The following is a 144,179-nucleotide window of genomic DNA, read 5'->3' on the forward strand; positions in this document are numbered from 1 at the left end:
GCACAAGATACCTGCAAAACCACAAACGCAACAACACAAATCGGAAATGCATTAGGAGTTAGCACAAATGTATCAGGATAAAATTGTTTATGAGTAGAAATAACCGTATATGCACCAATAACTACCATATACATGACAAAAATATAAAACACATAAATACATAAAAACCTTTTTAAACTAGATATGTGCTGATATGAATCATAGTCACGCATGTATTTGGCACAAATGCAACATAAAACACCAAAAACATGTCAAAATAAAATTTATATAGAAAACCAAAAATGCAACAATATCTACCATATACATGCTAAAAATAACCGTAGATGCAACAATGATGATTAGAAATGTGATAAGAATCAAAATTTGACAAAAGATATAGAAACACAATGAAAATTGCCAAAAATGTGGAATCAATAAAAAATCGATGCAAAATTTGGCCTACAAATTTGAAAACACTAAAAAATCAAAGAAAAATGTTAGAAACAAGGGACAAGAGTCCCAGTGGGCATGCCAAAATTAATATGCTAAATTTGAACCCTATATTGCAAACCTTAGTTCTAACCACAAAACCCTAGATTTACAATGAAATTCAACAAAACATCAATGAAGAACCATCAAATATGAAAAATTATAAAATAAACCAAATGATACCTTCACATGTTCAAATGGGTTTGATCTTCATTGTTCTCATATCTCCATTGATCTTGTTTTGATATGGTTGCTCTCAAATTTTTATAGTTGCACAAGAGCTCAATGAAGAATGAATGTGGTTGTGATGATGTAGAATTGACTGTGATGATGTAGGCTAAAATAAATTTAGTAGAATGTAAGTATGGTCCAAGATTTGATATGAAATAGAGAGGAGGAAGCCTCTTTTATAGAGAGCATCCTAAAAATGGAGGGATAGGATTAAAAGGTGAGAAAAAAGATGGCAAGTTAATATTGAAGGGTAGGTATAGGAAATAATAAAATAAAGGAAGTGGTTAAGATGGATAAGGGGTCACTTGTCATTTAGATAAATGGAAGGGGAAAAGGGAAAATGAATTAATTAAATAAATTGAAGAATTCATTTAATTAATGGAAGAAGGGCCACATAAATTAAACAAACAAAAATATTTATTTAAAATTGCATAGAAAAGGGGGTTAGAAAAGGTTTAGTGAATTAATTAAACAAACAAATATTTATTTAATTAATAGAAAAAAATATGATAATTAAAAATGAAAATATTTATTTAATTAGACTAGGACAATTTTAGGTGTCAACAATTCCAACTTGTAATGGAGCACCACTAAATGCTATCCCCTTTCCCTTAGAACTCCCACTAGACTTTAATTAAAATCCATACAATATGTATAATTTTCTAGGCATCTCCTTCACTTTTGGAAGTTCTCCTACCATTTTAAACTAGTATGTTGTTAAAAGGATTGAGAAAAAATAGCATTTTGGATTTCTAACCTTTTTTTTTTGGTTGTGAAATTTTACATTTTCACTAAGGAACTTGTAGCCACTCATATATCCTATTTTTTATTAGGCCTCATGTTACAATGCTACCTATGATATATTTACTAAGCATTTATAAAATTTCCTATACACAAATGGACAACAACCTTGTGACTTCCATCAAGTTCATTTTCAAATTCATTGTCCATCTTAGGACAAGGGTTTCATCAAGGTTTATTTTTGTTCATTATTAATAAACACTATGTGCTAGATGAGTCACTAGAACTATTTCAGGTAGTGAGGTCTACAAAATTCTTCTCTAGCACTAATTAAGAAATTATCACCCTATGAAAAGCAATATTGGAAGGGGCTTAGTTTGCATCATTGTTTTTTATTTGATTCCATTTTAGATCAAAGGTTTGTTTGTTGATAAAAAAATTTAGAAATATTTTTAATGTTTTAGTTCTTTTCTCAAATGAGCTAGTGATGGCTTTAGGACTAGTTTGTCCTTTAATAATTAGAACATATGGTGGCATTCCATCATAAATTCACCCAATTTGAACTGTAGAAAATATTATCTCTTCAAGAGATTTGATCACTTGGCTAGTATTCTAATATATTCCTGAAACATTCTCTCTAGCATTTTCCAAGCTCAATCTACAATTGGATCTATTATACTCTCCGCACTCGGATTTCTAACTACCAAAAATTTAGCAAACCTGGTTAGAGCCTAAAATTGCTTTCTTTTTATCGTTCTTATATTAAGTTAGTGCTTGGTCAACAATGCTTTCTTATTGGCCTTTCTCAATCTAGATGTGCAACATTCAACTAAAATTTGTCATTAGAGTACACAAGTTATTCTTATCCTAAATCACAATCTATACAATGTTGGGTTCATGGTCCTTTTGCTCTCTTCTAGCCTATTTTTATCTAGGAGAGTTGTTATCTTTGGGGATATAACCCCTTAGCTTACTTACATTCATAAACTTCCACATTCTTGTAGACGAATCATTAGTTTTTAGCCATGAAAGCCTAGAAGCCATAATACATTTTCTTATGGGGATTTTGGTTACAATTTTCTTTAACCAAAAAGTTGACTACAGTCTCCTATATATACTTCTAGATTAAAGCTTAAGTAGAGCAGGTGGTTGTAGCTTTCTAGCATTTATAAAAATATCATGATCATCAGGGGTGTACCAAGTGCATTATTAGTCGAGTGTTGCTAGATGGGATTTAATACACAATACCTCCTTTTACTCATAAGCACAATTGTAGCACTTTTATAGCTATGTTGACTTCTCACCATTGTTGATGCAACACACTGGTTCATCTATTCTTGTGGGAAGGTGTCTAGATCTAGATAGGTCACAATCATGAATTTAACTCAGCAAAATTGAGAGTTTGATATTAGGATGGGGTCTTTTGATCCCCTTAAAATGTAGAATTGATTGGCATCACAAGATGAATGACTAACTCTAAATATACTAGATAAACATGTGAAACAAATGATTTGAAGAACTACTAATCTTTCCCAAACACATTGACTTATACTTCATCTATTTCTTTTATATTTTTTGTAAACATACAATATTTAAACATAAATATAAAAACAACCACTTTTATTACAAAATTTCTAAAAATATATTTTTTAACTTTTAAAATCATTATTAAAAATTATATATATATATATATATATATATATATATATATTATGGTTTAAACTTTACCCATTGTACAATTAAATCCATAATTAAAAAAAAAAACACAAGAATGATGGAGAAGCGGTCCTCATCCTAAACCGGAGATGCCAATGCAAGCTACGTTAAGACGAATGCAAAACGTTAATAATCATTAATTTTAGATAGAATCGATATATTTCGACACCCACTAGACCATGCAACATCGATGAAGTTACGAGGAAAGCATGCAAACAATCATACAAATGTTTCAGTTCTAGCTGTGAAGCCGGCTTTACCATTCTCTAATGAAGATCAAACCCACATTCTATTGAAGCATCACGACTGATTTAATGGGCTGTTTGCATCCAGAAACAGAATCGCCAAAATCATCAGGAAAAACTTCCAAAACCAGTGTGACAAATTACATGACTCAGGCTTATCCTCAAAACATGCCCTTTTGGATGAAAGCATTCCATAAAGTAGGTATTGAGAACGTGAACTTCTTCGGTAAAGTCATGGTTAATCTTCAAGAGATCAACGGTTTAAAAGAAAAGGTAATACATCTCTACTTTCAGAATTCTATTATCCTGATGATGAATGTGATTGAAAAGTTGCCACACCCAGGACTGCTGATCGCCCAGTAATGCTAATTTATCATTCAAATACAGGTGGTCGAGCTGGAAAGAGAGTTGCAAAAACAAGTAGAATTAAAGGAGACATATCATTACAAAGCCATGAATCTTGAGAGAGATATTAGAAATCTGCAGAACATTGCCCAAGAGAACGGTTTTATTCATCTGATTGCAGGAAAGCCATCAATTGAAGATCCCCATGAAAGCATAGAAGAATCAGAAACGGAGCAGATTCCCACTTCTCCAACATCTTGCTTGCTCTCTCTGCATCAACAGGCTATACAAGAGGGCTGGCATATTAACGAGCATGAGGTAGCCCGTATTCATTTTAAATGACTAAGTTTTGTCTGCAGTTTGGGGAATTGTGAAGTTCTTGTTGGGTCAGAAGTGTAGTTAAGTTTGTTTCAGTTATATCTACTGAACCCACCATAAGAGAAGGATCAAAGCAGTAAAGATTAATTTTTGTAACAGATAGAGCTGCACGAGCAGATTGGAAAAGGGTCAACATCCGATATATTCAGAGGGACATGGAGAGGTTTAGATGTTGCAGTAAAGTGCATACGGCCTGAGTTTTTCGAGATGCACGAGGTACACTGTTTATCACCACGCCTATGCTTTTATGTACTCTCAACTACCACCTTGTTAATAGCTTAGGTGCTCACATGTACCCGTACCCATATGCATCTAAATAGATTTTTTTCAAGTTATTCCTTTCCTTTTTTTTACTTGTGTACCTTAATAGACCCTTTTAATACATTGCCCCTCTCCCAATCATGGATCTTATTCTCCCTCTCTAGATGTATTTACTCTCTCAATCATTAATCTTGGTAGACATTTTCTAATCAATTTTTTCTTTCATATATTTTCTCTTTTAATTACAATTTTTTAATAGATCTTTTCTAATCAATTTCCCTTCTCAATCATGAACTCTTAATAGAGATTTTCTAATCCTTTTCTTCTCTCCCAATCATAAATCTTAATAGAAATTTTTTAATCCATTTCTTCTTCTTCAATCATGAAACTTAATAGTAATTTTCTAGTCCATTTCTTCTCCCTCAATCATGAACCTTAATAGACATTTCCTTTTTATAAATTATTGTCTAAATTATTATTTATAAAATAATATTATGTATATTTACAAAAAAAATGTGTGCAGAAAAGTTTACACCTCTAGAGTCTACATGGGGGCAAAAGCCTCTAGCATAAAGTCATGAAATGAATATAGATTGTTAGTTAACTAAAACAATAATAAGGGGGGAGGAGGAGGATCTAAGTCGCTCAGTTTATCCCATACATTAATAAGGTGAGGCGTTTGTGGGAGGGTCCCACCCATCAACATCTTTATCTTTCATTTTTCTTATGTAGCACATGTATAGGCAAAATAGTAAGAGCTATCCAAGGGAGGATCTTAGGAGTGAATCTACCAAGTACCTTGAGCAAAAAGATTCCATCCATGATGATATGCGTGAGAAGGTGAACAAGGCTTAGAGGAAGAGGGAGACATAGGAACTTTTGGCCACTACACATGGGGCATTGCCCCAATTTTTTAGGAGCACTTGCAAATGGCCCACCTCAAATGAAACTTTGTTAGTTTGTACTTGAATCTACAATAAAAACATTGGAACAAATTATAGCTTTATTATAAAGAGAAACATGTTGATCAATAGGATAATTGATAAAAAATGACAATTTTTTTTTTCTTTCCATATGTTGAAGAAAATCTCTCCCATAGAAACATGCCAAAATTCATTGAACTTGTGAGAAATGTGAGGCCAATCCCCTAAACGAACCATGTGCCATTAAAAATATTCTAGTTTGAAGGGCTCAAATAAATAATGAATACAAGTCAAAATATTTTGGGCTCTAGGACATAGCCATAATAGGTTCTTGAAAGACTTTGATTGCCCACAAAATGAGCAACGAGGGGTAAATAAATCTTAAATGATATAGCCTAAAACTAAAGAGAAAGCATTGGAAAATAATATACTAGGTAAGAAGAACCAATTAGTCTCTTGAACAACCAACCAAATGGTGTACAATTTGTGTTTTTAAACAAATATTGGTGATTGCAAATTTTAACCATTGATTTAGAGTGTGAACCCTGGGCAATTGGGGATAGAGCCAAAGATATCCTTGTTATAGTTGATAATTTTAGAAAGTGGTGTTTGGTTGTCATTTGTAATCTTTTTATCAAGGTTTGCAAGAATTGATACCAATTTTGTGAATCATATCAACTAGAATTCACCATGATTATACCAAAAGTTTTATGGTCTTGATTAGAAAGGTGAAACTTGGTTTTAGCTTCATTTTATGGAAAAAGACTCATGGTAGTTGTGTAGAATATATCTTGTATAATTCCAACTCCTTTCTTGTGAAATCTCAATGCATGAACCCAAGGCAACAAGTTGCTAAAGGGAGAATGTGATCTTCTAAAATGGGGACCATCAAATAATCTTCTAATTAATGAAAAATCCATTATAGAATCCAAAACCATTCTAGAGAAGGCAAGGCTTCATGGCTTCCCAGCCTCTCAAAATACCTTTTGCCACAGAAATAGCTTGCATCTGCATTGAGTATTTCATGATGAGAAGGTTTTGTAACTTGATTCATTTTCAAGTAGGTCATCTGATAGGATGACCAAAAGTGATGCAATCCTATGAAAGAATTTTATAAGATTTATTAGCCTAAAGGGCATAGATGATCCACTTGTGCAAGGAGCAAATTGACACCGGGTGGATAAATTCACCAAAGCTTTATATCTTGAGGGAGGCATAAATTTTTTAGGCTACCCTATGAGATCCTCAATGATTCTCAAAGAATCCAAGTGAAAATCATGAAGTTTGTCCAACTTCATGCAATAGTCCTTAGAAGGTTCCTAGTATGAAGAATAATAAACATGAGTGGTTGCAAGAATCCTAGAACAAATCTAAAATTTATTAGCTAGGGTGAGGTGTTTGGTTATCTAGTAAGCTAGCTTCTCATATTCTAATGAGAATAACTTGCCATAATGATTTTTGAGAAGTTTGCAAATTAAAGGATATTTCAAAAAATATGAAAACTTCTCAGTGACCAATATATTTCTAATCATAAGAATTGAGCCAAGAAGGTGCAATGAGGAAAGATTATTCATAAAACTATGTAGGTTATGTTACTAAATGGCAGATCCAAAAGTTTTGAAAAAATCAATCTAGATACTTGAGGACCTATTTAATAATTTTCTCCTCCTCTATGACTATGAGAAAAGAATCATTCACAAAGTGGTAATTAACAACTCAAATTGAGGAATTATGTAGGGATATACCTTTAACCAACTCTTGGGACATAGAGTGAGCTAAAAGGTAACCTAAGTCTTCAATGAAAAGCACATAGAGAGACAAAGGCAAGAGACAACATTGGTGAATGGACCTAGAAAGCCTTACAACATTAGATTGTTGACTGTAAATAGTAATGTAGATTGAGGCATCTACAAAGAGTATGATAAATAATTAAATGAAGTGAAGCCCAAATACTAGATTCTTAAAGAATGGACAAGATGAAGGGTCATTCAAAAAAATTAATTTTGGGGATAAGATTTATTTGATGAGAATTCCTATCCCATTCCATACCTTCCCAAACTACAATTACATTATCTAAAATATATCTAAATTTAATGAAATTTGTCTTTCTAGGCCTCATAATTTGAGGAATGAGATGACATAATTTTAGAGCTAAGGCTTTGGAAATTCTTATAAAAGACATTGGACAAGGTGATATGTATCTAGTTACAAATATACACTAGATATCTAGACTTAGGTATGAATTTAATATTTATTTTTTTGATAAATTTTCCTAATGATTTGGATTGGAAGGATTCAAGTTAGACTATTTGTATGTACTCTCCAATACAATCTCAAATGGACTTATAAAATTCACAAGGGAAGTCATTATAAGTAGGGACCTTGTAACTGGTCATTATATGCATATCCTCCTTGAGGTCACCAATATAGAACAATAAAACACAACAGGCTTGTTGAATAGAGGAAAGATGACAAGGAACAACTTGGAGGCACTCTTGTAAGGCTTGAGAATGTTTAGGATAATATTTCTGAGTTGTAAAAACTTGCTCATATTGCTTGAAAAAATCCTACATAATATTTAAGAGTTCTTTGAGAACATTCTACCCATCTTTATTCTACTCGATGCAATACAAAGTATAGCAAGCTCTGAGATCTTCAAATAATTCCTTGGAATCTCTATCCCCAACCTTGATCAAGTAGAATTCGGCTCTGGTTTAAGATCCTCTAATTGAATGGTTATTAGTGATTTTCTTGCGATGTTGAAGCTTTGCAACCCTAGCCTACAAATCAAGGGAAAAGGGGTTATATTCAAGAGTTATAGTAGACCTATAAAGCTCCAAGATTGTAGCCTCATATACATTGTGTCAAAATATGGTAAAATAGCATCCATAGGTGTAAAAGAAAATTGATAAACTTGTACAACTAATGACTTTGTTTATTCAAGCAATCCAGCTAGTTAGTTGAGTGGGTTGGGCTTCTAATCTCTACACCTCCCTGATGAGGTATTCCCTCTTGCCACTAAATTTAAAATTTGTTGGGAGTGTGGTCTAACAAAGTGATATTTGACAAAGTCTCCACTAAGAGAGAAAAAAACTTAACAAAGGAAAAAAGAGACTGTAGAAATCATCTCATGATCTAAGAATTTAAAAAGCATATAAAAAATATCCTATAAATTATTCCACATGTCTACCAATGGGAATAACTATGGTGTAAACCCATAATAAGATGAAAAAGGTCCAATTTATTACGTATATGATACTATACCTCTCATTCACCAACTATCTAGTGTAAGTGTAAGATCTCATCTTTATCATATTCAATCTCAACTATTGTAAAGTCACTAATCATAACCCAAGTGATGATAGTTAGTGAATTAGCAATCCATCATCACAAAAGAGATCTTTAAACATTATTGGGAGCTTAAAAATTTATAATACTAGAAGAATTTATAGCAGAACTGTATAATGCGAAGTATATGTAAGTAGATCATTTGTATGCGAATGTTATATCATGCAATGATCTATAGATAGCTTGGAAAGCATTCTTGGAGGAGAAGAGATACCGGTAGTAGTGTTCAGGGTTTATGAACTGGTACAGAGCAGAGCTAGAACCAGAACTCTATTTGGCATAGCAGATGCATTTTTGAGTTTAATTTTATTGTTTTAATTCAGCAGAAGCTTGTAGTCAGTGAGACTCTTTAGTGATGAGCAGTATGCTCTAGGCAGTGTGCCTTCCTGCATGTGCAAGCCCCCATTATATGTAATATCCTTTCATATGGCCAGTGAACTGATATTGTGGGTCACAAATCCCACCGTGGTTTTTCCTCTTTGAGGTTTTCCACGTATAAATTATGTGTGTTATGGTGTTCATTTATGTGGATGGTTTATTTGCTTCAATTTATATGTTTATTTGTTTACCAGTTTATATGTGTATGGTATAAAAGGATAAAATCTTGCATTACCAGTAGAACACTGATTCACCCCCCACTCTCAATGTTCTTGGATCCCAACAGGATCAACCAAAATTCCTAACTCTGGGATACCGCAGTTGATGGGAACTCAATGGGACCTCAAAAGGTCATCATCCAAAGTTGTCCATGCTACATAATAACTTGTAACCAAAAACCGCAACACCTGAACTGCACATGCATATCCATATAATATCCAAAACATCCATGATGTCCATACTGATATCCGGACTTGCATACAGTGTCTGGTACAAAACCAAATGACTGGTTTGACATCAATCACAACATTATTCACATAAGTCTAATAGAATGTGATATAACTTAATTTTTCCAACATGTGTTTTCAATGAAAATTTGTTGAGAACAAGATTGAGTATTGTCCTTTGGTATCCCCCAATTTAAATCACCTTCCCAATATGTTGAATTTCCTCACTCAAATATTGAGACAAAATGAAAAAAGATTTTACATAGTTACAGAAAAAAAGAATTCTAACTTGGTGGTTCCTAGGCTAAATCCTAGACCAGCGCAGACAAACTAGCTACCAAGGCGTAGCTCAAAAATGTGTCAATCCCTTTAGAGAAGGGAAAGAAGTTATTCCACCTACTAGTAAGCCTTTTTCTAGGTCAAGATTTTCTTAAATGCCCTACACAATAACAATTTTATCTTCTTAGTCATAAGTTATTATCCACTCTCTCCCTTAAATCTTAAACATATATGATGTTCTCACATATTTATTGGGTGGATAGAGGAGGGAGATTATGATACAAAAAATGAAGAATCTCAATTCCCAATATCCAATTATTTAGTTTCTCTTCAAAATAACTTTTTGAAAAATTGATACTCTTCTCTTAAAGAGTTGGACATAATGATGAAATATCTCTTGATTCTCATTAAGTAATTTTCTCTCTTATAATGCTTGAAGTCTTAAATTGACCTCCCTAGGAAATATTAAGTGTGTGACATTCTTTAAAAGCAATCAAATTCACATGTTCTCTATTTATAGAAAGTTAACATTATTGTTTTTTAACTTTTTGTTATTTGTCATGTTATTTGGCTAGCTAGCTCTATGTTTTATTATAATCACAATATTAGTTGTAGATGGGTTGTTATCTTTCTCTCTCCTAGGTGGATTCAATATGTTGTTATCATAGTTCTAAATTTATTAGTCATGTGATTTGAATCCTCTTAAATGTCAATAATCCTATGTCATATGATGGCAACATGTCAGTTCAATATGTTGTTATCATAGTTCTAAATTTATTAGTCATGTGATTTGAATCCTCTTAAATGTCGCATCCTATGTCATATCTTGTATATCATATACAAAATGACCTAGCAGACTGACCTATATACCCATTACAAACAATATGCCTTATGTCGGCTTACAATGTATTACAAAAGCTATTCAATGTCAGCCTCGACAATAATTATAAAATGATTTACTAAATAAATCTTCCTTGATGTCAGCTTCCTTCAAGTACTGATGTTGGTGTCGGTGCCGATGTAATCTTGGATACTCCAATGCCAGTGTCTGTCGGTATATGCGTCCTAATGCCGGTATATGACTTCCATCTAATCTTGTTACCATAAATGACAACAAAATCAATCCGATGAGTGTCAATTGCCAACAATCTCCCCCTTTGGCATTGATGGCAACACTCATGTGAAAAATGGATTCCTTGCTGATTCAATTGAATTATGCTCCCCCTGAGCAATACACTCCTTCTGATATCCTGGTATCCTTCCCATGTGATCCTGTCTGATTTTTCTGATATTTTTCACATATATACATACTCCCCCTTTGGCATCAATGCCAAAGACTGGTGAAAAAAAATGAAAGAATTCAGAACAAAAGAATAAATGAATACTGTTAATTTCAATGGAGCTTGACCAACTTCAAAATTTTGGGGTAAGCCTTATTCAACAACTGAAGATATGTATCCCAACCGGTTTTGAAAGTTTCACAAATGGATGCTAGTCCACTTAGTAAGTGGTCAAGTGTTTCCTTCTCTTTGACATCTGTTAGTGTGGGTTTAGCAATCATGTCCATACACTCTCTCTTATGAACACCCAATGAATCTAATATGGGACTCACCAGTCCTCTAAGACTCCTTGCTCTCCTAATGACTTTATCTATCTCCTTCTCAAAAGCAAAAAAATGGTTCTCCAAGGACAAAATTTGTCCATCAACGGATGTGGTCAGTGCGGTTAATCCATCAAAAGAGTTTGCAATGCTAGCTACTTTATCATGTAACTCCTTTAATCTGTTATCTACATTTGTTGTAAGAATTCCTATGTTACAACAGACCCTGTAGATATTTGTACCTTGTTTCAAATAATTCTCAATAAGAATGAGTTTGGCCTCAATTTTATTTTTCTTTGTTTCTATGACCTAGTCAATTGCTGCTCTTTTAGCTGTAGTGAATCTTTCTAAAGCCTGTCGATCTTCAATCCGACTCAAAGATTGAACATTGTTAGAAATATGCCCTGTTAGAGTCTTGAGCTTGCCAGAAGGACTTGCTCCATCTTCAATCAGATAACAATCTGTGCAATACTATAACTGATTGATCAATTATTCCCTTGTCTACAGTACCCTCCTTCAATAATTTCTGAGTTGCAATCATCATCAACTCAGTTGGACTCATCTCAGTGATGGATTTCTTCTCAACTTGAGAAGTGTCAATTGCTAAAACTTTTGTCGGGGAATCAGTTTTAACTGTCAATATAGACTCAGTTTCCTTTACCTTATCCTCTACAACCTCTTTTTCACTGGTGGCTTCGCCACTTGGTGCAGTGTCAATTATTGCCAGTGGAGTATTATCCACAGTATTTATAGTATCTTGTATATTTGCTTTCTCAAAAATAGTTTCAGTCGATATGGACTGTACACTCTCCTTTATTGTTGGTGTACTCAAAATTGGAGTTGAACTACCCAAAATACCTTTCCCTTTTGATTTATCTGGAATGGTGGAAGATGTAGCCTTTGAAATTTTTTCTTGAGATGTAAGAAAATCTGGATTCTTCTAGAAGAATTTGGTCCAACCCTTACTGATCTCATTTATTACCTCATTTACTCTGCCCATCATAAGACTTATCTATTGGGGTTTACTACTGAAAACTGTCCTATTTGCAACATCTATGCATCTTTTCATTTCCTCATTGTTTATAGAACCACACATTTCCAAAAGTACTACTTCCTTAATCTCCCTATCCCTCTTGACAACGTCAAGTCTTCTAGCATCAAGTTTATTATATAAAGATAGACGTATCTCCTTTAAAATTTCTACTAAGGCTTTCCTATATATATCCATGTATAACAAAATTGCCTCTTCAATCTCATTTTGCTCATCATCCTCTAAATCTTCATAATACCTAGATACATTTTTCAACATTCCATCCTTTGTAATTTCATCAATTAATTCAGCACAGGTCTTTTTAGTCTTACCGGTTTCAGTATCATCACTCTTCTTCTCCTTGCTTGTGGTTGCCGGTGTAGATGTGACTGGTTTCCTCTTTTGTATAGGCCTCCTTGCTGGAGGTGGTGGTGCAATAGGTTTAGTTGCCTTTCTGACAAGTTTCCTCCTAGGCTCTACCTTCTTCTGCTCTACCAGTGGATGATCCACTTTCTTTCTTTGTACCCTTCTAAATGCTAGAGGTTCATTGTCCTCAGGGTCAGAATCAGAAGTGATGGTAGAAATGTAAGTTTCAGGTTGCTTCACCTCTACAGTACTAGCCACTATTGGTTCTGCTGTCGATTCGGATCCAGAACCCAGTTGAGTGTCTATCTTATGAATTACATCCTGTACATATGCAAACATCTTTTCTATTTTTCTCTCTCTTCTCTTCCTGTTAAAACCAGTTTTGACTTCAAGGGCCTTCTCTTCTGTTGTACCAAAATGCTCTGTTTTGTCATCCAATGGGGCATCTAGCAGCATTTTTGCATAGAGTTCAAAAATGCTATCATCCACTTCATATCTAAGTTCAGTAATCCAAATTGTCCTAGGTTCAACTACCTCCATAAGGGTTTCATTGGTTTTCACCATAAAACAGATATCAGTTGAGTACTTCTCCACATTTTTCTTTGATATACTCTCCCTCTGCCTCATGTTTTCTTGGAATGTTTTGAAATACCCCCAAATTTTCTCATCTCTACCGGTACTAAGACCGGTGATTGTTTCCTTGATCTGCATACCTACCAATATGTCATGAGCCCAACGCTTCTTTCCAAGACCAGGTAGCTCATTCAGGAAGTAAAGCATTAAACAAACAATCAAATTTTCATATTTGAAAGTTCCTTTCTTAACTCCCTTGATCTTCCCAAGGTTCAACATCAATTCACTCCTCATCCATTCACATAGATCATATTTTGCATTATTTCATAGCATCTGATATGAAACATGAATGCATGAACTAGCAACAAAATTCAATCGGTTGGATTGAGCTACCTTATAACCTATTATCATGCTTGCAAATTTCACATCAGTGTCAAAGATTGTGCTGATCCTCATTGATCTATTATCAGGAGTTGCATCGGTGAGTTTCTCGACCTCAGTGTTGGAAATTTTCTTGCCAGGTTCTTGTCTGACTTTGGGTAAGCCGGTGACTACTTGAATAGCCTCCTTCATGATCATGTAAGCTCGATCTAGCTAGATAAAATCGTTGTGAACCCTGCTCAGAACGTATCTGATAACTTCATCCTTGAATTCTGGTATGTACAAAATACCGGTAAACCCTAAATCCTCAATTTCTTTGTATTCCGGTTTGATGGTTTTGGAGTCTCCTAGTATCATGGATTGATACATTCTTTTGATGTCCTATGTGCCTAGATCCTCTAGGGTGCAGTGAATGTATGTCCTCATGTCTTCAATACATCACGTTGTCAGGAACCCTAGAAAATGCTCCCGCAGAGTCTTCCTTCTTAGCAATTTCAGGAACCTCCTTGAATATGGGCCTTAACCTATCCTTGACTTCGATAATGGTGGGATTTGTAATGAAAGTAGGAGCTGAAAATCCAGATGCCATTTTCAAAGAATACCTGAAATTGAACACTGGTGCAAGATTTATTTTTTCTCGAAATCCTTTCACAATGTCTCTGCTTGCTCTTAATTCGCCTGAAATTCACCTTTTCTTCACTCTGAATGCTTGAATGCTTGGTGAGTGAAAATTAATTCACTTACCCCTTTTATCAGCAAATAAAACCTTAATCTTTCTCTGTAATAAATGCTTCGTGAACAACCCTATCGAGTGTCGGTTTCACAATCTTGTGTCAGATGAACCTTTATTTATGATGAACACAACTCTCCAGATCTCTTCTAGATCTTCTTAGATCTCCTCTGAGGTAATATGCAAGATTTTTCAATGACTTTGCCAACCCCTAAGGCTTATGCCTCAGTTACCGGTGGAATTTCCTACCAGTGGAGGAATACCCTGTTCTACTAGTGGAGTTACCGGTGTAGATCCATCTCCACTTGGTTCTTCATATTTTCTAACCCATCTCTTGGTGTGATCTTGTTGTATTTCATCTACCTTCTTCTTTCCTTTCTCATTATATTTATCATTGCTAACCGGTTGAGTCTTGCTTCTGTAGTATTTAGCAATATGACCTATTTTGTTGCATGCATAACATGTAACATTGTTCTTCTGAATTGCTTTGACAAATCTGGTATCATTCCTCGACCTACAATGCTTAGAAAAATGTCCAAACTTTCCACATGCATGACATTTAACATTCATTCTGCAATCTTCTAATCTATGACCATATTTCTTGTAATTTGTGCATTGACTGGGAACATAATTGTAGTTTCAATTTGCTTTATTTCTACATTGTTTAGCCATATGCCCAAATTTATTGCAAACAAAACATCTACCATTGAATTTATAAGCATTATATTGTCTTACCAGTTTCCTCTGTTCTGATGAGTTCTACATACCGGTTGTCTGATCTTCATTTGCAGTACCAGAGCTTTCACCTTGTACAAATCCAAGTCCTCTAGAATCATCAATCTGCCTTTGTCTTTTCAATAATTCATCCAACTGTACAACACTGATCCTGAATTTTTCTTTATACTCACTTGTAGTAGTTAGATCATCTCTCAGAGTAGTTATTTGTCTTTCAATTTCTTGTTCATTGTTCCAGGAGTGTGCCAAATCAGTTCTCAATAGATTATTCTCATGAGTCAATCTGCCACATTCATCAAATTTGTTCTTCGGAGATATAACAAGATTATCTTCCTTCTTCTTTCTGTCCTCAATATCTTTTGACAACCTCATAGTCAGATCTTGCATTTCATTCTTCATGAGCATGTTTCCTTGACTTAGTTTTTGACATTGTTCCTTAAGTGCATTCTTCTCCTCATCATCTGGGTTTTCCAAAAAAAATTTTCTCTTGGCTTGACCTAATGATAAACTTTCTTGCAGGATAAGAATGAACTCATTAGCAGAATTCAATTCATCTTGCAATTTCAAGCTTTTTATCCTTTCAGCATCATAATCCTCAAGAGCCATCTCAAGTTGCTTCTCCATAGCCATGTTCAAAGATTTCAGTTTCATGATCTTCCTCAAGTTGTTAAACTTCTTCCGATGTATTAGACTCTGATACCAATTGTTAGGATCCAAGAACACTGAGAGGGGGGGTGAATCAGTGTTCTGCTAGTAATGCAAGATTTTATCCTTTTATACCATACCCATATAAACCGGTAAATAAATAAACATATAACTTGAAGCAAATAAACCATCCACATAAATGAACACCATAACACACATAATTTATACGTGGAAAACCTCAAAGAGGAAAAACTACAGTGGGATTTGTGACCCACAATATCAGTTCACTGGCCATATGAAAGGATATTACATATAATGGGGGCCTGCACATGCAGGAAGGCACACTGCCTAGAGCATACTGCTCATCACTAAAGAGTCTCACTAACTACAAGCTTCTGCTGAATTAAAACAATAAAATTAAACTCAAAAATGCATATGCTATGCCAAATAGAGTTCTGGTTCTAGCTCTGCTCTGTACCAATTCATAAACCCTGAACACTACTGTATGTGGGAAAAGTGGATTGTTAGAATTAAAATGTGAAAAATTACGATAAATATCAATCCACACACACACACAGGACTTCTTGATGCAAGCTATGGAGTAACGACGTGTTACTCAGCTTCCCAAGGAGGGTCCCATGGTTCTCTATCTCACAATGTCCCTCAAACCAATGTTTTGCTCTCAGATTACTGAGCAAAATGGTTTAGGGATGGCAAATATGAGAACGAGAGAGAGATTTTAACTGTTTTTAATATGAGATGTGTTATAAGCTAGATGAGATGCTAGAAATGCAACAAACTAATGATAAGATGACAGGGTTAGTATGAATACTATCCTAGCATACTATATTTAATCTATGATTGAACTAAAATGATAATGAACTTATTCTAAACATGCATATTCATGATTAATTATGATCTAAAAGAGGCTAAATGAGGAGCATATATAAAATGAAAGCTTGAAACAATTTGAGCATAAGTGTGATGCTTCAAATTTGAAAAAAAGATTGTTAAGAATGGAGGAATGAGAGCTCTATTTATAGCACAAACAGGGCAATGGATGGTCAAGATTGAATGGTTTAATCAAGGGCCAAGTTTGAAAGTTGGGGATCTATGTGCACAATTTGCACCAATGACAGGGTGACAAGTGTCAACACAGGATTGGGTTGAAAAAAGAGGTTGGAGGCATTAAAGGCCTGAGGAGACCTCATGGTTATCTAAAGGCTAAGGGTCAATTCTAAGTTAGGTTTACCCACTGAATTAGGATCTAATCCAAAGATAAACCTTTGTGCAAATGATTAAGAGATAATCATGGTCAAAGCATTAATGACCTAATGAGACCCTTGGGTTGGGTAGAGGTTGAGTCAAAACAAATGTTTTAACCATGTGGGAGGGTTTGAAATAACCATTAATGGTTATTGGAGACTTTGTGGATTAAGTGGTTGAAGGTTGGAAGCCTTCAATGGTTTTCAAAGACTTTAGGGTTTTTGGTGGTTGAAGGTTGAAAACCTTCAATGGTTATCCAAGACTTTGGGCCATTTGAAAAGTGACCTCCCTTTGCTTAGGGACGTGACAAAGTTTAGAGGGGATTTAGGTTAATTAGAATTGGTTAGAATATTCTAGAAGGGGTTAGGAAGGGGTTTGGAATTTTGCAAGTGGATGAGGGCATAATAGGATTTAATTGAATTATTTGATTTTCATTCAATTTGGTTGCAATTTGGAGAAATTAAATAAATATGATTTATTCAATTTAGGATAACTATTTAATTAAATTTGAATTTAATTAAAAGTGGCTAGGGGGATTTAATTGAATAAAATGATTTATTCATTAAATAGGTATAGTGAATTTAATCAAGTGATTCACTTAATTAAATAGAAGAATGTGGATAATTTAATCAAATTGGATTTAATTAAATAGGGAAATGAACATAAAATATTCATTTAGGAATATGGTCATTTTTATACGTCTACATTTTGCCCCTCTTTGAAGTAACGTGTGTGCACATGTTATTTCAAAGAAAATGATGTCCTATTATGATTTATGATTAAATGCAATTTTTGTGTCGCTCTTTGATTTGCAAGTCGTGTCTCAGTTTTGATGCGATGCCCCAGATTCGAGATTTGATGTGTGATACCCCAGATTTGATATTTTGATGGTGATGCCCCAGATTCGATATTTGATGTGTGATGCCCCAGATTCGATATTTGTGTTGTGCTGTCATGATTTTATGTAGTTGTCCAATATGAGTGTCGGTATAACTTGTTTTGATGTGAGATCTTTCAAGTTATGTAGATATCAATGTGTTGCATTGATCAGAATATGATTTATTTGCGTGTTCTATTTCAAGTTCGATGTGGGAAGCCTGATGTGTATTACAAGCCGATATGGGTTGGAAACTTGAGTTGTGTTACAAGCTGATATGGGTGGGAAACTTGAGTTGTTTTACAAGTTTATGTGATTTTGGTACTTGAGTTGTTTTACAAGTTTTGATATGGTTTTTGAGAACTTGAGTTGTGTTACAAGTTGATATGAAATGATAGGTTTTTGAACTTGATGTAGATGAGCAAATTGTTTCATGTTGTTGATGTAAGTTTGATTTTGATATCTTTGTTTTGATGTGGAAACTGATATTGGATTTGTTTTGAGATTTGATATGATAATGCCCCCTCGGGAGATCGTTCGTGCACACAAAGCATGAATGATCTCTCGAAAGAAGAAGAATGTTGTTTGAAAGATGGAAGAGTAGATAGTGATGGCATGCATGGGTTTGATAAGATTGATTAGATTGATTGGAATGAAAGCAAGTCTTGTTTTAGGTATGACACCTCCTGTATAAGACATGGATGATCGAGCATCTAGTTTCAAGAATGATACTGCCTATATAAGACATGGATGATTGAGCGTCTGGTTTCAGGAATGATATATCCTATATAAGAGCTGATCAAAACATCTGGTTTCAGGAACGATATATCCTGTATAAGAGCTGATAGAAGATAGTTTGGAAGAATGATGAAGATAGTTTAGAAGAATGATAGAAGATAGGCTGGAAGAATGATAGAAGATAGTTTTGAAGAATGATAGAAGATAGTTTGGAAGAATGATAGAAGATAGGTTGGAAGAATGATAGAAGATATGAAAGTGAAGAAAGATTCCATGATGATGTGATAGATATGCATGCGAGGGATGCAATGATGAATGATATTTTGAAAATGAGATGTATGATATGATATGCAACTAATTGTAAAATGATATGCAACTATTTTTTTTATTTTTATTTTTTTGGAGCATCCTCGTCCTGCATTTGCCATCCGATATAGCCATTTGTTTGCTTTCTTTGTAGATATCATCATTGAGCATTGATTTGTTTAGGATATGTTGAAAATTTATACAAGCATAATGGTATAATTGAACCATAATGACCTGAGAAAAATTTACATGATATTTGATTTTGCAAGATAGCACAAGCGTCAAGGTATAATTGAACCAGGACGAGCTGAGTGCGTATTGCATAAACAGACAAGAGTTAACCTTTGTCCCATACAAATCCGAAATGTCCTCAGCGATATGCCACCTGATTGCTTCATAGGACAAATTTGCATGGAAAAAGACTTCACTCACAGATAGAAGACAAATAAAACATCACATTCCTTCCTTGCTTCTCTAGTCGTAAGACATCCTGGAGGTGCTCAGGAGATATGATAAGAAAAAATTTAACAACCATAAGTAATCATGCATGCTATTGGAAATGTATTCTTGTCAATTAAAACATCTTGCAAAATAGATCTTTGTTTAGTTGAAATCAGTTCAAGTTCGTGATGTTTAGCCTTCTTGCATTGTCATTTGTCATTTGTTGGTTGTTTTGATCCTTGTTGTCTTGCTACATTTTTGGTCTGATGTTGAAAATCTTGAAGGCGAAATGCCCCAAGCGAGGTCAGGATTTTGCCCCTTGTTGTTGATACTACTTTGATATGGATATGTACACTCATCACCTAGCCATGGTGGGATATTATTTGGATAATTGTTTCAGATAAACCAAGGACAGTGACTACACTAAGTATGTCCAAGATTGATAAGCATTTGTGAATTTCTGGTGATGTCTCAGATGGGTGGATATGATATGTACAATATGATTTGTCAAACATGTATTTCCATCAATTGATAAAGATAAGGCTAACTATAATAAAATCCAACAGTCATACTGATTGATGTCATTGTTATGATTTGGTTGATGATTGATGTATAAAAATTTATTTCTCTTGATGAATTTGGAAAAACTAGGTTGTTGTTTCTTCAACGTGATGTTACGATAGAGGTTCTTTCTTCTCAGAATAAGGGGATTAGTCATGCATGAGTGATCAATGGTTTCCTTTGATTTGTTTGGATTCAGTTGATTCCTGTTTGAGAAATTTCAAATCTTACTTTATCAGAGTGAAGGTTTAGCTGCCCCTTCAGGATAAAGCGTGTCAAATGATATGGATAAAAGCCTCCCGGTCTGGAAACTGGATTTGACAATTTGAAAATTCTAAACAAGTGTTTTTGAGATAAAATCCGTAAGATGGTAAAGGATTTGATTGATACTGATGATGAAAATTTTCCGGATTATGATAGGAGAGACATCCTCTATTGCTCGATTCGTTTAGGATTCAGACAACTTTGTTTGACACAAATTTTGCTTAAGAAATAGTTTTATGGCTTGTTTTTGTCACTCTGCTCTGATGAAAAATGATGTTGATGGATGGATTGATTATCAAGACTTGATGATTGATAGGAATGTCTAGATTCAAAGAGTGAGTACCCCGTATAAGACCGATCTGTCTGATTTCGAGTATACCTATCCCTGTATAAGACATGTTTGATGTTGATGTTGATTTCAAGTAATGAATTGATTAGCAAGACATGTGATAAGTTTGATTGCAGACTTTGAGAGTTTTCCTATTGTTGATCTGATTTGATGGATGGTCCATGTGTTCATGCTTTTTTTTTTTTTTTTTTTTTGATTTTTTTTTTTTTTTTTGTCGATTTTTTGATTTTTTTGAGTTTTTGGATTAGAAGAAAGATGTATTTGGTTGCCCCAATGTATATCAAGACAAGGAATGGATGAATGAATGACTGAACCATTGAGGTGGAAATAGATTTGTTGTCCATAGTTTTGATCAAGATCAAGGATGAAAAAGGGGATATGGATAGAGATAGGATATAGATAGCACTGGATGATGGAAGCAATGAATAGATAGGATAGATAGATATGGATTAGAGTGAAGCAAGATTGTAGAAAGAATTGGATGATAGAAGATATGAATAGATAGGATAAGGGATATGGATTAGAGGATTTGGGAGATATGGTAGGAAGAATAGAGTAGATGAACTTTGCCCCCAAGCATAGAGGTTTCCATTTGCAAAAAGGTGATACGTAAGATTGTCATAGTATTTAGCACCATCTGAATAAGTGTTCTCAAACTTTTCAAAGATAGAGACCCAACCCACACTTAGAACCTCTGGAAAATTCAACTGAACATTTCTAGCAACTAGGAAGCAGACTCAAAAGGGAATAAGAATCCCAAACTGGATCAAGGTACTTAGTTCTTTGATTACCCATGTGTGTTTAAGTGGGTTCATTCTGGCTCATATGATCATTGTAATCTTCAGAATCCAACATGGCTAGCTACATGAGTTACCTTAACTTCAAAAGCATCCTGGATAGAGCCTCGCTGCCAGCGAGCGTCCATAGCCCCGACGAGGTTATCGTTGTAATCTCACAAATATTGCTCCATTGCCAGCCAGGCGTCCATAGCCCCAATGGAGTTACTTGCATGTTCCCATAGCCAATCATTTTGATATTGCATTTCATTGCATTTTGCTTTCCTTGATATTCATTTTCTTGCTCATGCTTTTGATATTTCTTTTTTTTCTTGCATTGGCTTGTAAGTGATGAAACTTACATGGGTCTGATAATTACAGTGGCACTGAAGCAAGATTTAAGATTTTTCACTAGCCATGTCTTCAATTTAAGAGATCACAATGATTTTTAGAGCAATCGATTAAGTGTATGAGATATAGTAATCAAAAGATGTCAGTACCAAGATACGATAAGTGGTTCTTTTTTGGATTGAGTGTGTATCCCAACCAAAGAAAATGTTAAAGAGGAACAACCTCGGATTCTGAAGCATTTCATGAATAGATATCTAGGAAAAGGACTGAACAATAGATTCGAGCATGGGAAAGTATGTGACAAAATGACACAAATGCCTATTTCACAGATAAAGGATGTATGCAAAGGATTGAATGATAGGGATGGAAGGATAGAAAAGAGGTGTTGGATAATAGATTGAATGTTTGAAGATTTGTGCAAGGATAGAGGGAAATGTATTCAAGATGAGTGTTGGTACTTGAGAAGTGATGAAGAGATGGAAGAAAATTGAATTTTGGGACAGAAGGATCCAAAATAGATAGAGGAAATGATAGAAGAATAGTTTTGGAAAGATGTTTAGATAGAGGATTGAAAGAATTTCAAAGATGTGCTCCTCATTGATCTTTCTTATGGATCATTTGAGGTGATGGATTTGTGGATGGAGGGAAGTAAGGACCCAAGATGGATGGAAGGGATGGAGAATTCGATTGTGGAATGAAAGGACCTAAGATATATTTGGAGGATGAAGAGATTCCTTGATCTTGATCTTGACTTGGAGTAGGATCATTTGAGTTTGTGCTTTCCTCGAATCTTGTTGGATGAAAGTCTTTCCTAAAGATAGTTGAAATATTGATACCCATCTCAAAAGATGTTTTGTTGGATATGGAAATCTTCTCCACTTTATGATTCTTCCTTGTTTGAACTGACTTTTGAGTTTGATTGTTAGATACTTTGCAAGATATTTTAGCATTTGTGACAAGAATACATAGCACACATGAAGACAATGATCATCCTAATGCTAAACATTGAGTGTATATTCGTTTGAGGATGTGTTCAAATCCTCGATGTTATCACTGGTTTGATTTACAACAAAAGACACATCAGATAGACTCTTTATTCAAAGGTCATTGACAATATCATAGCCCACTAGTCTCGATACTCCGTCAGCTCAAACAGCCTTGTCACCCCCTAGAGGGCGCCCGTTTTTTTGCCTTTTGCTAGAAATTAACTCAAAGTGAATCGCTTCACAATTGAGTAGTTATCTTGGGAGATATATGGTGAGTAATCTTGGGGGCGGATTCTTCCCCACCCTTGCACTATGATATTACCAATGTTTGGCGACTGACTCAATTCAAAGTTTCTAATGCTAAGGTTCATAATCAGGCTTCCTGTTCGGCCGTCAGTGATAAACTCCCTCAGGAGGCTTCTCAACCTTTAGAACAAAGGCTTTACATATCGTAAATATACTGGGGGAAGGCTAATCACTGCGCGTAATCATTGAAAGGGACTTTCGTCACCTTCCACTTTTGATTATAGTGGGTTGGAATACTTGGCTTCAAAGTCATTCCCCACTTAGGTCGTTCCCTTCACACCAGCCAAAGAATGGCTTTAAGAGTTTTTCAACCCCTCGGGAAGGCAGGCCTGCTAAAGGATTTAAATGCTTGAAGTACAGAAAGCTTAAGAGTGGCTTGGCTTTTTGGTCACCCAGTTATGGGGAGAGCATATACCTTCCACTTTTGAGACAATGCAATCAAGTTGTTCTTTTTAGCCTTCAAGACAATGATTTGCTAACTTCTATTTGGAGATGTTGCTCCAACAAGCATGATGTTCTTTTTAACCCTTCATAGCAAAGTGTGTATTTCCAAAACTTTTGTAAAACAAGCCTGGTCAACAAAGTAAATCGTGATGTTTGGTCAACAAAATTAAAGTCGATAGGGAAAAACTTTCCCTCTTTGCCTTGCACAAAATGAAGATGAGGTTCTTTTACTTTGCAAAATGAAGTGAATCCTTTTAAACACCAAAGGATGGTGAGGTTCTTTTTAAAACTTTTGCCAAAGTAAAGATTGTTGGTTCTTTTTACAGCTTCCAAAATGAAGTGTTTTTCCTAACTTGCAGGAATGAAAGGTTTGCTTTGTTGTTCTTTTTACCATGCAATAAAGAAAAGATGAAGTTTCTTTTAAAACATCAAAAAGGAAGGCATGAAGTTCATTTTATGCATCCAAATGAAATGATGAGGTTTATTTTAACTTGTGCAAAAAGGGAGAGTGAGTTCTTTTTAACCAACTTTTGTTGAAAGAAAGTAAAAAAAGAGACTTAAACCCTCTAAACTAACTCCTTCCCCTGCACAAAAAAAAATATTAGAACCTGCACACAATCAGTGATCAAATGTTAGTGTGGGCTTACACAAGCCTAAATTCTGATCTTGGTTACAAATTTTACAATCCTGAGCCTGAAATGCCCTGAAATTTGACTAAGTCTGAAATTTGGAAGATCTTCCAAAAACTAGATTTTGCATTACAACTCCTAGAGGTCTGAAACCCCTCTCAAACATCCTGAAAGTATATATGGAATATAACTTAAAGTATAAGAAAGAGAAAAGATACTTAAATGTTATATTCCATATATATTGTGCCTCCCACAATATATACTTAAATGTTATATTCCATATATATTGTGCCTCCCACAAGCCTAATTTTTTACTCTGTCATAAATTTTTGGCTCTTCCAACTCTATGCGCTAAACTATTGCACAGATGCGCTAAGAAAAAACACCCACGCGCTATTCTGTGCCCCCAATGCGCTAAGCTGTTTTCCCGATGCGCTATTCTGTTTTTCTTCTGCGTCGAGACCTACAGAAAAATATTAGTGAAAGTCACGCGCTAAAGAAAGGACTCCACGCGCTAGAGTATAGACCCCACACGCTAAACGGTGAGCGGGATGCGCTAGACTGTTAATCAGATGCGCTATTCTGTTTTGTTTCCGTGTTGATACCTACAGAAAAAACTTAACTAAGGTCACGCGCTAATGTTTGAACTGCACGCGCTAGATGATGGTCTACACGCACTAAACAGTGGATTGGATGCACTACTCTGTTTACCGGATGCGCTAAACAGTGTTTTGCCCGCGTCGATACCTACAGGAAAATTTGTTAATACAGATCATGCGCTAAGAAAAGGTCTTGACACGCTAAAACAGAGAGCCCACGCGCTAAACAGTAGGCTAGAAGCGCTAAACTGTTAGGCGGATGCGCTAATATATGTTTTCGACGCGCCGATTCCTGTTTCCCGCGGACCTGCAAAAGTCTTCAAATTTAAAAAACGATAGGTTATTGGGGTTCGAGCCCCACAGTGGGCGCCAGAAATGTATGTGGGAAAAGTGGATTGTTAGAATTAAAATGTGAAAAATTACAATAAATATCAATCCACACACACACACAGGACTTCTTGATGCAAGCTATGGAGTAACGACGTGTTACTCAGCTTCCCAAGGAGGGTCCCATGGTTCTCTATCTCACAATGTCCCTCAAACCAATGTTTTTCTCTCAGATTACTGAGCAAAATGGTTTAGGGATGGCAAATATGAGAACGAGAGAGAGATTTTAACTGTTTTTAATATGAGATGTGTTATAAGCTAGATGAGATGCTAGAAATGCAACAAACTAATGATAAGATGACAGGGTTAGTATGAATACTATCCTAGCATACTATATTTAATCTATGATTGAACTAAAATGATAATGAACTTATTCTAAACATGCATATTCATGATTAATTCTGATCTAAAAGAGGCTAAATGAGGAGCATATATAAAATGAAAGCTTGAAACAATTTGAGCATAAGTGTGATGCTTCAAATTTGAAAAAAAGATTGTTGAGAATGGAGGAATGAGAGCTCTATTTATAGCACAAACAGGGCAATGGATGGTCAAGATTGAATGGTTTAATCAAGGGCCAAGTTTGAAAGTTGGGGATCTATGTGCACAATTTGCACCAATGACAGGGTGACAAGTGTCAACACAGGATTGGGTTGAAAGAAGAGGTTGGAGGCATTAAAGGCCTGAGGAGACCTCATGGTTATCTAAAGGCTAAGGGTCAATTCTAAGTTAGGTTTACCCATTGAATTAGGATCTAATCCAAAGATAAACCTTTGTGCAAATGATTAAGAGATAATCATGGTCAAAGCATTAATGACCTGATGAGACCCTTGGGTTGGGTAGAGGTTGAGTCAAAACAAATGTTTTAACCATGTGGGAGGGTTTGAAATAACCATTAATGGTTATTGGAGACTTTGTGGATTAAGTGGTTGAAGGTTGGAAGCCTTCAATGGTTTTCAAAGACTTTAGGGTTTTTGGTGGTTGAAGGTTGAAAACCTTCAATGGTTATCCAAGACTTTGGGCCATTTGAGAAGTGACCTCCCTTTGCTTAGGGATGTGACAAAGTTTAGAGGGGATTTAGGTTAATTAGAATTGGTTAGAATATTCTAGAAGGGGTTAGGAAGGGGTTTGGAATTTTGCAAGTGGATGAGGGGATAATAGGATTTAATTGAATTATTTGATTTTCATTCAATTTGGTTGCAATTTGGAGAAATTAAATAAATATGATTTATTCAATTTAGGATAACTATTTAATTAAATTTGAATTTAATTAAAAGTGGCTAGGGGGATTTAATTGAATAAAATGATTTATTCATTAAATAGGTATAGTGAATTAAATCAAGTGATTCACTTAATTAAATAGAAGAATGTGGATAATTTAATCAAATTGGATTTAATTAAATAGGGAAATGAACATAAAATATTCATTTAGGAATATGGTCATTTTTATACGTCTACAACTACTACCGGTATCTCTTCTCCTCTAAGAATGCTTTCCAAGCTATCTACAGATCATTGCATGATATAACATTTGCATAAAAATGATCTACTTACATATACTTCGCATTATACAGTTCTGCTATATTCTCCTATGTCGCATCCTATGTCATATCATGTATATCATATACAAAATGACCTAGCAGGCTGACCTATCTACCCATTACAAACAATATGCCTTATGTCGGCTTACAATGTATTACAAAAGTTATTCAATGTCGGCCTCGACAATATTTACAAAATGATTTACTAAATAAATCTTCCTTGATGTCGGCTTCCTTCAAGTACTGATGTCGGTGTCGGTGTCGGTGTCGGTGTCGGTGTAATCCTAGATACTCCAATGCTAGTGTATGTCAATATATGACTTCCATCTAATCTTGTTGCCATCAATGATAACAAAATGAATCTGATGTGTGTCAATTTCCAACAGATCCTGGTATCAATTATGTGTTCCGGTGTTTGCAATTTTGGTATCTATTAGAAGTATCTCTTTGAGTTTTGTGATTGTGGTTTCCTTGGTACATTTGGAGTCTACATCTTGGAGATATTGAGCTTAATCTTATGGTGATAGGTCTTTTCTCTTGGGTTTGGATGACCCTTGCTCTTTTCCCAAAATCACGGTATATGCTTTGGTAATCAGAAGTACGTAAAGAAATTGTATAGAAGTATTGTGAAGGCCGACATGAGCTTATTGATAACATGTTGGTCTTGGCCGACACACTATTTTATATTTATACCCTCTGATGTGTGTGTGTGTGTGTGTGTGTGTGTGTGTGTGTGTGTGTGTGTGTGTGTTCATGAGTGATGAAGAAGACATGTGAATTGATCAAGAGTGAGTGTGTGTGATGTGCAGAAGATAGTTGGCAGAAAAAGAAGCAGTGTATGTGAGAGTTGCAGACATTGAAGGTAATCAATAGTGCAAAATTCCTTTACGGAACCTGCTGCGGAATAGTGGTGCAAAGATCTCTAACCAGATATTTTGTAAAGTCTAAGATTTGTAATATGAGCTTAACTTGGAATTGATTTCATGCATTTGGAGATGTAAACCTTCTTAGTTCAACCCTTTCAATTGCAGTGAGCATTCCAACAGTTAGCTTTTTCATTTTGTATTTGCAGTGAGTAGTCTAGCAGTGATTCATTTTTGTAATCTGGCAGTGAGCCACCCTATTTGTAAACACAACTATAACTAGTTATATTTTCCTGAGAGTTAACACTCTCCGCGGTTTTTCCCATTTTGAGTTTTCCACATACGAATTTCGGTGTTCATCTTGTGGTTGTGTTCTTCTTGTTTATTCTGCATTAGCTATTTTAATTCAGTCAGGTCTATTTGATATTTTGAGGATATCTTCAATTGGTATTAAAGGTTTATTGCTTTAATTAAGTGGAAATACCGATTCCCCCCCCCTCCCTCTTAGTATTTTGGTGCTTTCAACCTGATCAACAATTGGTATCAGAGCTTTGGTCCCTTGCTTGGAAAGCCTAACCGCTTGAAGCGATCCATGTTGGGTGAGCCATGGCACCTACATACTTTGATGAAGAATTTTAGATGGATGAAAAATTGAAGACAACCCTTGAAGATTTGGAAAGTGTTGAATCAGAGAATGAAGAACTGAAGGAGAATGTGAAGATTGCAAATGAATGTGTACAGAAGCTGAGAGAGAAAAAATGGAAATTCAAGTTGAGACATATAAGGAGGTTAATAATCAGTTGAATCAAATGAATGAGACCATCAAAGACTTGATGCAGAAGATAGAGGAAAAGGATAAGATAAAGCAGTTCCTGAAAGAGACATTAAAGCTAAAATCTAAAGAATGTGAAAAGCTTGAGCAAGAAGTGAAGAATCTGAAGGCAAAGAACAAGATCCTTGATAGTAGCATGCTCCTGGAAGATTTGATCAACATGCAACAATCTAAGTCAGACAAAACCAGACTTGGTTACCAAACTGGTGTATGCCCAGATCATAATGTTAAAGAAGAAAATAAGAAAGTCAAAGTTGATTCAGAGAAGAAGTCAGAAGATGAGAAGAAATCCCAGAATTAGAAATCAAATGCAAGAAGACCACTAATCCGACAACCAAATGCACAAAGGTATCCATCTTTTAATGGCTATTGTTTTAAATGCAATAAATTTGGACACAAGGTAGTGAACTGTAGAAGCATTCAATGTTATAGTTGCAAGATGTTTGGACATAAGGCAAGCCTTTGTAGGAATCATGTTGTGTATTAAAATTATAACCCGGATGTTGCAAACAAGGAGAGATATAAATTTCAAGGACATTGTTACAATTGCAATGTCTACGGACACAAGGCCAATCAATGCATATACAGATCTCATCTGGTAAGATTTAAGAAGAAAATTGCTAATTGTTTCAAGTGCAATCAACTCGGACATTATGCTAACCAATGCAGGAAAGGAAAGGAGGAAAAATATGTTGAAAAGAGTGCAATGAAAAATTATGAATCAAAGAAGAAGGAAAACTTGGTCTGGAGAAAGAAGAATGAGAACAAAGGAAGTGAGCCTAAATTACTAGAATCTGGTGCAGGCACCTATTCCTCTGAAAATTAAGCTTAGAGCTTCGGGTTAGGGGGAATTTTGATCTAAAAGAAAAATATTCTAGCCTCCTCATTTAAATGGATCATGTCGCTAATCTGGCATGACAATGCTTGAGTGTTATCCAGTAATTAGAGGAATCATGATGACATCATCGAAAAGATAATTCTTGATGGCAAAACCCTAATGAAGCATCTTTAGTAAGATAAGTATCAACTCTTGAGTTCATTTCTTTCATATCAATTATATTTTCTTGAGATCATTGTGAATAATAGAGCAATAGAAAAGTGAGTAGTGAAGAGTAATCATGGAAAGAAAAATGATCCTCAGAGAATCTAGTAGCGAAGAGTTTCAGATTCTGGACAAAGTGCTCCTAGATGAGTTTAGTCTAGAGAAGATTAGAGTTGTTGAAGAAAATTTGAAGGATGGTGAATTGTAGAGGGTCAAAGAGTTAGAAGGAAAAGGACTAAATCTATGGACCAAATTCCCTTGGTTTGACGATGCAGAGGTAATCAGAGTAATCCTTAGTTGTGTGTGAGATCACTGACTTGTGTGACAATGGAGAAGTTCCAACAAAGAAATCAATTTTGAACAGGGAAGTGGAAACAGCGAGCTCTAATTATCAATATGATCATCAAGTCAGTAGTGAGGTATGTTACCTATGGAATCTCTTACAAAGTCTATTTCAGAAATAGGGAAGGAGCCACCTCGGCAATTGCAGTGTATATGGCATATATGTTTATAATGGAGAGAAGATCATTTGACTTGTGTAAATTACTGAGAGAATTGTTGTTAGAAAATATCAAGATGACAAAAGAGAAGAATTATGCTTTCCAATATGGGTCATTGCTTGTGAGCTTAGTCATGTACTGTTTAGAATCCCTTTCGGAAAAAGAATGTTATTTGGGAATTTGGTGTGCCAATTGCAAGACAAATTTTCAGATTTCTGAATAGTTTGAATAACAGAGAGGAGATTTTCAATAACTATTTCAAATCATTTATGAATATGTGGAGAGTTGGCCCGGTTTTTGTTTCTTTCTCTTCAAGTTCTAGAGAATCATCTTCTAAAAAGAAGAAAAGGAGATAGTCTATTCCTGTTAGTGTTTCAGATTCAAATAAAAGAAAGATCGAAGATGTTGTGATAACTGATGATTCGGAATCCCCTACAACCAAAGGAGCTTTGGAAGTGAATGAGCAGGAAGTTGGAGACTCAGATGATGAGTCTAATCTATTAAAGTTGGTTGTCAGTGCAGATGGAATTCAAAATATTGGTGTGAAATGGCTGACCTCGATCAAGTCAGACATAATTGAGAGTATTTTGATGAAGCAGCTGATCTAGAACAATATTAGTCCAGAAGAAGTCAATAATTTGCTTATGGAACCATTGATTGAGATCCTAAAAGAAAGAATGTTTGAGCAGTCAACTGAAGAAAATGGCTTGGATATGCAAAGTATATTGAATGAATGTGCTATTGCTCAAAAGAATTTGTCAAATTGCATAGAGGAATTGAGAGATCGTATCTGCAATGCTAGCAGAATCTATAGATATTGTATCTCTTGGCTGACAATAGCTTTGAAGCACAAAGGTAGAATTGATGCTATTGAAGCCAAACTGACAAGTCTAGGTAAATATTTTTAATTTCTGAATGATAAGGATGGTGAGTAGAGGAAAAGAGTTAATTCTCTTTAGGTTGAGCATTTTATATTGCAAAGGCAGAAAGAAGACTTTGTGATCATGTTTTGGAAAGTTAAGGAGATTGTTGAAGTTAAGCTGGAACACTTTTCAATTTTGCTTGAGAATGTAGTAGAGGATGAGAAGAATCCAACTACTCTGAATAACTTTTCAAATTCTATTGAATTGTTGGTTGAGTGCAGAAGCCTTTTAGTGAGTATCAAATTGGCTATACATTCTTGGGAAGTCCTTCCTCCAAAATTGAAGGAAACGTATAAGCTTATATTTCGGAAGAAGAGTAGTTAAAAGTTTCTATGTAAGACTCACATTTTTGGTTGTATATATCTATTTTTTTTCTTTTTACATCAGTGTCATCCTTTGTCCTTGATATCAAAAAGGAGGAGAAAGGAAAAAGGAATATAAGTTCAAGGATTATGGTTTTGAGGAATTGCATGAGTAAGGGGGAGTTGGCACAGTCATGTTTTGAATATGTTTTGCCATCAATGACAAAGGGGGAATTTGTTAGACTTGTGTGAATAATGTTGTCATTGATGTCAAACCCGTCATTTGGTTCTGCACTAGACAATGTATGTAGGCCCAAATATCAATCCAGATGTCATGGATGTTTTGGATATTAAATGGATATGTATGTGTAGTTTAGGTGTTGCGATTTTTGGTTAGAAGTTATTATGTAGCATGAACAACTTTGGATGATGACCTTTTGAGGGCCCATTGAGTTCCCATTGACCCTAGTATCCCAGTGTTAGGAATTCTAGTTGATCACGGTATCAGTTATGTGTCCTGGTGTTTGCATTTTTGGTATCTATCAAAAGTATCTCTTTGAGTTTTGTGATTGTAGTTTCCTTGGTAAGTGTGGAGTCTACATCTTGGAGATATTGAGCTTAAATCCTATGGTGATAGGTCCATTCTCTTGGGTCCAAATGAACCTTACCCTTTTTCGGTAATCACAGTATATGCTTTGGTAATCAGAAGTTCATAAAGGAATTGTGTAGAAGTATTGCGGAGGCCAACATGAGCTTATTTATAATGTGTTGGGCTTGGCCGACACACTATTTTATATTGCTACCCTTCGGTATAGATATATGTTCATGAATGATGAAGAAGACAAGTGAATTAATCAAGAGTGAGTGTGTGTGATGTGTGAAAGATAGTTGGTAGTGAAAGACCATTGTATGTGAGAGTTGCAGACATTGAAGGTAATCAGTAGTGTAGTAGTCCTTTACCAAACCTGTTGCAGAATAGTGGTGTAGAGATCTCTAATCGGATCTTTTGTAAAGTCTGAGATTTGTAATATGAGATTAACTTGGAACTGATATCATGCAATTGGAGATGCAAACCTTCTCAGTTCAACCCTTTCAATTGCAATGAGCAATTCAACAGTTAGCCATTTCTTTTTATGTCTCTAGTGAGCAATCCGACAATGAGCCATTTTTGTAATTTGGCAATGAGCCACCCAGTAGTGAGCCACCTTGTTTGTAAACACAACTATAACTAGTTATATATTTTCCTTAGAGTTAACACTCTTCGTGGTTTTTCTCATTTTGGGTTTTCCACATACAAATTCCAATGTTCATTTTATGGTTGTGTTCTTCTTGTTTATTCTACATTAATTGTTTTAATTCAGTCAAGTCTATTTGATATTTCAAGGATAGCTTCAATTGGTAAAAAATGTTTATTGCTTTAATTAAGTGGGAATACTGACCCCCCCCCCCCTCTCAGTATTTTGGTGCTTTCAACCTGATCAACACATGCTTGGTGTGATGAATATGTCAAATCTAAGTGTCCATAAATTCATTCAAATTCCCGGAGAAATCGATTTCAACATAGACACATTTCTATGGATGTGATTAATAAATCCTATTAGTATCAACAAAATTGATCTTTCGTAGGGAAGCAAAAATGATGGTTAAATTTTTTTAGCAAGGGGCAAACCTAGGAACTCAAGCCAATCCAACACATGAAGTGTCTTCTCATCTAAGATAACAAAATCTCATGTCCATCATTTAAATATCAAGATATTTGAATGTATATTTCACGATCCATGCTTGAGAATGGCCTTAGTAAATTACAAAAGAAAAAAGACACTTTTAGTAAAGTTATAGATGACATCAATTTAGAACCCATGCAGGGCCTAATGCTTCTTGACTCAATCTCAAAGCATTCTTTAAGGAGGAGTTCTCCCAAAAAAAATTACCTTGTCTAAGTAAAATGATATAGCCAATTAAATGCATTATCAACATAAGTGTGGATAAAACCATAACCACTAGAGAAATAGACTATGTACCTCATCAAAAAAATTCTAGAATAAATTTTTGAGGCCACTTGTTTAGTGGTGTCATTATACATATCTACCAAACTATCAACACCGACATGAACTACTTGATTGAAGCCATTTGAGGCCATAAAAATGAGTAATTAAAAAAGCATGCAACAAATACCAAAGGTTTAAGGTTTTACTATGTCGAAGGTCTAGTGTTTTATAAGGATAGTGGAAAATACGTAAACCCTAGTAGAGCCAAGTTCCTCTTGAAGTAAAAAAAATCACATTTGTTGATATTTCTCATTTTTTTACATATCCAATTTTTTTAATTTATGACTTTAAACGATATGCAGTTTTATTTGGTTTTATATCTTTCTTCATAGAACTCGTTTTCTTTTGCTATATGAAATCAGATAGATTATGTTTTTATAATATTTTAATTTTTTTTTAGTTTTATCTATAACTTGTTTAATATTTTTTATTAAAATATTGAGAAAGATAATTTTTTTAAATGATTACATTTTAATATTTAACTAAATTATTTTTATTAATTTAAAACAATTTACATAAAAATTGATAGTAAAATAGTTGTTATATTAATTATACTTTAAAACGGATTATTGAACATGTTAGTGTTTACAACTGATTGGTTGAGTATCTCTATAAAGTAGCTATCTTTAATGTTCAATACTTAGATCAATGGCCAATGAACATGAGACAAAATATTCTTCTCATCTACACTTTACGATGTACTAGATCTAGGGGGTATCCTTTATTGCAATATCTAAATATAGTGACCCTTATGTGTGCAAATATTAAACTAAGTAGAAATATTCTCACAAATTTCACTAAGATATGTATGATTATTACAAGACTAGCTAGATTCTTAGTAAGTCTTAATTATAACACCTTGAGAATATAGATAAACTCAAGTAACTAAAAGAAAATAAAATGATTTTTTAATTTTAGGGTTTTGAATCTAGGTTCTAGGCTAGGAATAATCGCCAATTGGTGCTTATTCCAAATAACTAGTACTACCATCATCTAATCTTGCACCTATCTCAATTTCTATACATCTACCTTATCCTTGGTTGGATATATACACATGTTAGGCATCTTGTGCTACCATTGCCCCATCTTTATTCGTCACTATATTGTCTCTCTCAACGTGTAGAGTATCTATCCCCCCCGCAACCTAATTTAATATATCACTAAGGTAGTAATCTCAATCAATGTCATGCCTATTCTCTCATTCAAGTCCTCCCAACCTCCACCTTCCTAACCCTATCCCTATGATTATAGCTATGGATGTACTAGTGGTTGTACCTAGACCTATGATACATATTTCTACCCCATATCTAGATATTATTTGACTTTGATGACCCTAATGAGATAGAGATACTCTTGTTAATAGTACCCTTTATCTTTTCCCCTGCTCTATTACCTCATCTCACCCTCCTTTACATCTACCTCCACCTCTTGAATCTCCTCCCACTCCTCCTCACCCCTCCCACCTACCTTGGATGGTCTTGCACCTACTACTATAGAAACTCCTCTCCCTATTAATGGAACCCTCCTAACTCCCCCTCTTACTTCCCTCTTTTAAAAATATCTATGTACATTAATTATAACTCCCTCACCCTATGCTACATCAATATCCATTATGGCATTGTTAGCTCCTTTCTACCAGCACTACCTCTATTTATGGCCTCAATAGGCCTACCTCTCTCACCACCTTTGCAAAAACATGTGGCCTTCTTGGAAAAACTTCACATAATCCAAACTATTGTTACACCCTGTTTGGAATATCTCTCTCCATAAAGTATGAGTACCTACCCAGCCGACCTAAAATTTGATGGTCACTCCTACCTATCATATGAAATTTTTTATGATAGTTTGTTCATTTCATTGCCTTTCATTTGATGTTTTAAGAAAAAAATTAATTATCAAAAAATATTTAAATTATGAATAATTTTACATAAAATCTTTTATATTTGAATATTTTTATCAATTTTTTCAATCATACATTATAAATATGAAAAAAAATTGTTTTCATAAAATAATGCAAATAATTTAATTATTATTTTAAAATATTATTATGTATAATTTAAATTAACTAATTTTTTTAATAAAAATTATTTTTAAAATATTATTAAAAAATAAAATATATAATAATCTAATATGAAAGAACAGAAGTATTCTATTTTATTAATTTCAAATTGAGCTAAAAAAATAATAAATAATTAAAATGATAATCAATTAATAAATATGAATGTTAAATGTTAAATATTACATATTAATATCAAATGATAATTATTTAATAATTCTTAATAATAAATGTCAAAATCTTAAATTTTATCTATTATGACAAGTTTCTAATTCATATTTAAGATAATCTTATTAATTTTTTTATAAAAAATAAATTAACTAATTTCTAAATTCATATAAGAAAATTATTATTATAAATTAGATTACTATATTGTATCTATTTATAATAATTTTTTACAGTTTATTGCTAACTTAAAGGTGCCATATATATGATTTTATAAAAATATAGCATGTCAATCCATATGGTCTAATAAATTTTCATGTTGTCATATACAGTCTAAAAGTGAAAAAATGGTCATATAGATCGTCAAATTCAGGGTTGCTCCTAACAAGGCTACACTCTACCATCATATATATAAATTATAGTTATCATCTACCTATTGTCGCAAAATTTTGCACCCTTGTTTGAGCTATGAACTCAAACAACCTTGTGAAACATGGAAACAACCTCCAAGTGTGGGACCTTGCATTATGAGGTTGAATCTCTGAAAAAGGTTGGCTTCCTCTCTAATCAGTGTGTAGTGTTGAACCAACCCAACATTTCAAAGCCTACTTCTAAACCTATTCTAATGAATTGCAAAGGAAAAGGGAAGAAAGAATGCAAAGAATAAAGGGAGGCGATGCACCAAGATTAGAATGTGTCTTCCGCTACCTATGACTGCACAATACACTAAAAATCCCTAATGAGATACATAATTTTTTATTTTAGCTAGTCTCCAAAAGCCTATATGAAGGTTAGAACTCAATAAAATGCTAAAAGGAAAGAACAATATTCCCAATCCAACATTTATGCATAAGATTAACATAGCATACAATCTGAAAATAGAGAAAAATGCATGCAAATATGAATGTAAGATGCTTTACGCCTATTAATGGGCCTTCTAGGGTTGATCCTAATCAGAACACAAGATCATATGATCAGTGGATACGACCTGAGATAGGTTGGATTAAAATAAATTTTGATGGAGCTGCATGGGGCACCCTGGGATAGGTAGGGGCCAAAAGTATTGCTAGGGACCATTTGGGAACCATATTGGCAACCTGATGTCAAGGCTTAGGAGAGACAACAAACAACATTGCTGAAGTGAATACAACCTTTCTTGCTATTCAATTGGTGAGAAGGTTGAAGGTGAGGCACCTGCATTTAGAAGGGGACTCGAAAATCATAGTCTAGATAGGAAATGTGGAATCATCAAAGCAATGTAAACATTAGCCTAGTTCAATCACAAAAACTCAATTGCAATGATAACAATCCTAATTACACTCAATGAAAACATGAAAACAAGACATTCAAAATTGAAAACTAAGAAAACCAAATGCAGATGTCTTCTTCATGTGGCTCCATTGTCCTTCTTTCTCCTTCAAATAGCTTTGTTTGTGGATCTCACCTACTAGTGCATAAGCATGATGTGAAAGCAAGTAGAAAAGATGATAGTGCAAGAATACTAGAAGCGTGATTGATTCGACCAGGGACTTTGATTGAAGAAATTCATCCAATTTATAGATAAACTGGAGAAAAGACAAGATTAGCATTAAGAGATCTGAAAGGAAATTTCAAATCAAGAATGACAATTATGACAAATTATGACAAATTGACACTTTCTATGCAAAATTGATTGATTAATAATTATGACAAATAGCTATGTCAAAATTGATTGATTGTCAATTATGACAAATTATGACAAATTGTTATGTCATTCCCATGAAATTAGGGGAAATATAGGAGAAAATAGAAAATTAGAAATTAGAAAATTAGAAAATTGATGAAAATTAGAAAATTAGAAATTAGGAGAAATTAGTAAATTAGAAAATTAGGTAGATTAATTAATAATTTTTCATTCATTAATTAATTCACAAAGAGAGGAGGAATTAGTTAGCCAATTAAATAAATATTTAATTGTGACAAGAAGACTTAGGATAAATAAATAAATTATTTAACCTAGAGGGAAAATGACAACAAGATTAAATGAATAAATCATAAAATCCTAGAAGATGAATTAGAAATGCAAGGACGACAATTAGGTCTTGACATAGGATCAATTTGATCATGATTCTGACTTGATAAAAGATCAATTTCGATAAATGATTTGATTGATAAATGTGTCAATTGACGAGGAACAATGACTAATTGATCCAAATTGACATGATTGAGAAGGACGACGATCGATGACAAATCGATCACAAGATTGAAAATGACAACGATTGATGACAAATTGATTGCCAGATGACAAGATTGAAAACGACAACGATCGATGATAAATCGATCACAAGATGACAAGATTGAAAATGACAACGATCGATGACAAATTGATCGTTAGATGACAAGATTGAAAACGACAACGATCGATGATAAATTGATCGCCAGATGACAAGATTGAAAATGACAACGATCGATGACAAATCGATCGCAAGATGACAAGATTGAAAAGAGGACAAAACCCTAATTAGGATTGACGATGTCCAAAATGATGACAAATGAACACGCACATTGATGCGACATGATAAGATCGACCAAAATCATGACTGAAGATTGTTATCGACAAGACCAAATTTGAAAGCGAGATAAATGAAGAATGCAGAAGAAGGACTCGATGCTCGCAAATTAGAAATTCCAAGTGCGTAACATAGGAGAAATGTTAATACGATGCAAAAACCCTAAAATAAGGCAATGCGCAAATGTTAAAATACAACTCCGCAAGCGTTGACCATTTTTAGACGTCTACATTTTGCCCCTCTTTGAGACAATGCGATTTTAAGCGTTGTTTCAAAGAACAATAATGAAAATGCCCCAGACAATGACAATGACATATGCATGCCCCCTCAAGGAATTGGCCGGAAACATCCAGAAAAGATGCCAAGTGATCGATAAGAATGACAGAAGACGATAGGTTCGAACGGATCAAACGGTCTGCCAAGACTGATGGAAGAAATGTTAGTAAGAAGAAATTAGACAGAGGACAGTTAGAGATGAAGGAAAACTTGCTTTCACAAATGCACATAAGTAGGTGAGAACCTTTATTTATTGTAGCAAAGTGGATGCAGAGCATCATGGCATTGAAGGCCAGAGATGAAACACAACCCCTTTTGCAAAAGACAGACACATCACACACAAAGAATGAGTGAAGCATCCTAGGGTGCATACATCAAGGGTCGAGGTATGTGCGGCGTTCCCAAAGCGAACGTACTTATCACAGACACCCAATGATATAGTTGCCCCAGTTTGTGACAAACATTCCACAAACAGTAAACACAACAAAAAAAGGAAAGGGACCATGAACCATCCCGGTTACTCTAAATCACTCAGTGACATCATCAAGAAACATAGGAACATGATCGAAGCCAAAGATAAATCAGTAATAAGATAAGACGCACAAATGAAACCAAGTCAAACAAATAGTCTGATCGTCATTGTCAAAAGTGGAAAACAAGAATGATCATGCTGTCTGGTTTCAGGGAATGCGGTACCCCGTCTATGACAGGACACAGTCTGGTTTCGAGTATACCACACCCTGTATAAGACTCATGATAATAGTGACAAGGACAAATGATATTGATGTTGATTGATTGATAAGACAATTGTGATCAGTTTGAATGTTTGGTTTGATTGAAAAAGTTCATCTGTGAATGCATGATTTCAGTAAAGTGCAGTGTTTGATTGCGAGTGTCGTTGGAGGTATGCTCAGTGATCTGTCTATGCACAAAGGGATATATTTTTGTTTTGCTTTTCGAGTTTTTACAATTTTTTTGTGTTCATTTTTTTTTCAGGACTTTATTTGACTTTTTTTGGATTTTTTTCAGGACATTTTATGATTTTATGATTTTTTCAGGACATTATTCAATTTTTAGGGATTTTTTCAGGACGTTATTCAATTTTTATGATTTTGCCCCCAGTGTCTAGCAAGGCAAGGAATATGACAGGTGAATAAATAGGCTTTTTGAAATGATGGTGGATAGAGGGAAGACAAAGGCCTTTTATTATGGAGACAAAGCGGATGCAATTTTCAAGGGCTATGGCGTGATGGGACAAGAGACTAGATATGACAATGTAAAGTAGGAACATGGCATGAGGGACATGTCAAGAGGTTTTTTGAAACTATGTTTAAATTTTGTGTCCTTATGTCAGATCAAGATCAAGGAATGAAAAAGGGTGTATGGATAGTGATAAGATATGGATAGGATAAGAAAGACCAAGAATGGATAAGGGACATGGACTGAAGGTCGAGGTAGGCTAAGGGATAGTGGCAGAAAGTTGCAATAAGCTAGGGAATATGGATGAAAGGTTGTAATAAGCAAATGGATAAAGACCAAAAGCTATGATGGACTAAAAGCTGCAAACAAGATGCATGATGCTCATGAAGATCCTCAGCCTTGTCAAGATCAAAGGTGGAAAGAGGAAATTGGACATGAGGGACAATAGGATATGAAGGGTAATGACAGGGGTTCAATAGGATAATGGAACAATGAAGGACAAAAGGATATGATAGGATAAAACCTGCCCCCAAGTGTGGTGTGGAAGAAGTTCATAAATTACACATGGCGCCTGTTTGCCAGGTTTTCATCACGGTACTTGCCCAAGGCGCCTATTTGCTAGGTTTTCACTAGTGGACGAATTATTTTTCTTTACTTTTTTTCTTTTTTCTTTTTTTTTCACTTTTTTTTTTTTGTATGTTGACTTTTTCAATAGAAGAAGGACTCAAGCATCTTTTTTTTTTTTTGGATAGTAGCCTTGAAAAAAAAATGGACCATGACCTTTAAAAGTATGCACAAAGACATTGGTAGGACAAGGACATGGAAAATAAGATGAAACTAAGGCAAGGATTTATGTAAAGGATTGGATCAATGAGATCGAAGGATGGAAAATATGCATTGGATAATGGATAGGGTATTGGAAAAACTGTGCTTGAGTGGATAGGAATGTTGGCAAGATTGACATTGGCACACACCTTGAGGGATGATGGACTGATGGAGGAAAAATGTATTTTGGATATTGAGGCTTTGACGAAGGAAAGGCTATGGATTTTGGGACATAAGGGCCCAAAACGGATGAAGAAGGTGGTGGAGAAATAGACTTGAAAGGTTTGGATGGAGGAATAGCAATTTTAGATGCCAATTTTGATGTTTCTTTATGCTTTTGTGCTTCAAGGAGCTTCTTAGGGATCCACATGGTTTTTGATTTTTCATGCTTTTGTGGTTCCTTGGAGTGCATTGCTTGCACAAGGGATTTAGGAACCCATATATATTTTGACTTTTCTTTATTTTGCTTAGTGGGCCTTTTGGATATTTCTTTTTTTTTATAGATCAATTTGTTCTTTCTTTTGACATGTCGATTATATTGGACATGTTGATCCTTGAATACATGTGGATTGCTAGACTTATGACTTTTATACTTGGCATCCAAATTGCTTGGAGGGGGAAAGGAATGCATGGATGGATATGAATGAAATGGAGTTCTTTTGGATTGATGAAATTTACTCAAGGATGTGTGCCTTTGCTGACCTTGCATATAGGACGAAGGGATATAAGGACCTAAGATGGATGGAAGGTGTGATGGGGAAGGGATATGTTTTGATTTTGATGGAGGGATACCAACGTCTTGAGAGTGAGTTGTGTAGACATGACCCGTAATATTTTCTTTAACATGAAGGGATTCTTGCTTATGGAGATCTACTCCTTTGCCTTTATGAATATCTTGACTTGTAGGATACTCTTTTCTTTGGGAAGAAGACGCGAGTCCATTATGAGGTGGATATGATATGAGAGAAATAATGAGATCTTGAAGTGGATCGGATTGCACCAAAGTGGAAGAACCCATTATGCATGTCGAGGGTTCATGAACATCTTGCACTGACACGTTAGAATCATGAGGGGGATTAGGATCATGAGGGGGACTAGGATTGTGTAGTGGACATGGTTCAATGACAGGTTCTTCAAGAGATGGAATGGGAAAAATAATGGGATCATCAAAAGAAATGCGATCTTGGAGTGTATATGGAGCATTAGGACAAGGAGATGGAGGAACAAGTGGATCTTGTGGAGGATCTGAAGGAATGATAGGGTCTTGTGTTGGAAATGAATTTGAAGGATACTTTGATCTTGACAAGGAGGAAGATCATTGGATTCCTCTTTAAAGGTTCTTTGCTCTTGACTTTTAATGGAATCATCGGAAAAGATGGATGGGATATCTTGATCTTTCTTAGGAAGTGGAATGTCAATGGGATTTGAAAGGACATTTTTTTCATGAAATGGAATGGGATCATTTGGGAGTGGATGGACTAGGATATCTTGATCTTGCTCAAGGAATGGAGTGTCAATAGGACTTTGGATAGGATGGACAAGAATAGGGGAATCATCGTGAGTGTCTGGGAACATGGAGTCTTGGTAAACAATTGGATGGGATGATAAGGTTTCAAGATCTTGATCTTCATCTATTTCAAGACACGTTTCTTCATGCTCTAAATTATCCTCTTGACATGGGGTTGGACTTTGTATATGCATGGGGGATTCTGACAAGGGATTAATGCTTTGGCATGAAGGAAATGCACTTTGAACATTTGTGATGGATTCTAGCAAGGAATCAATGCTTGAACATGAGGAAGAGGGACTTTGAATGGGGTCCTCTAAAACAGGTAATGGCAATAAAGTGCATGGTGGCATTGGGTCTTGTATTTCTGAAACATGACAAGGATGTGCATCATGAATTGGATTATCTTGGCAATCAATTATGGATAGCTCTTGGATAATTGCATCCTTGGGTGTATTATTTGATGAGGACAATATGGAAGGTTCTTGTGAAACTTCTAGAGGTGTAGGGATAGATGCCACTGGAGAGTCAATTTGTTTGTGGGGGGATGAGGCATTGCTAGACATAAGTGTATTATCTTGATATTCTTCAAAGAACTCACTTGGTAGGTTCCTTAAGAGCCTTGAAATAAAGCCACCTTTCTTTCGAGGTTTTGACATGGTTGTATCTGGAATTTGAACTTGTTTGGAAAGGAGTTGGTTTTGGTTTGATGTCATGTTTTGATATTGGTCTTGGTTCAATTGTTATGACATGTTTGAAACTTGGGTTGGTGTGTGCTGCAACCTTTGTTTCTGGCTGTTTGGTTGTAGTTGTTGACATTGATATTCCACCATTGGTTGAACTACTTGTGGACATTGTATAGTTGGTTGGACATATTGTTGAAATTGGACCATTGGTTGTGTCCGTTGGAAATGTTGGAACTGTTGAACAATTGGTTGTGATGGTTGAAAATCTGATTGATAGTAAACACCTTCTTGTTCTTGTTGTGAAGGCACATAATATTGTTGTCTCTTTTCTTGAAATTGTTTCATCATCTCTATTTGTGAGAGGAGAGCTGGTATGTATGATCGTTCAATAAGAGATCTTACATCAATTGGCTCAATTTTTGGATTTTGACCTAGAAATTTTTGAAACATTTTGGACATTTGTGATCTATTCTTCTCAATGTTTTTCACTCTTTGTTCCAAAATCTCATTTTCTTGAGCTAGTTTCTCCTCTAGTTTTTGTATTTGGAGACTTGTTTCATCATAAAAAGTTTGATCGATATTGCCTTGTTGTTGGGTTGGATATAATTGTGATTGCCTTGGATTAAACTTTGATTACATTGTTGGTTGATACGTCAAACTTTGTTGCACCATTGGTGCTTGGAACCTTGTTTCAATAGACATGTCACTATGCAATGTTTTGGGGATTTTTTATTTTAAAAGGATGATGTATGATATGCAACTAAATGCAACCTAAATAGATGAAAATGCAATCTATGGCAAGAATGCAACCTATGTTTTTGTTGTTTTTCAAGATTTGGACAAACTTTTTGAATGCAATTCTACGAAAGAGACCCTTAGGAAATTGAAATGACGTCTAGACCTCAAAGGACAAAAGGACCAAGTGACAAAAGGACAAAATGACAATGTCTCCCCTATATGCTTGGATACTAAGCTAGGTTTGACTAAATGACATTGATGACCAAAAGAGAAAAGGTTTGATAAGGTATAGACCTCCTAACAATGACTTAGGGTTTATCAAAGATTTGGATTACTCAAGTATGACAAAACCTAGTTTTGACACTATATGCTAAGGGACAATTACTATGCAAGTGACCCTAATATGATATGATAATGACCTAAGCTTAATGAAGGGACCTAGGGTATGCAAATGCAAATGTATGACAATGTCAATCTAAGTTTGAATTATGAAATGGTATTACTCTAATGCAAGAGGACGCATGCAAAATGGATGACCCTTATTGATATGCAAAGGAGTATGACCTAGGTGAAACTTAACCTTGGTAATTAACAATGAATTTGCAAAATGCAAACCTAGGATGAACCTAAATCTAAGTGACATGAATGTTGAGACAAGATTTTGAAAAATGTTTGACAACCATGTTTGAAGGTGTTTTGAACTTTGTTGAATGAAATACTCTTGTGTTTAACCTTGTTTTGAATCAATTTGTCTTGTTTTTAAATGAGACACAACTCAACTTTTGACAAGCAAAGAAGACAAGATATTTTAACTTAGACTCAAGACAATCATGCTCATTCACACATTTCTTATGGTAGGCAAGGGCAATAGGTACTTGAGAGGTAGACTTGTTATGAGATTCAAGGAGAATACATAGATGCTTGACCCCATGGGCTCCCCTCCACGGCACTCACTTCTTAGGGCAGCCAAGCATTAGTCCCCATGGAAATCTCCCCATGGCAAACTTAGTATCTCTTCCAAGTATCCGAACTCCTCCTTCTCAAGCAACTAGAAGGATTTTTGGCCTCTAAATACAAGGTGTTTAATAAGGATTTCTGTTAAGTGTTACTCCTTGGTGTCACGCAAGCGTGATTGAGACATAGGCCCACCAAGATACCAAACAAATGTAGTCGCACAAGCATGATTTAGACCGTGAGGCCCTACTTAGATGTTGATATGAGAAAGAGTCCAAGGGTCATCACTTCCCAAGTAACTACAATTCCCACGTAACCCTTCCTTCAAAGCTTTCACCCATCAGGTATTTATTTATAGTGAGTTAGAATGCCAAGGTACTCTAGCTATGCTCACTTTGGGTCGTTCCCTTCTCACGATTTGTCACTTGCTTGCAAAAGAAAGCAAATGGTCGGGAAGGCAGACCCTCTAAAGGTAACAAACAATCCAAAACATGAGAATGGTATCGAAGATCTGGATTTCTGATCACCCTAAGAAGGATGAGGGCATACTCTCCTACTCCAATGTCAAACTCAACAATCAAAGCAAACACACATTCATTCCATCCTATTTAGCAATCATACTAGGTGCTTAATTATGAATTACAAACACCAAGTTTAGTTGGAGTATAAGGCAACCTGCAAAACCACCAAGTCAGGAGTTTGATTTGTTTGATCTTTGACTAGCGAACCTGCATAAAATTCATTAGTAGTTTCATCTTTGTCTTTGCCATGCGTAATGCCAAGGTGCTGCACAAAGAATCAATACCAAAAAACCAAAAAGCAGAAACAGAATGCAAAACAAAACAATTTGCAAGTAAAAACAGTGCCTTTTACCTCTGTTTCTGGCCTTACACAGGCGCAGAATGTCTTACATAGGCGCAGATTGCAGTGACACAGGCACAGAATGCAGTAACACAGGCGTAGAAGTCCTTGACATAGGTGCATAATGCTTGACACAGGCGCAGATTGCTCTTACATAGGTGCAGAAGTTCTCAGAAAGCCCTGCATTACCCTGTTTCTTGGGTTTTTCACCTGCAAATCAACTCAAAAGTACTCAAAAGCATGGTTAGGGGGTTAGTTCACGTCGGTTTCACCAATTAATGTAGATAGGAAATGTGGAATCATCAAAGCAATGTAAACATTAGCCTAGTTCAATCACAAAAACTTAATTGCAATGATAACAATCCTAATTACACTCAATGAAAACATGAAAACAAGACATTCAAGATTGAAAACTAAGCAAACCAAATGCAGATGTCTTCTTCATGTGGCTCCATTGTCCTTATTTCTCCTTCAAATATCTTTGTTTGTGGATCTCACCTACTAGTGCATAAGCATGATGTGAAAGCAAGTAGACAAGACGATAGCGCAAGAATACTAGAACCGTGATTGATTCGACCAGGGACTTTGATTGAAGAGATTCATCCAATTTATAGATAAATTGGAGAAAAGACAAGATTGGCATGAAGAGATTTGAAAGGAAATTTTAAATCAATAATGACAATTATGACAAATTATGACAAATTGACACTTTCTATGCAAATTTTATCTAGATTAATCTAGGGTGGTAAATTGGATAAATTTCACATAGATTAATCTAAGAAGACAAAGAATCACAACTTTTATGGATTAATTTTGATGGTGATTCATTTCTCTTGATTCTCTAACATTGTTGGTAGCTTTGTGGCGAAACGCTTGACAAAGAATTATTTCACAAACTACTAATGAATTGTTTTCAGGTTCGCTAGTCAAAGACCAAACACATCAAACTTCTAACTTGGTGATTTTGTAGGTTGCCTTATATTCCAACCAGACTTTTGTGTTTGTGATTCATAATTAGGCACCTAATATGTTTGCTAAGTAGGATGGAATGAACATGTGTTTACTTTGTTTGTCGAGTTTGACATTGGAGTAGGAGAGTATGCTCTCATCCTTCTTAGGGTGATCAGAAATCCAGATCTTCGATACCATTCTCATGTTTTGGATTGTTTGTTACCTTTAGAGGGCTTGCCTTCCCGACCATTTGCTTTCTTTTGCAAGCAAGTGACAAATTGTGAGAAGGGAATGACCCAAAGTGAGCACAGCTAGAGTACCTTGGCATTCTAACTCACTATAAATAAATACCTGATGGGTGAAAGCTTTGAAGGAAGGGTTATGTGGGAATTGTAGTTACTTGGGAAGTGATGACCCTTGGACTCTTTCTCATATCAACATCTAAGTAGGGCCTCACGGTCTAAATCATGCTTGCGCGACTACATTTGTTTGGTATCTTGGTGGGCCTATGTCTCAATCACGCTTGTGTGACACCAAGGAGTAACACTTAACAAAAATCCTTATAAAACACCTTGTATTTAGAGGCCAAAAATCCTTCTAGTTGCTTGAGAAGGAGGAGTTCGGATACTTGGAAGAGATACTAAGTTTGCCATGGGGAGATTTCCATGGGGACTGATGCTTGGCTGCCCTAAGAAGTGAGTGCCATGGAGGGGAGCCCATGGGGTCAAGCATCTATGTATTCTCCTTGAATCTCATAACGAGTCTACCTCTTAAGTACCTACTGCCCTTGCCTACCATAAGAAATGTGTGAATGAGCATGATTGTCTTGAGTCTAAGTTAAAATATCTTGTCTTCTTTGCTTGTCAAAAGTTGAGTTGTGTCTCATTTAAAAACAAGACAAATTGATTCAAAACAAGGTTAAACACAAGAGTATTTCATTCAACAAAGTTCAAAAACACCTTCAAACATGGTTGTCAAACATTTTTCAAAATCTTGTCTCAACATTCATGTCACTTAGATTTAGGTTCATCCTAGGTTTGCATTTTGCAAATTCATTGTTAATTACCAAGGTTAAGTTTCACCTAGGTCATACTCCTTTGCATATCAATAAGGGTCATCCATTTTGCATGCGTCCTCTTGCATTAGAGTAATACCATTTCATAATTCAAACTTAGATTGACATTGTCATACATTTGCATTTGCATACCCTAGGTCCCTTCATTAAGCTTAGGTCATTATCATATCATATTAGGGTCACTTGAATAGTAATTGTCCCTTAGCATATAGTGTCAAAACTAGGTTTTGTCATACTTGAGTAATCCAAATCTTTGATAAACCCTAAGTCATTGTTAGGAGGTCTAGACCTTATCAAACCTTTTCTCTTTTGGTCATCAATGTCATTTAGTCAAACCTAGCTTAGTATCCAAGCATATAGGGGAGACATTGTCATTTTGTCCTTTTGTCCTTTGAGGTCTAGACATCACTTCAATTTCCTAAGGGTCTCTTTTTTAGATTCGCATTCCAAAAAGTTTGTCAAAATCTTGAAAAATAACCAAAAACATAGGTTGCATTCTTGCCATAGATTGCATTTTCATCTATTTAGTTTGCATTTAGTTGCATATCATGCATTATCCTTGAAAAATTCCAAAAATATTGCATTCGCATAGTGACATGCCTGTTGAGACAAGGTCAAAATCTAAAAAGATGGCGAACCAACGTATCAACCCATTGACAACATATCAAATTCACAGTTTCAAACTAGTTAAACAGTACAAATTGAAGGTTCATCAAACACATCATTACCACCATATGGAATGGTTCAACTTGGACCACCTCCATTATATGAACTAGTATTTGTACCCATGAAACCAGGACATGGGAGTGTTCCACCAACACCAAGAGGAAATGCACCTTTCGATTGGAATCAACCAAACCCGCAACATGAAATTCAAACATTACATGAGGAACAAACTCTTTCACAAGGATTTGGTTCAGATCAAGGCATTCAACAAGAAACAAATCAAAACATTTTACTAGATTCTTCATCAGATTCCAATGCTTCTGATGATGTTGATATGTTCCTTCAAGATCTGAAGTTGACAAAAAAGATGGATAAATTCTTGAACAAGGTCTTTAAGATGTTCCCACAAAAATATCTTGACATGATGAGTAATGTGACCTCCTCAAGTGAGCAAATCAATGTGCAAAAACAACAAGGTGGTGAGTTGTTAAGTTTCTCTCTGCATCCAAATGAAGAACATGTGCAACAAGAAACTCAACCTACCTTGATGAGTAAACGTGCTTCAAAGGCATTGACAGTGACTATTCCTCAAAAGTCACCATTTGAGACAATAAATAATCCATTATTTAACACAACACCTGTAACACAAGATCAAATGAAGACCACACAAATATTGACAGTTGTCCCTAAACAAGAAGTGGTTCCTCATATGCATAAAATTGGATCAAAATCTAAGATGCAAGAAAGCTTCACGACTGGAATGCCTGATATCACCAATGTCCAAAACAATTCCACAATGCAACAAAGTTCTTATGTTCCACTAAGTTCAATATACTTGCCAAACACTCAAGTACCTGTTATGCAGACTATTATGACAGATCCTTCGATAATGGCGACACAAAGAGCTACAGATAGTGGTTTGCACCAACAACAAATGTTGCAACAATTGAGTAATACACAAAAAGTACAATCGAATGTGCAAACAAATAATGCTCAACAACAACAATATCGCATTCGACAAGAATTTGCAACGCCTTCTGCCCCATTACAAGTTAATGCAAACTTGAAACCACCACAATGGATTAGACAAACAACACAGCAATTTAATGCAAGTGCCATACCCCATCTTAAGGAGAAACAACAAAAACCACCCAAACAAAGTTTTTTGCAAATGATGGGATTTACACTGCGACAACAACAATTGGCACAAAGTCAGCAAATTCTGATTCGTCAGCATCAACAACAACATGTGCCTCAATATGTGCCAAGACAAACAAGCTATCATACTTCACAACCGCAATTGACGCCTGTGCAATATCAACAACACCCTCAATTGCAATATCAACCTAGGCTACATACGATGATGCCACCACAAGAAGCACAACAACAAGGTCAATATCAAGGCATGGTACAACCACAACAACAAGAGGTGTACCAAGAACATTATATGCCGAAGACACCAAAGACGGCAATTTCAGAGCATCAACAACCGATCGGAAACACGATGTATCGACAAAGAGTACCCACCAGGATTAATGATGGACCTCCAAAATCTGATACAATTGCGCAACAGCTTGAAAAGTTGCAACGACAAGTTGACGCATTAGAAACCAAAGGAACAAAGAAGTTGTACACAGATCAAGATTTATGTCCTAATCCATTTGACAAGAGCTTATACATGCCTCCCTTCCCTAAGCATTTTGAGGCACCTAATTTTGAGAAATATAAAGGGAATGGCAATCCAAAAGATCACATTCGAGCATTTTTCGTGGCGTGTACCAAAGTGAGTTATGAGGAAACATATTTAATGCACTTATTTGCACGAAGTCTCATGGGACAAGCCATGGATTGGTATTCGCATCTGCCAGGAAATATAAAGACTTGGTCGGAATTGGCTCAAAAGTTTATATCTCACTTCGCATTCAACATTGATAGTGACATGACCATGTCAGATTTATGGAACACTAAGCAAAAGCAAGGGGAACCATTAGTGACTTTCTTGCAACGATGGCGAAGCTTGTATAGTCGTTCTTCCCTAGATATACCTGAAGAACAACAAGTGAACTTGTTTATCCAAAATTTGGTCCCAAAAATGATGTATGAACTAAAATTGAAAAGTCCCAGTACTATTGAGAAACTCATTAAGAAAGGGATGAACATTGAAACCGCTCTTGTAGCCAAGGGAATCATTAAGCTTAACAAAGAGTGTGACAACACAAACAATTCAGGGGACAGAAATGGATTTTGGTACAAAAACAAGAATGTCACTAATGATGGAGTTGTTGATACAAGAATGGTGAATGCAAATCAACCCCCATTCACAATCGAGAAATTGAGTTTTCCTAATATGTCAACTATGGAACAAAATCAAACACCAGTGAGCAATGTTACTCAACAGCCACAGTACCAACAACATACTCAACAATACACTCAACAATATAATCAACAATAAGGTCAGCAACAAAACCAGCAACGCAAACCTTTCCGATCAAGGGATGGACCTCCTCGACAGTTTACGCCATTGGGAGAGCCTATTGAGTGAGTAATGAAATAGTTAATACAAGCAAAATTTATCAAGTTACCAGATATCAAGGCAGAACCAGTGGTAAAGCCGCATTGGTGGAATGATAATGCATATTGTGAGTACCATCGGTCAAAAGGACATAAAACCGCATCATGTTTTCAATTGAAACATATGATTCAAGACTTTTTAGAGCAAGGAGTAATTGAGGTAGATCAGCCCAACGTGACCTCTAATAGTGATCATACAATTTTCAAAACTCCTTTGCTTGATCATGACAAGGGTAAAGCATCCTCTGCAAACTCTACCCAAATAGCAAATTATGCAAACACTGGTTATAACAATGTCATCAATTGTTTTCGCATGTCAAATGAGTATGTTTCCACCCTAAGAATAAAGGGACAAGAGCCTTCTTGCGCAGTCACCACTCATCAATCCAAAATAGTCCTGAAAGGAGCTCCTGCAGTTCCCCCCAAATCAACTCATGTGAGTCAGTATAATCTCCTAGATCATCTAGGAAAGACACCTGCACAAATATCAATCCTTGAGTTGTTGAAAATGTCCCCCATGCATCGCGCAGTCCTAGATAAAGCTTTAATTGAGTCCATTGTCCCGACATACATTGATGTTGACTAGTTTCAAGCCCGAATTGGACATCTAGCTATTTCCCAAAATGTTGCATTTTTTGATAATGATATTTCACCCGATAAGCTCCCTCATAATGATCCTTTACATCTTGAAGTCTTTGTCCATAATTGCAAAATCCAACGAGTCTTGATAGATGGCGGAGCAGGTCTTAATATTTGTACCTTGAGAGTGGTCATTGGCCTTGGTTATACAGAAAATGACATTGATGCTTCCAGAAGAATAACAATCAAAGCATATGATGATGCTGAGCGCCCATCTAAAGGGATAATTACATTGCCTATCAGAGTCGGTCCAGTGACAAAAAACACTTTCTTGCAGGTCTTAGACCTCGATCTCCCTTACAATATGATTCTTGACCGTCCATGGATCCACACAATGAAAGCAGTTCCATCCACTTATCATCAATGTTTAAAATATCCTTACAATGGAACTGAGATAACAATTCCAGGAGATCCTAATCCATTTCAATTTTGTGCTACTCTAAGGGACTCCTCTCAACAGCAAGTCCCAATCAATAGAGAGGCCCACTCACATAGTTATGTGGATCCTAATGAATTGTTAGATGCTGTCAAAGGAAAATTGAAGATACAAGACCAAGGATGCGGAGAATATTCAATGGATCAAACATTCCTCATCGGGAATTTACCAATATCTCCAAAATCATATGGCAAACCACATTTGTTGCAAAAGGAACCCAAGGTAGTTATTCAATATTAGCCTCCCACTACATTTACAAGATGGGGTGAACTTGACAAAGAAACTTTAGATGATGATGTCATAGATTGGCTTTATAAAGATCTAACTGAGACCCCACCTGTTAGGTTGCCGGTGGAACGGTACGGTAAAGGATTTACTATGCTGCAGAAGAAAGGATATGATGGCTGCAGTGGCTTAGGCTCAGACAAAAATGGAAGGCTAGAACCTATTATACCTGAGATGCGACCTCCAACTTTAGGGTTAGGTTTTGTATCATTGCGAATTGGATCCTCATCTACCAAAGTGACCACGTGTGGAAAGGGGCGTGACTCTGATGATGAAATAACATCTGAGGATACCCGACCCAAAACTGATTCCAATGAATGGGAGTGGAGTTCTTTTTCTTCTAGCTCCTATGCCCTTGACAATGTTTTCCTTGACCCTGATGATTTGCCTATGGAAGACAAACATGAAGTAACTCCCCTTCCCAAAACATGTCCTAATGCTTGGATAGAGTCGTTCTGGGACCCAAGCTCCGAATCAGATATGAGCAGTTCAGACAGTGATACCACAAATGTTTACATCTTTACCATCTCAGTCCTCTCTCTCCTTAAAACCGATGATGACATGCCCCTCGTCTATCCCTAACTTATCCAACATGACCAACAAGAACCACTCACATTGGATTGTTTTCAAAATGACGAAGCAATTGCAAAATTCCTTGGACTATGGGAAGGCATACCACAAGGTGATCATAAGGCAGGATTTGCTATTGATCTGGATTCCACAGCATATTTTGGGGAGTCAACTCCATCTTCCAGTCATCAAAATGAAAAAAGGAAAGAAAAAGTAAAAAATCAAAAGAATAGGTCTTTGAGTGAAAACCGTAAGGCACTCTCTGATCATGAAATAGTAAAAATAAAAGACGTACCTACGGGTGAAAACCTCTCGGAGGCACCCAAAGGTGGAAGATTGGACATACCCCTATCAAGTCAGGATAAATCAACATTTCTTGTGGAAATGACCGAAGAGATAAATTTGGGTACACCTGACAACCCTAAGGTCATTCATTTCGCTGCTTCTTTATCAAAACAGGAAAAGATAGATTTTGTCAATTTCTTTCTTGAGAAGAAGATCAGCTTTGCATGGTCCTATGCAGATATGCCTGGCCTTGATCTAGAATTAGTCCTTCATCACTTGCCATTAAAAGCAGATGCCAAGGCTGTCAAACAGAAACTCAGAAAGATGCATCCCTAGGTGGCTCTCTTGGTCAAGGTAGAACTGAAAAAATTACTAGATGTGGGCTTTATCAGACCCATTGATTATGCAGACTGGATTTCAAATTTGGTACCAGTCAGCAAAGTAACTAGGGGCATCAGAATCTATACAGATTTTAGGGATCTCAATAAAGCATTCCCTAAAGATGACTTTCCACTGCCAAATATAGACATCATAGTTGACATGACCGCTGGATATGAGATGCTCTCATTAATGGATGGTTTCTCCGGCTATAACCAAATTCGCATTGCTCCTGAAGATCAACATAAGACTGCATTCACATGTGTTTGGGGTACCTACTGTTGGAATGTGATGCCCTTTGGTTTTAAAAATGTCGGCGCAACATATCAAAGAGCGATGATGACAATTTTCCACGATTTCATGCATACTTTGATGGAAGACTATGTTGATGACTTATTATGCAAATCTGTCAAAAGAGATAGTCATCTCGCCATCCTGGGCCCAATTTTTGACCGAATGGAAACCTACAAGCTCAGACTCAATCCAAAGAAGTGTGTCTTTGGTGTCACAGCTGGCAAATTACTAGGGTACATTGTTTCTCACAGAGGCATTGAAGTCGACCCTGCCAAGGTTAAAGCAATAATGGATATGCCTCCTCCTTCCAATCTCCGTCAACTAAGAAGTCTGCAAGGAAAGCTATAGTCAATCCGCCGCTTTATAGCTCAATTGGCCGACAATGTCATCCATTCCAGCATTTATTGCATAAAGGAGTCGCTTTTAAATGGACTGAGCAATGTCAATCGGCATTTCAAGCTCTTAAGGACTATTTGTTGTTGCCACCTATTCTAATGCCTCCTATAGAAGGAAAGCCATTTATATTGTATATTTCTGCAACTGAAATGGCACTAGGAGTTCTCTTGGCCCAACAGGATGAGACCGACAAAGAGCGAGCTATTTATTATATCAGCCAGACACTAGTGGGCTATGAGTTGAATTATTCACCTATTGAACGGGCATGCTTAGTAGTGGTCTTTGCAACATAGAAACTCCGACACTATATGTTAAATCACCAAACATTGCTGGTTGCAAAAATTGATCCCTTGAAATACTTACTTAGCAGAGCAGCTTTGATGGGTCGCCTAGCAAAGTGGGTTATGATCCTCAGTGAATTTGATATTGAGTATATGGAGCGAAAGGCAATAAAAGGGCAAGTCATAGCGGATCAACTTGCCGAGGCTCCTATTTATGATGATCATCCCATGTTGACAGATTTTCCGGATGAGTCAGTCTTTGCTCTTACATCTTCTAATGAATGGAAGTTATACTTTGATGGGTCCCATACCAAGTTCGGATCCGGAGCAGGCATATTGTTTGTCACCCCTCAAGGTGATGCTATTCCCAAGTCCTACAGAATAACTTTTCATTGTACCAATAACATTGCAGAGTATGAAGCACTAGTCACAAGACTCCGAGTAGTGGTCCACTGGAACATCACACATTTACAAGTCTATGGAGATTCTCAGTTAGTCATCCGTCAAGTGAATGATGACTACAAAACAAAAGATGAAAAGCTTATTCCCTACAAGCATATGGTAGATTTCTTCAAGACAAAATTTACGGCTATCCATTTCAGTCAAGTTCCAAGAATTCAAAACAAGTCGGCAGATGCGATGGCTACGATTGCTTCCATGTTAAATATGCCCCACAATATGGACAAATGTGAATTTTTGGTCGAACAGTTGCTTGTCCCTTCTTTTGACATTCCGATAGTAGATGTGATGTGCGATCTTGTTGGTCCTAACTCCCCGTGGTACAATGATGTCTATCAATATTTGAAATCCCAAACCTTACCACCTAATCTTTCCGCTAACCAACGCCGAGCCTTCATCCGACAAACAGCCAAATATGTCATCATTGCCGACACCCTTTACCGTCGTTCCTTTGACCATACCCTCCTCAGGTGTTTGGATTTTGACGAAGCACAAATGGCTTTACACGAGGTTCATGATGGTATATGTGGGGGCCATTTCAATGGTCTTAGCTTAGCCAAAAAGTTGATTCGTGCTGGGTATTATTGGCCCACTCTGGAAAAGGATGTTCATGATTTTGTTAAGAAGTGCTACAAATGCCAGATCCATGGAAATTACATTCATGCACCAGCCCAAGAGCTTCATTCTGTCATATCTCCATGGCCCTTTTCTCAATGGGGATTGGATCTTATTGGCAAGATTCACCCGACATCTGCAAATGGACACAAGTTCATCATTACAGCCATAGAGTATTTTACAAAGTGGATCGAGGCTATCCCCATGACCTATATCACTGGTGTGCAAATTTCAAAATTCCTGCTGAATTATATCATATGCCGATATGGGGTTCGCCTTGCCATAGTCACAGATAATGGTCGTCCCTTCAAGAATAAAGATGTCAAGGAACTCTGTGAAAAGTTTCATATCCAACACCGTTTCTCCAGTCCATATTATCCATAGGGTAATGGTCAAGCTGAAGCATCAAATAAAACCATTATCAAGATCCTGAAAAAGGTTGTCAATGACACTGGTCGAGATTGGCATGTACAGTTGAATCCAACACTATGGGCTTATCGCACTTCTATCCGCACACCTACTGGCGCAACACCTTATTCCTTGGTGTATGGTGCGGAAGCCATTTTACCCTTGGAAGTGGAGATTCCTTCTTTGCGTGTTTCCTTGCAACATCTGATTGATGATGAGACACGTAGAGTCTCTCGGTTGCATCAGCTTGAGATGTTAGATGAGAAACGTCAGACAACCCTGACACATTTGCAAGCATATCAAAACCGTCTCCGTCGCTCTTATAATAAGAAGGTCAAAGGGCAACACTTCAAAGTGGGAGATCTGGTTTTAAAGGCAAACCCCAAGAATGTACAATCTACTGACATCATCAAAGGCAAGTTTGAACCTAATTGGGTTGGGCCTTTCATAGTGACTGCAGCCTATGGCTTGGGGGCATATCAGCTTGCCATCCTAGAAGGTGAACCTTTGTCCGATCCTGTAAATAGCATGCACCTTCGCAAGTACTGGGCATAATTTTCTATCAGCACTTCTTCAAGTATGATCCTGAAAAAATACAAAAAAATCAAAAAAGAAAAAAATACAAAAAAATAAAAAAAACAAAAAATACAAAAAAAAAAAAGTGAAAAAACAAGGAAAAACAAAAAAGTAAAGAAAAATGATTCGCCCTCTAGTGAAAACCTAGCAAACAGGCGCTTTGGGCAAGTACCATGGTGAAAACCTGGCAAACAGGCGCCATGTGTAAAAATGATCATTGCTCCGTCATCTATCCTGACCTCTAGCTATGCTTTCTCTCTAAAGGTTTATCAGGTCTATCCTTGTCCTGACTCAATGTTCTATTTCAGGCCTGTAATTGGTCAGCATCATTGTCTTGCATACTCCGTTTCGTGTGCATATGTTTCGGTCCTGGCCTCTATATATGTCTTTCAGATGTGCATTGGGTGTGTTCCCCTTGTCCTGATCAATCACTGGAACTTTTAAATTTAAAATGTCCTGAAAAAATCATAAAAAATTGAAAAATGTCCTGAAAAATCATAAAAAATCGAAAAATGTCCTTAAAAAATCATAAAAAATTGAAAAATGTCCTGAAATAAATCCAAAAAAATTGAAAAATGTCCTGACAAAATCATAAAAAATCGAAAAAATGTCCTGAAAAAATCCCTAAAAAGTCAAATAAAGTCCTGAAAAAATGAACAAAAACATTATAAAACTCGCAAAAAAAAATAAAAAATAAAAAATATCCCCTTTGTGCATAGATAGATCACTGAGCGTCCCTCCAATGACACGCAATCAATCAAACATTGTGCTTTCATGAAATCACGCATTAACAGATGAACTTTTTCAATCAAACCAGACATTCAAACTGATCACAATTGTCTTCTCAATCGAACGTCAGCATCAATATCATTGGTCCTTGGCACATTATCATGAGTCTTATATAGGGTGTGGTATGCTCGAAACCAGACTGTGTCCTGTCTTAGATGGGGTACCACATGTCCTGAAACCAGACAGCATGATCGTCCTATCAACACTTTCAACTTTTGACAATGAAGATCAAGATGTTTGTTTGACTTGTTGAAATTAGCGAGTCTTATCATTTATTGATTTCTCTTCGATCATGTTCCTATGTTGCTCGATGATGTCACTGAGTGATTTAGAGTGACTGGGATGGTTCATGGTCCCTTTCTTTTTTGTTGTGATTGTTATTTGTCTGCGATGTGTCTGTCTTTTGCAAAAAGGGTTGTGTTTCAACGCTGGCCTTCAATGCCATGATGCTATGCATCCGTTTTGCTACATTAAATAAAGGTTCTCACCTACAAAGTGCATTGGTGAAAGCAAGTTTTTCTTTGTCTCTAACTGTCCTTTGTCTCATTTCTTCTTACTAACATTTCTTCCATCAGTTCGGGTAGTCAGTTTGGTCTTGTTCTCCAATCTCCACATGCATATGCTGCATCCTGCATCCATTTGGTTAGTACATTTGCATTACATCAAGCATCACATCAAGCATTTTATCCATTTCACATCAAAATGTATCCATACATGTTCCACAATAAATAGTGCATAAGCCATCCATACATGGAAAACAACTATAAGTCATAACACATTGCATCCCATCATATCGATGCATATCATATCATATATCACAATAATATCAGAGTACAAAATTGGACTGTCTGTCCTAAGTATGGCCCGCAGGCTGACTATATAATATCACACTACATAATGTCAAACTACATATGTCTCTGTCAAAAGGAGCACGTGCCTCTGTCATTGGGTGCTCCCTCTATCCTCCTCATCCCTGCCATGTCTCAAGGATGATATCCCTCCTGTCCAAGGTCCTGGCTGTGGTGGTCTCATAGGTCCACTCACCCCCATGCTGCTCACTGACCTCCGAGAACGTGGCCTGCTCTCTGTCCTCTATCGTGCTCGGTATGATGCTGCTCTCTGCTCTGGTGGAATTGCACTCTCATATAGTGTCCTCCAATGGTGTATCTCCTCTCTGGTCTCTACCAACATCTGTGCCATCTCACGTGCATTGGCATCCCTAATTGACCCAATATACTCAGTGACTCTCTGTTCTTCTCGCTGTGCCTGGGCTATTGCTGTATCTCGAGCCGCTGTAAGTCTGGCTATCTCTGCTCTGAACTGATCATGCTCTATCCTCAAGATGGTATTCTGTCTCTCTAATGTCACAATGTGATCATGCTGACTCGCTATGGTAGCCCTGCACATCTCCATCTCCTCTATCCTACCTGTCTCTAGCTCTATGGGTATATCCTGCAATGACTCCTGCTCGGCTGAATCTGGCTCATAATCATCATCCCCCTCATCATCTTTGTCCTCATCATCCCCCTCATCCTCATCACCGCCCTCATCCTCCTCGTCCTCATCTCTTTCCTCATCCTCTCCAGCGAGTGGGAAGTCCTCTTGTTTCCTAGGTACTGGAATATCAGGATCTGTCAATGGCACTGGTCGTCATTGTGCAAACCATCACTCATACTCCTCTGTCATCCCGACATCCACCACATCTGATCTCCAATCCCACTATCTCTATTGTAGCTGTGTGAAGTCAGCATATGCTATGTGTGGCTGAATCATCCTCCCCCACTAACTCGTCTCTCTATGAGATCGGGCAAAGTGTGCAGTCCCTCTTGGTACATCCTGCCTCTCTCCAAACTGTCGTCTCACTCTCTCTAGCAGGTACATCTCAATCACCCTCTGGTGGTTCACTGGTCACCCAATTAGGTACCTCTCCTGTCTGCAATATAGTAGCTCCTCACTATCATCTGACCATCCAGGGCAATCAAGATATGGCCTCCATGTGAACTCTCTCAGTCTGTCTAGCTCGTGTCGCCAATACAGTATGTATCCAAACGGACCCTGTCTCAGTGCTCCCCCATAGCAGTACACATATGGTCGGTGTGGTAATACCTGTCTCTCTGCGATCGGTCAACATATGGCTATGTGCTCAAATGCCCATACCTGTAACAGTGTGACCCCACAGCTCAATGTCTGAACTCCCTGATATGCTATCTAATGCAACTGAAAATATAGCATAGCAAGTACACATGGTCCCCATGCATACACCATCCCCTCTGTCGCCATCCGCTCTAGCACTCTTCCCCATCCAATAGGGAATCCATGTCCTCGTCTATCTCCTGCTAGTAGGCATGCTATAACCACGGCTATCACCACATATCGTCGATCGTACTCTGATGCCATGGTCTCCCAGCCAATCTCCCTCTCTACAATATCCAGATCATCTACGTCGCACTCAAATAATCTGCACAAAGCATCTCTCCCTGTCACTGGGTCATACTCTATCATCTCTCCATGAATCGGAATGCAGAGGATACGCCATACATCCTCTAGTGTCACAGTCGCCTCTCTAGTCGCCAGATGGAATGAGGAGGTCTCTGAATGCCATCGCTCTGCCAATGCGGTGAGTAGTCCTATGTTTGCCCTAATCTCGAGCATGAATGTGATATAGTATATTCCAAGTCCTGCTAATGTATCTCTGTCTGTGCTCCTGAGTCTATGTCGTAACATGAAGCAGTCTGGTCGGTTCTCCCGCGTGATCAATGGATACTGTCGACTCTGCATCACAATTGGGGCACATTTTCTCAGTTTTAGGGTTTTCTCCTACGGGCTGCATTTCCTAGTTTCATGTCCAAATCAGGGTGTTTCTCATCTATTTTGACCTATCCTATTCTTATCCCCCCTTTTCGGATCATTCGCATGCTGTTTTTGGCCAAATTAGGGTTCCCAATGCACAACTGCACCTGTGTGCTAAGTCTTGCGCCTGTGTAGCAACAACCTGCACCTGTGTACCCTACACAAGCGTAGGATACCCTACAAAATTGCAGGATGCGCTCACACAGGCACAGAAGTCAGTTTCTGCATTCCCTGTGGGCCCCACAATGTCCCGCAAGCGATCCAAATTCATAAAATTGACAATATGGGTTTTTGAGATACATACCGCTGCTCCCGTGTCGTCTGATCCTCTGTAGGTGCGTACACGTTCTCCGAGGTGATCTTCCATTGGAATGTTCGCCATCTCTCTGCAAGTGTCCTTTTCCAGAGCAACAAATTCTCCTCTTTGGCTAGTGCAAATGAGCAATTTTCACTCTCTTTGTCTCATTTATAGATCTTTGTCAGTACATAGATGGACGTGCCCTCTTTCCATCCTATGTTGGTTGCGGTCTTTTGTGTTTTCCTTTGCTTGTCCTTCATGCATCCGGTCTCCGATTGTCAGTCTGTTTGCTCCTATCATGTTCTATCATTATTATCAATCAATTGGCCTCTTTTCTGGATGTTTCCGACCAATTCCTCAAGGGGGCATGCATATGTCATTGTCATTGTCTGGGGCATTTTCATTATTGTTCTTTGAAACAACGCTTAATATCCCATTGTCTCAAAGAGGGGCAAAATGTAGACATCTAAAAATGGTCAACGCTTGCGGAGTCATACTTTAACATTTGCGCATTGCCTTATTTTAGGGTTTTTGCGTCGCATTAACATTTCTCCTATGATTCACACTTGGTCTTTATCATTTGCGAGCATCGAGTCTTTCTTCCACATTCTTCATTTGTCTCGCTTTCGTATTTGGTCTTGTCGATAGCAATCTTTAGTCATGATTTTGGTCGATCTTATCCTGTCGCATCAATATGTGTGTTCATTTGTCATCATTTTGGACATCATCAATCCTCATTAGGGTTTTGTCCTCTTTTCAATCTTGTCATTTTGCAATCAATTTTGTCATCGATCGTTGTCATTTTCAATCTTGTCATCTTGCGATCGATTTGTCATCGGTTGTGGTCATTTTCAATCTTGTCGTTTTGCAATCTATTTTGTCATCGATCGTTGTCATTTTCAATCTTGTCATTTTGCAATCAATTTGACATCGATCATTGTCCTTCTCAATCATGTCAATTTGGATCAATTAGTCATTGTTCCTCGTCAATTGGTGCATTTATCAATCAAATCGTTTGTCAACATTCGTCCTTTGTCAGTCAAAATCATGATCAAATCGATCCTTCAATCAAGACCTAATTGTCGTCCTTGCATTTCTAGAATAAATTTTTGAGGCCACTTGTTTAGTGGTGTCATTATACATATCTACCAAACTATCAACACCGACATGAACTACTTGATTGAAGCCATTTGAGGCCATAAAAATGAGTAATTAAAAAAGCATGCAACAAATACCAAAGGTTTAAGGTTTTACTATGTCGAAGGTCTAGTGTTTTATAAGGATAGTGGAAAATACGTAAACCCTAGTAGAGCCAAGTTCCTCTTGAAGTAAAAAAAATCACATTTGTTGATATTTCTCATTTTTTTACATATCCAATTTTTTTAATTTATGACTTTAAACGATATGCAGTTTTATTTGGTTTTATATCTTTCTTCATAGAACTCATTTTCTTTTGCTATATGAAATCAGATAGATTATGTTTTTATAATATTTTAATTTTTTTTTAGTTTTATCTATAACTCGTTTAATATTTTTTATTAAAATATTGAGAAAGATAATTTTTTTAAATGATTACATTTTAATATTTAACTAAATTATTTTTATTAATTTAAAACAATTTACATAAAAATTGATAGTAAAATAGTTGTTATATTAATTATACTTTAAAACGGATTATTGAACATGTTAGTGTTTACAACTGATTGGTTGAGTATCTCTATAAAGTAGCTATCTTTAATGTTCAATACTCAGATCAATGGCCAATGAACATGAGACAAAATATTCTTCTCATCTACACTTTACGATGTACTAGATCTAGGGGGTATCCTTTATTGCAATATCTAAATATAGTGACCCTTATGTGTGCAAATATTAAACTAAGTAGAAATATTCTCACAAATTTCACTAAGATATGTATGATTATTACAAGACTAGCTAGATTCTTAGTAAGTCTTAATTATAACACCTTGAGAATATAGATAAACTCAAGTAACTAAAAGAAAATAAAATGATTTTTTAATTTTAGGGTTTTGAATCTAGGTTCTAGGCTAGGAATAATCGCCAATTGGTGCTTATTCCAAATAACTAGTACTACCATCATCTAATCTTGCACCTATCTCAATTTCTATACATCTACCTTATCCTTGGTTGGATATATACACGTGTTAGGCATCTTGTGCTACCATTGCCCCATCTTTATTCGTCACTATATTGTCTCTCTCAACGTGTAGAGTATCTATCCCCCCCGCAACCTAATTTAATATATCACTAAGGTAGTAATCTCAATCAATGTCATGCCTATTCTCTCATTCAAGTCCTCCCAACCTCCACCTTGCTAACCCTATCCCTATGATTATAGCTATGGATGTACTAGTGGTTGTACCTAGACCTATGATACATATTTCTACCCCATATCTAGATATTATTTGACTTTGATGACCCTAATGAGATAGAGATACTCTTGTTAATAGTACCCTTTATCTTGTCCCCTGCTCTATTACCTCATCTCACCCTCCTTTACATCTACCTCCACCTCTTGAATCTCCTCCCACTCCTCCTCACCCCTCCCACCTACCTTGGATGGTCTTGCACCTACTACTATAGAAACTCCTCTCCCTATTAATGGAACCCTCCTAACTCCCCCTCTTACTTCCCTCTTTTAAAAATATCTATGTACAATAATTATAACTCCCTCACCCTATGCTACATCAATATCCATTATGGCATTGTTAGCTCCTTTCTACCAGCACTACCTCTATTTATGGCCTCAATAGGCCTACCTCTCTCACCACCTTTGCAAAAACATGTGGCCTTCTTGGAAAAACTTCACATAATCCAAATTATTGTTACACCCTGTTTGGAATATCTCTCTCCATAAAGTATGAGTACCTACCGAGCCGACCTCAAATTTGATGGTCACTCCTACCTGTCATATGAAATTTTTTTATGATAGTTTGTTCATTTCAATGCCTTTCATTTGATGTTTTAAGAAAAAAATTAATTATCAAAAAATATTTAAATTATGAATAATTTTACATAAAATCTTTTATATTTGAATATTTTTATCAATTTTTTCAATCATACATTATAAATATGAAAAAAAATTGTTTTCATAAAATAATGCAAATAATTTAATTATTATTTTAAAATATTATTATGTATAATTTAAATTAACTAATATTTTTTAATAAAAATTATTTTTAAAATATTATTAAAAATTAAAATATATAATAATCTAATATGAAAGAGCAGAAGTATTCTATTTTATTAATTTCAAATTGAGCTAAAAAAATAATAAATAATTAAAATGATAATCAATTAATAAATATGAATGTTAAATGTTAAATATTACATATTAATATCAAATGATAATTATTTAATAATTCTTAATAATAAATGTCAAAATCTTAAATTTTATCTATTATGACAAGTTTCTAATTCATATTTAAGATAATCTTATTAAATTTTTTATAAAAATTAAATTAACTAATTTCTAAATTCATATAAGAAAATTATTATTATAAATTAGATTACTATATTGTATCTATTTATAATAATTTTTTACAGTTTATTGCTAACTTAAAGGTGTCATATATATGATTTTATAAAAATATAGCATGTCAATCCATATGGTCTAATAAATTTTCATGTTGTCATATACAGTCTAAAAGTGAAAAAATGGTCATATAGATCGTCAAATTCAGGGTTGCTCCTAACAAGGCTACACTCTACCATCATATATATAAATTATAGTTATCATCTACCTATTGTCGCAAAATTTTGCACCCTTGTTTGAGCTATGAACTCAAACAACCTTGTGAAACATGGAAACAACCTCCAAGTGTGGGACCTTGCATTATGAGGTTGAATCTCTGAAAAAGGTTGGCTTCCTCTCTAATCAGTGTGTAGTGTTGAACCAACCCAACATTTCAAAGCCTACTTCTAAACCTATTCTAATGAATTGCAAAGGAAAAGGGAAGAAAGAATGCAAAGAATAAAGGGAGGCGATGCACCAAGATTAGAATGTGTCGTCCCCTACCTATGACTGCACAATACACTAAAAATCCCTAATGAGATACATAATTTTTTATTTTAGCTAGTCTCCAAAAGCCTATATGAAGGTTAGAACTCAATAAAATGCTAAAAGGAAAGAGGAATATTCCCAATCCAACATTTATGCATAAGATTAACATAGCATACAATCTGAAAATAGAGAAAAATGCATGCAAATATGAATGTAAGATGCTTTACGCCTATTAATGGGCCTTCTAGGGTTGATCCTAATCAGAACACAAGATCATATGATCAGTGGATACGACCTGAGATAGGTTGGATTAAAATAAATTTTGATGGAGCTGCATGGGGCACCCTGGGACAGGTAGGGGCCAAAAGCATTGCTAGGGACCATTTGGGAACCATATTGGCAACCTGATGTCAAGGCTTAGGAGAGACAACAAACAAAATTGCTGAAGTGAATACAACCTTTCTTGCTATTCAATTGGTGAGAAGGTTGAAGGTGAGGCACCTGCATTTAGAAGGGGACTCGAAAATCATAGTGTAGATAGGAAATGTGGAATCATCAAAGCAATGTAAACATTAGCTTAGTTCAATCACAAAAACTCAATTGCAATGATAACAATCCTAATTACACTCAATGAAAACATGAAAATAAGACATTCAAGATTGAAAACTAAGAAAACCAAATGCAGATGTCTTCTTCACGTGGCTCCATTGTCCTTCTTTCTCCTTCAAATAGCTTTGTTTGTGGATCTCACCTACTAGTGCATAAGCATGATGTGAAAGCAAGTAGACAAGACGATAGCGCAAGAATACTAGAAGCGTGATTGATTCGACCAGGGACTTTGATTGAAGAAATTCATCCAATTTATAGATAAACTGGAGAAAAGACAAGATTAGCATTAAGAGATTTGAAAGGAAATTTCAAATCAAGAATGACAATTATGACAAATTATGACAAATTGACACTTTCTATGCAAAATTGATTGATTGATAATTATGACAAATAGCTATGTCAAAATTGATTGATTGTCAATTATGACAAATTATGACAAATTGCTATGTCATTCCCATGAAATTAGGGGAAATATAGGAGAAAATAGAAAATTAGAAATTAGAAAATTAGAAAATTGATGAAAATTAGAAAATTAGAAATTAGGAGAAATTAGTAAATTAGAAAATTAGGTAGATTAATTAATAATTTTTCATTCATTAATTAATTCACAAAGAGAGGAGGAATTAGTTAGCCAATTAAATAAATATTTAATTGTGACAAGAAGACTTAGGATAAATAAATAAATTATTTAACCTAGAGGGAAAATGACAACAAGATTAAATGAATAAATCATAAAATCCTAGAAGATGAATTAGAAATGCAAGGACGACAATTAGGTCTTGACATAGGATTGATTTGATCATGATTCTGACTTGATAAAAGATCAATTCCGATAAATGATTTGATTGATAAATGCGCCAATTGACGAGGAACAATGACTAATTGATCCAAATTGACATGATTGAGAAGGACGACGATCGATGACAAATCGATCACAAGATTGAAAATGACAACGATTGATGACAAATTGATTGCCAGATGACAAGATTGAAAACGACAACGATCGATGATAAATCGATCACAAGATGACAAGATTGAAAATGACAACGATCGATGACAAATTGATTGTTAGATGACAAGATTGAAAACGACAACGATCGATGATAAATTGATCGCCAGATGACAAGATTGAAAACGACAACGATCGATGACAAATCGATCGCAAGATGACAAGATTGAAAAGAGGACAAAACCCTAATTAGGATTGACGATGTCCAAAATGATGACAAATGAACACGCACATTGATGCGACATGATAAGATCGACCAAAATCATGACTGAAGATTGTTATCGACAAGACCAAATTTGAAAGCGAGATAAATGAAGAATGCTGAAGGAGGACTCGATGCTCGCAAATTAGAAATTCCAAGTGCGTAACATAGGAGAAATGTTAATACGACGCAAAAACCCTAAAATAAGGCAATGCGCAAATGTTAAAATACAACTCCGCAAGCGTTGACCATTTTTAGACGTCTACACATAATTTAGGTGATAGCTAAAGGAAATGTGATACACTAGTAGATTGACAAGATGATGCATGTCATTAACAATTACCTTTAAGGAATTTCCAAGATTCAAATCTCTCATGTTAGAAGGGAGGGAAATCAGGACGCTGATGAGCTATCCAAGGTGGCGATCAACCTAGCACAAGGGGAGTACAAATGGAACGTTAATAGAGCACAAGAAATGGGAAGGAATTAATACCGCCTCTATTCCAACTTTTGACATTAATGAAGGGTCAAAAACCAAGTTGACAGCCAACAGATCATGATGCGATGTGAAGCTTGAGTAATTGATTGAATTGTAAAGGATTGTGGGAAATGTGTATGTTGTATCACCTAGTACGGTGAAGGAGGTGGCAGGATGAATTTGCAGAGGACATATTGGAGAGGAAATAGGCGGTGGGCAAACAGATTACTCCACTTCAGCGCATTAATTCCAAGCATAAATGTCTGGCCAACTCACACATGGGAGGTATGAAGATCAAAAGATTTTCGTATAATGCAAATCGCCTTAGGCCAACCAAGTTACTAAATTTAAATGAAGGACAAAAGGTGTGGAGCGGTTTTTTAGGTGGGAAGGACACAGAAATAATTCATTTCCGTCTTCATCCAGTAGTGTGTTTGAGAAGAATTGGCAAGTAGAGAAAAAAAAGAAGAGGAGGAATGGAGGTCAACTTCTCTTTGAGGATGACCAAGCAGCAGGTGGTGTTTTCAGGAAGGATAACAGACGAGCGACTGGTGTTTAAAGATAAAACATTCATCACAAAGGTAAAGATAGTGTTGGGAGATGAGTTTCTCAATGTTGAATTCAAGTATAAAACAAATGCAGACATAATATCCATGTTCTTGGTGTGGTGTTTCGAGATAGAGCCGAAGGGTAGTGTGGGGAGGATCATGACAAGGTGTGTCAAGAAGGAGTGGATGCAGGGGTTTGACAACTTATGGTGATGGCCCGATCTACATGAAGGGTTTCGTGTGCTCAGGAGGAACATGGCTGCATGCGAGTGAATACACTCCACCCATGCGACCATTTCTAATCTGGAGTGTGGACTGCAATAAAGAGGTAAGAAGAATGTCGGCACAAATTGGGTTGCAGGGAGTCAAATTCTTCATAGATGGAGTGGAGGCGAAAGAGGTCAAGTTGGAGCAAGTGAAGTGGGGTTCATATAAGGAGTACCATGCATTGAAGAAACATGAGGCACATCTAAAGTGTAGACGTGGTCGACTGGCGAAGCTAAAGAGGGTGAAAGCAGTCAAGACATTGCTGAGAGGGGAGACCTTGGGGAGTAGATGTGAACCCAAGATAGTAAGTCAAAATACAACCCTGACTGATTTAGTGGATGGAAAAGGAAAGGTGGTAGCAAGGGCAAGTTAGATAGTGGGCTTGGTCCCATTTTTTGGATTTTGATTGTAAAGCATATCATGGATAGTTGTTAGGAGTTAGCTAGGCCATACAAATAGTATTTAGAAAGATTGATGTATGCTCAATTTGTAGACAATGCTAAACTTGGATGTGAACTTATTTTGGATATATATAAAACTTAGATCAAAAAGAAAAAATGTAAGATGTTTTACACAAACTATTTGCACTAGGAGGTAAAATCAAGAAACCTTATTGATATAAGACAAGGCAAAAGTTGCACTCGTAGAAAAACATAATTTTTTTATAAGAGAACAGAGGAGAGGACCCTTAAATTATGTTCAATTTTTCCTTCATATTTTAGGCATTTAACTCTAATTCATCATTGAATATAAAACGCTAACCAAACTAGGGTTAGGTTGTAGGGAGATGATTGAAAGGACGATCAAATCATAATATGATCCTTGCATATACATTTGATCTTCTAGAAGAGGGGAAGAAGCTAAATGATGGTCTCTGTAGTCGATGAGAACGAAATCCTTAAAAATCAGGGAGTCTCTAAGACTAGCATGGCACCTGCAACATTTCTGTTGGGAGTAAAAAGACATCTGCAGATCATAAAGAGGTATGGTTACACTTGGATCATGTGTGCAGACCGGGGAGGAGTAATGGCACTGTTTGGAATTGACAGATCGGATTTGAGAGTGCTTGGGGTCAATGAGAATTCAATTTTAACCTCCTTCGTCACCTACCACTGTCTAACCATTGAGATTTAAATGTGCAGGTTATAGGTTTGATATTTGGTCGTTGGTCTCCCCCTTAACGCGTAATTGGATGGTCAGCTTTCACCTGGAATCTTCCCCAATGGCCTTTAGAATGTAGCCATTGATCATCTAGATCAACAACTAATATTGCATGAGGAATCCCCTTCATAACACCTCGCCACCTTGCGATGACCTTTCGGGGCCACCATATGGCCTACGAGAGGAGCAAAGTCCTTTTGGCTTGCTTTTTTCTTATCTCATATCTCCGCAATCAAGCCATTGACGATGTCATCACTAGCATGAGGACGCAAGGTGTATGAATTGTATGACAATCGAGGATAAGGTTTTACCCCAGGACCCCGCGGAGTGAAATGGTTAGTGGAGCTAACTGTGACAAGGGTGGGAGGTGAACAACAACGAAAAAAAAAAAAAAAAGGTTTAATGTCAAAGAACAAGCTAGTAAGCGGGTAGGATAGGGATGTTAAGTTGATAGGAAAGGAAAGGAAAGGGGCTTTTATAGTCTACGATGCCAGCTATCTGTGTATGTGTCTACAGATGGGTTAGAGCAGTATGGGGCTACCTCGTACTCCTTGCGGGAGGTACCTAACTGCACTACAAACGAGGCGTACATACATTACCCCCTTGTGGGATATGAACTTGTGACCTCTCTTTCAAGAGCACAAGTTCTCCACCATTAGGCCAACTCAGGCTATAAAGTCCTTTGGCTGGTGAATTTAAGTGACAGTGATCGGTTGAACAAGTCAACGCAAAATTAGAACACATGCCTAAAAATGATTAAGACAAGAAATATTTAGGGTTTTAGCCTTGAGGTTGTTTGCAAAGGGTTTTAGCCCATTTTTTGGTATCTCAGATCAGCTATCTATGATGGGTTAACGGTGGCATGAAATAACAACACTTACACTCTTCCCATGGCCTCTAGGTCATATCTGCTACATGTAAATCATCTAGTGCTCGCTACCAATATTGTACATCTTTCACATACTAGTATCTTAGTATTTTATATAATCCAAATACATAGGACTCCCTAGGTAAATTCTATACTCACCCTATCCCAATCGAGCAAAGATTTAGAATGTGCTCCCATACCCACACTTGTAGTAGCATAGAGGAGCTAATGCTATACACTCTATGTGCCATAAAATACATATCCTTTTAGACGTGTGCTAGCCCCTCATACAAGAAATTTTCTCCGATGTACCATCTCTACTACACAATTTACTAGCCTAATTGAAAATCATCACCCACTCTTGTTAGATAGAAGTATGCCATCAATAAGAACTATCATGGATAAGGGCAGTACTAGTAGTCACCCCTACATCTATTTATGTTTAGGTATCTACCATGTTTTGGTATATCTATTATCCCAAATAACCTACTGAATGTTATTTCTAGATCTATCTCTAATGTATATATTAGCCACATGTAGATCAACACCAACCATATCCTCATATGTCTTCTAGATTCACCATTATCTTTCCTATAAAGAGATGGAATATAACTTTCTTTGATCTCCATTTCATTGCTATAACTATCAACATTTTCTAGTACACAAGGTTCAAAAGAATCTTCATAGTTTACTAATATAGATCAACCACCCTTAGGACACATCCATATTTATGAATTTATTTACAAAGATTGATAAATTACAAAACCCACAACTTCTTTTCAAATAAACTAAATGGTAGTTACTTTACAAAATATCACCATACCCATGCGTTACATTACTTGTGCATTCACCACTTTGTGTCTAATTTGTGTCATTTGTATGTACTATTTTGCATACATGCTCTCTTCCTTGATACATCTACCTCATTAGTGAAACATTTTCTACTTTTTTGTCATGTATCTTCTCATTTACACACATGCTTTTCTTTTTCACATATCTACTTGATTTTTTTGCATGCATCACTTTGTAGTACATTTTTCACTTTACAATGGATTTTTCGTAACCCTTTGCATATACATTAATAACTATACATCTACGTAACCTACAAGTGCATCTACTATAAGTCCCTATACATTTGGTAAATCAAGTTTTTCCTAATTTGATAAATCCACTTCCTACCCAACTTCTATCCCACATTTATTAGCCTTAAGCTCACTAAATGATCTAGTTCTTAATACTTGCTGCTAGAATACTACCCATTGGATGTCATTACTACCTTTCTTCCTTCACAAAACCCTTGTGGATTGGTACACAATCTATTTTTTTATTCATCTGCTCTTCTTCTTCTCTCTAAATTTCTATAAGCTATGGGTATAATGACTTATTTTTATCCCTCACACTAAATATTTACTCCCAATCATCATAATCTCTACTCTCATTTTTCATTTTTAATATATTTTCTTCTATTTTTATTCTTCTTGTTCTCATTTTCTCTCTATTATCTATTTTTTCTCATCATTTTTTCCTTTTGAGATCTCACCCATTCTTTCTTACACTTGAACTCTCAAGGGGCATTATCTAACCATCATATTTCTGATTTTTCTAACAAATGAAGGCGTCATGCCACCCCTTTTCATTAAAAAATATTATATTTTATTCCTCTTTAAAATAATATTATTTTACTACTATTTCTAAGAGAGTCAAAATGTTTGACACTTGAAATTGATACATTGTTATTTTAGGTCATCACTCATTATTTTATTTTATTTTTATCAGTAATGGGTAGAAGCTGAATCACTTTTTGACTAGAGCTATGAACTAGGGAGACCACTTTTTTTAGGGGCCTCATCCTCAGATTTGATCGGCATTAATACCCTTATATCTCCTTTTTGTCGTCCATTCCTTCCATACTCATGCAACCCTTATCTCTCCACTTCTCCTTATCCCTCCATTGCATTGAGTATCTCCTTATCTCTCCATCTATGACCCCTTATCATAGTCCTATTTTCCATGACCACATCTTTGCCAACCTAGTTCAAATCCATGGGCTTTTTTTTTTTTCCATTGATAGTCCTCTTCCTTCATGGTGTCCTGCAAGGTCAGAAAGGTCGATTTCCCAACTCGCTAGCCATATTAGGCCGACCATATCAATATGCTCCTACCCACATCTACCACCATGTCAATATTGTATGAGTATTAACACCCCAATTCCTCAAGCCTTTGACATCACGGGTGTTGCCTTGGTCCATGTGGGCAACATCCAAAACGTTGAGCGATTGGCTAGGCGAGAGATTCAACAGTCGGTGGAGGGCTTTGAACAAGCTTAAATCGAAGGCCTCCCAAGTAGGAGGCGTATAGCTTACCACTGCGTTGCAGGGTCATCCTTAGGTCATCACTCATTATTTTTTTTATATTAATCATTTGATTTTAAATTTTGTTTGAAAATTAATTAGATAATATTTAATTAATTAAATTACTATCCATTCAATATTTGTTCGGTATTATTCCTAACATTCAATTCATTAAATTCCCCTCTATAGTCTACTTTAGATAAACAATTCTAAATGTATATTTACCTAAGTTCATTTCATCCCATCAAAAATTAAATAAATATCAATATTTATTTACTTTTCTTACTTTATATACTTTTCATTAACCAACTAAAACACATAAATTATGTTCCTAAGTGTAAAGGTGTAATTTGGAATTAGGGTTTCACCAATTAAGATAATAAAACCACTAACTAACCAAATTAACCATACATGGAAAGAAGAGGGTAAATCTAATAGATCTAGCCACAATTTGATTGGAAAAGGGGTTGAGAATACTAATTAGATTTACCAATTTGTTGTCTCCTTCTTTCTAGTTGAAAATTGGATGTGAATTGTGAAACTCGCACAAAATAAGGGATAATTGAAGAGAGACAATGAAAATAGACTGCTATAGATGTCCCATGGAGCTACAAACTAAGATTTGGGTAAAAGAAGATATTTAGAACATGTAACCAGAAGTTTGACCTGATTTTTTAGACCAGGTAGTATAGATTCACCCTGCTCCTCTTTTGCTTTGTCAAAAGCTGAACCTATTTGTCGTTGTCAATTCTACCAGAATTCCTAAGTATAGCTCTTGAGCCTGTTCCTTGTACACAAAAAGATAGAATAAAGTGTTGTGGATAGGGGTTTTCCTTAGGTCAAACCCCGATTTAGGACTTAACCTTGAATTGAATAATGTAAATACTTAATTCTAGGAGATATACCTTAGATTTGTAATTGTTGATGGAAGGATTGATGATGCAATGCTCTTTGAATGTAATGACAAATGTTGAATGTAATGGCATAAAAACACATGAACATGAAAACCCTAATAAAAAACACATGCTTGCATGAATATTGATGTAACTTTTCTCCATAATGCTTGAAGGATGAAATGTTGCCTTGAATATCTAAAAAATGCTTGATGATGAATACTTGACAGATGCACAAATATTATGGATAAATAATGGGTGTCAAAATGAATTGATAGGATGTCTTTACATAGGGTTCCCTAGGTAAATTACCAATTAGGTTGACCTCTAATGGTCAAGTGTAGCCATGTGGACCAAAATCCATTGGGGAGGGGGAGTGTCTGCTCGGTCCCAAATTAGAGTCTGTTTAAGGGGGCACCTTGATCTAGGACTAGGTGTGGAGCACCCTTGTCCTCCAAAATCAAGACCAAAAACTCAAAGACTAAGGGAGGACAGTTCCAGGATGGAACCCACCTAGTGGTGTCAACAAGTGACATTGAGGTTGGAGTAAAAGGGACCAAAACAAGCCTAGGGGAATGAAAATGGGACACACTAAAGTAGGAGCATAAACATGATGTGTGAATTATACCGGTTACAATTTACAACGCTACATTTAGGCCCCACTTTAACATGAGTATGAGGCTATGCAAATACTCATGGTAAAAAAGAAAGATGATATAGAGGAGCAACTAGCAATGAGATCACAAGGAGATAAGACATTGATAATGAACCAAGCCCCCAATATTATGATCTTAACTCACACAGTCACATGAAAGGATACACAAAACAAAACAAAGACGAAAAGACAAATGAAGACAACAAAGACACACAACACAAGGGGTTAGTACTAAAAACAAAAAGGATCTAAGTCAACTAGTTGAAGAGACCTCGATAATCAAATGTCTCAGCCACTTATATCATTCTTAGGATGGTATCATAAGAGCACAAGTGGTCACATAAAAAGAGAAAGGGCATACATCAAATGATAAACCATGATCCACAAATAGAAAAATTATGATCTCATGGGGAGGAGAGAGGAGATAACATGAACACCACATGCTAGCAAGTTGTGTTATGCTAGGTGACCCATAGAAGCATGAATACTCATGGGACAAAATGTTGTGTTATGTTGTGTGATTCATTTAAAGGAGAGCTAGAATAGTCTATAAATTTTTTGTCATGCTAGTTCCACTCTCTAAAAAAGAAAGAGTTGGACAGTCTAGCAAGATGTGTTATGCTAGTCAACGCACCCTACTGCATATGTCACTGTCTAGTTTTAGGAGTTAAGCATCTCATCTAAGAACTAGGTCTAGTTTCGAGTATGCAACAAATTGTATAAGACTTGTAATTAAAAAAAATGTTTGGTTTCAGGAATATCTCATATAAGAACTAGGCTTGGTTTCAATAATGTGTACACCGTAAAAGACATATAAAATGGTTGTGCCTAGTTTTAGGAAGGAAGAATCTCATATAAGAACTGGGTCTGATTTCAGAATGTACACCCCGTATAAGACATGAACAATAAAAAATAACATATTACAAAGAGGGTGTTATGGATTCCCCCCTTAAGATGTCAACATAAAGGTATGTTGATGTATTAAGGAAGCTAGAAACAAGCATACACACCTTCAACACCAAGGAGATATCCTTTAGGCAACAATGTACCTAAATCTAAGCTAAAGAGATAGGATTCTTAGAATCAAACAAAAAATAGTTGTTAAAGAGATATCTTGCAACAAGTGTGAAGGAAATCCTTTGGAGGAGAAGGAGGAAGAGATCTATGCTTGAAGACATCTACCTCCAAGAGGATATTTTGAACAAAAATAACATCATTGTCAAAAAGAAAGAATTCATACCTTCCCCCAATTGCTAGGTAAAGGGATTCTTGATGAAGGATAGCACACTTTTGACCCAAAGTGAGGGGTTTGCATATAATAGACATACATTACCAAGTGAGAAAGAGGTTGTACACAAGGATGTACACACCTCTTTCATAAGAGAGAATCCTTGAGAAAACAAATAACTTCACACAAGGAATAATATCATATCATAAGCAAACACCACTCAACAAAGGAAAAGTGGATCCTTGGTAAGTGATTGCATGCATTCACCAAGGAGAGATTGTTCATAAGGAACATACCATTTTAAACAAAGAATAGGTCCTAAACAAGGAACACACATGTACTCGCATGAAGGATAATTCTATGCAAGAAAGGACATCATGTTATGAAAAATGCAACTCATAAAAGAAAAAGTGAACCATTAGAAAGAGGAAAGAGAGAAAATTATTGTTAGAGACAAGAATAAATATACTATTATGTTTCTCATTAAGTATGATTGCACTTGGAATTGTACCACCATGAATGACAATGAGCTTCCAATAGGTAAGCTAACAATGTCACATAGTGAGGAGCAACAAAATATGAACTTGAATTTAATTTGAAATGATCATAAGGAATATTCCATTTATTGTCATATCTTACTTTTATGATACCTAAATCAATATATTATTTTATTTTAATTTACAAATCTTGACATTCATTAGTAAAATGCCCATGGATTTGATGACACTTGCAAAAAATAGAATTTTCAAGATGTTGTCTACATTTCCTTCTCCATTTATGCCAAAGAAGAGAAATTAAATTGGTGTGAAGGAGGCTGGACAAAAACATTATCTTGTTGTAATGCCAAATTGGAATGAGAACATATGGATCCACTCGACAATGGGGGAGGGATGTTGACAAAGGAAGCAATTGGAAACCTAGCTCTTCATTGGAAAAGTGCGATTTCTCATGAATTTCAAGACTTTGTTACACACATCCTTAAACATGTCTATTGTATCCATGTGTGGAGTAGTCAAGTCCAATGATAAGCCCAAGCACACAACTATGTTAACACAACAAGAATCAAATTCACAATGGAAAGAAACAAAACAACTTTATTGACAAAATTGTTTGCACAAAAAGTTTACAATTTGGATTCAATGAGCAATAGTTCCTAATTCTATTTTCACTTCAAGCAAGCCTAAAATTTACTTTTCCCTCTAGTGATAACTCGCGGCCTTCGACTCTCTGTTTTGTATTTTTTCTGCAATTACCCTGCTCAATCTTCTCTTTTGTTCCTTTCTCAAAAATCCAGCTTTTGATTGTATTAACCACCCACCAATTGGAAGTCCAAGGGCAAGGGTTCCAATCAGAACATGCCACGTAATTGGCCATCATAGAACATCAAAGGTCCTATTGGCATGACTTAGCAATGTCACTGGGAGGCTATCTATGTCTCCTTGACCATGGATCCAAAAGACAAACTTGATTATTATTTGGATTATCTAGTGATCAATGGTCTTCGTTGCATCACAACGAACTAATAATCCATTATTAATATCCCTTCGCAGTCATGAAAACCATCTTATGCCTTGTGGGAACAACCAACCTTCATGCCAAGTCAACAAGGAATCACATATACATGATAAACAAGTGTCGATGAGATACTTTTTAAGTCTCCTTGATGCCACAAGAGAGCTCGTCGATGTGACATCACCTCATCGACAAGAGACTCCAAAGAACTATGACCCCACAATGAGAACACATAGGAGAGACATGAGCTTGTCATGGAGAAGTTCCTCAAGTCTCTATGATGAAACAACATGCTCAAACAATGAGGAGTCGACAAAATCATCGATGAGAGACCAACATATTAGAGGAAAACCCTTGTGGTTTGGTCTATGGAACTTATCTTATCAACTCAAAATGCACCCCTAGACACCACTCTAGAATGAACTAGATCAATTGAAACAAATCAAAGTGAAAACAAAACATCACCCACAGAAATGAACATAGGTACAATGATGAGGATTGTGTTTTTTTTTAAGACGCTCTTGCATCAATGTGTAGGATCAAATATAAGTGTTGAAATGTATAGAGAGGGGTTGTTTGTAGGTGGAATTGATTGAAGTTTAAAGAGGCCCAATAAAATTCCAAACATGTCAAAAATTTTGAGTGCCAAATTCAAGCATCTTAGATTTGCTACAAAAGGAAGGTGTGAAATCTAATGATTTCCAATCATCCTCCAAGAGTTTCTCTATAGGAACATCTTTAGTAGGAGATGGTGTATTTGTCTGAACTGGAGAGAAGATTGTAGGAACTAGAAAAGTATATTGTGCTTCAAATAGTATGTTCTTGTTGGATTCCAAAGTAAATACTTCATTATTATATGTGTAAGGCACTGCATGATAATCAGGTTGATGATTCACTCCACCCTTAACAACAATTTTTAGTTTTTGTATAGGTTGAGAGACATCTTTATGAAGGTGAACAACAATGTTAGGTTTCTGAGCAACATGAATGACATTGATTTGATCTTGGTTAGGTTCTTCATTTTTTGGAGAGAGAGCATTGGAAACATTATAATGATGAGAAATGGTATCACCCTCTTGCTCTAAGGTATCTTTATGATTAAGAAAAAACTTTAGGAAGGTGACAATCATATATCATTAATGCTTCATATCTAGGGAGAAGGTCATTAAAATGAAAAGAAGGTATTGTATCACTAGGAAAAGTAGCTACAATATCATCCCCTTGCACCAAATAATAATCCTTATGGAGGAGGTACATTTTAGGAGAGGAATGAAAATCATTCTCCAAAACTCCATCTCTAGGAGCGAGATCTTTGAAAGAAGTGTTCAAATTCTCTTCTTGCACCAATGTGCCCTCATTGGTGGTACCGATTTTGGGAGAGGGTAAATCATAACTATGAGTGAAAGGGAGAACTAAGTTATCATCATATGCATGAAAGGAAACATTATGAACATCTTAAATGTAACTTGACATTGAACTACAAAATAAGATAAGAAATCCATATGCACTTACGATCAAACAAGAAACTCATATGCCATGTAACCAAAGTAATGTTCACTCAATATATGCAATGAAATCATGAAAAATTAGACTTGAAACATAATTGAACAATTATGCAACCCACAAGTCAATTTTATCATAATAAATTAGGATTTTTATGAATTTAACCACTAGACCTATGTAATTTAATTGCAAATATGATGTATGAGTGCAAAATTTATTGTTTAAATGTCTATAAATAAAATTCGAGATCATAAATCAGAAATAAGAATGAAAGGAGTCGGGTTCACCAAATGTAATGGTGTAATTTACAATTTGGGTTTCATCAATTAAGATAATAAAACCACTAACTAACCAAATTAACCATACATCAAAAGAAACAACAAAATCGAATAGATCTAGCCACAATTTGTTTGGGAAAGGAGCTGAGAATACTAATCAGATTTACCTATGCGTTGTCTCCTTCTTTCTAGTTGAAAATTGGATGTGAATTGTGAAACTAGGACCAAAAAAAGAGATAATTGAAGAGATACAATGAATTCAAATTGCTACAGATGTCCCATAGAGCCACAAACTGAGATATGGGTAAAAGAAGATATTTAAAACCTGTTCCCAAAAGTTCAACTTGATATGCTTTTCTATTTTTGTAATGCATATTGAAGATTAAAATCTAAGGCAGAATGCATTTTGAGGACTATAGAGTATCATAATGATTATGGTTTTGAGCAGCATACTTATGTTAAGGAGTTTGATATATATATAAGAACATTTAGTGCTTTTAGTTAATCTTGTGTGAGAAAAAAACATTTTTTTTTGTGAGTAATTTATAGACTACTATATATTTTAATTGAGGTACACACTAAGGCATGATTATAATTAGAATCGAAGATAATATTTAGATATCGATATACTATTTTTAGATATTGATAAAAAAAATTTAGATAAAAAATTTTCTAATAAAAAATGTTTGATATTATCCATTAAAAAAATATTAATCAATTTAATGACAATAAAAAATATTAAAATAATTATCCATAATCAAATCATTATCCTTTGTCTCTTAATGCGGGGAACAATCTATTAAGTCTTGGTGGAATCTTGTACCAACCCTTCTTATCATAAATACATTGAATCTTCTCTTCCTAATTACATCCCTTTCACACTAATAATATTAGTTTTATTGCCATTGGACTTAGAAAAGCTTAGTGATCCACTTTGAATTAGAAAAGCTTGTACGCCTAATTTTCCGACTGAAATTTTTATTGACACTTAAATTTTCCAGTGTACTTTATTCTCGTGCTACTTAGAATTTAGTTATAAAATAGAAATATATTGAATCGATATTTTAGTTATTCTATATGGGTAAATAATAAAATAGAATTATTGACCAACAAAGAGGTGAATTAATATAAGATTTCTAATATGGAATTTTGCAATGGAGTATTTATGACGACAATGGATAAGTTTAAGAAAGCTATAAATTAAAGGAAATTTCATTTTATATTGTGTAGATATCTCAGCTTAATTTGTAACCTTGGTAGAGTTTCTCTATTTTAGGGTCTTTTTATCTCTAATATTTTTAGTATAAGCAAAAATATTATTTAATAAATTAGAAATCAATATCATTTTATCATGTAAATTATATTTCGTTATTTGATTGTTATAAAGTTTCATTTTTTATTATGTATAAATTAAGCTTGTCTATAGTTAATTGTAAATTTATTGTGAGTCATTGATAATCTAATAATCTAATTTATAATTTTGGTTAAGTGTGGGTGAATATATTAGTGTGTCATTTTTTACAAATTTTCATTTAATTATTTATTATGTAGAAATCAAATGTGTCTATATTAAATATAAATTTATTTTGAGGTAATGCTAATAATCTAATATATAATTATGGTCTAAGTGCTAGTGAATATACTAGAGCGTGTCATGTTTTGTAAACCATGCTCATCTAAGTATTGTTGAATGATAGCTAAAACACGATTAAACATTAAGAGATAAATTATTTTGTAAATTAGTTTCTACTACATTATTTTTCTTTACTATGACCTTCATACACTTTAATGAATATATAATATATGCTTCTTACGATATTGTGTTTTTCTTATTATAGGAAGCAATTGATTGGTTTTGCCAAGAAGTAGAAATTATTATAAGGCAAAGACATCCATATGTGCTTCAACTTATAGGAGCATGCCTCTCTCCTCCCATGACAGCATGGCTAGTCACAGAGTTACTAGGTTCACAAACATTAAGAGAGTGGCTTTATGGTCATAAGGACCGCCAAAACCAAAGAACCAAACCTCTTCCACCTTTATCTGATCGACTACAAATTGCATTGGAGATATCTCAAGGAATGCAGGTCAATTTATTATCAACCCAAGCTTTGATGTGTGTACTTTATTATTTATATCACAATTACATGCAATATATCAATTATATTATACATAGTAAATTCAATCTAGAATTAATTTTTTAAAATATGTTAGGTACATTTATAAAATTGATACATCAACTCAAGGATTGTACTCGTTGAAGTAGCTAGTTTTCTTTTTTAATTTTTTTTTAAATAAATGAACTATATATTTTTCTTGTATATTTTAGTAATATAGTTTTTTATTTTTATTTCATCTATCTTTAGGTTTGTAAACCATATTTATCTAAACTTAAAATATAGTATATCATTATTATACTTATCAATGTTCTATACATGTATTATTATTCTATTTAATTATTATACATAATTGATCTCTTTAACTAATATTTTATGTTTGATTATAGTATCTCCATGGACAAAAACCTAAGGTTTTACATCGTGACTTAAAGCTTAGTAACATATTCTTGGATGATAACCACCATGTTAAACTTGGAGATTTTGGTCATGCTCGCTTTCTAGTAGATGGTGAACTTGCTCTCACTGGGGAAACAGGAACATATGTCTACATGGCTCCAGAGGTTATAAAGTCTCAACCATATGATGAGAAGTCTGATGTTTACAGGTTTGTGGAGTAAAGATTATTTCATGATTGAATTTAAACTAGTTAGACAATATTAAGATCTTTATGACAATAATATTATGTATATACTTATCCATTATTTTTCTTATCTTAGTCATTCATTCTAAATTCATTTTTAAATATTTTTTAATAAATTCCAAATAATGACAAGATGATAGTAATATTATGTTTTTTCAGTATTATTATTCTAGGTGATGATGCCACTAAAATTTAAACTTTATTTTGCGATTCAAGAATTCTATCATTTATTCTTAATCTCAAAATAGTTGTAAACATTAAAATAGATAATAGATATAGCCATGTAAAAATAGACACTAGAAGAGTAACCATTAGGTGTTCCTATAATACCAGCTAATATTGTAATCAATAAAATGTAAAGTTATATCAAGGCTATCATCTCCCTTAACCAAAAAATTAAATTTTACTCCACTTGATTATCATGGAAAAGTTGAAGAATCTACTTAATTTATTCTAGGAAATATATCAACAATTTATAACATCCAATTGTATGTCTCTTTATAGAGCAATTTAACCAAATAGTCATCCACGTATTCTATTCCATATGAATATGAAATAATAATATTATTTTAAATTTTGTGGTCATATGAATAAATTTTTTTATTCACCAAAACCAATCTCTAGGAGGAATCTTATACATTTCTTTTATTAAAAAAAACAACCAAGATCATAGAATCCAATTCATCTATAACTTTCATCTCCACTCAAATGGTCTCTCCAAAGCCTTAATAGGGGACCAATCTTCCATTTGATTATAGAGTGCAATATCATATAAGTAAAAAATAAAATTAACTAAATTTTCACTATCTTGACCAATTCCACAATTCCTCATTAATCCTAAGGTTCTTGGAGAAAATCCAATAATATTAATCTTGTAGAGATATGATTTCTATCGTTCATATTGCTAATGTATATAAATTCAAGAGACAACTATGTGAGTTTTTTCTTGAAGTTATATACATTAACAATATTAATCTTAATAAAATACTAGGAGAACGAAACCACTTATTTGAACTATTCACCTTTCTAGAGGGTTTCTCTCTATTGTTAGGCAAAGTATTTGAGAAATGGAAGAGGATAACTCCAAAATATTTGTAGCATGCACATTTGAAGAAGAAAGAGATTTTTCAATACTAAATCTATCCTCAATATTTTCCTTGAGCATACTCCTAGTATTATTCCAAACTTGCATGGTTATGGTTTGACACTCTTGGAAGATATTATAGTTTTTCTCCAAACAAAATTTCCAAAGGACAAAATAAGGGCCAATAAATTTTAGTTACAAAATAAAGATATGGTAGACTTGGGTGACAAATGACATTGTTTTGTGAATTCACAACTTTGAAAGATTATAGTATAGATGGTTCTATGATAACCAAATAAGTATGATGCAAAGTAAAATATAATGACAAGGATGTCATGCCAATGCATTAGGTTTCATAGCTTTGGAAAATAAGAAATGAATGCAATTGTGAAAAGAAGGACTAATTGCAATATGACAAAAACTAGGTACAAGAGGTTGACATCACAAGTAATGTAGTTGATAGCATACCATATTGTAGTTTCACAAGGACATTCAATTTAGAACTCAAACCATGATAGAGGAATTATATGTGATGCAATAACCACATATACAAAGGGAGGGACCACACCTACAAGACTCTCCTCCTCCTTCTCCTTTTTCTCCATCTTCTCCTTATTTTTCTCCTTCTTCTCCTTCTCATTTTCCTTCTTCTCCTCATTTTTCTCCTCCTTCTCCTTCTCCTTCTCCTTCTCCTTCTTCTTATCCTTCTCCTTCTCCTCCTCCTCCTCCTCCTCCTCCTCCTCCTCTTTTTCCTTTTTCTCCATCTTTTTCTCCTTCTTCTCCTTCTCATTCTCCTTCTCCTCCTCCTCCTCCTCCTCCTCCTCCTCCTCCTCCTCCTCCTCCTCCTCCTCCTTCTCCTTCTTCTTCTTCTTCTTCTTCTTCTTCTTCTTCTCAAACCTAAATATCTCCTACTTTGATACCACTAATGAAGGGTTGAAAAACCTCTCAAACCACACATGCAAATCAATTAAATATTTGACTTAATATGTGATGTAGGGTATTTTCCTAACCCAAAACACATACAAAATGCAACTCAAATATGAAATTAAATGCAGATTTATTCTTCTTCTTCTTAAAACCCACAATTGTTCATAGATAAATTTCTTTGTTCGTCTCAAACTTCTCCAAAATTTGAAAATGGGAATCTTTACCAAAACCTATTTTGGTAACTACCAAAACGTCATGCCCAAATAGGGGAAAGACATCTTCCCAACTTAGAAATTGCCTTCAAATCTTTTGTATGTTTTGACAACTACTCCTCCAAACTTGCCCAAAATATCAATCCACTACGCCATCAATTCCACTCTACAAGACTCTGAAATAAAAACTCCCCAATAAATCATTCTTGGGTGCCAATTGAAACAACTATCTTTTAGGGGTGAATTTGTGAGCTTTCACAAGTTTTAACTCTAAGAATATATGCCCCAAGAAGGAATATTCAAAATTTGAGGTTGAATATGCCAAATTTAAATTTGAATCTCCTACCATCATGAGTGTTCATGCATCAGACACCAAAGGTAATTTGGAATGTTTCATGAGTTAAACTCATAAACATTTGTAAGCCTCAATAACACAATTTGTTTTAAAACCCTTAGGTTTTACACATTTTGGTGATCTATCTACAAATCTCTCTTACAACATTCATATATGTTATTGTAAATTGCCTCCTTTAGTGATATGTTCACAAACAAAGGAACCTTAGCTCCTCAAACCTCCTAAATAGTCTTTCTTTGCAACTTGCACATTCATATGCAAGAAAAACCCACACATAATCCACCCTCAAATCCTTGTACAAAATTCCTCGAATTTATTTCAATCTATTTACACATTCAATAATTCTTTCTTTGATTCCACTGACAAAGGGATGAAAATTGTTTCAAACCATACATGTAAATAAATTAAAGTATTTGACTTAAAATCTAATATAAGGTATTCTACTAACCCCGAACACATACAAAATGCAACTTAAATATGCAAGTAGATACAAAAATTCAACAAACCACTTCTCAATAAACTTATCCAAATGTTCAATAAATAAAAAAATTACATAGTAAATCTGCAAATACATTACATGAAAGCCTCATATTCATTACAAACATTCAAAATATGATATAAACTGATAAAAATAGTCACAATAACGAAGAGAAATTATAAAGCCAAAACACTTCTTCATCTCATTCATCTTCTTCTAGAATATTTCTAAATTAAGACAATATTTCTTAACTTCATACCCACTAAGTTAATAAAGGAAAAATTATCTTTCAATAAGGTAGAAATGGGACAAGATCACCAACATTCCATAGTCTTTCATCGATTCTACTTATAGCATTTATATTTGATATTTAAATCTAATGAGAAAAACAAACTATAGAAAAAATAATTTTAATATGATATTAAAGAGAAAAATTAGCTATAAAAAAGGTTCTTGAGAAATTATTAATATAAGGGTATCTCTTGAATTAAAGCATGAATCCACCATTGAGATTGAATTTCTACTCCTTGACCACTAATAAGGTATGACCTTACAAGAGTCCCATAAAATTACTACTCTACCAATATTATCTTGGGAACAAATACATTAACATTGACCCATTCTCCAAATATTGGGAGAGATGCTAATCATATCCTCCAATAAAAAATTTCTCCTAGATAAAAATATCTAGTCTATTTTATTCAATAAGATATTGAGTATCCTTTTGTTGAGGTATGCTACTCAAAATCTCAACATTCTAAGAGATCATAATCATTTCTAATGGATACAAAAGTAAACTCATTTTCTTAATATTATTTCCTCTTGATCTTTTAAATTTTATCATTGTCCCCATCTTTTGTTGAATCCCTTACAATGGAGGAACCTTCATTTTTCCATCCTCATTTTCTATAGGATTTTGTAGAGGATCTAGTATGACATTAATATCCTTTGATTCCATAAAAAAATATATTACATAAAAAATGTTTAGTCCTTCTATAGTTAACGCTTCACCCTCCTATTGTCTATTAGTTTAAGTATTATACTTGGTACTAGGAAAATCCCATTGATTTGGCTATACTTTTTTTAGAACAATATTTGTTTCAATAATATTAGATAAAATGCCCATATTCATCAAATGCACACCCTCACTAGTTAGGGTTCCACTACTTCTATATCCTCAAATATGTCTAGAACATCAAATTTATTGTTAAACACAACTTTATGAAGGTACTTATGTTGGTGATTTATATCTGTTGAATAGGTTGAAATATGGAGAGGAGGGGTGAATCAATATTCCCCAAATTTAACACATAAATTTTGAAACTAATTTTGATCTCAATTAACTTTAGCATGAAGCAATTGAAATGAAATCCAAAACACATACAACCATAAGAGAGACACCATATTTTTATACGTGGAAGAACCAAATGGGAAAAACCACAGAGAGGGTTAACTCTCAAGATAGTATAACTAGTTATACGGGATTACAAAAGGAGGCTCACTACCAGAGGGCTCGTTGCCCATATTACAAAGGCTCACTGCCAAGAAGAATAAGAATGAACTGATAAAATTACATCTACATATGAATGGGATCAATTCCTATTAATCTCAGACAACAAATCAACTTCTTGTAGTAGATCCGGTTAAGAAATTGTGCAACTCATTCACTATTTGCATACTCACACTCAAAATACTGTTGCACAAAAACTATCCTTCTTTTTCACAAATCTTTCTCACTCTGTCGCTTATCACCTTCGTCACTCATAGTTTGCTCTGATCTCTCTCTCATATATCCAAACATAATATGTATATGTGTGTGTGTACTGATAGGAATATACATTAAGTCAGCCTCATACACACTTACCCAAAAGATACTCAAACGGTCTAATCACACACTATAATCACTAGAGCAAAAAAATAATAAAAACATTCAAGGTCATCTTGACGTGGAATAATCATAACCTCAAACTTCCACAAGAACACACTACCGAAGCATAAATAACACAATCCATCTCAACATAGGAATAGTTAAGGACATGAACAATAGATCATCAATAGGATTAACATTAGATATCAAAAGCCAGAGGCAAACCAAAGCTCATAGAATTGTCAAACACTCCACAACTGAATATATCTCTATAGCACAACATCTAGAGCATGACTTCCAAAGCACCAAAACTTGAATACAACAATATTTGAGCAATGACAACCAACATATAAAAAATGTACTATCATATCTGCAACGAGACAAGAATGTGGAGCATTGCAATCTTGTCAACTGTCAATTGAATATCACCAAACTACAATATCATTAAAGCATATAAATCTGAAGCATGAAATTGATTGCCACAACCAACGTCAAAAATCAGACACTATGAGAAACATATATGTGAACCAATACTACACAATTCCAGAGCAACAATCTATCAAAAGAGTATATTTTTTTTGTATTAAGCATCATAAAAACATCAGATACAAAATTTGAGAGTTTGGGATGGAAACCACACAGCCAGACTATAGAGTTAAAGCATAAGATGCAGTAGCTAAACCAAGCAGGAGTTTAATAAACGATATACAAACATTTAGATAGGAGTTGATTACAAAATTATACAAAATGATAGACGTGTCCCATCATCACAGGGGGTACAACTAACTGAACGCAAAGGAGGAAGCAAGGTCATTGTTGTCGCTCACTGGGGGGATCCATGTAGTCTAGCCTAGTTCTCCTTCGCACCAAACCAGTACATTCCCTTCGGCAAATTGATCTCTGTAAGGGTGAGAGGGAAGTCCTTCCAGCTCTAGCTCTATGAAGTCTTCTCTCTGCTGTCATGCCTCCATCTCTTGCATGAATCTCATCAGCCCTTGTTCAAAATGAGTCTTATTGCTTCCCATGCGGTCCCATGTGAAGCCATGTGAGAGTTCTCTTATAAAGACTAGAGTAGAGCCATTCTTTAACCACCTATCAAATTTGTCCTCCTCCATTCTTAGTACCACTATGACCTGCATAGCAACAAGGTAAAAAATGAGTCTCCTAAGAGACTCAGTGAGGTTCCTACTCTTTCCATTAAACACATCATCATTTCTATATTTCCAAATGATCCACAAAATTTCCAAAGAGAGAGCAGACCAGAAAAGATTAGCATGTTTCTTGCCACCTCTAATATAACCAATTACCATCTCTTCAATAGAAAAATAGTTGTTATTAAGTGAGATCCCAAATAGATTCCAGATTTCTCTAGCAAAATGACAACCAAAAAAGATGTGGTATACAGATTCAGGGATGTGGCAGAGTTTGCACAACAAGGGGTCTCCATTGAAGTATTTAAGAGGTAGTTTATGCAGAAGGAGCCTCCAGGTAAAAAATTTCTTCTTTGGCTCAGTCGGGGAAGACCAGAACCTCGAGAGGGCAGAGCGCCAATGCAAGGAGTCCCAGGAAAGGTTCCAGGAGTAGTTAAGGTGGTCAAGGATATCTCCAAAATCAACAAGGGTAGAGTAGATCATTTTGGATTTGATTTGCAAGAGGGGGGAACCATCTAACCAGCAGAGGGAGGCTAAGGGGGGGGGAGGCGGGGGAAGGAGCAGGTAAGATGGGAGCCAGTGCAGATTTAAGGACAAAGTAGGTTCTAGCTTGGGAGAGGGGGAGGTTGAATTTAGAGCTAAGAGATTCCCAGGAGATCAGGGTGCCATCCTTCAGAATGTGTTCAAATGAGACTAGCCCCGGGTTGTGCCATTTCAGGGCAGAGCATCCTTGAAGATAGGCTAGCTGTTTTCCATTGTGCAGAACATTCCACCAAATAGACCTTTTCAGATTAAGGGTTCCTTCCTTATCTGTTATGTCTTTATTGCTAATAAATTGCCTAACATGGCTCCAGGCTTTCCATATGGATTTGAAGACTTCTGACCCTGCAGGGGAGACCTCAAAACTCCCAACAATCAGATCACTGATGGGTAGGTTCTTCCATTTTTTTTCCTGATTTTGGGGTGGAGCATTGAATATTGTTTCTAACAAGCACTTTCCAGGGTTCGTTGCCATCAATTGCTTTACAAATCCATTTGGCAGCCAGGGCAATTCCTTGAAGTTTGAGGTCTTTGAGGCCAATACCTCCCTGAGTCTTAGATCTGATACACCAATCCCATTTAACTGCATGTTGTTTCTTTTTGCCTTTTCCATCTGACCAGAGGAAGTTCTTGATCTATTTTTGAATGCAGTTGAACTGATAATTGCTGAATAACCAGGCTGAGGAGCAGTATATGTTATAGGAAGATAGTAGTTTTTGGCAAACTTGATAGCGACCTGCCAAGGAAAGGAAGTTCTGATTCCACTTGGTGAGTTTCTTGTCAACCTTATTTCTGAACCATTCCCACATTTCTTTTAGGTTCAGAGAGATAGAGAAAGGGATTCCCAGGTATCTAATGATGGTATCTGGGCCTCCCCACTTTAGGTCAAACTTAGACAGCCAGATAGGAGGGGCATCAGACCAACCTAACAAGGTAGACTTGTGGAGGGCAATTCTACTGCCTAATGCTTTGCATAATATCTCTATATTGTGAAGAAGGTGTGATAGATTCTCCTCTTCCAGGGAGAAGAGAATAGCCGTGTCATCTGCAAACTATATATTAATGACTTCTTCTTTGTTAGGGAGTGTTATTCCTTTAACCTTAGGAGATAAGCTACAATCTTTTAGAATGTAGTGCATAGCATTCGCATCCAGGCCAAATAGGGTCGGGGCAAGAGGGCACCCCTTCCTAATTGATCTGGATAGAATAATGTTATCATATTTTAGTCCATTTACTTCCACAAATGCATTGGCATTAGTAAGAAGTGTCTGAACAATCCTGCAAAAGGAGTCTGGGAAGCCCAGACCGTCTAGCATCTATGTAATGAATCCCCATTCTATCCTATCATATGCTTTCTCGAAGTCTATTAATAACATATCCCCATTCTAACTGGAGGCTTTGGCCCAATCTAGAGATTCCCAGTAGGTCACCAAGTTCTCTAGGATAAACCTGCCTTTCACAAAACCTGTTTGGGTAGGGCTAATAATCTTAGGTAGTATTCTAATTAACTCGTTTGCTACTACTTTAGCTAATATTTTGTAAGATACATTTAGTAGCGTGATAGGCCTCCAATTTTTGACCAAAGTCTTGTCTCCCTCTTTGGGGATGAGTTTTATAAGCCCTTGATTGATCTCTTTACCAAGAGTTCCTTTGGAAATGGCCTCCAAATATAGAGCATGGAGGTCATCCACAATCCATTTCATATTTTTCTTATAGAACTCCACTGGGAATCCATCTGGACCAAGGGACCTGTCGTTGCCCATAGAGGAGATAGCCTTGACTATTTCTTCTTTTGAAATAGGGCTCCCCAAAACCTCATAGTCCTCCTCATTAATTTTGGTTGGGGTTAATTTCTTAATAAGGAATCTAGCTTGTCTCTCATCTTCACTTACTTCCTCTGAGGTGAAAAGCTTCTGATAGTAGAGGGAGAAGCATTGCAGAATATCCTGGGAATCTGTGATGTGAGTGTTATTGTCCCATATAGCGTTCATGTTGACTTTAGCCTCTTTAAGTTTGAGCATGTGAAAAAATAATTTGGAGCCTTTGTCCCCTGAATCGAGCCAATTTAGTTTGGCCCTGGTTTTCAGCCCTTTAATTTTCTAGTTCTGAAACTTCCTGAGATGGTCTTTGATTGTCATCAGAGTGCAGGTGAGGTTGTCATCATTTGGAGAGTTTTGAAGATTCATTTCTGCATTACATAGATCCTCCTGGAGAAGTCTTTCAACCCTCCTGGAATCCTTGGCCTTTTTTTTGCCCACTGTTTGACAAAGTATGGTCCAAGTTTTAATGTTTGCATTCCAGGCATCAAGATGGGATGGTTGCATCCTACCCTTTTTGTTAAATAGTCTGATAAAGGCCAAGGTAGAGCAGAAGTCTTCATCTTCCAGAAGCTTAGTGTTTAGGATAAATAAAGAGGCCCTTGAGGAGGAGGGGGGGCCACTGGGGAGAGGTCAATTCCCATAATTATCAGGTGGTGATCAGAGAGGGTGTATGGGGAAATAGAATAGTGGTCACCACAGGGGCCTTTGTTTATCACAAAGTGGGCTTTATTGAGGTAGAATCTGTCCAACCTGCAATATATCCTTTTATTCAGCTATTGATAGTTGCACCAGGTGTACCATATAGTGTTCAAATTGTCTTTCTTCCCGGCAATAGGATCAAACAGGTGCAGTTTATTGATCATTCTATCCCATTGAAGCCTTTCTATTCCTTTCCACTCAGATTTATTGCCTCCTTTTTTATCACTGGGAGATTCCACCATATTGAAGTCTCCCCCAATAATCCAAGGGATATCCTCTAGAGTTGCTAGCCAATTCCAAAGTTCACCTCTTTCCCTATAGTCATTCGGGGCATATATAGAGCGTATTCCAAATTTCTAGTTCCCCATTTGAATGGAGACCCATATAGCTCTAGCACAAGGGGATTGACCCCAATTAACTACATTGCTGGCCCATTTAGGGCTAAGGAGAATGGTTTATCCACCTTTTCCTTTGGTATGGTTAGTGTAAAAAGAGGTGGCCTCCCTCCAGATACATTTTAGACCAATTTGCAGTGTGAAGCCACCGCCTTTAGCTCCTACAGGAGGAGACAGTCCATGTTCTTATGTGCATTAAGAAACCTCTTTATGATGTATTTCCTATTAGGGGCCTCCAGGCCTCTGATGTTCCAAGAAATAATCTTCAGCATGTTTCACCTGGTTGGGGAGGTTCAGATTGGGATTTAAACCCCTCAGAATACTTGGGCCAGTCCTCTTTGTTTGTTATATTTCTAGCATCAAATGCAATAGAAGAGGAGGGTCTACCTCTCTTTTTCCTTGCCTCTGAGATTTGTTCAGGGCCTAGAGATTCCTTCCTGTTAGCACTATCGTTGCTATTCTTAGGAGATCTCTTTCTCCTAGCTTTTCTGTATTTAACCACTATAAATTGATCTTGAGGGATTGTCAATCCTTGTTCGAAGTTGGCTTCCACTAGATTGAAGGGGCCTGTGCCAGGTTCCATAGGTTGATCGGTGGTTATCTTAGCCTTCATGGCACTAATAGGGGTGCAAGCCGAATAGGGGGCACCACTAGCAGGGTCTCCCCTAGAGTCCTGCAACTTACCCAACTCATCTAGAGGGGTTGCCGGTACCTCCTCCAGAGTAGGATCATCCCCAACCCCTTGCTGGGTAAGGGGATCCTTAGTATTGAGACCATTATGTTCTTTGCTAGAGGAAAGTTCAGGGTCCAGGGCCGAGGCCCTACTAATGGTGTTAGTCATACCAGGAACACCTCTATCAATGTCCTCAAGGTCAGGTAGGTGGCACTGAGAGGCCTTGATTTCCAATTTCTGCTTGAGGAGGTTTAGGTCAAGAATCTTCCTAGCCTCCGTTGCTTTTCTTAGCTTCTCCATCACTAGTTGTTGAGCATTAAGGATCCTCAGGTTAGAGGGGTGGGACGAAGAATCAACTGTTCCAAAGGGGGTAAGGGGGGGAGGCTGAGCAGCGGCGAGGGCCTCTTTGATAGTATTGCGGTAATTTGAGATGGAATTAGCCATCAAGGAGGTTGGAGAGGCAGGGGAGAGGTGTGGGGGGGCGGCGAGGTGGGGGGAGAGGAAGCTGGTGGGGGGATGGCGAGGAAGGGGAAAGAGGGGGGGCGGGGGCAGGTTCAGAGGGCACTACTTTAGCTACAGGGGGGGACCAGAGGCCCTAGTTTTAGACCTTGATTTTTTGCTCGAAAGTAAGGGACATTTGCTTCTAAAGTGGCCACTAACTTTACAAAAGTGACAGGCATCTATTCCTCCCATGTATTCAGTTGGACAACAATAAGTTTTATTGTGGAGATGAATAACAATCTCTGCAGGGTAAACCATGCCTGGTTTTAATGCAATGAGTATTCTAGCATCGAGATGAGGGAGAACCGAAGGGGAAGAGTCTATTTTTACAATTTTCCCCAATGGTTCCGCAATTTTGTCAACACAGGACCAAAGGAAGGCTGAAATATTTTTCATGGTAATCCACTTCGGGTAGGAAAGGGCAAGAATTTCATCATTGTAGGCTTCAGGGTCCCATCGAACCGCCCTAAATGGTGAATTTCCTATTGACCAAAACTGCTTATTTACAATTTTGCTTTGGGTTTCCTTATTATCAAAGAAAATTAAAAATAAACCCTTCTGAATCATTCTATAAAATGAAAATTGAAACCCTAATTTTTTTACCCACACATCTTGCAGCCAGTTATTCATGTACTGTCGAGATGGTAAGTTATTTACATCAAAGGCAGCGAAAAAAATTGCTGAATCCCTAAGTTTAGAAATCTCCAAAGAAATGGCAGAGAGCATGGAATCATTTAGTTTAATAGTGATGCATTTGGAAGAGAGGGCCTCACCTTGTGCTAGCACGAGACTGATTTCATCTTCATGGTGGAGAGTGGCTTCGAACCTAGCATCTTCAGGAAATGAACACCATTTTCCCTCCACCGCCTAGCTGAACGTTTTCCCCTGCACTCGAGCGCTTGCTGCTGAAGAAATGGGGTGTTTAGGAATCTTTGAACCATCTTTATTGGGCCCCATTAATTGTAGGAGGATATTAAATGACTTCGAGTGCCTCCTAGTAGGGCCAGGGAGCCCTCACACGTGATAGCGTGCTGTAACCAGTGGCACTACGGGTTTCGTGCCCTAGTTGCAGAGCGCTTCAACCCTTCGATCCTTTCAAAAATTTTATATCAAAAGAGTATACTTACAACCACTGTTGACTTTATTTCATTCATACATACCTCTCTTTTGTTGTCCTACAATGCCAACATTCTGCATGCCCATCATATATTGCAAACACTATATACTGCAATATCCAGACCAATCTGGATCACCAAGATTGACATCAATGACAGCCAATCAAGCATTTCTTGGTAGATATTTTAGATAACCGGAAGACAACTGAGAGGGGGGGGGGGGTGAATCAGTTGTCAAAGATTACAAGAACCATTAGAAATTTAAACTTTAATTTTGGAACCCAAAACATTAATACTAGAATAGCAGATAAACCAATTAAGCATAAACAATAATCATAGAATAAAAGCCATCCACACAACACCAAGATTTGTACGTAGAAAACTTGGTAAAGGGAAAAACCATGGTGGGAAGCCTACCCATAGTCAGATAATACTTTTGTAGTAAGTACGTGAATTATAATGAAGGGGCTTGCACTTTCAAGAAGGCCAACAACCTAGAGCGCACTCCTCATCACAAAAGGAGCCTCACTGACTACATACAAATCCAAACTACAATCCGGAGAAGTATTGAATTGCAAAAGATAGCATCTCCTATGCCTGAGTACAGTTCCAGTTAAGCTCAATACCGGAGGACTAAATCCTCTTACATAAACCCAATTTGATCTCCAATGATCGACCAACTTCCTTTGCCTGAATGATATTACATTATTTACACATTACATTCCTTGACCATGACCTCTTACATTAACCATGATGATCTACAATAAGATCTTACATCTATATATACAAACCCTCGACCATAAACGATCAGGTCAACCACCAGACAATAAACCAATTACATAATTACAAACCATGTCTACCTTAGACCAAACAAATAATATCAACACATAAGACATCCTAGAAATACATCAATAGGTCCTATCCACACATTACATTAAAGTCAATCCATAACCTAGATCAACCGAGACCAAGTATAGGTCCACACACTTCAGCAATGATCTCCAACCACCAAGTCTCAAACACGATCACCAACAACATCCTAAAACTCCATCAGAAGCTGCACCAACACCACTTATGCAATTCATCAAAGATCTCTATCAAAAGCTTTGACGGTGAAACCCTCGCTAGAACCAGAAACCAATCTTCTAAGCAAGCAGGATAGCATCTGATCTCCAGACCAAAACCAACTGACCAAATATGAGTATAAGTATCATGAACAAGCTAATTCCATCATCGAACTATACTGGAGCCTACTGGATCATGCCAGATCCAAGTTAACCAGAAACCGCTTAACCTACCGGGACCAAAAGGGTTCTGATAAAGCATCCAAATAGCTAGTGTTGGCAACAATGACAAAAAATCAATGAAACACATAATCAATTCCACCAAATGGCCAACAATCTTCCCCTTTGGCATTGATGGAAACACTAGATTTGAAAAACATCTAAGTACCAAGAAATGCCAAACAAGTCTCCCCCTGTGGAAGACAGCCAACAAAATCCCACATATAGCTCTGAATATCACTCTCCCTTTCTTTTTCTTTTTCACTTTCTTTTTCTTTTTCACATCAGTATCAGTCCCCCTTTGACATCAATGCCAGAAATATGACATAAATATCAAAGCAAAAACATAAGCCTCTGAATCACAAAGTTGACTACTCCCCTCGAGCAATAGCATCCCACATCAGTACGAGAATGAATAGTATCTCTGATAATTCATGTTGGATTGATGCCAAACCGCATCAATCAAGTCTCTACCGGAGGGGCAAAAACTCCCAATTTGTTTCTCAGGTACTCAAATGATTCCTTGGACAACTGTTTAATGAAAATATCTGCAATCTTCTCTTTAGTATTCACATAAAGTTATACTTACCAGTTATACTTGATAGATATGTGCTTTGTTTTAGAATGAAATATTGGATTCTTTGATATATCAATAGCAACAGAGTTATCACAGTGAATAACTATCAGTGCATCATAATCCACCTTTATATCCTACAACATTTGCTTCATCCATAAAACCTGTGGACAATTAGTAGCAGCAACAACATACTCAGCTTCGATAGTAGATAAAGAGGTACATATTTCTTGCTGATCCATGAAACCAACTTCTTTCCAAGAAAGAAAGATCCACTAGAAGTACTTTTCTGGTCATCAACATCTCTAGCCCAATCAGCATCTGTATATGCACATAAAGTAAATTTATCATCCTTAGGGTACCACAAACCATATTCTAATGTACCTTGTAAGTATCTAAAAATCCTTTTCACCGCCATCTCATGATTTTCTCTAGGATCACTCTGAAATCTTGAAACAATACAAATAACATTCATAATGTCAGGCCTAGTCTGAGTCAAATAAAGCAGACCTCCAATCATAGATTTGTATCTTGTAGGATTTACTAGTGTAGAAACATCTTTTCTTGTCAATTTCTCACTTGTAACCATAGGAGTACTTACCAGTTTAGAATCTCCCATACCAAATTTCTTCAACAATTCCTTAGCATATTTAGTTTGAGGGATAGAAATACCTTTTTCAGTCTGAGTAATCTGCAAACCTAATAAAAATTTCATCTCACCAATCATAGACATCTCAAATTCTTTCTCCATATTCTTAGAAAATTCTATGCATAACTTATCTTCACCTCCAAAAATAATGTCATCAACAAATACTTCAATAATCTGTATATCATCATAAGAGATTTTATAATATAAAGTACTGTCAGCACTGCCTTTAGTAAAACCAAGCTTTAAAAGATATTTATCCAACCTTGCATACCAAGCTCTAGGTGCTTGTTTCAGTCCATATAAAGATTTCCTTAACCTGCAAACCATATCTGTATCTTCTGACAGTGAAAAACCATTAGGTTTCTCAATATAAACTTCCTCATCAAGATCCCCATTCAGAAATGCACATTTTACATCCATCTGATAAACCTTGTAGTTATTTTAAGCAACATAGGCAAGAAATAATCTTACAACTGCAATCCTAGCTATAGGTGCAAAAGTTTCTCCATAACCAATTCCTTCCTTCTGAGAATATCCTTTATAAACCAATCTAGCCTTATTCCTTATGACTTGACCATTCTCATTCAATTTATTTTAAAAAACCCATTTAGCTCCAATAAAATTTTTATTTTTAGGTCAGGGAACCAAGGTCCATGTGTTATTTTTCTCAATCTGATCTAACTCTTCTTCCATAGATTTCAACCAATGTTCATCTTTACATGCTTCAATTACTGATACCAGTTCAACTTGTGAAATTAAACATACCTCATTAGTTGGTAGTCTTCTTCTTATCATCACTCCATTTCTCTTATCCCCAATGATTTGATCTTCTGAATGATTCAATCTCACATACCTAGAAGTCTTCTGACTTTATGTTCCTCTTCCCTATTCTTTAGTTACTGTAGAATTCTCTGATGTTTCCGGAGTAAGGTTCAACTCTCTATTCCGGTAAAGGTACTATCAGTTCAGATAAAATCATTTCCATTACCGGTTCCTTCTCATAAACTCTAATTTGACTTATGTTTAGCTCATCTACTTTGACATTAGCACTCTCCACAATTCTCTGCAATCTCTCGTTATAACATCTATATGCTTTGATTTCATTATAATAACCAAGAAATATGCATTTGTCATATCTAGGATCAAATTTCCCAATAATATCATCTCTCCTGATATAACATTTACTACCAAAAATTCTGAAATAAGGTGTCTTACCAGTTTCTCCTTTAATATTTACTCTGTTGAATGTATAAACTATTGTAGTCACTGCTTCTCTGCAGTAGATATGAGGTAGACTACGTTCCATCATAATTGTTCTAGCAACATCCAAGATAGTTTTGTTCTTCCTTTCCACAACTCCATTCTGCTGAGGTGTCCGGGGAGCAGAAAATTGTCTTCTTATACTATGCTTGTCACAAAAGTTACTAAACTCACTAGATGTGAATTCACCACCATGATTTGATCTCAAACATTTAATCTTCAATCCTATCTCAATTTCCACTTTAGCCTTAAAGATTTTGAACTTTTCAAATGCTTCAGATTTTTCTCTCAAAAAAGTAACCCACATCATTCTAGAATAAGCATCAATGATTAACATAAAATATCTATCACCTTGAAAATTTTTAACTCTAGCAGGGCAACACAAATCAGTATGAATAAGATCAAGAAAATCATTTTATTTATCTTGTATACTCCTAAAAGAGGTTCTGACCTATTTACCCTTTTGACATTATTTAAATACCAAATTATAGGGCTTCATAATCTTAGGTATATCCCCAACAACCTTAGTTGAACTAATCTTCACAATGCAATCAAAATTCACATGGCACAACCTTTTATGCCATAGCCAACTCTCATCAATCTATGTAATCAAACATGCCTTCTCACTGGAGTTTCAATGAAATATATTACCTTTTGTCTGTGTATCGGTTGCAATCTCCAAGCCAGATCTGTTAATGATTTTTTCATTTCCCATCCTTGAACTGTAGTTGAAATCCCTTGTTTGCCAATTGTCCTACACTCAAAAGATTATGCCTCAAACCTTCAACATAATAAACATTGTCAGTATTGTTCTTACCATCCAATGATATAGTTCCTTTTCCTTAGATCATACATGCCTTGTCATCTCCAAATCTAACTAGACCATCATCAAATTCTTGCAAAGATAGAAACTTCCCTTTATCTCTAGTCATATGATGTTAACAACCACTGTCAATTACCCATTCATCCTTGTCTTCAATTTTAGCAACAAGTGCCTTCTCTTCAGGTACATTCTCTTCCAGTGCCGAATCATCTTCCTTGATAGCCAAGAATACCCATTCCTTCCCATTGCTAGATCCACTAGCAGAGTCTTACACCGATTCATCATCTGAATCAGTAAGGCCTTCCTCATCCGCTATGTAGCATGATTTGTCTCTGTTTTTCTTGTATTTATATTTGTTCTGATATTTAGGGATAGGCTTAAATGATATTCTAACTCTTTCTTCAAATCTTGAATTTCTTTCAGGACATCTAGATGCAAAATGACCAATCTTATTACATTCAAAACATTTAAAAGGTGATTTTCCTTCATACTTACTTCCTATCGGTCCTTTAGGTACTCTTCTAGAAAATAGTGCTTCAAGTTGCTCAAAATAATCATCTTCTCTCTTCATATCTTCCAACTCCTTTGTATATAAAGCTTTCCAGTCTTGCTTACTGGTTGTAGATGTAGATGCATGAAAAGCAGGTTCAGTATTCACAGCTCTAGAAGGTCCAAATTCCTCAAGCTCAAAAGCAGATAGTTTCCCAACCAAAGTATCTCAGTTGACAGATGTATTAGCCATTGTTCTCAAGTCATTAATAGTAGTAGCCTTCATTTTGTAAGACGATGGTAGGGATCTCATGACTTTAGAAACAATTTCATCTTCGCTTAGAATTCCAACACAACATTGAATTCACATAACAATATCATTTACCCTTTCCATGAATGCAATAATCTTTAAATCTTATTCCATCTTCAGGTTTTCATGTCTCACTCGGTAACCATCAAGTTTAGCAATCTTCACTGTAGGGTCACCTTCATTAAGAGTCTCCAACTTATCCCATATAGCCTTTCTAGATGATTTGTTGGTTAATCCCATTATTTGTTGATCATAAAGTGTAGACAAGAGGGATTCTCTTGCACTACAATCATTCTCAAGCTCCTTGTCCAGGTTTGCCAGAGGAGGATTGCCAGATCCCGGATTACAGGGTGTGACACCATTTTGTGTGATCTCCCAAATCTCCTTTCCAAGATATCTCAGATGAGTCTCCATCTGAATCTTCCATACTGTGTAAATTATTTCATCAAGCCTCAGAATATCCCTTCGAGAGATAGCTCCAGAAGAACTAGATGAACTTGAACTGTTATTTGCCATAGGATCTTCCTCAAGCAGTTAAGCTTTCTGAAGAGAGGACCAAAGCTCTGATACCAATTGTTAGACAATTCAGATAACTAGAAGACAAATGAGAGGGAGGGTAAATCAGTTGTCACAGATTACAGGAACCATTCACAATTTAAACTTTAATACCGAAACCCAAAACATTAATACCAGAATAACAGATAAACCAATTAAGCATAAACAATAATCACAAAATAAAATCCATCCACACAACACCAAGATATGTACGTTGAAAACTCGGTAAAGGGAAAAACCATGGTGGGAAGCCTACCCATAGTCAGATAATACTTCTACAGTAAGTATGTGAATTATAATGAAGGGGATTGTACTTGCAGGAAGGCCAACAACCTAGAGCGCAGTTCTCATCACAAAAGGAGCCTCACTGACTACATACAAATCTAGACTACAATTCGGAGGTGTTGAATTGCAAAAGATATCATCTCCTATGCCTGAGTACAGTTTCAGTTAAGCTCAATACCGGAGGATCAAATCCTCTTACATAAACCCAATTCGATCTCCAATGATCACCCAACTTCCTCTGCCTGAATGATATTACATTATTCACACATTACATTCCTTGACCATGACCTCTTACATTAACCATGATGATCTACAATAAGATCTTACATCTATATATACAAACCCTCGACCATAAATAATGAGGTCGGCCACCAGACAATAAACCGATTACATAATTACAAACCATGTCGGCCTTAGACCAAACAAATAATATCAACACATAAGACATCCTAGAAATACATCAATAGGTCCTATCCACATGTTACATTAAAGTCGGTCCATAACCTAGATCAATCGGGACCAAGTATAGGTCCACACGCTTCAACAATGATCTCCAACTGCCAAGTCTCGAACATGATCACCAACAACATCCTAAAACTCCATCAGAATCTGCACCAACACCACTTATGCAATTCATCAAAGATCTCTATCAAAAGCTCTATCGGTGAAACCCTCATGGGAACTAGAAACCAATCTTCTAAGCAAGCAGGATAGCATCCGATCTCCAGACCAAAACCAACTGACCAAATATGAGTATAAGTATCATGAACAAACCAATTCCATTATTAGACTATACTGGAGCGTACTAGATCATGCCAGATCCAAGTTAACTTGAAACCACTCAACCTATCAGGACTAGAAGGGTGCCAATAAAGCATCCAAATAGCTAGTGTTGGCATCAATGACAAAACATCAATGCAACACATAATCAATTCTACCAAATGGCCAACATTTCTAACAATATCTTCCCCTTAGAATATTTTTTTATATGAATTAATTTATTTAAATATCTCTTCTAATTGAATGAGGGCCTTTCCTTTTGCATTTGAGTTTAATCTTTATGTTTCAAGAGAGAATTGAGGGTTTTGAGGATACACCTTTGAGTATTTTCTTTGAAGATTTTTATATTCAATACATGCATGACAACAAAAGGGAATTTTTTATAGTCTATTGTTGAATACAACTTATATTATCCAATCTAATCTCTAAAAATCAATATGAGGATTATTCAAGTTAATTTCAACACACAAATGGGAGAAATTTACTACCTTTCTATCAAGCATATGGCAAGAAGAATGCAAGGGTATCCTAACAACTACTATGATGGATTAAAAAATATCGTTTCTCTACATATTCATTGAAATTTGAGAGATATGAATCCATGTAGGGATCTTCGTTGGAAGCTCCTCAATATGATCAAACTCTACATACCAAGGGTTGATCCTTAAATAAAATGATGTGTTGGTCCATCATTCTAGTAATCACCACAAAAAATAATCATTTGTAGACATTATAGGATTCCCAAATTGCAAATTCAGAAATGGTTAAAATAAATAAAAATAAAAATATATTCTAGATTGATAAATAAAACCAATTGATATTTTACTTTCTCAAAGAATCCACTTTAATTTAGGCAATATATCATTTATTGGTCAAGATGTAGTTTCCTTTATTACATTCACTATGAAATAGGTTTCTTGTTCATGCCTAGATGAAGAGGGACCATCTATATTAAATGTATCTTTTAAATAAATATTGGGTGGTTACCTAAACCCCATTAGCTACCATGTAGGTATCTGCCCATATAAAATCTTAAAAGAAGAAGAAAAATGACCAAAAATACATGGGAACCAAGCCCCACTCATCTAATAATTGCTACACTTGAACCATACCTAGATTAAAATAAAAATTTCAAAAACTCATGTAGAAGAGGCTTACAACCTCACACATCCATTACAATCATTTCTAACCCTACAACACACCATCCTACAACACACCATCTTGTCAACTATTCATCTAGGTATAATTTTTTGGATAATTTTTTTTTAGCCAATACTCTTTTTTTGAATTTTTTTCCTTTTATTATAAATAATATGTAGTAACCTATAATATCATTTGAACAAAAGATACATATCTTAATTTTAAAAAAGTGACTCATTATACCATTCTTGAATGATGTTTTTTCAGTTATGCCATAATTCTTAATGAGTTGGTGACAGGACTACCACCTTATATTAATTCCAACTATCCTCCCCCAAAGGTGAATCCTACACTCATATGTGTTATATTTTTTACATAGAAAATATATTGATACTTTGAGGTTAGTGATGTGCTAGGGGTGTCCCATAAGGATACACCTTGTTTGCATGTATTAGTAAATAAAATTTAACGCTACTGCTAGTTAAATTTTTTTTAAGTACTAATTTTTGTATAGCTATCAATTATAAATTTGTGAATTTGTGTTTTTTAATGCCCTTTTAGATAGCATATGAGGTTGCAGAAGGAAATTTGAGGCCCACACTTCCAAATGATGAACATATCACAAATGATGCTCTAATCAATCTAATATGTTGTTCCTGGGATACAAATCCTTCGAAGAGGCCTACATTTGAGAGCATAACATACACTATGAAGAAAATAAAAGAGGACATCTTTGAATGATGTATTTTTAAAAATACATCAATAAATTGTTAATTAATGAAATTATATAGTTCCCACATTTAAATTTGGCATACTTTATGATTTATCCTCTTAAATTGTCATACATCAATCTATTTAATTTGATGATGTATATGTTTGGGATGTGAGCTAAATATACTAAAATTTATTATTTATATATGGTGTTATTGAATATTTGACTCGATAAATGAAAAACATGGTGAAAATTAAACTATTATCAAAATGGTATGATGTGTAATAAATATATAATCATAAAAAATTATAAATTATTCTACTAGGTTAAATATCAAAATGGTTACTCTATTATAATTAGATACATCTATTCATTATTATATAAAGTAATTTGACAAATCTTTAAATCCAATGAGAACCCAATAATAACTTGTTTACAATAAAACAAAGATAGATATTATTATCTATAACAATGGAACAAAATTACATAGGAATTATTTTTAAAATAAAATCTCTTCTCCTAATATCTAGTGTAAGTACACTCCTTTAAAACTAATAAAAGCTATAAAATATTTAAATTAATAAAAAAAAAAATATTAATAAATTGCTATTCCAACGAAACTTATGTTTTCTTTAAGGGGTAAAACTTATTCAAATCCAAGCAAATAGTACAAAACAAAAGACCACAGGCCCAACAAAGGACAACCAATAGACAATAAGAAGAAGTTACAAAAGGAACAATACAAAATGAATAACTACATAATCATATCCTCCATTGTTAACTTCTCCAAAGTTTTTGAATACTTTAGTGACAAAAGTCCCGAGTCAGCCACATCCTACCTATCAAGGTTATCAGGAACCTACTTAGCCAAATAGTTTGCTACTCTATTCCACTCATGAGGAATGTGACATAAATAAATATGATCCAAAGAAGAACATAAATTTAGAATCTTCTTTGCCACCAAGGCTAAATGCCAAATCTAATCTTTATTCATTCAACATATCCACCACAATTTGTGAATTAGATTCACAGATAATTCTCTTCTAACCTAAGGAGCTCCCTCTCTCTATTGCATGAAGAATGCAAAGAGCCTCCATAAGATTGTTAGAATATTTTCCTTTAAAGATAGATAAAAAGAACACAACATATCCATCACCCTCTAGCAATACTGCCGATTTCCATATGTCCAGGATTCCCCTTTGAAGAACCATTAATGTTAACCTTCAAGACTCCCTCAAGAGGAGGAAGCCATTACCCCTCTCTATGAATCTTTCGGTTGACCTATCTAGATCATATACCTATAGAGAGATCCAAACCACTATCAATCAAATTCAAATACCTTATAATATCCAAATCACTAGAATCCATCATTATAGAAAGATCATATTTTGTTGAAAGAGTCTCTTGAAGCTTCATTACAATATTTTGCCATAAGTGAACACCCACCAAATTTGAACCTTGAAAGATATTTTTATGTCTTTCCAACCAAAGATTCCAAATAATGAAAGTAGGGCCAATAACCCAAGCAACCTGTAGAAAAGAGATCTTAGCTAGATGTCAACCCATACTTTCCTAGAAATCCAATAGAGAAGTGGCATGAACATAAGAATGATTCCACACCTCCCATCAAAGGTCCAAAATCTCCCTAGAATAAGTACACTGAAATAAGAGATGTGAAATGGACTTCCCACCCTCTGTTGGCATTCTACACTCTAATGAGAATAGTTGATGTTGTCATTGATGGCAACCAACTGACAACCAACTAACAACAGGTTTCTACACATGCACCGACATCATAGATATCATACACCGGCACCGGCATCGGTAGGCACTTCCATCGACATCCAGTTTACATCGGAAATGAAGTATACCGACACTTAGGTAGACATGGGATAAAGTTTTGTTTATGTGAATTTTTTTGTAAATGTAATTAACTATTTGTAAGCCGACTTGGTATATTGTATAGACTCATATATGTATGAGATCTCATAGGTCATTTTGGATATATAGGTAGTAATGGAAGAATGTAATAAATAGGAAATTATCGTATGAGGTGATATAGTGGACAACAAAGGTTTTGGTTAAGGTATCTAACTGAGCTTAAACTGGTACTGAACCAGGCATTTGATATGCTATTTTGACCAGTACATTGTATTAGATTTAATTATCCATATTGTAGTCAGTGAGACTCTTTTGAGCAGTGCGCTCCAGGCAGTTGGCCTTCCTACATGTGCAGGCCCTTATTGTAAGTAGTATTTATTCATTGGCCAGTGAGTAAATATTGTGGGTCACAAATCCCACTGAGGTTTTTCCCACACTGGGTTTCCTCATTAAAATATCTTGTGTTATGGTGTGTTTCTATGTTGTCTTTGTTATTTGTGTTTACTGCATTAATTCTTGTTTATTGATACACTGTTTTGGGTTGCAAAGTTATAAATAAGTTTAAATATTCAATTAACCGATTAGACATTGATTCAACCCCCCCTCTCAGTGTCTTTGGGACTGTCATTGAATCTAACAATTGGTATCAAAGCCTGGTCCTCCATTTACAAAAGCCTAACAGCTTGAGGAAGATTCTGAAACCGGTACAAATAGAGAACTTAAGAAAACAGTTGGACTTGAAGATTTTGATACAGAAAAATTGAAGAATATCAAACTTGAAGATGATCTGAGGACTGCTAAGGAATTCATTAAAGGACTTCAGGAGAACCTGGTTATAGCACAAAATAAGAGAAAAGAACTTCATGAGAAAATGTATAAACATGATGATGAAAAAGAAACTCTTAGTGATATTGCAGACAAGTTGAGGCAAGAGAACACTAATATGAGAAATGAATTGCAAGAATTAACCATGAGGCTATGCAAGGATCTTGAAGACAGGAAGAAGAATGAAGAAGACTTGACTAGGAGACTTAATGATGGAGGTAATGAAAATCTAAGACTCAGTCATGAATTTGATATGCTAAAGACAAATCTGATTCACATGCAACATGATAAAGATGAGCTTGTGAGACAAGTTGGAATTCTTGAAAATGAGTTGATCACTGAAAATGAACACAAAGACAAATTCAAGAAAAGTTTAGAAAAACTTGATGACATGCTGAAAAGACAAAAACTTGATGGAGATACAATTGGACTTGGATTTGAACATGGAGAAAGTTCTGGGACTGCAAATAATCAAGATCACACTAAACCGGTAAGAAAACCTAATGCTTATAAATTCAATTGGAAATGTTTCAATTGCAATAAATTTGGTCATAGAGAAAATCAGTGCAGATTTAGAAATAATCAGAATACAAACTTACCCACCAGTCAATGTTCCAAATGCAATAAAGTTGGTCAGAATTCAAAGAATTGCATAATGAATTTGAAATGCTATGTTTGTGGTAGATTTGGGAATTTATCTAATCAATGCAGAACACAAACTGGTCAAGGACATGGAAAAGCTATTCAGAGGAATAATGTAACTTGTTATGCATGTAACAAGATTGGGCATATTGCAAAATTTTGTAGAAGCAAGACTATACCGACGAACAATAAAGGATCTAGTGTGAAGGGAAAAGAAAAGGTAAATGAAATAAAGCAAGAATTTTCAAAACAATGGATTAAGAAGGGAGATCAGAAAGTTGATGAATCTATCTCTACACTGGTAGAACAGAGTAACCCTCCACCATTAGGAGATTCTTTATCCGATTGAGGAATAATCCTTAGGGGGTATTATAGCAAATTGAAAATCATGCATTTTACCCTCGGTTGATGGGAAGAAGACACATTTCTTCTTTACCGGCAGATATGTTAAGTTTTCACTTAACCGAGGAGCATTTAATGCAGTTTTAAAGAACCTTTTTGGCTATAAAGCACCGAAAAACCCTCATTTCAACTCACCAAGAATTCAAGCATTCAGAGAGTGCGAAACTGAGCAAGGGCATTCTAAGGTGAAGTAGCGAAGTGATTTTCAGACATTCAGAGAATTTCAAGTTAAGAGGTATTTATTAAAATGGCAATTTCATCTTCTATTCCTGAGTTTATTGCAAAACCTATAATTGTTGAAAACATCAAACACCCTAGACCCGTGTTTAAGATTATTCCCGAGATTGCAAAGCAGGATGATTTTGTCGGAGCTTTTTCAAAAATTCTAAAGGGTGTCACATTTGCTGAAGATCCTAGAATCTACATCCATTGCAACGTAGAAGACCTAGGGACTGAGGATTTGAAAAAAATGTTTAATGAGGTTATTACTAATGAACAAGGTGTGATTAAACCTGAACATAAGATTGTGGAAGACTTAGGTTTTGTAGAAATACTGAACATTCTCGAATTTCCAAAGGAAGTTGTTCGACTTGTATTGAGCAAAGTCCATGGAGAGTTCATGTGGTTAGAGTCTGTTTGCAAGATAACCAAGGAAGCAATTAAGGCAGTTACTGGTTTACCCTCAACCAGTAGTAGACCTGATAAAACCAAGAAAATACCTAACAAGAGTGTGACAAGCTTAACCAGAGTGACATTTGATAGCAGATCACTTAGAGTCAATAATGTTAAGGATATAAATGTGAGATATGTTAGTATGATACTTGGATATAAAGCAACACATGCTAATAGACTGAATTCAGTTTCTAGCCTTTGTATTCACAATGCATATGATATGGTGAGTAATAATGCTAAGATTGATGTTTGCGAATGGCTTACAGATGAACTGATTAACAATTTGAAGAAGATTAAGGGAGATAAGAAAGGTACTTTCCATTTTGGGAACCTACTAGTATGCTTAATGCTATACTTTACCAAAGAGATACCCAACATAGGTCACAAAGATTTTGGTTATGACATCCCAGTTGGAAAACAGATGCAGGAAGATTTCACCAATATGGGCACTGGCTGTGATAAGAACATTGCAGATTACTTTAAATCTTTTCAAACTAAGATGAGAGCAAGAGAGAGGTTACCACAGAGCATAGTTGATAAGTATGACAAACACATCTATTTTGTTATTAAAAGAGATGAGACTTGGATGGAAGCATTAAGCCCTAGAACTATTTGGGTTACTAAGATGGGTTATGAGGTAGACCTACCTATTCTGAAAACATATACAAAAGCCCTACTTGATGCACCTAGGGAGCCATCTGAAGGAATATTTGGTAATGCTAAAACTATTGCAAGTAATGTATCTATGCAGAAAGAAAGGAAGAAAAGAGACAAGTTTATCAGAGATGCCTCTAAGAAGGCTAGTGAAATTAAGGAAAATGTCATGAATATCAGTGGTATATCAGCTAGTGAGGTTAAAGGACTACAACTGGAAGCACATGTTTAACCAGTTGTGACTATTGGCATATGCACACTCCAATGAGACATTGTATGTGATTGAAGGTTTTGTCATTGATAGCAACCTTGCAATCCTATGGCACCGGCAAGGCATTATACTAGCAAGGCATTGCACCGGCAAGTTAGTGCACCGACATCAGCAGATCACACTCTACACCAGCACTTAGGACACTGGCACCGACACAAATAAAGGAAGTATACCGACACAGAGGCCGACAAGATTTTGTTATATTATATTTTGTTTATTATTGTAAAAACTTTGTTAGCCGACTTGGCAAATTGTAAAATGACTCATATATAAAAGAGATCATTGTAGACATTTTGAAGGAGATAAGTAAGCGATAAGGAAAAAATATTAGGTAGACCTATTATGCAAAATATAGGTTAAAGGGTTTATGTAAGAAGCAGAGCAGCAACTGGTACTGAATCAAGAATTATAGATGCTATTGTAAAGTAGTACAAGATATTGGATTTGTATAATCCACATTGTAAGTCAGTGAGACTTCCCTTTGAGCAGTGAGCTCTAGGCAGTTGGCCTTCCTGCATGTGTAGGCCCCTATTGTAAGTAATATTCTCTTATTGGCCAGTGAGTGAATATTGTGGGTCACAAATCCCACTGAGGTTTTTCCCACACCGGGTTTCCTTGTTCAATCCTTGTGTTATGGTGTGCTTTTCATGTGGATGTTCTTAATTCTATTTATTACATTATTTCTTGCATACCGGTACACTATTATAATATGTTCTGCATCTTTTAAGTTAAGAAATTCTAATAGTCGGTTAGATACTGATTCACCCCCCCCTCTCAGTATCTGTGGGATTCCTAACAATTGGTATCAGAGCCTGGTCCTTTGTTTTTAGAAGCCTAACAACTTGAGGAAGATCTTGACACCGGTAAAGATGGAAAATTTGATGAAGCAACTTGAAGGAGCTCTTTCAGACTATGATGCAGAAAAATTAGAAAATATCAAACTAGAAGATGATTTAAGGGCAGCTCAGGATATCATTCAGGCACTTCAAGAGAATCTTACTATTGCAAGAAATAAGAGAAGAGAACTTTGTGAAAAATTACAAAATGAGAATGATGAAAAGGAATCACTTAATGATATGTTAAACAAGCTGAAACTGGAGAACATGATGACAAAGAATGAGATGCAGGATATGACTATGAGATTTTGTAAAGAGATTGAGGATAGGAAGAAGAATGAAGAAGAATTGACCAGAAGACTAAGTGATGCAGTAAATGAAAACACAAGACTTAGCTATGAAAATGACATGTTGAAGACAGATCTGATGCACACTCAGAATGACTCAAATGAACCGATGAGACATAAAGAGGTCTTAGAAAGAGAACTAGAAACTGGAAATCAACATAAAGAAAAATTCAAGAAAAGCTCAGAGGAACTTGGTACCTTACTGAAGAATCAAAAACCTAAAGGCGACACTTTTGGAATTGGCTTTGAAGTTGGTGAAAGCTCTAGTACTGCAAATACTCAGGATCACAGCAAACCGGTAAGACAACCTAATGCTTATAAATTCAATGGAAAATGCTTTAACTGTAATAAGTATGGTCATAGAGCAAATGAATGTAGATCTAGAAATTTTCAGAATATCAACACACCCACTGGTCAATGTTCAAAACGCAACAAAGTTGGTCACAACTCTAAAAATTGCAGAATGAATGTAAGATGTTATGTTTGTGGAAGATTTGGACATTTATCTAATCAATGCAGAACACAAGCTGACTTAGGTTATGGGAAAGCTATTCAAAAGAATAATGTAACTTGCTATGCATGTAACAAGATTGGGCATATTGCAAAATTCTATAGAAGTAAAGGATCACCGGTAGACAACAAAAGTTCTAGCTTGAAAGGTAAAGAAAAAGTTGAAGAGGTTAAGCAAGAATTCTCAAAACAATGGATTAGAAAAGCCGATCTAAATATTGGGAATACTCCTCCACCGGTAGAACCAATCAATGCTTCACCGACAGGATAGAGTGATGCTCCACCAACAGGACAGAGTAGTACTCCACTGGTAGGAAGTTCTTCATTGAATTGAAGAAAGTTTCCTTGAGGGTTTGGCAATCTAATGACATATGTGCTATTATTCCCTCGGTTAGAGATAAGAAGTTGAAAATTACTTGTTACTGGTAGACAATGTTAAGTGAATACTTAATCAGCATGCATTTAATGTGGTAGATGGCAAAAAGACACTATAAAATTGAGGTTTTGGCTCCATTCCATTTCACCGAGATTTCAAACCTACGAAGAGCGCGAAGATTCCGAGCTAAGGCATTTCGAGCAAGAGGCAAGAACACTTCAAGCAATCATCCATCCTAAAGGCAGTAAAAGGCATTTCATAATGGCATCCACCTCTGCAATTGAATATATAGCAAACCCTACTGTTGTGGAAGTTATAAAAAGACCTAGGCTCGTATTTCAATTAGTTCCCGAGGTAGCAAAGAAAGATGATACCTTAGGTGCTTTTTGTCAAATTCCTAAAGGAGTTGTTTATGCTGAAGACCCCAGAATTTACATTCACTATAACATTGAGGAACTAGGAGATGAAGAGATTAAAACAATGTTTAAAACTGTCATATGCGATGAATCTGGCAATGTAAAAGATGAATATAAGATCATTGAAACCCTAGGATTTACAGAGATCCTTAGCATTCCTGAATTCCCCAAGGATGTGATTAGGATAGTCTTAAGCAGGGTACATGGTGAATTGTTCTGGTTAGATGCAATTCGCAAAATCACCAAGGAAGCTATGAAAGCTGTCACAGGGTTACCGACCACCGGTAAAAGGCCAGACAAAACTAAGAAGGTATCCAATGACCTAGTTACAAACCTAACTGGTGCAACATTTGACAAAAGGTCCTTAAGAGTAAATGATGTAACAGACATTAATGTGAGATTTATTAGCATGATATTAGGGTATAAAGCTACTCATGCAAATAGACTTAATTCAGTTTCAAGTTTATGCATTAAGAGTGCTTATGATATGGTCACATATAATGCAAAGATTGATGTATGCGAGTGGTTAAAGGATGAATTAATTGACAGCTTAGGCAAGATTAAGAAGGACAAGAAAGGAACTTTCAAGTTTGGAAGTCTGCTAGTATATCTGATGCTACATATAACCAAATAGGTTCCTGGTATAGGCTACAAAGAACTTGGATATGATATACCGGTAGGTAAACAGTTAACAAAACTATTCAATAATATGGGAGAAGATAAGGAAAACAATATCCATGATTTCTTTCAAACACTAAAGGCTAAAATGAAGAAAAGAATCCGACTATCACAAAAGATTGTTGACAAATATAAGGATGAAATATGCTTTGTAATCAAGAAGGATGAGATTTGGATGGAAGCAGCCATCCCTAGGATAGTTTGGGTAACAGAGATGGGTTGTGAAACAAATGATCATATAATTGAAACATATGCTAAAGTACTTCTGGAAGCCCCTAAAGAACCTAAGGAAGAAGTATTTGGTAGTGTAGAAACTATTGAAAGCCAAATACAATCTATGAAAAGAGTGAAAAAGGTTGAGGTAGTTGTAAGAAAAGGTTCCAGACAAGCAAAGGCCATTAAAGAAGATGTGTTAAAGAAAACCGGTATAACAGAGGATGAGTTAGTAGCTCCACAACCTGAAACTCACCTATCACAGGTAGGTACTTCTCTGGAGAGTGACATGCCTGCAACTTTCAAAAGAGTTGTAAGGAAAAGAGATCCCTCACCGAAAACCACACCCTCACCTAGGATGACAAGACAAAAACAACAAGCAGTGAGATCTCCAGTAAGAAAGGCTACACCAAAGAAGAAGAAACTGACACCCAAGAAGAAGAAAAGGACAAATAAGGATTTGGCCCCTCTTGATATACTATTGAATGAAATTACAGAGGAAGGTAAATTGAAGAATATAGAGAAACTATATGACACTCTGACAGCTGATGAAAAAGAACAAGTAGAAAACAGTGTTATATTACATATGGATATGTATAAGAAATTTTTGATGGAAGTAGTAAATGAATTTCCAAATGAACTATTTAAAAGACTGGAAGCAAGAAGACAAGCAGTAATAGAACTTGACAAGAAAATAAAGATAGAAAATCTACTTGTTGTATATCTGGTGAATTCACCCAAAGAAATTGATGACTTAATTGCTCAAGCCAATTGGTCAGTATTTTCTACTGCACACCAACACATTGCTTTAATGGTTGGAAGAGTTAATGAGGTGATTGAGGAAACAAAAAATGCATGGGAGATTTTCCTAGTGGAAAAAGAAAAACAAGAAGAATACATGAGTCACAAACCTATAAAGGTATATCAGAAAGAAAGAGATAAGGGTAAAGGTAAAGTTGGTGGACCACCTAGTATCAAGGTTAAAGACAACTTACCTCCAGCTCCTTTGATTACTCCACCGGTAAAAACAACAGCTACAAAAGATCAACCGACAGCTGAAAGTATGGATGTAGAGGATGGTAATCCTAATCCTGAAGTCTTATATACTGTGGATGTTGATATTCAAAAGATCAACATTGTGGTAGACAAAGATATAGCTGATAAGACTGACATGGCTAGTGAGCCTCCGATAGCTGAGCAAACTGATAACACACAGGAGAAACCAGCTGATGACAAAGAGCAAAAGGTAGAGACTGAGACTGAGACTGAGACAATGCAACAAACAGAGAAACAAGCAGAGCAAAAGGCTCCTGAACAGGAACAACAACATAAACAAGAACAAGCTCATAAGGAAACAGTGCCACCGACAACTAGAGAAGTAGAAAAACCATTGCTTAAGGAAATGCAGACACAAATAGACCTACCAGAGGTCAATACAAGCTTGGTTACTTCCACTGGCGGTACTCAGAATGTAGGATCATCATCAGGCTACAAATCAACTAATGTGACTGAGGTACTATTGGATTCAATTAAAAATATAACAGATTGCAGCTCACAAGCTTATAAGGCAATAGATGACACCATACCAATTTTGAAGGTAATTGCTTCTAATTGTAATATAGACAATAAAGATTCTTTAGGACAACTTGATACCTTGTGTAAATATATCACAGAAAACATTGAGAAAATAAAGGAAGAGACATTGAAGGATAAAGTAGAAATTGAAAAGCATAAATTCTTTGATGAGCAAATAAAGAAGTGTACCAGAGATTTTGACACACTTCTACCGGAACTGTGTAATTTAGTAAAAGAGTACACAACTCTCTATAAAGACACCTATAAGACAAACTTTTTGACTGTAGATATAGATAAGAAGATGAGCAAGGTACAGGATGAAATCAACAAACTTGCAGATAATTTTGTCAACTCACCTGATACACTATCAGTTTTTAAACAGAAAATAACAAATTTTGAGGAAGATTTACTTAAATTGGAAAGAGAAATAGAGAAAATAGTGAATAAGGCAAAGCATCTAAGATTAAAACTAAGTCCAAGATTGGACTATCTAGCATCACTGCAGAAGGAAGTATCTGAGGCACTAATACAGGGATAGAAAACACCAGCAGAGCATTTGCAACATCTCACCGATACAGTTAAAAGAACAGAGACAACAATAAGAGACAGTAAAAAGTTTATGGAGAGTATAAATTTGATTTTGGCGGAACTATTTCAAATTGTAACTACCCAGTTACAAGGTTGAAACTACAAACTCTACTGACATCTTGACAACCTTTGTCATTGATGCCAAAGGGGGAGTAGTGGGATGAGAAAATTCAACATCACAGGAATCATATGCTCAGGGGGAGCACACACATTTTTGGTAACATTTTTGGACTTCACATTTTTGATACACTTTTGAAATTTCTCATGAGTGTTGCCATCAATGCCAAAGGGGGAGATTGTTGGCATATGCACACTCTAATGAGACATTGTATGTGATTGAAGGTTTTGTCATTGATGGCAACCTTGCAATCCTATGGCACCGATAAGGCATTATACTGGCAAGGCATTACACCGACAAGTTAGTGCACCGACATCAGCAGATCACACTCTACACCGACACTCAGGACACTGGCACCGACACAAAGAAAGGAAGTATACCAACACAGAGGCCGACAAGATTTTGTTATATTATATTTTGTTTATTATTGTAAGAACTTTGTAAGCCAACTTGGCAAATTGTAAAATGACTCTTATATATAAAAGAGATCATTGTAGACATTTTGAAGGAGATAAGTAAGTGATAAGGAAAAAATATTATGCAGACCTATTATGCGAAATATAGGTTAAAGGGTTTATGTAAGAAGCAGAGCAGCAACCGGTACTGAATCAGGCATTATAGATGCTATTGTAAAGCAGTACAAGATATTGGATTTGTATAATCCACATTGTAAGTCAGTGAGACTTCCCTTTGAGCAGTGAGCTCTAGGCAGTTGGCCTTCTTGCATGTGCAGGCCCCTATTGTAATTAATTTCTCTTATTGGCCAGTGAGTGAATATTGTGGGTCACAAATCCCACCGAGGTTTTTCCCACACCGGGTTTCCTCGTTAAATCCTTGTGTTATGGTGTGCTTTTCATGTGGATGTTCTTAATTCTATTTATTACATTATTTCTTGCATACCGGTACACTGTTATAATATGTTCTGCATGTTTTAAGTTAAGAAATTCTAATAACCGGTTAGATATTGATTCACCCCGCCCTCTCAGTATCTGTGGGATTCCTAACAGTGACATCTTCTGATACTGATAGTGGCAAGGTTGCTGAGTTTAAGAGAGTGGAAAGGAAAACCCCACCGGTACCTTCTCCTCCTCCCAAGAAAACCAAAACACAAAAAAAGAAACAACAAGCAGTTAGGGAACTGCAGAAGAAGCTTACATCAAAGAATAAATAGACACCAGTTACCCCTATACTGGATGATCTACTGAATGAAATAACACAAGAAGGTAATTTGGTAAATGTAAATAAATGGTATCACTCTTTTAAATATTCTGACAAAGTAACTATTGAAGAAAGCATTATTCTACATCTGGGTATTTACAAGAAAGTTTTGATTGAGGTTGTGGATGTTTTACCTAATGATCTCTATCTGAGACTTGAGGCTAAAAGACTATCAGTAATGGAACTTGATAAGAAGTTGAAAGTTGAAGCACTTTTGGCTATACATCCGGTAAACTCTAAGGAAGAGATAGATGAGCTTATATCTGAAGCTAATCGGTTCGTATTTGTCAGTGGGCACCGACAAGTAAGCCTAATGGTTAGAAGGGTTAAGGAAATTGCAGATGAGACTGCAGACAGTTGGGACATATTCTTTGTTGAGAAGGAAAAGAAAGAGGAAAAAAATAGATCCAAAGTGGACAAGACATTCAAGGTATATCAGAAAGATAAGGCAAAAGGTAAAGTTGGTGGTGTTCCTACTATAAAGATTATAGACAATCTTCCACTGCCACCTCAGGATACCCCTCCGGTACACACAGCTAATCCACTAGATATGGCTACTGAAGGTATAACTCATGATGATACTAACCCGAAGTCTGAAATAATTTTCACAATGAACGTAGATACACAAGATATAAATATTGTTATAGATAAGGAACATGCAGCTGATAGTGAAAATATAAAGATCTCTGAGAAACCGACACACATTGAAGACTCTCAGAAGACTGAGAAACTGATACAAACTATTGACTCTCAGAACACTAAGATACTGGCTCAAGCAGAGCAATCGGAAACTGAGAAACCTACAGAGGATAAGACAACTAACATAGAGCAACATGAATCAGGGAAACCGATAGTTGAAGAGGTACTTGTATAGACAAAGAAACCATCAAAGGTAGAGGTACATACACAAACAAATCCACTAAAAGAAAATGTAAGTAAAGAGCAACAAAGTTTTGGCAATAAGGAACAAATAATAAAGGTAGTTGGAGAATCTAGCACATCAACAGGAGAATTTAGACTGATTAACATCACAGACGTTCTTTTGTATTCTATCAAGAGGACAACAAATTGTAATGCCTTAGCATTTAAGGCTATTGATAACACCTTACCTATATTGAAAATGATTTCACCTACCTGTAAGATAGCTCACATTAATGATTCTTTAGGTAAATTGGACACATTGTCCAAATTTATTGTTGAAAATGTTCTAACTCTAGAAAAGGTGAATGCGGATACCATTAAGGAGAGAGTTGACAAAGAGAAAAATACATTCTTTGAGAACACTATAAAGAATTGTACCAATCACTTGGACATAATTTTACCGTTACTTAATTCTACAATTTTGGAGTATAAGGAGCTATATAGAGTGTAATGCCCCTACCCTAGTCGGCCTTGTAAAACCTGTTTGACCTTAGTTGACTCCCTATGTGGCATTCTTGAATGGTTGATTTACCGTGATGTAATGTTGTAGATTAGATAATATAAATAATTGTGCATACCTATTATTGTGCTTTTGCATCGATTCTTGTGTAAATGTAATTATTCCCTAATTCTTGTTATAAATCTTGAGCTAACACCTTCATTGGATATGTATATATATGTATGCTTGCGTGACTCATGGTTGCAGGAGATTGCAAGTACTATATCGCCTAGGGCGAGGTTCAACTCCACCAGGATTCGCAGGGTTGAGTATACCTCCTTCATCCTTAGAATTCGGATTAGGTGGTCATAAAACTCTCGTCTTGCCTAAGCCATGATTAGGTGAGCATCGTGTGTTGTCTATAGGGTTCCTTTGTCGTTTGGGTTGCGTGTCTTGTGATTGGTGGACTTTCTTGGTTTGCATGCCTTGCGTGTGGTAAATGAAGTATTTTATCCTAAGTATTTAATTTAATTTAATGTGTTCATTTACACATTTGTAATTGAGAAATCAAAATAAATAGGTTTCTTTTAGGAGATTAATCATTAATTAAAAAGATCGCTTTATTTATGTTGTAGCGAATTCAATTTAATGGTTAATTTTAAATAATGAATTTAATTAGTTTATGCGTTTTAAAAAAAAAAAGAAATATTTAAGTTATTTGAAATATAATTAATTTAACCTCTTTTGCATTTTGGAAAAGAAAGGTTAATTTTACTTATTTAAGAAAATCATTTTTTATTAGAAAAGCAAGTTTAATTTATAAGTAAATTTGATATAGTGTGAAAGATTGATTTTGGGAATTAATTTAATTAAATATTTACCCTTGTCAATATTGCGAAATATAAATGTTGGCTTAATTAATATTGAGAAATTAAAAAAAATTAATAAGAGAGAAGCATTTTAATTTTAATTAGAAAATCAAGTTAAATTATTCGAATAGTTGAAAAGAATTATTATTTCCTTTTTAGTTAAAAAGTGCTTAAATTTCAAAATTAGAAATTAGGTCAAAATGTGATTCATTTAACCTAGGTTGAAAAATATTTTGGGGGGTTGTTGAATTTTTGGAAAAGAAAGATATGGGGATGGAGATTAGGGGATTTTGGCAAGGATGGATTTCTACAGCTGCAGGTTAGGAGCTCTTCTTCGAATCTTACCAGGAATGCTAAAGAGGTAGGATCCCGGTTTTTCCCTTTTGTTTCTTTGCTAAATCAAAATAAAAATGGTATTTGGTGGATCTTCATGAAATGGTGGTTTAAAAATATCAATGAATGCTCTTAAAATTTGAGTATTAGTTGTGAATATTGTTTGTTTTTTGGGTTCAAGAATGTTTAAATGGTTTCATGTTTGAGCAGATCTTGTTATCTGAAAGCTATTGTTTTTTTTGGGAAAATCATGAACTTGCTGGAAAATTTCCCCATTTTATTGTTTTGAACATTCTGGAAAAATATATATATCTGTGACTGTGAATGAATGAGATTTGGGTTTTTGAGAAATGACAGAAAATGTTGTTTTAGAATGTCAACAATATCTCCAAATTTACAAACTAGGTTTCTACGAAATTTTTTGGGTTTCTTCATGACTTTTCATTATAACCTTTGAATAAATTTTGTAAAAATAAAGTTCTGGGTGTTTGAGAAATGACAGAAACCGTGTGGCTGTTAAAACAAATTTTATTTTTTTTATTAAATTTAAATTTTGATTTAAAAAATAAAATAAAATAAAAGGTTTTAATGTTATTAAATTTTAATTAATATATTTTATTAGTTATATATTATATATTAATTATTAATTAATGTATAGATTTAATTATATGTTAATTGTGATAATTTTTATAATAATATATATTAATTGTTGATTCCTAATTTGGAGTATACTTTCAAATGCATAATAATAATTGTTTAGTCATTGCTTTATTAATTTAGGCACGTATATACATAGAGAAGTATATGCTAATTCATACCTTTAGATTGTGTATTTGTTTAGTATATGCAAGGGAATTATATTTTTATGGGAGATTTTTGAATTAAAATATAATTATTATTTGGTGATGTTTAAAAATAATATATTATCTAAGGATATATTATTTTCGGATTTTAATGTTATAGGTCATCTGGTAAATTTAGAAGTGGAATACTAAAGTTTAGGAGTAATTGGAAAATGAAATGTTTTATCATTGGATCTTTCTTTTGAAAATTAAAATGAGATGCTATTAGAAATAACGAAAATTTAATAATGTACCGTTGGAAAAATTAGTAAGTTAATGATATCTCATTTGATAAAATAAATGGGTTAGTTTTACTCATCCTCGGCATTAGGAAATAGACAAATGGAAATATGGCAAGTTTAATTTATTAGTATTTGCTTAGTTTAAAGTGATGGCAAGACCCTGTTATGTTTGTTTAGACTCTGTCGTCCGTATGGTTGCTTGTGTTTGGTCATAGTCAGTCAAGTGCCTAGTTAGGGAACCGTCAGACAAGAGACCTTTGTAATTGCTTTTGATGTGTTCAGTTGGATTAGCTTCTATGAAGGAATAATTTATGTAATTATTGGCCGAAGTGGTCGTTGTATAGTGGTTGTGTTTGCCTTTGAGGCAGAGATGTAAAAGACATGAAACTTATGTAATCCTAACTTAATTAATTGCCAGAGGGGTCTTGCAGTTGAGCAGACCCAGAGATGTAGCCCTTTAGGGGTGAACTCCAAGATCATATCTGTGTTATGTGATGCTTTTGTTCCTCATGTTTCATACTTAGAGCTAACATGTGTGGTTGTATTTTGTAAGTGTATAATGGGGATTTAATGAAGTCATTTGTTGAATGCATAAATATAGTCATCTTATTAAAATGTAGTAATTAGGGTCATAAAAGATTGTAAATATGATTATGGAATTTATTTTGTTAGGGAAAAGAAGTAAGCATGGAAAGAAACTCACTAGGTTACAATTATTGAATTAACTTGTCATAAAGCTTGTAATTTGAACGTAATAAATGTATAACAAATATTGGATTAACTGTCATAATTTCTAAATTGAAATCTAATGGATGAACCTCATTTGGGTATTTACCTTTTTATCTTAGTAAATGAACATCGTCATGTTAGCTATATTTCACTAAATTGGATGAATTCATTTAGTTAATTCCGTTTTATTCTAAACAAATAATCCTCACCAAACTAGTCGTATAATTGGACGAACTCAATAGGTTATCCGCATTATAACCTTAATACATGAACTTCATCATAAAAGCTATAATTGAACTAAAATGGGAGAACTCATTTAGTTGTTTATATCTTAATCTTAGCAAATGTTTTTCTTCATATTAACTTTATTTTAACTAAAACGAGTGAACTCAATAAGTTACCTATATCTTAACCCTTTTGGATGATCTTCATTTGGCTATTTACATTTTATCCTCTATAAATGAACTACGATTTAATAGTTGGTTATGGTTAAACCCTAATGAATGGAATTCATTTTGTTTGTTTACATCTTAATCCGTAATGTATGAATTTCATTTTATTAGCCATGTTTTAACTATAGAGGATGATCTCTTTTGGTTGGTTATTTTTAAACCTAAATAAATGAACCTAGATATATTAGTTGCACTGTATCTAAAATGGATGGCTCACCAAGTTAACCATATTTAAACCTTAAAGGGAGAATTTCTTAAGTTGCCTACGTTTAAAATTCATTGAGTAAATATCCTCATGTTAGTCTCACCTCCAATCATAATAGATGAACGCTTCCTAAATTCTAAAATGTCAATTCAATAAACATAATATATCCATGTCTTAAGTATTAACTTGTAATTAAGATATCCAGCTTAATTGGATCAAACGTTGTGAATTGAGTTAGGTGTAAGGATACGTAATCACGTTGGGAAACTCCTTAGGTTCGTTTAGTCTTCTGCTGTGTTATCTAAGTGTTAGATAACTCCAAAGTATCTTAATGTTGTGACTTAATATTAACACTCTTATTATTATAAAACTATAACTCTAAAAAAAAAAATAGTTACACTTTGTTTGAGTGTTTTAGCTTTCACCCTTCAGGGTTTCTTGGCAGGGCATTACATAGAGAAGCATGTAAACCTCACTGTTGGACAGAGGATATAGATGAGGAAATCAAGAAGACATAGAAAGAAATTGATGATATTGCAGATAATTTGATAGGTTCTTTGAGACTTATCTTAGTTTTTGAGCAGGAAAGGGCAGTTTTCGAAGAGAAGTTAGAGAAACTTGAGAAAAAGAAAGCAAGAATAAGGTCAAAATCCCGGGAGCTCAAAAGTAAACTTGGTCCAAAATTGGACAATCTCATTACTCAATGGATTGAAATATCTAAGGCAACAGTTCAAGGAGAACGGTCACCAGAGCGACAAATGCACTATCTAACCGACATGATCTAGCAGACTGAGACCATTCTCTCTGACAACAACAAATTCATGCAGAACCTAAATCTAGTTTTGGCAGACATTTTTCAGATTGTAACCAACCGATTATAGGCGATGAGGTAGCATTTTTGCATTTTTTAATTCTTTTTGACATCGTTTGTCATTGATGTCAAAGGGGGAGTAGTAGTATAGAGAAAAATAAGGAGTAGTGTGGAGAAAATAAATGCACAAAGGAGATCACTTACTCAGGGGGAGCACATCTTTTTGGATTTCATTTTTGGATAGCAGTTTTGGATTTTTCTCATGAGTGTTGCCATCAATGCCAAAGGGGGAGATTGTTGGCATTCTACACTCTAATGAGAATAGTTGATGTTTTCATTGATGGCAACCAACTGGCAACCAACCGACAACAGGTTTCTACACATGCACCGGCAGGCACCGACACCGGCATCCAGTTTACACCAGAAATGAAGTATACCGACACTCGGGTCGACATGGGATAAAGTTTTGTTTATGTGAATTGTTTTGTAAATGTAATTAACTATTTGTAAGCCGACTTGGTATATTGTATAGACTCATATATGTATGAGATCTCATAGGTCATTTTGGATATATAGGTAGTAATGGAAGAATGTAATAGATAGGAAATTATTGTATGAGGTGATATAGTGGACAATGAAGGTTTTGGTTAAGGTATCTAACTGAGCTTAAACCAGTACTGAACTAGGCATTTGAGATGCTAGTTTGAGAAGTACATTGTATTGGATTTAATTATCCATATTGTAGTCAGTGAGACTCTTTTGAGCAGTGTGCTCCAGGCAGTTGGGCTTCCTGCATGTGGAGGCCCTTATTGTAAGTAGTATTTATTCATTGGCCAGTGAGTAAATATTATGGGTCACAAATCCCACCGAGGTTTTTCCCACACCGGGTTTCCTCGTTAAAATATCGTGTTATGGTGTGTTTCTATGTTGTCTCTGTTATTTGCATTTACTGCATTAATTCTTGTTTACCGGTATATAGTTTTGTGTTACAAAATTATAAATAAGTTTAAATATTCAATTAACTGGTTAGACACTGATTCACCCCCCCCTCTCAGTGTCTTTGGGACTATCATTGAATCTAACACCCTCTTTATAAAGAACAGATAGAAGGGCCTTGAAAACCTCTCTTTCATAAATTCTCCCTAGTGAGGAACTTATTTTGGGCTATCAACCATAGTGAAATGTTTCATTTAGGCCAATAAAACTTATTCCACACTTTCTTCCACTAGGGCACACCAGCTTGACCATACTACTATTTGTCTAACTCCACATAACCTAAGGCAATAGAAAATTTTCCATTCAACTAAGGATCCCAAGCAAAAGTATCCATCCCCTTAAGAGAAATGCAAAGTATACTAGTTGAAATCCTAATTCTTTATGATCCTCCATAATACCACCCAATGACCACTCTTGAGGATTCTTCTAGAAATTCACCTCCATCTAATGCCTGACCTTAATAGTCTTAAACTCCACTTTAATTCAACTAGATTTAGTCAAAATATTACAAAGGGATTGAAGATGAAGAATCTTTGAAATAATCAATAGGTGACCATTTCATTAATCATCCCAAAATAGAGAATCAAATCCCCTTATTACAAATCCAAAAAAGACCCTCCTTGATGAGCTTCACCCCTCTTTTTAGAGTATACCAAATAATGTAACCCTTCTCCACCATACTATAATGAGGCACATCTAAGCTATGCACTCCTCAAAGATACTAATGAGTAATAATTTTAGGCCAATCCCAATCTTGGCAAGTACACCATCTCCAATATAATTTGTTTGTTAAAACCTTACCAAGCAGCCTAGCATGCTGAAACCCAAGACCTCCCTTTTGCTTAAGCCTATAGACTGAATCCCACCCAAACAAGCTCCATTCTTTAGGATATAAAATTACTAGACCAAAGAAACTGGTGAGTGAGAGTGTCAAACTCTTTAACAAAGATAGAAGAGACAACCTACACAAAACATATATAAATAGGAAGAACTTGCATAACTGACTTAAAAAAGGTCACACTTCTAGTAGATAAATCCATCTACAAGTTCAATGCCTAAACTTCTTGTAAAAATTATCTATAACCTCTTGCCAAAACTTTCTATGTTGAGAACCCAAGATAAACCAAGGGAAGATAGCCAACTTGAAATATGATAACTTGAGAAATCCTACTATGAATAGGTTGAGGCTTATTAAAGAATCTAAGATAAAAGATTTAGGCTCATTAATTTTTTCTCTAAGGTAGCCAAATAAGTATCCAAATTTCTCTTGAAATTAATAGCTTCATTGATTTTGGCCATGCCCAACAAAGTTGTAATGAATCAACAAATTGGAGGTGAGAGTGAGGAGACAAACTATTGTACTAGCTCCAACCTTGAAGCAGTCTTTTTCTAACACAAGATTTAATAAATCTACCAAGTCATTTAGACATGATAATAAACAAATAGGGAGAAAGAGGGTCCCCTTGCTGAAGGCCCCTATAAGAATTGAATAGCTTAGATGGTTCACCATTAGTAAAAATACAAAAGGAGGTGAAGGTAATACAACACATGATCTAATCAACCCATTCACCATTGAATCCAAAGGCAAGAATATTTTTATGCAAAAAATTCCATTTAACTGTCATAATCTTTTTCCATATCAATTTTGATGAACATGGCCTTCTCCTTAGAGGTCTCCATAGAATGGGCAACCTCCATAGAAATCACAATCCCATGAAGGATATGTCTAGCAATAAGAAATATATCTTCTCAATAGAGATCAAAGATTTGAGGCTTGGTTTGATTCTTTTAGCAATAAATTTAGTGATAATTTTATAAACCACATTATAGAGGGAAATGAGTCTAAATTGATCTAGACTGTTTGCATTATCTCTTTTAGGAATAAGAGCTAGAAAAGTAGAATTCATGGTTCTTAACATTTATTTTTTTCTTTGTGACTCCTAAACCATCCCTAGAAGATCCAATTTGATAATCTCCCAAAAATCCAAAAAGAGTTCAATTAGGAAAGCATTAGGGCCTTAGGCTTTACCTTTTTCATATAAAACATGACATATTCTAATTCTATCACCAAAATGGGATGTAAAATTCCATTCATCTCATTGGAAATCAATGAGGGAATGCAATTTAGGATAGAGATGTCATCTTCATTTGTAGGGAAACAACTTAGCAAACAAAGCCATGAAATATTGAGAAGCCTCCCAAGAAATTTCACCTATTGAGGAAAGTTGCACACCTTTCAAGGAGATAAGAGGGGTGGCGAGATTACCATTTCTTCTAGCTTTAATATAATTATGAAGCAAGGTTGTATTCTTATCCCCTTCTTGAAGCTAATCTATTGGTATTATGGATGTGTTGCATTGGTTTTTTCATTGATGTCAACACTTATCCTTCTGGAGATCTTTGGTTATGTTCACTGGCAAGTTCAGTGACTTAAGCACAGTCACTGGTATATCATTCACTAGCAGGTTATATTGTTCACCAGCACTGAAGATGACTTGTTATCTTTTGGAGAGCACTTGGTTATGTTGAAGACATGGTTTGGACACTTGGTTTTGGTATTTTTGTTATTGGTCGAAACGGGTTGACATATTTGCTGTTACCGGCAAATTAGTCTAGGTTATGGACCGACATGCATTATCTATTCCAGATCAGCATGACACATTATGGAGATGATTTAATTAATTGGATATTGTTGTAAATATATTGATCCGACATGATGCATTACATCTTCACTCATTTGTAATTGGTTTAATTGTAATAATCTTGGTAAGCCGACCTACACATTTGGTCTTAGGCTTTGGTATATATGTAAGAACTCATTTGTGAGATGAATTGTGGAAGTGTGGTATTGTATCACAGTATGTGCGAATATTGAAGATCATATGAGAAGACCATAGAGAAGGTTCAAGGAAGTTTTGAAGGTGATTATCAGAGCTTAATCGATATTGAATCCAACATTGGAGATGCTACTTTGAGTAGTACATTATCATTGGATTTAATCATCCAATTGTAGTCAGTGTGACTCCTATTTTGTGATTGAGCAGTGAGCTCTAGGCGGTTGCCCTTTCTGCATGCGCAGACCCCATTTGTATACACATACTATCTGCAGTAGTATCATTTGATTGTGGGTAAGTTTTTCCACTATGGTTTTTCCCTTTATAGGGTTACCACATACAAATCTCTATGTTATGTGTTGTGGATGTTGTTTCTCTTTCTATTCTATGCATTAAGTTTCACCGGTATTAATATTTACTGCTAATCTGTCTACCAGCATTAAGTTTGGTTTACCGGTATTAAGTATCAAGTTTGATTAAGTTATAATTAATTGACAACTGATTCAACCCCCCTCTCAGTTGCCTCTAGGTCCTAACAATTGGTATCAGAGCTAAGTCCTCTTTTTGTAGAAGTTTAACAACTTGAGGAGATTTTATGGCAACAAAATTTTTCAGGAAGGACAGTCCGAAACTTGATGGAATTGACTATGGTATATGGAAGATCAGAATGGAGACACATCTGAATTGCATTGGAAGAGACATATGGGATGTTACAAATAATGGCTATGTTGGTCCTACAATGAATCAACCTAATCCACCAACATTGGTTAAGGATCAAGAGAATGATTGCAAAGCAAGGGAAGCACTCTTGAGCACCTTGTCAGATCAACAAATCATGGGATTATTAGACCGATCTACTGCTAAAGCTATTTGGGATAAATTGGAGACATTGAATGAAGGTGATACCACTATCAAAATTGCAAAACTGGAATGCTTCCAGGTTAGGTATGAAAAATTGAAAATGGAAGAAGATGAAAGAATTTTTTCTTTTATGGAAAGGGTAAATGAAATTGTTTTGGGAATACAATGTTGTGGAGGATCCTTGAGTGAAGATGAAATTGTTTCTAAAGTTGTAAGAGCATTGCCAATGACATACAAAATGAAAGTAACTTCTATTAATGAGTTGAGAACAATGCCCAATACATCAGTATCTGGAGATACCTTGGTTGGAAAACTTTCAGCATTTGAGCTTGAGGAATTTGGTCCTGTTGCTACAATTAAAATAGATTTAGCCTTCAAAGCATCATCATTTGCAACATCATCATCATCATCTGACAAATATAATTGGAAAGCACTTTATGCAAGAGAACTTGAAGATATCAGAAAGGAAAATGAAGAATTGGAAGAACTTGAAGCACTATTTGCAAGGAAAATGCCTAAAGGTCCTATTGGAAGTAAGTATGAAGGTAAAGAACCATTTAAATGTTTTAATTGAAATAAAGTTGGTCATATGGCATCTAGATGGCCTGATAGACATGCAAGATTGAGAGAAGAAGCTAAAAGGACATATAAACCAAACCCTGGATATCAGAGATACATATTTAAGAAGAATAGAGACAAATCATGTTAGTATGCTAGTGAAGGAGTTACTGATGAATCTAATAAAGAACCAACAAACAATGGATGGGCTTTTGTTGCAATAAAAGAAGATCAACCGACACCTACTATTCCACCGGTAGAGCAGGCCCTAGTAGCTAAAATTGAAGAAAAGGATGAATGGATTGTAGATTCCAGATGTTCACATATGACTAGTGATAAAAGTAAATTCTTATCTTTTCAGGAATACAATGGAGGTCTAGTAAGATTTGGGGATGATAAAGCTTGTTTGATTAGAGGAAAAGGCACTATATCTTTTGATGGTAAGCACAATACTAAAAACGTTTATTATGTTGAAGGTTTGAAGCATAATCTTTTGAGTGTTGGTCAATTAGTTGAAAAGGGATTTCACTTACAGTTCAAGAATGGTAAATGCAAAATCATGAATAGAACTGGTTTGGAGATTGCAATGGGTAATCAACCTAGAGGTAAAATCTTTCATTTGAACAACAATGAAAATACATGCTTGATTGCACATATTGATGAAAGTTGGTTATGGCATAAAAGACTTTGTCATGTGAATTTTGATTGCATTGTAAAGATCACTTCATCTAAGGAAATAAGGGATTTACCTAAGATTGTAAAACCTCATAATCCAGTATGTAAGGAATGTCAAATGGGAAAGCAAGTTAGAAAAACTTTTAAGAGTATTTCTGAGAAATCCAATAATGTTCTTGATTTAATCCATACTGACTTGTGTGGTCCGGCAAGAACAATAAGTCTACAGGGAGATAGATACTTTATGCTAATCATTGATGATTATTCTAGAATGTGTTGGGTTACTTTTCTTAGGGAGAAATCAAAAGCTTTTGGGAAATTCAAATTATTCAAGGCAATGGTAGAAAATAAAACCGGTAAGAAAATCAAATGTTTTTAGATCAGATCAAGGAGGTGAATGTACATCTAAGGAATTTAATACATTTTGTGAAGTGAATAGAATTAGAAGACAACTATCAGCACCCCGGACACCTCAACAAAATGGAATTGTGGAAAGGAAGAACATAACTATTCTAGATGCAGCTAGAAGCATGATATTAGAAGCAAATCTACCTCATATGTACTGGAGAGAAGTAGCGAATACAACGGTTTACACTTTTAATAGAGTTCACATCAAAGGTGAAACTGGTAAGACCCCTTATGAACTATGGTTTGGTAATACTCCTACTCTTAAATATTTCAGAATATTTGGAAGCAAATGCTATATTAGGAGAGATGAGTATATTGGTAAATTTGATCCTAGAAGTGATGAATGAATATTTCTTGGTTATTCATCTAAGAGCAAAGCATATAGATGTTTTAATAAAAAATTGCAAAAAATCATTGAGAGTGCAAATGTGAAGATAGATGAACAATTTAGAGGAAATTCAAGGTCTATGGATTGTGAACCGACAGTTGAGATGATCATAAATGAACCTATACAAAGTGCACTAGTACAAAATGTGGATCCAGTCACACCGGCATCATCAAAGAATTCCACAGTGACTGAACAACAACAACAAGTGAACACACCTAGGTATGTAAGACTGAATCACTCTGAAAGTCGGATAATTGGGAATAAGTATCAAGGTGTTATGACAAGAGGAAGACTGGAAAATGAAGAGGTATGTTTAATTTCTCAAATTGAATCAACATATGTTATTGAGGCATGCGAAGATAAACATTGGATTAAAGCTATGGAAGATGAATTAGAACAAATTGAAAAGAACAATACATGGACATTGGTTCCCCAGCCTAAAGACAAAAATGTAATTGGAACTAAATGGGTATTTAGAAATAAAATTAATGAAGATGGTAAGGTAATACGAAACAAAGAAATATTAGTGCGTAAAGGATATTCACAGAAAGAGGGATTTGATTACAATGAAACCTTTGCACTGGTAGCTAGAATTGAGGCAGTTAGATTATTTCTTGCATTTGCAGCCTATTGACAACTATTTTGACAGACCTACCAATAGTTAGGTAGCCAATGTGAACACTCACCACCTCTCCTAAAAAGTAATGAGTTTGGGAAAACTCACTACTCCAAGGTCTCTATAGTCGGGTCTTGACGGTGATGGGCAACCCAATGGTTGATATGGTTGTACCTATCAAGGGGCCTGCTGGTAAGACTAGATCTCGTTGATTATGGATAACTGGACTTCCTTCCTTTTTTGTATTTTTATGGTTTAAGATTCTCTGGGAAATAAAGTGTGAAGCGTAAAGGGGAACAATAAAATAACAATCAAAACCAATAATAACAACTGAATGAACTACTCAATTAGTTCCCTGTAATCCAAGAAATTATCAAATATTATCCAAGTTAGCATTCAACAACGAACCTCCATGAAACCTGCAAAATCATCAATTTCACAGATTTATGGAAACAAAATAATCAACAATATGGCTTATCACAATAATTCTCATACATCACTGGCATGCGCAATATGATTCATAAAATGATAAAAAAAAGATTTAAACCACGTTACTAACTCCAAATAATAGACGTTACCAGATTACACAAAACAATTTGGTAGAACATAGACGTAGACCAGGCAATCCACAAGCTGCTTCTTATATTGATCTCAATGAATGTATAATAAAAATAACTCAAACATAATTTGCAAAATATTCTAAAATCTCTAAGTGGGCCATAAATCATCAATTTGGGACCCCTACAAATGAATCCAACTTCTCAATTTATAGAAGTTCTCTGCCCTACTATCTAGGAAATAACCCTACCCTAAATTAAGAACTGAAACTAGGAGTTGCAGTTAACTTGCAAGTTTCTGCCTTGACACTCCACTTAACAACTACGAAATGGGAACTGCATGAGCACTACAAAGACCCTGCTAGGTGAGTCACATTTTTGTAATCATGCATAATTTCTCTCAAAATTGGAACTTAAGTAGGAGCTGTAGCTAAAAGTACAAGATTAAGGATTTATGAAAAAGCTTTGTCATCTTTAGCAATTATGCACTTATCCCTTATTTCTTGGAAAAAGCTCTATAATTATCAACTATACATGCAACTGCTTGAACTGGAGGATTAGCTACATGCTTAACTCTAAATTTATACTTCTTCAAAACTTCATCCGCATGCATTCTCCTCTCCTCTAACTCCTTCACCGTGCCTGCCACCTCCTGACACTGAGTAATCATATATGTGTACATGTCCATAAGGGTGACACCAAACTGGGCCGCGGGTTCTAGGTGTTGCACCTCATACACATTCCACCGATCCAAAACTTGTTGTTGCTCCATTATTCCTATATCAACTAATCTGAGGCCAAAAGGTCCTAGCATATTCTTTACAAAACTCTCATATGACAAAATTTCCCTGAGGAGAGGGTCCCGAATCTCCGTCATATCTTTGATATACTGCTGAAGCATTTCAATCTTCAGCTCCAAAATGTATACATAGGACTGTAAGTTTTCATAGCTATCACCTCCTAAGAGGTCTTCCTTCATTACCGTCTCTTCCCCTAGCTACAATATCTTTTTCAAAAATTGGAACTGTTTATTGAAAATGTTTGACTTCCGTTCCCATTGCGTGTAACAGGAAGCCAAAGCTCCACCTACCTATACCGCCTTATGATATATGTCTACTGTACTTTGTAAGAACAACCTAATCTTAGCTGCATTCATTTGGGTCCATGATTTGGCTACAACAGCCACTCGTCTCACCTCCACCAGTGCCTTTACTTCTCCCTCTGGCAGTGATGAGGTTGAAGGTAGGTCATCAACTCTACAGGAGTCTAGAGGTTTGCTCATTTCAATCAGGAGCTGCTTGTATTGCCCTAGTTGTGCTTTGAGCTCCATATTTGAAGTATTCTCGTTTTCTACATGCCCTCTAACAACACTTGTGGCTAGCTCCAGAGTATCTAGCTCTCCCCACTTGGTTTGTTTACCCAAATTTACCTAGGATATTTGATACTTGGGAGAATCCTGTCCCTCAACTTGGAGTGGAACTGCTACATCTGCAATCACTTCATCGGAGTCCATTTTTGATAAATAATGAACAATTTTTAGCTTCTTAACCTTCGGTGGCTCCTCAACGATTACTTGTTGTAAAGCGACCTTGGAAAGCTCTGCTTTTCTCTTTTTCTTCTCAAAAGTGAACTCAAGCCATTGTGATATATTTTCATCCTTGTCACCTTGATGTGATACTATTTCTGCAGTTATAACATGGACATTTGCCTACTCCTCTGCTTCATCTTTTTCCTCTGCCTTTGTTTGCCTAGGATCTTGAGGTGAGGTAACTTGGCGGGCTAGATTGATTTGGAGAGCCTGTTGCTTATGTAATTCACTCAATTTACCACTAACCTCTTCTTTGAATGTCATCTCTTCCTTATCTGCCTCTGTTCCACCCTACCCAGTTATTATGTCCTTGAGGAGGTCCTCTTGATCTTGAGGGGTTGGAATTAATCTTTCATTCAATAGGTCCTCCACCTCATCCCCTTCTTTCTCCCCTTCCAATGACTGTTTTTGCTCAAGATCTTTAGTGGTAGACCTGAAGCCTTGTACTCCAGGCTACCCTATGAGAATATTAGCTGGTGATGGTGCAGGGGTGTAAGTGCTTGGAGCATGTGGCCTTTGTTGAAGGTGGCTGAGTAGGTATATCCTCAGTAATTTCTATATCTTCCTCTTGCTCTTGGGTACCCTCTCCTAAGTCTGCCCTATAGCCGTCCTCAGTGGGAGAAATTTGGTAAGTGGTACTGCTCCCAATCCATCGGTCACTCCCAAGTCCGCTGCCCTCTTTAACAATTCTGACTCCCTTATCTTTTCTTGGAGTTTCTTGATTAAGTCCTCAGTACTTTCTTGAGGTTTGTCCTCCTCACCTGGATCAGTGGAGGTATTTTGCCTTGAGGCTAACCTTGTCTTCTAGGCGTACTCCTTATGGCCCCTTGATGGAGGTACCCCTGAAGTGGATTCCTTCTGGTTCTCCTTTGTGATGCTGGACCTTACCCTCTGGCCTAACCATTGCTTGGTCCTATTGATGACTACTTGGAAGATCTTTTCCATATTTGTGTCTTCACTTATAGACCATTTTATTGGGGAGAGGGGCTTTTTATCTATCCCTGATTCCTTATAAACTGGATCAAGTAAGTCCCCATCATCCCTAAGGTCTTTAGGGAGGTTAGTCTCAATTCCAAAATCTCTTACCTGTGGCACAGATAACCTATTATATCTCTTCTCCCTAACCTCAAATGTATCTTGCAGGTTGGCCCATAAGTCCTCTAGGCTAGGCTTGTGCCCCTCATATGCCTTAGGCATAGCTTGTTTAAGTTTCTCGTAGGGATCATAAAACTCCCTAGCATGATCATACTCCTTCAAGTTCAAATCTTGAAGCTCTTGTTCTACTAATTTGGCCACTTGTATCTTAGAACATGCAAAGTACCCAATAGATACTAATAAATTGATACTTTCTTTGTGTTTTGATGACAAAAGTGACTGGAGGCCCATAAGATGTCTTACATATTCTAGCAAAATTTGTTGGCAAATGCATACTCCAATGAGACATTGTAGGTGATTGAAGGTTTTGTCATTGATGGCAACCTTACAATCCTATGACATCAACAAGGCAATCCACCGGCACCAACAAAGTCAGATTCTACACCAGCACACAGACCACCGACACCGGCAGTGAAAGGAAGCATACTGACATAGAAGCTGGCAAGAATTTTGTTGTTAATATATTTTGTTCATTATTGTAAAATCATTGTAAGCCAACTTGGCAAATTGTAAAATGACTCATATATATAAGAGATCATTATAGAACAATTATGTAAGGATAGAGGAAGGTAATTAAGCGAAATAAGATAGACCTATTATGCGAATTATAGGTTAAGGGTTTATGTAAGAAGAAGAGATATAAATTGGTACTGGATCTGGCATAGTAGATGCTATTTTGAAGCACTACAAGACATTGGATTTGCATAATCCATTTTGTAAGTCAGTGAGACTTCCCATTTTTTAATTGAGCAGTGAGCTCTAGGCACTTGGCCTTCCTGCATGTGCAGGCCCCTCTTGTAGCAGTAATATTCTCTTATTGGCCAGTAAGTGAGTATTGTGGGTCACAAATCCCACCGAGGTTTTTTCCACACTGGGTTTCCTCGTCAAAATATTATGTTATGGTGTGTTTTTCATGTGGTTATTTTTATCTCTGTTTATTGCATTACTTTCTATTTACCGGTACACAGTTCTAATTTTCTCTACATGTTTTAAGTTAAGAAAATCTTATTACCAGTCAGATACTGATTCACCCCTCGCTCTCAGTATCTGTGGGAATCCTAACAAAATTATCCTATCATTTCAATATCGGGGCAAAAACATTGGGTTCCCTATGAATCCGCTTACCCTAATTTAAGTAGAGCGTGGGTTTTGGATAAACCAACATGCCCACTCTCAGATGATAGCCATGGCCTCTGGGCTAATCCGATATCCTGCATCTCCTGTCAATTTGATTATTATTGGGAAAACAAAGGCATCATTAACTCTTTTGAAATGAGCCTTTGCATTGGCTAGAGTGAGTTAGGAATAATACTCCCATACCTTCTTATGTCCTTCCTCCTCTCCCAATTGACCTTCTACTTGCAACCCTGGAAACTTTCCAGCTCTAGCAGCTACCCAGATGACATATGATGTGAAAAACAACTTTTGGGTATGCTGAACTTCTTTCATCTTCTTGCAGATATTTCGGAGAGGATCTGCGGCCAATCAAATTATTGTTTCCCTATTAAAATAGTACTCATGAATTGGAACATCCATGGATGAAAATGCTTGCAATCTAGCTTGCCAAAGGCCTTGCTAAGCATAATTATTAAGTCTCTTTGAGGCTCTTTAAAATATGCCCTCAGGATCTTTGTTGCCTTGAGACCTATCTTTCTTTCTTCTTCCAACCAGTTCGTATTCATGTGCCTCTCACTAGCTGATATTTTGTCATTCCATGCCTTTAAGGCCTCTTCTTCGGTTAACAAAAATATCTCCTCCTTAGTTGGGATACCAAAAACAAACCCGAGCATGTTTGGAGAGACAAGTCTATGACTGTTTTTCCTTGTGCATCTGTGCACTTTCTAGTCTATGGGTTATAAAATGGGGCAATGGTCATTATGAACTTCGGTACCTGTAACGACTGTGGAAAGGTAGTAGCTTCAACTAGGCCGGATCTCTTGATTCTCCTATGGAGGGCCTCCAGACTAGGTTTGTCCAATTGAGCCTTGATATCCTCAATTTCTATATGGCCAATTTCAGTATTTGTGACCCATCTGACTTGATCCTCTAGCTTTGAAACATAGACCTGTCCTTGATAATGATATTTCATGGTGGCTAGGAGTCTATCAATTTCTTTTCCTCTTTTTCTAGAGGATGAGTCCGTCTAACAACTCGAATCTCTAAGTAGAATAGAAATCCTCAGTCTTTGATAATAAGCATACAAGTTGATTTACTTCAGGACTTCGGGGTCCTGGGTTCCGGGTTGAGTTAAACGAAAGCCGCTCAGAACTCCGGGGGTCTAGGGTTCTGGGCTTAGGTTGAATGGAAGCTGCTCAGAACTCTAGGGGTCCGGGGTTCTGGGCTTAGGTTGAATGGAAGCCAACCAAAACTTCGGGGGTCCGGGGTTCTGGGCTTAGGTTGAACTAGCGCTACTCAAAACTTCGGGGGTCCGGGGTTCCGGGCTTAGGTCAAGCCAGCTACTCAGAACACTGGGGGTCTAGGGTTTCGGGTGAAAAACTAGGGCACGCAAAAAAAGTAAAACAAACAACAACCAAAACAAAATGAGGAGGAAAGAAAAACTAAACTGCAAACCACCAAAATGGGCAAGAAAAATCACCAACCTAGTGAATCAAAATGCCCAAAACTGCCAAGGAAAGCTCAGAAGTCTGGAGGTTCATGACTTGGAGCTAGGGAGGAGGATTTGTGAATGCAAAAATGAACTTTAAAAGTCCATCATCCCTATTTATAGCTCATCCCAAGCCCGTCTATACAAATGCTTTAAACACGACCTCAGGAATCCAGGGTTTTGAGGTTCTGAGCTCTACACGGGAAAAAGAACACCCTACCTCGGAACTCCAGGGGTCCAGGGTTCCGAAACAAGGAAAGGAGGCTCCACCTTGGGACTCCGGGACTCCAAAGTTTTGAGGCAAAAGATGCAAAACCTTGGGGCTCTGGGGTTCTGGAGTTCCGAGGTCAAAACCTAAGAAAATAAAAAGGGACCTCGAGACTCCGGGACTCTGGAGTTCTGAGGTCAAAAACCAAAAAAAAAAAGGGGACCTCGGGACTCCGGGACTTCGGAGTTCCAAGGTCAAAAATCAAAGAAAAGAAAGAAGAAAGGAGAGCCAACTTTCAACGCAAGGAGACTAGTGGGGAAATAGATATGCAAGGCATAACAAATACAAAAAGGAGCTAATTGAGTAGTTTAATTAAGTTGTTATTACTGGTTTTGATTGTTATTTTCTTGTTCCCCTTTACGCTTCACATTTTATTTCCCAGAGAATCTTAAACCATAAAAATACAAAAAAGGAAGGAAGTGCAGTTATCCATAATCAGTGAGATCTAGTCTTACTAGTATACCCCTTGACAAGTACAACCATATCAACCATTGGGCTGCCCATCACTGTTGAGACCCGACTATGGAGACCTTGGAGTAGTGATTTTTCCCAAACTCGTTTCTTTTCAAGAGAAGAATATCTAACCAGTTTGGACTACATGAGTAGTGACTTCACTAGTTGGTCATGAACAATCGCATAAATTTTACTCTTCAGGATGTAATTCCTAAACTTCTTGACTACTCTTAGCAATGCAAATTCCTATTTTTCAAGAGTAGAATATCAACTATACAAGCTTTTCCATCTTTAGCAATTATGCACTTATCCCTTATTTCTTGGTAAAAGCTTTATAATTATCAACTATACATACAACTGCTTGAACTGGAGGATCAACTACATGCTTAACTCTAAATTTATACTTCTTCAAAACTTCATCCGCATGTGTTCTCCCTGATGAATACTAAGAGGGGGGGTGAATTAGTATACCAAAAAACATTGCACTTAAACACTTAAACAGTCTAAAGATAAACTGGTAAAACAGTTTAACAGACAGACCGGTTATCACACATGCAAACCAAAATGCAAATAAAGCATTCACCCACAAAAGAAATACAACCATAACAAAAGATATTTGATGTGGAAACCCAAATGGGAAAAACCACGGTGAGATGGAACTCACAAGTCATTATCTGCAGAATAGAAAATAGACCGGTTAAGGTTAGACCGGTTAAGGTCTTACAATGTTCTTCACCAGAACAGATCCTATTAGGAATCTCAATCTTTGTTAGGAGATAAGTCTGATCAAGGACTACCTTGCTAGAGGATTTTAGATTCATAGAGGTGAACCACCTTGTTAGAGGATTTTACAAAAGGCTTTTGGGCCTACCCGGTTAAGGGCTACAGACTTGTCAAAGATGTGAGTAATCAACAAGTGTTTGATCTATCTAATAGCACAGACTGCTCGGTTAGATCCTTGATAGCTCGTTCTTAATGCACTCCTGCATTACTTCAGTCTTCTACACATTCATATTCTTTTCAACTCCTCAACCACCTTAAACCATAGCAACAACATAAACCCTTTCAGCAACAACCTAAAACCCTAGACATGATGTCCTTTTAAAGGAATTTGATTTCATGTCGGTCCAATAGGATTACATTTCAATTTCCTAGGTTCAATGAATCTAGACATACTCAGTAACACGACATAAGAAGCACCGCCAGTGTGTCGGCACCGTCAAACAATCGGTGGATTGGTAACTCATCACAGAGTATTACCGATTCATACAAAAAGCCGGTTGCCAGTTTGACAAAAATGAAGACTGGTAGAAATGTGTTATGCCGCTTTAATCCCTCGTACCACTTGAGGTCAACATGCTACTTTAGACCAGTAAACACATTCTGCAAAACATCAATAGTCTAATGACTATAATACAACATACCTACAACATACCAGTTGGAACAAATACCGGTTGTACTCTAACTCATACATATAAAGAGGATCTTAATGCAAGTGTGTGTCCATCAATGACAATCACAACATAAACATAAAAAATGCCAACAATCTCCCCCTTTGGCATTGATGGAACCACTTAGGAAAATAAAATTTTGACATCTAAGTGTTTTACAACAAAATCATGCCATTAGCAAAATTGCTCCCCCTAAGCATATACACTATCCCTTAATCAATACAATGTATAGCAATTTTGCATACAAAGCATAAACATTGAGATATCAGAGCATATAGCAAAATTTTAAGTACCAGATACTTATCCCCTATACTTCTCCAAAATAGAATACTTGTGGTACTTTGCCAACAATGACAAAGTACCACTAAACAACCTTGTTTCCATTTGATATATAGAAATAATAAAAGTTTATGACAACAAGGAATAGTACTTGTCAAAAATAGATTTATAGTCCTACAAGAATTGCTTCATTGATAGAGACCAGGACTCAAGTAGGGAGGTGACCACTTCTTTCTCTGTTTGCATTTGGGAGACCTGTTCTTCCATGGAATCAACTATGCTTATCTCCTATGTAACTGTCAAGGCATCCAGGTTCAGATAACAGTTCTGAAGAATTTGCAGACGTGGAAGTAAAACCAGTTGAAGCTCCTGCAAATCTCTAGACCGTGTACTGATCTCTTGCTCCATTTTCGCTGACTGGATATGAAACTGGTGAATGGTTTGCCCATAAGTTGTGAAGGAATCATAAGGTGGCTTGAATGTGCTCAAGTAAGACTATAATTTGTTTGAAGCTTTTGCTTCTGAGCTAGCACATCGTCAAAGAACAGATGGGGTTGGCAGATTTTGCTAAGTAGCAGATTTCCCTCATCCAAAGCGTCTCTAATATCCATTTGGTCTTTCTGCAATTCAGATCGGAGCTCATTCAACTTCTTTACCAGAGCAATGTTAAGAGCTTTTTGATGCTCTTTTTTGACATTTGCCTCAGCTTCTTCTTCCAGGCTCTGCACCTGATCATCCACTACTGTACATAGGAGCTTTAGTCTAGCTAATGATGAATCGGTATTTGGAAGATTTGTACCGGGTATCAAACCAGTAAGTGTGTCCACAGCCGCTTGAATTATATCCTGCTCCTTCTTCCTTCGAATGATTTCAAGGCACTCTTGAGCAACCTGATGCTCTGCATTAGCTTCGATTCACTTGTAGATTGGAGATCTATAGGACTGGAGAGGTCAGCCAATTTGGCTTGATTCCCAGTTACCTTCGGAGTCTCCATCTGGGTGCTCTTCGCCGCTTCTCCTACCTTGTCCTCTTCCGCTTTCTTCTTCTTCACTTCTCTCGTCTTCTCTGCTTCCTTGTCCTCCTTAGCCTTTTTCTTTTTTGCTTCCTTCTTCTTCTCCTGTTCCTTATCTTCTTTTTCCTTCTTCTTCCTCTCTGCTTCCTTCTTTTTCTCCTGTTCCTTATCCTCCTCTTCTTTCTTTTCCTTTTCATCTTCTTGCTTCTTTTTCTCCTCATCATCCTTCTTCTGCTTCTCCTCTTCATTCTTCTTCTTCTTCTCCTCTTCCTTATTCTTTTTCTCCTCTTCATCGTTTTTCTTTTTTCTCCTCTTCATCTTTCTTCTTCTTTTACTCTTCATCTTTCTTCTTTTTCTCTTCTTCCTGCTTCTTCTGCTTCTCTTTTTCATCCTTTTTCCTCTGCTCTGCCTCTTCCTTTGCCGCTTCCTATTTGTCCTCAGCTTTCTTCTCCTGTTCAGCCTATTGCTCTTGTCCTGTTGCCTCAGATGGTATTTCTTGAGTAACATCTTCTTCATCCAGGGCATTGACATCAATAGTGTCGACCGGTTCATCAACCAGATTTCCTTCATCATCAAATGCTTCATCTAGTTTGGGTATAACTCATTCTTTCTCAACTTGTCAGTTGGCTTTAGCCAATCGATGCATCTTTAGAGCATCTAGAGCACGAGTGTGTATCCTTGAGTACTTCCTTACCTTTTCCTTCTAGTAACAGGAGTATTCTTCTTCTCATGAAGAAAAGACCTTTGTATTTGTTCATTACATCGAATAGTTCCGAATTTGATACATCAGGAAAGTGTTCAGCAAAATTTTTTTCTCTCATTTCCTATTCCTGCTCTATGGCAATGCACCATTTATTGTCTAAGGACTTATACAAAGAATCCGGTGTTTCAGATCTAATTTCTGAAGGGGACCGGTCATTAATACATAAATATTGAATTATTTCTTTTTCCACTGCCTCCTTTTCATCATCATTAAAGTCATCAAAATAATCAATTAAATCGTTCAATACTTTTATCCTAATGTTTTTGATAGTTCTTTGACAATGTGTCAAAGGTTTGTAGGAGGAGATATTTATATTTACCGGTGCTAAAGATGCCGATTCATTCTTTGTCTTCTTTCTTGTTTGTCTCGCCTTCTTGGGCTGCTCCTCAGACACAGTTTCTTCTGAGTAGAGAGAGTTGCTTTTTGTCTTCCTTTTCCTCTTGAAGACTTTAGCCAGTGTTGCTTCCGGTTTCTTTTTGGCTGGTGATTGCTTGGTCACTTTTGGAGTTGCAGTAGTAACCGGTGCTGATGATGCAAGCACTGCCTTTGCCTTCTTCACTGCCGGTTCTTTCTCTTTCACTACTGGTGGTTCCTCAGCCGATGCTATCCTCTCTAGGTAGGTGCTGGTTCTCTTCGCCTTAGGATCAAGTGGTGAGGCAATAAGGGTAGAGGCATACCCTTCCAGCATGTCGTACATCACCTCATATCCCATTGGCCCCACTTCTTCCATTCTAGGCTCAACAACCTCCATTATGCATTTGTCCACCTGGATGGTGAAATAGATGTCATCTTCATGTTTCTTGACGATATCACCTGAGATCCTCATCCTTTGGCTCATTTTTCATTTGAACTCATCAAAATACTTGTTCAGAACTTCAAGATAACTAGTTCCCACTGCTTACAAACTTTCCTTTATCTGTTTGGTAACCGGTTGGTCCGCAGACCACTGAATGTCTCCCACTCCTAGGAAGTATCCTCAAAAGTAAAAGAACAACCCAACCAATAGTTGTCCAAACTTGAACCTCAGTGCATTATCTTGTTTGATTGATTTCAAGTTCAATAGGAGTTTCCTCTACATACCAATGCATAGGTCAAATGATGCATCCTCCTTTATCATTCGGTAAGCGGTATTTACCGCTGCAGCAGATACAGAGTTAATCCTGCTAGCTGAGAATGTCCGGTATCCAATCACCATACACACATACTTCACCAGATCATCCTTGATTGAATTGACTATCATGCCATGCGAGTCACTCACTGAACCGGTGAGCTTGGACATTTCAGTTCTGCTAATAGTCCTTAGGGCTGGTACTTCCCCTGTATTGCAGAAACTGGTGATTGCATGAATTGCCCATGGCGTGATATCATGTGTCCTCTCCAGGTACATTTTGTCACCATGTAATCTTCTCAAAATGATCCTTATATGACCATCTGTAAAGTATTCTAGGAAGTATACAACATTATGGAGTTTCTTCTTCTCCAAGATACTATACTCTAGTTTGATTTTCTTATCCTTTCCACAAAATAGACCTAGTTGGGAGTGGATAGCTAGAGACCTTAGGTCTTCAATCTTGCAATCTATGTAGTCAGAAATTCCCTCTTGTACTATCACTCCAGCCGGAACTTGTGATAGGGCATTATACTTTGACTTCCGTTGAATAAAACTTTCAGACTCAATAGATGGACTAGAACTAGTATGAGATGCGGAAGTCATTGTAGAAATTTTAAGAACTCGAGAAATAACTTTTAAAACATGTGAATTTAGGGCTTTCCGATTCTCCTTCACTCCTCACTTCATCGGTAGCTGAATCGCCACTTTGTGTTCTCCACTTGACCATTTGCTATTTGAATTTGAATCTCCTTCGCGGTTTCTCAATTTCTCCAAATCTCTACTCAAATCACCTTTTTGTTGCTCTGCTCTTTGAAAAAATTTTCTTTGCTCAAAAACTGATAGTGAGAAATGATTTCAAAAATGCTTTTAAACATAGTCCTCACCTACCATCATTAATGCTCCTCCATTAGGGCATAAACCCTAATTTGCCTTTTTATCGTTTCCACTCTTCTGCCAAGCTACAGGTATCATATACCGGTTAAGGTCTTTTGCCGGTATAAACTGGGGGTTCAAATTTTTTTTTCCGTTTGCTCCCCCTAAGCCTTTTGAAGCTTAGTTTGTCAGTTCTGATATTTCCACACTAGGTGCAGAAACTGGTTCCTCTTCCAACATTACTGGTTTCCTCTTCCAGGTTTTGTTCATGTCCACTTGAACTATTTCAACATCAATTCGTCCTTCTTGAGTGACCGGTATATCATCAGATATACTCTTTCTACTTCTGCAGAATCTTGCAATGTGACCTGGTTTGTTGCAGTGATAGCAAACCAATCCAGGTACTCTCCAAGGTCCATTGTTCATGTTTCCATTCTTCCTTCTGCATGTTGTAGCAGTGTGACCATGACCATGACAGATCATACAATTTTCTCTCCATCCAGTTGCCACTTGATAGCCACTACTTCTTGGCTGATGATTGAAGACATTAAACCAGTTGTGATTCCAGTTCACAAAAGGTTTAGGACCAACTCCTTGGGTCCTCTGAGGATATCTTCCAGTGTCATTCATGATAGACCTGCATTCAAATGCTCTATGCCCATACGTATTGCATGCATAACAGTTACCATTGAATCTATAGGATCTAGGCTTATCATTTAGGAAATAAGGAAAATTGTTGTAAGCCTTACTCCTACACACATTAGTAGTATGTCCTTCTTCAAGACAGTTGAAACAAAAAGGTTTAAACTTTTTCTTACCTTTATCCTTTGATGCTGGTTGCTTCTTTGATGCTTCAACATTTTTTCCAGAGGTTTCACCTTCCTCATGATCGGAATAACCAAGTCCATTGGTATTCTTGACCGGTTTGGTAGATTCAAGCTTTTGCTCTAGCTTGACAATACTTTTGTTGAACTTAGCAAGTATTTCCTTTGACTCAGAGAGTTCTTTGGAAATAGCAGCATTTGTTTTCAACAGGTTTTCATTCTCAGAGATGGCAGTGTTCAGTTCTCCTTGCATGTCTTCCTTTTCCACCTTGCTTGCATGGAGTTGAGCATTTAGGGCACTCATCTCTTGTTTCAACTTGGAGATCTCAAAATCTCTTTCTTTCACTAGGTCTTCAGTTTTTCTCCAGTTCTCAAGCTCTTGACACATCCAGATAGTCAGTCCTTCCAAATCCTTTCTTAGGTTTGAGTTTGATTCATTCAGCTTATTTACTTCTGCAATTAGGGCTTCCATATCTGCTTCATCTGCAGAACTATTTTCAGACAAGTCCATAAGCTTTTCTACATGTTCTCTCCTTTTTGCTTGAGATGCCTTATATTTGACCATAAGATCATCATAGGCTTGCTCAGACTAAGTGAGCCGTTGAGTAAGTTCCCTCAAGGTGTATTCCCCCATATCTCTTTCCAAGTGGTTAAACTTATAGAAAGGGGGGCTTTGATACCAATTGATGAATACTAAGAGGGGGGGTGAATTAGTATACCGAAAAACACTGCACTTAAACACTTAAATAGTCTAAAGATAAACTGGTAAAACAATTTAACAGATAGATCGGTTATCACACATGCTAACCAAAATTCAAATAAAGCATTCACCCACAAAAGCAATACAACCATAACACAAGATATTTGATGTGGAAACCCAAATCGAAAAAACTACGGTGAGATGGAACTCACAAGTCACTATCTGCAGAATAGAAACTAGACCGGTTAAGGTCAGACCGGTTAAGGTCGTATAATGTTCTTCACTAGAACAAATCATGTTAGGAATCTCAATCTCTATAGTGTCGACACCATCAAACAATCGGTGGATGGTAACTCATCACGGAGTATTACTGGTTCACACAAAATACCGGTTGCCGGTTTGTCAAAATGAAGACTATTAAAAATGTGTTATGCCGCTTTAATCCCTCATACCGCTTGAGGTCAACATGCTACTTCAGACCGGGAAACACATTTTGCAATACATCAATAGTCTAAAGACTATAATACAACATACCTACAACATACCGGTTGGAACAAATACCAGTTGTGCTCTAACTCATACATATAAAGAGGATCTTAATGCAAGTGTGTGTCCATCAATGACAATCACAACATAAACATAAAAAATGCCAACACTCCCCTCCTCTAACTCCTTCACCATGCCTACCACCTCCTGACACTGAGTAATCAGATATGTGTACCTATCCAAAACAAAGAAAGATTAGTGTGTAAAGGATATTCACAGAATGAGGGATTTGATTACAATGAAACCTCTGCATCGGTAGCTAGAATTGAGGCAGTCAAATTATTTCTTGCATTTGTAGCCCACAAGAACTATAAAGTATATCAAATGGATATAAAATGTGCATTTTTGAATGGTGATCTTGAAGAGGAAGTTTACATTGAATAACTTGATGGATTTTCATTGACAAATGATAAATATATGGTTTGCAGATTAAGGAAAGCTTTGTATGGATTGAAGCAAACTCCTAGAGCTTGGTATGCTAGATTGGACAAATATCTTTTGAAGCTTGGTTACACTAAAGGTAATGCTGACAACAACTTATATTTCACAGTGACTAATGATGACATCTTAGTTATTGAAGTTTTTGTTGATGATATCATTTTTGGAGGAGAAGATGGATTGTGTACAGACTTTTCTAATAAGATGCAGGAAGAATTTGAAATGTCTATGATTGGGGAGATAAAATTATTTTTAGGATTGTATATTTCACACTAATAAAGGTATATTCATATGTCAAACAAAGTACTTGAAAGAACTATTGAATAAATTTGGTATGGAAAATTCCAAACCGGTAAGTACTCCTATGACTACAACTGATAAATTGACATTGAAGGATGATTCAACTCCTGTTAATCTAAAAAGATACAAATCTATGCTTGGAGGTTTACTGTATTTGACACAAACAAGACCTGATATAATGAATGCAGTATGTATTGTTTCAAGATTTTAGAGTAATCCTAGAGAAAATCATGAATCAATAGTGAAAAAGATTTTCCGGTATCTACAAGGCACAACAAATCTTGGTTTATGATATCCTAAAGATGAAAATTTTGATTTATGTGCATACACCGATGCAAATTGGGCAGGAGATGTAGATGATAGAAAGAGAACCACCAACAAGGCATTCTTTCTTGGTAGCAGATTGATTTCATGGTTGAGCAAGAAATAGAGTTGTACATCATTATCAACAACAGAATTAGAATATGTTGCAGCAGCAACTAATTGTACTCAGGTATTATGGATTAAGCAAATGTTAAAGTACATAAAGGTAAAATGCAAAGAACCTATAATCATTTACTGTGATAATTCAACAACAATTGATATATCTAAGAATACGATATTTCACTCTAAGACTAAACATGTTTCTATCAAACATAATTTTCTGAAAGAGAATGTTGAAGCAAAAGAAATGAGATTGTTTTATGTGAATACTAAACAGCAGATTGCAGATATCTTTACTAAGCCTTTGCCTAAGGAAACTTTTGAATATCTCAGAGAGTATCTTGGGGTTATACCCTCACCAGTAGAGACTTAGACAGTTGATGATTGGCATCAAACTGATAGAACTAACAGAGAAACCTTTTTCCAGCTTTGATGGAGGAGAGCTACTTCTTAGGGGGAGTAGTTGGTTAAAACAATTAGTTATTGTAATTGGTTGTATGTTCTGGTATTTGTATTTCTTTGGAATTTGATGTCAAAGGGGGAGAGATATCTATGGAAAAACATTATCCTATGGAGAGAGAGATATTATTCATTAGGGGAGAGATATATACTCTCTGCATTTGTATTTTGATTTCTGGTATTGATCTATTCTGGAGATTGTTGTTTTTTGCTTTTTGGCATTCTATTTTTGTACTTAGATGTTTTTCCATCTCGTTTTGCCATCAATGCCAAAGGGGGAGATTGTTGGTATTATGGATGTGTTGTATTGGTTTTTTCATTGATTTCAACACTTATCCTTCTATAGATCTTTGGTTATGTTCACCGACAAGTTCAGTGACTTAAGCACAGTCACTGGTATATCATTCACCAATAGGTTATATTGTTCACCGACATTGAAGATGACTTGTTATCTTCTAGATCTCACTTGGTTATGTCAAAGACATGGTTTGGACACTTGGTTTTGGTATTTTGGTTATTGGTCTAAACGGGTTGACATATTTGCTGTTACCAATAAATTGGTCTAGGTTATGGACCAACATGCATCATCTATTAAAGATCGACACAACATGTTATGGAGATGATTTAATTAGGTGGATATTATTGTAAATGTATTGAGCTGACATGATGCATCACATGTTGACTCATTTGTAATTGGTTTAATTGTAATATTCTTGGTAAGCCGACCTACACATTTGGTCTTAGTCTTTGGTATATACGTAAGAACTCATTTGTGAGATGAAGTGGGGAAGTGTGGTATTGTATCATGGCATGTGTGAATATTGAAGATCATATGAGCAGACCATAGAGAAGATTCAAGGAAGGTTTGAAGGTGATTATTGAAGCTTAACCAGTGCTGAATCCAACATTGGAGATGCTACTTTGAGTAGTACATTATCATTGGATTTAATCATCCAATTGTAGTCAGCGTGACTCCTATTTTGTGATTGAGTAGTGAGCTCTAGGCAGTTGGCCTTTCTACATGTGCAGACCCCATTTGTATACACATACTATCTACATTAGTATCATCTGATTGTGGGTAAGATTTCCCATCGTGGTTTTTCCCTTTACAGGGTTTCCACATACAAATCTCTGTGTTATGTGTTGTGAATGTTGTTTCTCTTTCTGTTCTATGAATTAAGTTTCATCGATATTAATATTTACTGGTAATCTATCTATCAACATTAAGTTTGGTTTACCTGTATTAAGTATCAAGTTTGATTAAGTTATATTTGGTTGAAATTAATTAACAACTAATTCACCCCCCCCTCAGTTCCCTCTGGGTCCTAACACAATCAATATGAGTGTTTTTCTTTTAGAAAATATCTTCATGAAGTTCCCATTCCTCCAATTCCTTAGCAACTAGAGTCTCTTCTTTAGTCAGAGTTGGATCAATCAAGTGAAGGCATCTAGTGGGGATTGATTTGACACTTTGTTCAGGTGAAGATTCCCAAAACATTTCCTATTTCACTTCTTGAGCTTATAATTCACATATTGCAATATTTTAACAAAAGAATGCATAGCCATTCTACAAGAAGGGTTATCTTCATACCACCAATTAATCATTAAATATTGGAGAGAGAGGTGTTAGGATTGGTAATTTTTTCCTTTGTCTCTGATTTTGTTGTCTCCTAAATCCCTAGGGGTTAGGGTTTATCAAACAGGTTGGAAGGGTTTAAGTTGTATTGGCCTTATTGTATGATCCCCTCATTTTCTCTTAATTTTTTGTTGATCGCCTATTGCAGGTCATAGGTTTTTAAGTCATCATGAGAATGATTTCTCATCATATTTTGACAAGCCCCATGTGCTAGGTTGTTTAAGTCGAGCCAGTCACTTTTTTGAGGGGTCAATATTTGTCTTATTACATTGGCTAAAAATCCTAAGTCCTAAGCTTCCTAGTGCTCCTAGGACTCACGACCCCATTGCCCATTATTAGTTTCCACATGCTAAATTGGTCTCTTAAGTGTTGGCCTTGAGAAATCTGATCTGATGGGATGGTGGGGTCTTAGCTTTGCACCATTCAATATTATCATGTGTGACCCTCATTGTAAGGAATTTTAAACCCCAGGGTGGTAGGATACAAAATGACAAGAAGAAGTCTTTACCCTTCATGGTTTCTTTT

The 144,179-nt window shown here is 35.9% G+C and overlaps 1 protein-coding gene across 1 annotated transcript; it reads left to right on the top strand.

Annotated features, from left to right (window-relative positions):
- The first annotated feature begins 3,470 nt into the window (after window positions 1-3,470).
- Window positions 3,471-100,841, top strand: LOC131055171 (serine/threonine-protein kinase STY17-like). The gene is made up of 7 exons (XM_057989804.2): window positions 3,471-3,674; window positions 3,789-4,064; window positions 4,224-4,340; window positions 79,214-79,462; window positions 79,882-80,099; window positions 100,368-100,440; window positions 100,662-100,841. The coding sequence occupies exons 1-7, from the start codon at window positions 3,471-3,473 to the stop codon at window positions 100,839-100,841; spliced, it is 1,317 nt and encodes a 438-aa protein (XP_057845787.1).
- The last annotated feature ends 43,338 nt before the right edge of the window (window positions 100,842-144,179 follow it).

The sequence above is a fragment of the Cryptomeria japonica genome, chromosome 2 (assembly GCF_030272615.1).
Source record: "Cryptomeria japonica chromosome 2, Sugi_1.0, whole genome shotgun sequence".
Taxonomy (NCBI): Eukaryota; Viridiplantae; Streptophyta; class Pinopsida; order Cupressales; family Cupressaceae; genus Cryptomeria; species Cryptomeria japonica.

Bases quoted from the DNA above. Each gene is read 5' to 3' on its own strand.
- LOC131055171 (XM_057989804.2), top strand. From the start codon at position 3,471: ATGGGCTGTTTGCATCCAGAAACAGAATCGCCAAAATCATCAGGAAAA. The intron at 3,675-3,788 runs GTAATACATCTC...ATTCAAATACAG, and splicing joins TCAACGGTTTAAAAGAAAAG to GTGGTCGAGCTGGAAAGAGA. The intron at 4,341-79,213 runs GTACACTGTTTA...TTCTTATTATAG, and splicing joins AGTTTTTCGAGATGCACGAG to GAAGCAATTGATTGGTTTTG.